The sequence below is a fragment of the Carassius gibelio genome, chromosome A8 (assembly GCF_023724105.1).
Source record: "Carassius gibelio isolate Cgi1373 ecotype wild population from Czech Republic chromosome A8, carGib1.2-hapl.c, whole genome shotgun sequence".
In the NCBI taxonomy this organism is placed as follows: domain Eukaryota; kingdom Metazoa; phylum Chordata; class Actinopteri; order Cypriniformes; family Cyprinidae; genus Carassius; species Carassius gibelio.
Genome location: NC_068378.1, coordinates 15,894,796 through 16,038,974, shown reverse-complemented (window position 1 = coordinate 16,038,974; position 144,179 = coordinate 15,894,796). Strand labels below are relative to the sequence as shown.

At 37.4% G+C, this 144,179-nt stretch overlaps 4 protein-coding genes, 2 long non-coding RNA genes and 1 pseudogene across 8 annotated transcripts; 4 read left to right on the top strand and 3 right to left on the bottom strand.

The window, feature by feature from the left end:
* Positions 1-4,527: 4,527 nt before the first annotated feature.
* Positions 4,528-9,249, top strand: LOC128018585 (aminomethyltransferase, mitochondrial). The gene is made up of 9 exons (XM_052604185.1): positions 4,528-4,819; positions 6,001-6,168; positions 6,362-6,442; positions 6,541-6,672; positions 6,943-7,021; positions 7,183-7,328; positions 8,020-8,200; positions 8,271-8,426; positions 8,536-9,249. The coding sequence occupies exons 1-9, from the start codon at positions 4,712-4,714 to the stop codon at positions 8,712-8,714; spliced, it is 1,230 nt and encodes a 409-aa protein (XP_052460145.1). The 5' UTR covers positions 4,528-4,711; the 3' UTR covers positions 8,715-9,249.
* A 155-nt stretch (positions 9,250-9,404) lies between these two features.
* On the top strand, positions 9,405-20,735 carry LOC128018587 (interferon-related developmental regulator 2). 2 transcript variants are annotated; one of them, XM_052604187.1, is made up of 13 exons: positions 9,405-10,334; positions 13,107-13,166; positions 15,145-15,258; positions 15,359-15,440; positions 15,544-15,668; positions 17,263-17,420; positions 17,511-17,564; positions 17,656-17,834; positions 18,543-18,651; positions 18,727-18,861; positions 19,045-19,173; positions 19,584-19,676; positions 19,855-20,735. In XM_052604187.1, exons 1-13 carry the CDS (start codon positions 10,286-10,288, stop codon positions 19,933-19,935), a joined length of 1,368 nt encoding a protein of 455 aa, XP_052460147.1. In that variant the 5' UTR covers positions 9,405-10,285; the 3' UTR covers positions 19,936-20,735. The 2 variants fall into 2 exon arrangements, with proteins under 2 accessions (XP_052460147.1, XP_052460148.1); XM_052604188.1 differs by lacking the exon at positions 13,107-13,166.
* Positions 20,736-21,992: 1,257 nt separating this feature from the next.
* Positions 21,993-30,306, top strand: LOC128018134 (acylamino-acid-releasing enzyme-like; annotated as a pseudogene).
* A 2,469-nt stretch (positions 30,307-32,775) lies between these two features.
* On the bottom strand, positions 32,776-36,575 carry LOC128018615 (uncharacterized). Its single transcript, XR_008184925.1, has 3 exons — positions 36,151-36,575; positions 35,274-35,401; positions 32,776-32,876 (listed from the first exon to the last, which is right to left on the bottom strand). It is a non-coding gene; the product is annotated as an uncharacterized LOC128018615 (long non-coding RNA).
* Positions 36,576-59,461: 22,886 nt separating this feature from the next.
* LOC128018608 (semaphorin-3G-like) lies at positions 59,462-87,012 on the top strand. Its single transcript, XM_052604222.1, has 15 exons — positions 59,462-60,119; positions 69,514-69,671; positions 73,038-73,100; positions 75,329-75,448; positions 78,114-78,204; positions 78,952-79,068; positions 79,634-79,782; positions 80,717-80,831; positions 80,946-81,015; positions 81,577-81,953; positions 82,046-82,137; positions 82,449-82,490; positions 83,461-83,686; positions 84,215-84,348; positions 84,606-87,012. Exons 1-15 carry the CDS (start codon positions 60,026-60,028, stop codon positions 85,071-85,073), a joined length of 2,316 nt encoding a protein of 771 aa, XP_052460182.1. The 5' UTR covers positions 59,462-60,025; the 3' UTR covers positions 85,074-87,012.
* Positions 87,013-88,739: 1,727 nt separating this feature from the next.
* On the bottom strand, positions 88,740-112,862 carry LOC128018576 (semaphorin-3B). Of its 2 annotated transcripts, none has more exons than XM_052604169.1 (18): positions 112,267-112,862; positions 99,179-99,468; positions 98,925-99,082; positions 97,808-97,870; positions 95,077-95,196; positions 94,882-94,975; positions 94,674-94,793; positions 94,317-94,459; positions 94,095-94,209; positions 93,925-93,994; positions 93,355-93,499; positions 92,872-93,091; positions 92,692-92,780; positions 92,516-92,557; positions 92,235-92,392; positions 91,971-92,026; positions 91,248-91,387; positions 88,740-91,050 (listed from the first exon to the last, which is right to left on the bottom strand). In XM_052604169.1, the coding sequence occupies exons 2-18, from the start codon at positions 99,294-99,296 to the stop codon at positions 90,565-90,567; spliced, it is 2,337 nt and encodes a 778-aa protein (XP_052460129.1). In that variant the 5' UTR covers positions 99,297-99,468; positions 112,267-112,862; the 3' UTR covers positions 88,740-90,564. The 2 variants fall into 2 exon arrangements, with proteins under 2 accessions (XP_052460129.1, XP_052460130.1); XM_052604170.1 differs by having other exon boundaries at positions 99,179-99,456.
* Positions 112,863-118,922: 6,060 nt separating this feature from the next.
* LOC128018613 (uncharacterized) lies at positions 118,923-138,315 on the bottom strand. Its single transcript, XR_008184923.1, has 3 exons — positions 138,219-138,315; positions 137,092-137,217; positions 118,923-119,830 (listed from the first exon to the last, which is right to left on the bottom strand). It is a non-coding gene; the product is annotated as an uncharacterized LOC128018613 (long non-coding RNA).
* Positions 138,316-144,179: the final 5,864 nt, after the last annotated feature.

The window sequence follows — 144,179 nt, the reverse complement described above, 5'->3', positions numbered from 1 at the left end:
CATACATACACTGTCTGACATGATGAAATACCTTTGCTGTGCTGTTCAGAGTGTGTGCGGTGCAGGTCATTGATAGAGTCAACGGAATAGAGCTCAATCTCTGTCAGGTCTCGCTCGCTGACACGAACAAATGCTGGAGGAGGAGAAGGAGTGGACTTCATGATCACTCCCACCACTGACAGACAGAGAATGAAAACCTGATTCAAAGATTCAAAAATCAACATGTTATTTTGTGTACGATTCTGTCTTTTATAGAACACAAAATACATTTTGCATTGGTCTCACTTTTCCATGCAATTACAATGAATGGAGACCAGAGATTTTAAAATAAAATAAAAAAAAGGATTTAAAAACATCAACAACAAAAAAACACCACCATGAAAGTGCTCCATACAACTTCTGCACAATATTGCAAATATTTAAAAGTAATATGATTACCTTAATGTGAAATTTCAGTCACTGTAATTCCATGGGATGGAGCAAGGAAAACGGTCTTCAAATTTTCACCTTTTGCATTTCCATTAAGATGACATGAGGGTAAATAAATGAAGGCAGTATTATAAGTTTGAGTGAACTATTTCTCCTAACAAAAGCAAAAGATATATACAGTATGTTAGCTAAATGCTAAAGTAAGTATGGAAAATTAAGGGAAAAGCCATTACATTTTACAGTTAAAACATATTTACCGATGTTAAATATGCTTTTATATATAAGTTTGAGGCTGTAGTGAATAGCTGTATTAATATCAAACATTTTGCCAACTTTGATGCATGACTCAAACCAGTTTAAGTCTGATATTGAATAAACATGGACATTTGTTTGTTTGGTAGCCTACTGTTCACAATAACACACACACACACACACACACACACACACACACACACACACACATAATATATATATATATATATGTGTGTGTGTGTGTGTGTTTATATCAGGTTTAGAGAGTAAAACGGAATAGAATAGAACCCATTTGAATAGTCTCCGATTAATTTTGGCTGAATAGACTGAACAAAGATTAGCAAATGATCTCATGTTTGATGTCTCTCTATGGTCCACATATGCGCACTAACTCAAAACTGCACAATTTCTTAGTGGTAAACTGATGTCTGTCAAGGTGTAGACTTACCCTCTGATTGTGTGTTCATCAAACGCTAATAAACGTCTGTGGGTCGTAGTGTTGTTGACAAACACTAAAGAAAAGCCAGAGAAACCGCCGTGATTTGAACGGTATGAAATGATCTGTGTCCGTCTCGTCCGCCTGGCACCTCTACCCCTAAATACAGCTCAAAATCCCCAGACCCAAAATAGCTGCTGCCTCATGGACGAGAAGAACGGTTATTTATAGGTTTGGGACCAAACAATCATTCAGTTACATGTTGACTTTGTGTATATTCTAATACAAAACTCTTAATATTGCAAGAGAATGTCTTAATATGCAGCTTTATAGTAAGAATGTGTTCTTATATATCCATTATGTCTTAAATTGTCTTAGGGTAATATCAAAAGTACAACATAAAAAAATGTTTGTACGTTTTCTTGAAGACTAAGCAAAATTGAGTTGTAAGCTAGCTAGCGTTGGGAACCGAGATCAGATCATGTGTTATATCGATTCTCGAACCAATGAATCGGTTCCTTTTGGCGGATCAAAAGCGCACACGATCGGCGTAGTTCTCGAACTAATGATTCTTATGACGAATCAATCCGAATAATGAACAACGTGTTACTATGTTCAAATTAATGAAAATTAAATGATAAATAAAAACCTGACAATTAGATAATAAAATTAAATAATACATAAATAAATTCAAACAAAAAATGATTAATAGATCTGACATTTCTGTTCCCTCATTTCTGAAATGATGAATGCTACACCTCTGGGGCTAACTTAATTATTGAAAGATACATTAAAAGGTCTCTTCTTAACACACCTTTGTAAGAAATGTGTTTCTTATTTGGGTGGGTGACGTGACATGGCAGTTTTGCTGTCTTCAGTGTCAAACATGTATGAATGCAAAATATATTTGCCAAAAACCTTCTCAATATTGTGCAGAACATTATGCTTTATGTGAACATATTCAACATTAAAACGGTTCATAACTAATTTTTTCAGAATTTTCAACCAAACATAACAAAACTCGTATGCTGTGACTGTCCGGCACTTGTTTCTCAAAGTGAGAACTTGAATAAAACAAAAAAAAATAAATGCAAAAATTCTCAAAAAAATACAGACAAATAATACAGATGTCTATTTGTGAGCCTACTCTTTTCAAAGTCCAAGCATAATGTTTTGAGTCAGTTCTAATCAAAAAGATTTTGTCACACAAATCAAATTCATATGGTGTGACACTATTTTGGGATATTTGAACGGACAACTGTTTTGACACCCTTGGGAAGGAGAGGACCTTCTTCAGCAATGTTGTACAGAACTAGCAGTGTATTTCTACTGTTCAACCTGAGGTGAGTCATCATTTTTATTTTTACAATAAATCAGATCTTGTTGGCACTCTGACAAAAGTCCCACTTCCAGATGTCTTTTGGTGTGACACATTTTTTTATAAAAATGCAAAAGAAATGTTATTATTTTGTCATAATTATATGTAAATCTATGCTGCTTTGTTATAGCTAGCATGTTGTTAGTATGCTAATGTGTAGCTACAAGACTCAAGGTTGTGCTAAGTGCAGAAAACATCATATGGTGTGACATGTCTGCCTGTCACGCCATATGATTTGATTGTCACACCATATGATATGAATTGTAATTCCCTGCATATATAACAATAAATAACAAAGTCCAATGTATGTTTTGTCTTTTTAAACATTTATTTGGGTCAATCATCACAAAAAAGTTTAGTTTAGTTTAATTCGGTGATACAGATTTCTAGTTCATCAGACAGACACCGTAGATCCCTTCACAGAAACCTTAGAATGCTGTTTAAGTCTAAACAATGTTGTCTTCATCTCAAACCATTAATTTCCTTTTTTTTTTGTCAACTTGAGGCAGATAATGATGACAAGTGCAGACAGGACAAAGAGATACAGGGAGAGGTTTGCTACGTGGCCTAATGGTTAGAGTGTTGGACTCCCAATCGAAGGGTTGTGGGTTCTAGTCTCGGGCCGGACGGGATTGTGGGTGGGGGTAGTGCATGAACAGCTCTCTCTACACCTTCAATACCACGACTTAGGTGCCCTTGAGCAAGGCATTGAACCCCCAACTGCTCCCCGGGCACCGCAGCATAAATGGCTGCCCACTGCTCCGGGTGTGTGCTCACAGTGTGTGTGTGTGTTCACTGCTCTGTGTGTGTGCATTTCGGATGGGTTAAATGCAGAGCACAAATTCTGAGTATGGGTCACCATACTTGGCTGAATGTCACTTCACTTTCACTTTCACTACTCTCTCCAAATTTGACTGGCTTATGTACAATGGAGTCTAGATGAACTGATTTATTTGTGGATCCACTCAGCTACGTTGTATGTTCACGGTTCATATGATATTAAAAAATTGGTTGTTTTACTTATTTTAATACATATTGCAGACCAGTTTTGAATTGAAATGAAATTTGATACACAAACATATGTTCATATGGTTCATACAATATTAAAACAATGTTTGTTTTATTGTTAAATATCAAATAAATCAATAAAATTTGAATATTGCCTTGCAGCATTTAAGAGTGGTTAAATATTTCCTGCCATATGAGTGATCAGTACTCACCAATAAGTAGGATAATACATGGTTTGCATTGACACATGGCGACATTATCATATGGTGTGACACTATATCATTTGGTGTGACATTCCAAATTGTGAAAATAACATACCTTTATTAATGATAAAACCTGAAAATGTTCATGGAATACATAGAAAATAGTATCAGCAAGAGTCTCAAATATTTTTATAATTTTCTAGCAAGGTTTGTCACAATAAATAGAAAAAATGTTGAAAGACCGACGGCATAGGTCTCACATTGAGCAATGTTTAAAAAAATAATACACAAATTTAATTAATTTTCACAAAACTATAATGGATCACAGTTTAGTTATGATAAATGACTTTGATAAAGTGAGTAACTTAAGAAAGATATAATCCATTTTCAGTTTATATACAATTATTTTCATGTCACACCATATGACGATTGTAAGCACTAATACAACAAATTGTCACATAAATTCTGATTCCAACTGAAAATTTTGAAACAACATATGTTTCTATAAAGATGAGAGTTAGTAGAACAAAAGTCAACCATTTTTATGCCTGTTATTTGAAATTTTTGAAAAAACACTTTTTTATGGTACATATGTCACTGACCCATTTGCTCTTTTCTGTTGAAATAAGAAATCATATTATTTGTAAACTGACTAGCTCAGTAAATAACAAAATTTGGGATTTTTATTGTATTGCCATTAGATTTTTTACCTAAATATTAATTCATCGAAAGCACTAAAATAATTGTTATATTCCTCGCCAAACACATCCCTCTTTTTTTTGCTGCGGTCCTCAAATGTCTTATGCGCCATCGTTTACCGGAAGATTAATTCCGATAAAAGTGTCTGTGGGGAACTGCTCGACAGCACGTGTACGTCAGGAATTCCAACTACATTTCCCAGGATTCTCTGATTTCACTGGCTTGTTTTGCTGTGAAAGCAGTGTGAGAGTCGACAGTGACTGCGCTGGGCTTTTGAACAACTCGTGTGTAGCTGAAAACAACAACATGCTTGCTCGGGCTTTTGGAAACGGCCTCTGTAACCGACTTTCAAGGGAAACGCGAACTGTCGGTCTGGTGGCAACGGGGCGGCAGGATAGGCAAGCTTCCACAGAGGTATGCACGGAACTGGCATCATTTAAAACATCATAAGCTATGCAAACGTTAAACAACTTAATATAAACCTATGTCTTTGTAAAACCTTTGCAGAAGTCTTATTTCCTGCAAAGTTCGAGAAGGGAAAGTTTGCACTTGGTGCGTTTCAGTATAATGCCCTGACTCCTGAGGTGATGTTGAATGTAGTGCCGTTTGAGGGGTCTGTTTTGGCTCAGGGTGTCGTTCATGCACGAGGAACACTGGCATCTGCTGTGTTCTCCGCTCGAGCTGCTGCACTAATGAAGAGCACGAGCGCGTCCATCCGTGCAGAGTCCTCGTGGCTTGGACTGTGTGAATCACTGAAACACACAAGCTGCGGTCCAACTCATAGGGTCCCTATGCAGAGTTCACTGCTCCCAAAATATAGTCTTTGTCCCAACACACTGTTTGTAAGAGTTCACCTAACATGACAAAATGTGTTCATTCTGAAAACCCTGTACGTCATCTAACGTAGACAGCACTCGAGTCGCAAATTATGTTATGTTGTGTCTATGAGCCTTTTTAACTTAATCGAAATTGTATATTTTAGGTTAGGCAACTGCTCAGATTTTTTTTATTATTAATAAATTATTATTATTATTATTATTATTTACAAATCTTTTTTTCGTTGTTAGTTCATTTTCAATGGTCCTGTGGTGGGACAAATTAAAACGTATTGATATATTCTATGCAATCTCTCAATATGATCTTATGAAAACTGTATGCGTAATAATGCCAGTAACAGTGATGAAATAATTAGACTGAATCACTGGTAGTCACAAGGCATTGAATTCTCTTGAATTTTCCAGTTTGAGCGTGTGATGTATTACCTAATGTAATAAAGATAAAGCCTCAAGCCCACGTGTACTCTCTGTGGATCAGATAGTGTTTTAGTGTCTCATTCAGACTGCTTAGCTGACTTTGGACTGGTTTCGTAAACTGTAAATAGCTAATGTGGCCTAATGTAAGATAAAAAATGGGCAGACTAGTTGGTAGGCTCCAGCTCTTGAGGTCAAAGGTCACAGTATCTTAAGCTGACGTAATAACACACCACAAATTATACTATATTGTGTTACTGTAATAATTCTTGTTATTATTTACTGTTTTATATGAATATTAACTTTATCCAACAGGTTTATTTGCATTGATTTTTCTGTGTCTAGGTGGTGCTCAAGAAGACCCCGCTGTATGACTTCCACAGAGCTCAGGGTGGTAAGATGGTGGAGTTTGCAGGATGGAGTATGCCTGTGCAATACAAAGACAGTCACATTAACTCACACATGCACACACGCCAGCACTGCTCCATCTTCGACGTCAGTCACATGCTGCAGGTCAGTGTGTAGACATTTCATGTACTGTACGTAGACCAATTCATATGGTTTGTTTTGATCTAAAACATGGTTTAAAAATTAAGTAAAAGATCAGCTTAAAATGCCACATTTGACCTGCAATATTGGCTTTCTATTATTTTAAGACTGTAGTTTGAAGTGTGTCTAATGAATATTTGCTGTTTTCTCCACATAGACTAAAGTCCATGGTAGAGACAGAGTGAAGTTCATAGAGTCTCTGATTGTTGGAGACATTGCTGAACTAAAAGACAACCAGGTAACACTAACAAACACACACACACACACATAATGGTCAACTTTAGTAGAAAAAAAAAGCACAAGAAATATTAAGTCTCTTTTTTTTTTTTTCTCTAGGGCACTCTCTCTCTCTTCACAAACACTAAAGGAGGAATCATGGATGATCTGATAGTGACCAAGACAGATCAGGGTTACCTGTATGTTGTCTCCAATGCTGGCTGTGCGGACAAAGACTCTGCTCATATGCAGGCAAGTACAGTTAATGATCAGTAAACATATTCATTTACTTGATTCTGATTGGTTGATCAGGGCATTCAAATATTCTTGTATAATGACTGGAAAATATTAACCTCCTTATACACCACTAGAGGGCGTCAAAGTTCCTTAACATTTGTAATTTCCATTTTTTTTGTCTTTTTTTTTTTTTTTTTATGCAGTCAGTCTATTTATAATTTTTATTTGTGTATATTTATTTGCTTACACATGTATTTTTTCAGATTTATGTTCATTTTTTTGTAGGCCCGACTGCAGGAGTTTAAAGCAGCAGGTCATGATGTTGATTTGGAGTTCATGGAAGAAAGTCTTATTGCTCTGCAGGGTAAGTCATGGGTCTGTGGAATACTTGCATTGTAATACTGACCACATTCCTGTTTTATATTTTTTATAATACATTAGTGTGTATGTTATTTAAATGCATTATGTAAATTTTTGGGGCATTCGATTTTACATCGGTTATATGTTTATTCATATTGTATGCAGGCCCATCAATGGCCCAGGTTCTGCAGAAAGGTGTGGGTGATGACCTCAGAAAGCTGACCTTTATGACCAGTGTTTTGACCCCAGTGTTTGGCATTCAGGGCTGTAGGGTCACACGCTGCGGATATACAGGGGAGGATGGAGTTGAGGTGGGTCTGATCTCCATCTGACTGTATGACAACTAGACTGAAATTATTTACTATTGTTCAAAAGTTTGAGGTTTTTAAATAAATTAATACTTTTATTTAACAAAGACGCACTCAACTGGTCAAAAGTGACAGTTAAGACAATGTTACAAAAGATTTGTTTAAGGTTTCTATTCATCAAAAAAAAAAAAAAATTTCCACAGAAATATTAAGCAGTTAAACTTTTTTCAACATTGATAATAAAAATAATGTTTATTGAGCTCCAAATCAGCATATTAGAATAATTTCTGAAGGATCATGTGACTCTGAAGTACCAGTAATGACTGCTGAAGATTCAGCTTTGCCACCACAGGAATAAATAGAAAAGTTATTTTAAATGGTAATAATTGTTCACAATATTTCTGTTTTACTGTATTTTAATCAAATAAATGCAGCCTTGGTGATTATAAAAGACTTTCTTAAAAAAAAAAGAATTCTTAGACTCCAGACTTTTCTGTTTTCATTAAAATCATTAGAGGCACCCCCCCTCTCTTTTAATTATTAAGTTATTTGTTACAGTGTAAGAACTGTTAGATATGTCTGATTAATCTAGCTATTAAACATCCTTTTTAATAGCTAGTTTTAAACCCTTTTATGTTTTGGCATGTCTGTAAAGTTTATGTTCTTGTATTTACTGTATTTATGATTTATTCAGATCTCAGTACCAAGTGAAGACGTTGTCTCACTGACTGAAAAGTTGTTAGCTGATGGTGAGGTGAAACTCGCTGGTCTCGGAGCCAGAGACAGTCTCAGGCTGGAGGCGGGACTTTGTCTCTATGGCAATGACATTGATGAGACCACCACACCTGTGGAAGCAAGTCTTGTTTGGACTATAGGTGCGTCAAGTCTTTTATTATCATATCCCATGCATGTTTATTGAATGCTAATGTATTTGTGTGTGTTAAGGTAAGCGTCGTCGACAGGCACAAGATTTTCCCGGTGCTGACATCATTGTTCCACAAATAAAGGCCAAGACTCTGAGAAAGAGAGTGGGACTGATCTCCGCAGGACCACCTGTCAGACAGCACACACCAATCCTGTCATCTGACGGCAGGGTTATAGGTAACAAATGTATTTGTATTTAAAGGAGTAGTTTAATATCATCATAATTTATTCACCGATATGTCATTCTGAACCTGTATGATTTTCTTTACTGCCCACATTTTTTTAGGGGAGGTCACCAGTGGATGCCCATCTCCCTGCCTCAAACAAAATGTTGCCATGGGCTATGTGGAAGCTGGCTTCAGTAAAGTGGGCACATCAATCCAGGTGGAAGTGAGGAAGAAAGCAGTGCAGGCAGTGGTCAGCAAGATGCCATTCGTGCCCACCAAGTACTACATGGGCCAGTAGACCTACAGATTATAAAACCTTCTGTGTTTATGAGAGGGTCTGTTGAAGACCGGTCTGGTAGTATTTAGCAGTGGAGGTCTCTGCTACTTGATTGTCAGTGGAATGGAGACCAACATTAGAGATTACACAAAACCTGAGACATACACCAGCGTTGAGCAATTGAACAAATGCAAACTTTAAAACACAAACATAATTTACTTCCATTTGAATGACATTCCAGGACGTTCTGTAATAATTGCACAACATTTTGGCCACTTCACCAGAAATTCAAATCAAATTGAATGTCAGAATGTGGGAAAGGACCACTTGCTGTTTCTGTGTGTGTGTCTAACATAGAGCACTTAAAATGTTAGTTTGAGTGTGGGAAGTTGACGTCTGTTTTAAAGACTACTGACTCAGATTCCTTTAATAAGTTTGCCACACATCTGGTTCATTTTATGCCAGTGTACTGTTTTAGTGTCATAGCTTTATGATGTAAAATTATAAAATAATTAACAAAGCTAATCTGAATGAGATAAATTATATTAGAAAGATGCCTAATTGTTGAGTAGGTTGTCATGGTGTAGTATTATTAATGTCATTAAGTTTAGAACACATCACTGTGAAGTCCTTCGGTTTGAAAGAACATTTCTATTTTTGTTTTCTTTTGGAATGTGGTAGAATCATTTAATTTATTCCATATAATTTTCTAAACATTTTATTTTTGGTTGATTGTCCCCCACCTTATCTGCCCCCAATCCTCCCTTTCTTTATATCTATCTATATATATATATATATTTATGTCTGTCTATCTATCTATCTATCTATCTATCTATCTATCTATCTATCTATCTATCTATCTATGAGAATGAGTAATAAGTATTATTATTATTATTGTTAAAGAATGAATGGGTTTTATAAATGCTTTTGAGAAACGGATAGCCACATGTACCACCGTCTCACTTAATGAGAATTTCTAGAATCATAAAACCATAAGAGTCACGGTATGCTGACAGGTTCTGTTTAGCGTCCTTATTGTTTTCATACAGGAAAGTTTATAAAGCTTAACTTTTTTTGAAGAGTGTTCTGAATGGCTGATCATTCTGGGTACTGTAGTTCTCGTTTTTACGTCTCTCGCAGAGGCCCAGTGTTGGAGTAATACAGCGAACTGCATTACCCATAGTTCTCTGCTGTTATGTGATCCGTAGAGGAGGAGCGTGCCGAGCGTGCAAGCAGTTACCGATGGGAAGATGGTGGAAGCTGAAGCCGCAACGTGCACGATCCTCCGTCCCAAACATTTCCAAAGACATTTACCATCACAACCTGGCATTAGATATCGGTTACCTGGGGACAACCATAGATAATAAATACTAAAACTAAGACTGAATTCTAAGTATTTTGATTTCGGTGTGAGGCGCACCTTACATTGGTGGTGCCTAAAGCGTGGGGCCAAACTGCACAGATCATAGTATTTTGATACTCTGGGAAGGATTTTTCGGCTGGGATTGTTGATAAACTGTTGACTGGCCACAGCCTCCTGTTCGTTATAATCTGTCTCTTTTGAGCTTCGGTGTTTTGGAGCAGCTGTCGGGATGCCACGAAGCAAAAAGGGGAAACGCGGTGGGAACAGTTCGAGTAAGGGTGAGTTTAACACCTCCTCCTGTCACAGACCGAATATAAATGGTCACCAAGAAATATTTTTGTTTTCTTCCAGTAACATATCCTGAAATCAAGATCACTGTAACGTTACTGACATAATTGCAAATGCTTTGTTTTCATAACATTTATCTTATGTGAAACTAAACTAAATCACTGGTAAAGTATGTTTTATTGTTAGCCTAAACCTCACTAAATTATCGCGCATTGATTCTAAAACAATCAAGTAAGTTAATGTAATATTAAAAAAATACAACTAGCATTACATGCCATGCTTATTTGGTGACAAATTGCCAAGCTAGAAACTGAGAGTACCCCCCCCCCCCAATTATTTCCTTTACGATTTTAAGCAAAAAAAGATTGATAATTGATAAGGCATATTTTCTATAAACTTTTATTTGGTCTAAATGATCTGTCTGCAACCATTTCAGCAACATTTACAATTAACGTTGGCCTAATTTCAAGCGCCAGTCATCTAAAAACTTGAATTTTGTGTAAGCAAAATATTTAACAATTACTCTTTTAGAAACCGTTTTTGCCTTTTAATTCTGCAGTAAAGATAGAAGCAAAGTGATTGACTGTCAGGGTTATTCCGTCTGCAGCATGACAGGTGAAGCCCATGCCTGCTCGTGTATATTTAGCCAAAGGAGTCACGGAGCCACGAAAACCGGGCCTTCTCGGTCTACTCACGCGAGCTGTAAAGGCCTGTGAATCTTTGGGTAGACTTCGATTCGATTCACAATTCATAGGTTTTCGATTCAAGTCCGATTTTTGCTAAATGTTTTGAAATCATTGATTCGCTATAGAAATCGCTATTCATTAGATTCTTAGCAGTTTAAGTCAATTATTTTCCGAAACGGTGATTCACGATTAAAAAAATCATGTTTCAAGGTTATTGCATATGCATCGTCAGCAGGGTTGCCAGGTTTTCGCAACAAAACCCACCAATTGCTGCTCAAAACTAGCCCAATAGTGTTTCGAGGGTGTTCCCCGTCAAAAATCACATTCCAGGAGGTAAAATACAAATTTTTCGATGGCGATACCCCCGAAAATGTGCTTTTCAGGGGCTACATATCAACATGAGGACAAGGAAAAACAACCCTTGGCAGCAGTGTTAAAGTACCCCAATTCCACGGGAAAACCGCATACTTGGCAACACTGATCGTCAGGGTGAATCGTTACACCCCTATTATATAAATAATTATTAACTCTTTGTTTTAATTCAGACCAACAAGACAGGATTAAAAAAAAAAAAAAAAAAGTTCATGTCATATGCAGGAGCAACTTAATTTTTTCCCCCCTCCAGTACCAAAAGCAGAACCAATAGCGTCAGATCTTACTGATACTACGGTCTTTCATCAATTAGCCCCGGGGCCAGTTTAATACTGGGTTTCGGTACCCATCCCTAACTTTCACTGATTGATTTGATCAAAAGTAATTCCATTTCGTAAGATAATTTAGTAAGAACATTTAAATCAAAGTAATTCCAAACTTTGTGAGGCAGACGACATTCTTTGATAAAAAAATAACTTGTTTAGTTACTCCACAGTAGGGCTGCATGATTAATCGAATGCGATTATCATGCGCAAATTTATTAGTAAAGCTGGTTTTGTAATCAAAGACGATTTTATTACCGAAGAAATCTTTCGCGATAATGACCGCTGTTTGCATAGCTTCTCAGTGAACTACAGCTCTGTGTGCAGTAAATGCTGCTCCATTTGAAATCATATGAAAATATCACATTTAATAACTTCCTTTCAGTCCAAGCTTTCACTTTAAGTCCTGTGTTTATTAATCACGTTGAATCAATGAAAGCAGTTAAATCTTCTATTTATCCAGCTACCGCTATAGGCATTTTCTGGGTTTCTTCTGCGATGTGTACCGTATTTTCTGGACTATAAGTCGCACTTCTTTTCAATAGTTTGGCTGATCCTGCGACTTATAGTCAGGTGCCGACTTATCAAATTTAATTTGACATGAACCAAGAGAAATGAAACAAAAGAAAACATTACCATCTACAGCCGCAAGAGGGTGCTCTATGCTGCTCATTGCTCCTGTAGCCTACACTAAGCAGCATAGAGCGCCCTCTCTCGCGACTGTAGATGGTAATTTTTTCTCTTGGGTCTAAATAAATGCGACTTAGTCCAGTGCGACTTATGTTTTTTTTTTTTTTTTCGTCATGACATATTTTTGGACTGGTGTGACTTCTAGTCCGAAAAATACGGTATTTGGAGTTGGTGCGAGAGCGCCCTCTGGCCTTTGGATGGAGACTTACTACTGATCACAGAACTGTGCTTCACTGAAAGATACGCATGAAAAACGCAGCTTCTGTTGAACCGCGATTTTAGTTCCATTTCGATTAATCATGCAACTCCTACTCCACAGCGCCGACCAGTGCATTTAGGTTAGAACTGACTGACTGAAAAAGTTTAAACCATCTTATGATGGTTTGCAGGTCTTAGCTGGTTTCAGGTGGTTTCACAACTGCTATAGAATTGTTGTATGTGTCTAATCGGTGGACAAGGTGAATTTCCATTCTAACCAGGTTAAATATGACCAAAACCAGCAAAGTAGACAAATAATACCAGATTAGAAGACCAGCAGGGTTATACATTTGAAAGATTTGAGAACTTCAGAGTGCAAGAGTACCAGTTCTTGTCAGCTGGCCTTGTCCTACAGTTGAATGTTTGAAATGTCAAACTGATCTCAGATAAGACCTGGTTTAATCTCTCTCTTCCTCCTGTTCACTGTGAGCAGGCTCACTTCGACAGGAAGTGCTTCAGCTGCAGTTGTCAAAGACTGCCTTGTCACGTGCAGGTAGCATGACCTGATCTTGATTGTGACTCCATGCCTCTCAGCCCATTAATGTTTAATAAGCTACATGTGTATATCCATTCATGTGTATTTGTTTACATCTTCTTTCATTTGTCTAATGCCTTTCATGACTTGAGAACCAAAATCCCCCAGAAGCATCTATCACTTCTGCTTTCTTGTGAAAACAGACGTCTAGATCAGTGTTTCCTAACATTTTTGGTCAAAAGTACCTCCAAGGCCCCATTATTAAAGGTCAACTATCTCTTCACTGGGACAAACCAGAAATGTTTCTTTTGACTCCTATTATACTGGAAATGATTATCAGTAGAGGCTTTTATTGTCTCACCAAGCAGCTGTTTCTCTGAGGCAGCTAAAGTTTTCCTTCATTGGTCTTTGAGCAATCAGAGCGGAACAGGGATGTTTAACAATAGTAATTTCATTTGACCTTTTTATGGTGAATTTAAATGCTAAAGCTCCCACTGCTCGGGAATCACGAGTGTCCAGTCTGTTGCAAGTTCAGCTCCACTGAATGATGAGGCTTCTGGAAAGTACTGGAACTCAAGTCAAAATAATTGGACTAACAGTTTCTATCCACATTTTGACTCTGCAAAGTCTGAGGCTACTGTAGATTGTCTCAAATTTGTTTTTCATAAATTCCCAACCATTCCAGACTCATCCCCCACATGGTATTCATTCTCTGCTGAATGCACTGCTTCTTCCCATCGCATCCCTGCTGACATGTCTTGTTACGCTGTTGCATGTATTGGTAAAACAGTTAGACTGCCATTCGAAAGTCTGTTGGAATGTCACATTCATATTGATGAGATACTGATGACTCCCAGTTTGAGGCCTTTTAAGTTCTAAACAGTTATGACTTTATTCTCAATTTGTTTTAAAATTCAGCTTTGCAGTCACAGGAGGAAATGTAAAAATATATTACAATAGAAAACTCATTTTAAGTTGTAATATTATTTTACAGTATTACTGTTTGTACTGTGTTTGTGATCAAATAAACGTAGCCTTTGTGAGCATGAGATTTATTTAAAATCAAAATCAATCCGATCCCAAAAACATTTTAACAGTAGTGTGTTATGTACATTAAGCAGACCAACTTACAAATGAGTCATGTCTTTATTAAAATCCTCTCAAGGAAATTAGACTGATCAAGTTAAATCATGATTAAACCAAACATCATTTTAGGCAAGATCTAGTAAGGCTGTTTGAAACACAAATACATATAGTGTAATAGCTTAAATGTTTGATTGAATCTTTTCAAGAGTATGAACTGCATGACCTATCTTTTAGAGATTAATCTGATCACTGAAGAGAATTGATTCAGTAGTTTCATGATCCAGAGTTGATCAGTGCAGAGAGACAGTGATTGGTTTAAAGAGGATAGCGTCTCAGAGGATTTAATCTGTCTTTCTGTATTTAAGTATCAATTTTTTTTTTCTCTTCAGTACATTTTTAATTTTAAAACGTTATTTACAAATCTTCATGATTCTAAGACGGACACTTTCATGCTAAACTAAAGGTCTGCTGGTATCTCAATGGAAAACAAAGAGGGCCATTGTATGTTTCAGAGAGGCCACGCTGAACTTTGACCCAAATCAGAGCTCTGTTTCTGAGTTGTTGGTTTGCTAAGAAGTGTGAGTGTGAGCATGAAAGAGGTGTGATTTTCTGTATAGTCAGACTGTTCACACTTTCAGTTAAAGTTAATGGGAGATTATTAAAACTAACAGACTGGTTTTGCAATCCTGCATGTGTGTTTGTTTTCTCTGAACACTGAAGTGAATCTTCTGGCTTTGTCCAAGCAGAGGGTTTAGGTATATGAACTTTGTGGACAGTTAAAACACACAATCACACTATGACACACCCCTCTGGCTAACCTATGATCATTCTCATCCTTCATTTAATTAAACCATTAAACTAATGTTCACTGTGTATCTCGTCATCATGTCTCTCTCTCACACTGTTTTAGGGAGAAATGGGGCGAGAGGCGAGTCTGGTGTGAGTGATGATGATTTGGCGTCGGATGTCGTCAGTCACTGCAGCAGCGCCAGTGAGAGCGCGTCAGTCATAGAGGAGGGCACAGGTACACCAACAATTAAAAACCTAAGACATGCACAACATTATCACAAGTATGTTTTGCCAGTAGTATACAAGTGCAAAAAAACTGACTTTGTGCTGTGCAGGAGAGGTGGTAGATGAACAAACTGCTCAGGAAGAAACTGAAGACAAACTGAAGCAATGCATCGACAATCTGATGGACAAAAGGTATCAATATGCTGACGCAACAGTGAGCAGTGCAAGCACACACAGTTATTGAAAACTAAATGAGCTTTGTAGCTGTTTCACTCTAATCTTTTGTGTTTTTCAGTGCTAAGACCCGTCTGGCTGCACTAGAAAGTCTGCGCTTGGGGTTTTCTTCCAGAGTGCTGTATGAGTTCCTGTTAGAGAGACGTTTCACCATCAGTGACTGTCTGGAGAGGAGCTTGAGGAAAGGTGTGTATTGGGACTTTTTGTGTTCACACGTTGTCAAAGTTCAGATTAAGGTCAATGGGACACTCCTTAGATTATTAAAACTACAGAGACCGGTTTTGCAATCCTACATGTTTGTTTGTTTTCTATGAGTACTGAAGTGAATCTTCTGGCTATATATATATTTATATGTAGGGATGGGTCACGATTTTCGAAATATTCGATTAGTCGATTTAATGACTGATTATCGATTAGTCTGTGCGACGATTTTCTAAGGATGTGAACTGTGCCTGCGCATGTCTTACCCCCAAAGCCCGGTTCGGTTGACTGTGATCGCTCCGTGCCACGCTCTGACGCAGTTGGTTGGAAGAAGTGGGCCAGAGCCCAGTTCAGTTTAATCAGGGTGCAGTACGCATGCAGTGTAAGCAACCGCGCCAGGAAACTACTGACATGTGCAGCATGATTACATTAACATTTCTAAGAGGCAGGCGCGATAGATTTAAAAAGCAATATGTTGTGAGAGGGTCTTCGGTGTCAACGCATCTCAATCGACTCAAAAAACTGAACAACAAAGTTAACAAAATAACTGAATGCAAATGCATTAAAATGATTTGTTATTTGAAGGAATAAAATGTAATATTCCACTGGTTTGATAACCATAAAATTTTTTTAAACTATTTAAAAATTAGACTTTCTGAAATAAAATAATTAGATTTTTCTGAAATAAATAACGTTATGTGACTATTCACCAGCCTTTAATTATGGTATAAATGCTTGGAAATATGTAACGTTTTAAAAGCAATAAGCTTTGGGCTTTGTTACTTTTTATTATAACACAAAGCCTCAGGCTTCTGTCAATTTTAAGAAAAAATACAAACGCTCTTAAATCTGTAGTGAGATATTCGCCTCCTTTCATGCGGCATGTGAATCAATTATATTTTCCTGTTTAATATTTTCAGCACGAAAGTAATAACAAATATTTGGGTGCATTTTGAAAAAAACAGAACAAATTAAAACAAACTAGAAGAATGACAGGTGCCACATACCTTTTTTTATTAATATTTTGGCGAAGTATACAGGTGTAATATATTCAGTTTTACTTCATGTGATGCAACATGATTTCATTGTCGTAATTTTGACTTAATTCTTAAAATATTATGATGCTAATTTTATTTATTTATTTCTTTTTGAGAAAGATAAACTGACAAAAATTCTCAACTCACGGTCTTGCGCTGGCCGCTTTATAGGCTATATTAAAACAAACAAAGTTCAATTTAACAAACATAAAATGTTTCAATCATATTTCTGAATTAAATTAATAAAGAATTGAAACAAAATATGACCACTTTGCTGTTAAAACGCGAACGGGGCCTAAGAAAGGCAAAAAAATAACAAAACGTCTGTGTGCTTCTACTTTTTAAATCTGTCAAAAAACTACCACTCTTCATCCATTAGCAAACTGTAAATGTATCTATAAAGGATAAGAAATAAAACTTGATTGACGGCAGTGGGGGGAGAAATTCCAGGCTGCATTTGGATTTGTAGACATGTTATCTTTGGTTTCTCTCGCTTTGCAAATAAAAGGAGTTTACTAACTTGATAGTGTCTTTATCTGTAGGTGGAGGAGAGGAGCAGGCCGCTGCTGCTACAGTGAGCGCTCTCTTGTGCATGCAGCTCGGGGGCGGAGTTGAAGGTGAGGAGGGCTTCAAGATGCTCAGCCCCATCCTCAGCTCCATCTTGATTGACAGTTGTGCCAGCCTGTCCGCTCGACAGAGTGTGAGTTGATGCCTCAATATATGTCTATAAACTACGACTACATAAACATTTAAAATGGGATTGTTTACTTATATCTTCACCTTTTGTCAGTGTGCTCGAGCTCTGGGTATGTGCTGCTACGTGTCTGCCTCAGATGATGCAGAGGTACGATCAGATCTTGTAAAATGCATATGGATATTTATAGATCTGCATGTTTGTAGAAGCATCATCTGTCTTTTCCTCCTGTCTTTTTCAGGACCTGATAAAGTCTCTTGGTCATTTGGAGAGTGTGTTTGTGGGTGCATATCCCCTCGGTGATGGCTCTCTGCCCGCTGTCAAAGCCGGGACCCCTGCACTCCACAGCGCCGCCCTGCAGTCATGGGCTCTGCTCTGCACCCTCTGCCCTGCATCACGCATCAACACCATTCTCAGCCAGTGAGTTTGAATCACAAGAAAACACATATTTGCACAAATGTTTAACAAGCTTAACAATAACCAATTTTTTCTTACAAAAATTCAAATTCTGCCAAAAACTCACTGCACAAGCCACAATAATCCAAACAGCCTATAAGATGCAAAAAAAAGGGTCTGCACACTATAAAGGACAACAAAAAAAAACAAATACAAGAAACATATTTACTGAGAAACGGCCGAAACTTGTTTTGATAATGTTTGGACACATAAATCTACCCATATCTCCTTGCTAAACTTCAGTAACGAAAAGAACTTAACAACAAAAAAAAAGCTTTTTCTGTGCTCTCAATGTTTTTATATCCCTCCATGTTCTAGCTTATACTATTGTACTTTAAATTGCCAGCACCTTCTCGTGACTATTGCATCCTTATGATGAGTCGCTTTTTCATTCCTCTTTGGAAGTCGCTTTTATAATTAAGCACTGAAGAATGCTTCTCTCTTGTCAATTTCACCCTTATAGTGTACAGGCTTGCAAATCTTTGCCTTTGTTGTTAAAAAGCCACAATCCAAAACCGTTCTGATATCTAAGCCACAGTGAATACAGAAGGCATTATTATATTTTATGTATTGCTTTCATCAAGGTGAAATAAAGCTATCTGACAACACCCAGATTGAACAGATAGACTTATTTGTCTGTAAAATGATCTTTCCCTTTGTCTTGTCTTTTAGCCACTTGCCACGTCTACATGCTTGCTTAGAAAGCAGTGAGGTGAACTTCAGGATTGCTGTGGGAGAGACCATCGCTCTGCTGTATGAACTGGGACGGGACATCGATCAGGTGTGTGTTGTGTAATGGTGAATAAGCTTGAATGTCAGGAAGATGGCAGTGTACGTAATGTGTGTTGTATTTCAGGAGTTTGTGTACAAGGACTGCGATGCATTGTGTGACAGTCTGAAGAGCCTAGCGACTGATGGAAATAAACATCGTGCTAAAAATGACCGCAGGAAACAGCGCTCAATCTTCAGAGAGGTGCTGCACTACATTGAGGTGACAGGAGAACCACAATTCATGCCTTTTTATTTTAAAATAACATGTCATTAAATTACATCCAAATATGTCATAGCCACGTTCCATGCAGGGCTAATAAGCCGAGTTGTTCCAGTACTGTCTTAGATGGTTATGGTTTTAAGATTTACTGACATCAGACCAAACATTCCTTCCTAATTTCAGAATGAAGATTTCACAGAGGAGAAGATCCAGTTTGGGATTGAGGCCATCTACGTTGATGGCTGGATGCGCCGCAGGATTTATGATGCCTTTAAGGAAGTGCTCGAGTCAGGAGTCAGACACCACCTACAGGTGAGTATCTAAATGAATCGATATTGAATCAAATCAGAATTGAAGTGCAGGCTTCTGATTCGAAGTAAAACCAATCAGAAATTCAGTGCTTTGTAGTGAAAGTTTCAGGAGCTGAATGCTGTTTTTCACTCTCAATTTCTAATCTAGTACAATTTAGAGTTTGTTAAAGTTATGTTCTTTATAAAATACCTGTGGCATTTTACAATTTTGTAAACTAAAAATATATATATTTGTAGACCAGTTAAGAATTTTTATTTAATACTTTTTTTGTAGCTTGTTTTTAAATAATTTAAAGTCATCTTGAGGCTACCTTTAACGTCTTTTGAGCTCCCCCAAACAGGCCCTGACTCCATGTTTGAGAACCACTGTTCTGTAGTGTTTGTTATGAGTTTTTGTGTCTGTTTTTGTAGTTTAATCCTTTATTGAGGGACATATTTGGACTCGGACCTCCTCTCATCCTGGATGCGTCTGTCAAAGCCAGCAGGATCTCCCGCACAGAGAGGGTAATCTTGAACCTTTTCTCTTATAATAAATAACAAAAGGTGACACTGACATATAACAAAAAGTCTAAGCTTGTATAGTGAAGTCAGATCCAATTGATTTTGTGAGCTGTCTGCCAAAAAATGCTAATTAAATCAGGTTTTGTGTATGTTTATGCAATTTTGGTTTGTCTTTTCACAGCATCTGTTTAACTCTGCTGCATTCAAAGCTCGGACTAAATTGAGGAACAAAGTGAGGGACAAACGTGCCGACGTGATGTGAGGATGAAGGCGACAGAGAAACACTACATCCTTAGAATCCACTCGGCTCACTTGAAATTATAGTTTGACATACTGCCAAGCCAGAGACTTGACAATGGACATGCGTGACTGTCTGAGTGTGAAAGGCTGGGTGTGTGCACGTGTGTATGCGGTGTTGTGTTTTTATTTAACATCACAGTGTGAAAGCTAGGAATCCTACTATTAAACAAACATGAAATATTGTATCTTTATAACAACGTCTTGTAAGGCTGTATTCAGCTTTTCTGTTGAAACCTGTTTTACCTCCTCGAGTGTTTTTGGGACAAAAGAGAATTTTTATCATTGAAACATTAACTTTTTACAGTTCTGCTACAAACAAAGAGGCCAAGAAAACCTAGTTCTTTGTAGTTTTTCTATATGCATTTTATAAATGGATTATGCTGATGCACCTATGATCTGATGATGCAAACAAATGAAAATTTATCTTTGACTGCAGTTTGCCAGAGTTAGTGTAGACCATTGTTAAACCTCTCTCACTGACACTAAATCAACCATGTTTCACATCTTAATTCTAGGGTTGAATTAAGATGTTAAACATGATTGTTGTTGTTTTTGGCTCTGTGGGATGCAGTCAAATAATGTTTTTGCATCATTGTACCCTTACCACAAGCCCATGTGTGCACATTTAGGTCATGCTTTCAACATTTCTTTTGAATTTCTTTCTAAATATAAAAAACACAAGTTTTCTTTGAAGCAAAAGTACTGTATGCAGCAGCAGGATTTTGGAAGAAAAAAGTAAATAAATTATGTAATTCTCCTTAACAGTGTTGGAAGTCTTTTTGACAGGGGCAAGTGTATTTTGTGGTTTGACAAAATTCATGGAGAAAGTGTGATGACTAGAATTGCTCTACAAATCTTATCAGCTTGTGTATTTGATTGCATATCATTTAAAATTTGTTGTTTTATACAGTCAGTTTAAAAATATATACATATATTGTTCGTTTGTTATTATATTTCATTTTAAGTAACTAATTAGGATCATGTTAATGTGTGTTTATTTAAAAAAAACTATTTACACGGCTCCTTTCATACTCTCGCGAGATTTTCGACCTAACTCAAAGTTGGCTTAAATGTTCAGCCTTACAAGTAAACATACAAAGGTAAATTATAACAATTCTGCATACTTAGCGATAAGGGCAGATCTATCAGCTCGCACTGTGTCAGGAATGAACTAGCAAGGTTTCCGAAAAAAAATCCTTTATTGCATCACTGGCTTTATACGTTAAAACCTGTTTCTATTCAGTCTATGGGTAAAACTCTTTTTCAGCCGGCCTGCTGATTGGCCCGTGGCTGGAGGAGTCAGCTGTTAAAGGATCAACTGTTATTTCAGAGCGTTTCTCTTGGATTCTTTGTCCCTCCCCTGTATTATATTTTTATGCCTGGCCATATAATGACATTAATTTAGCTTTAAATGACACTAAGCTTTACGTTCTCTCTATCTCTCTCTCTCTTTTCTTTTTTTTCTTTTTGAAATGCAGATTCAGATCGATGTAGGTACAAATCACTTGTCTGATATGGCCATCATCAGGAGACCCATCAAGGTGTTTTAATGTGTTAATGTTTTGTCCTTTGCGAGGAGAGGATCAGCCAACTCTCCAGAAATTTAAGGACTGTTGTTCCTGGTACCACTCTCCTTTCTGTGGGCCTGAGATGTTCAAACCCACCATTAAAAGCAAATGTTTGAAACATTTACTGGGTCACAGAAGAAGAGCAATACGGCACAAGGGCAAGTACTAAATAATGCGTTACAAAATTAAAAGCATTTAAATGTATACATTTTACTTGAAGTCGTAGGAATAAATTATTATTGTTCCTTTAAATATTAACATTTACTAAAGCATAGAATTTTATAGAAGCATAAGTAAATCTTAGTATTATATGGATTTCTAACAGAGGACTCTTTCACTAGAGTTCTTCATTTTTAAATGTCATTTAAAGGGCCAAACTGCTCCACACTTTCACTGCGTCAGCTGCACATCTATTTTTATGAGGAAAAATAGTTTTCTAAAACACCTGGCCATGTGCGAGAGCAAAAAACCAAAGGTAACATATGTAGAGTTGAAATCAGAAAAGCGTTTACCTGCATCAGAGCTTCATCTGACTGCATCTGAGGCTGGCAGTACTGAGGAGATGCTGGTCTGTGAGGGACACAAAAGTCTGATATCTGAAGGTGCTCAGAAGAATAGGAGAAGAAAAGAAACTTTTAGCTCTATTAAACTCTATTTGCCCTGTGCTGTTAAAGGGTTGGTTAAACATGCCTGAACCAGCTAAATAATGTCTTACTAGGCATACTAGAAACTTCCAGGCAGGTGTGTCGAGGCAAGTTGGTGCTAAACTCTGCAGGACACCGGCCCCGCAGGACCCAGTTGCAGGATTTCAATATAGTTTGATAATTTGAGTCAATTTTAGAGCACATTGTTTTCAGTTGTTGCACATGTTTCTGCCTGAGTTTATTGCCTTCAGAATGGCTGAAAAGTCTGGTAATTTGTGGTCATTTCTCGAATGACAGTGAACACTGGACTAATCGCTACTGAAAAAATATAAAAATAAAAAAGTTATTTTAAATTGAAATAATATTTCACAATCTTATTGTTTTTACTGTATTTTCAAACAATTGCAGCCTTGGTAAGCATAAGAGTTTTATTTGAATAAGATTAATCTTACTGACTACCAAATCAAACTATTTATTAGACTACTTTCTCTTTTTTGAAAAAGGTATTTGTTGTAGATGAAAACACACATTAAAGTTTTATTTATATAATGCTTTTCACAATGAACACAGGTGTGATGTCACGTCCCTTCACAGGTCAGTTTGCAGGTTTATATGAGTCTTTGCCTTCTCAATGCTGGTCTGCAGACAATGAGAGAATCTTCAGCAGTGCCTGTGACAACAATAAGGTAAACACTTAAATGAATACACACACACCCAAGGGACAAAATTTTGTTTTGTTTTTTTATCACAAATAATGTGCGCATATTGAGAAATTCAGAATCATTTGTAATCAATATTTGTAACTTTTTTTGTGTCCAGAGGGGCAGTGTTGTGGACTTTGCAGAATGAGACGACCCTTGATCCTGATAGGGTCGCAGTGATGGGTGGGTCTCACGGTGGTTTTCTGGCCTGTCACCTGGTTGGTCATTATCCAGATTTCTACAGAGCATGTACGACAAGAAACCCAGCGATCAACGTCATTTGTTAATAACCCAGTTATTAAAGATGAAAAGGTGTTTGCAGTGGCTGAAGGTGACTGTAATGGTGTTATGTGTTTATGCTGTCCCTTCAGGAGATATTCCTCTGTTGTGCTTCAGTATGCTCTTGACCGACTGCCCACATCACAGTCCCTCATTTCCATGCTGGAGAAGTCATCTATAATTCATGCTGCACAGGTACACACACACACACACACACACATTTACTTACCTAATCTAAATGTGTACATTGCATGGACTTCTGTTTTTATTTACAGCTAGTTATATACTCTTGTTTTACAAATGAAAACATCCCCAAAAGCTGTTGAAATCCTTTGTTAGGTTCAACTAACTTCTGGGTACAAATCTGTCTCCATAACATGGTCAGGGAGATGTACACTCACTTTTACTTGCACACAAACACACAGGAATAGTGATTTGTATGTAGTATTTATTTGTGTAGCATAAGCTTAATATCTAAATAGTAGATCTTAATATGGTTTGTGTACATGTGTGTTTAGATCCGTGCTCCTGTGTTGTTGATGTTAGGTGGGAGAGACAGGAGAGTCTGGAGCTCTAGAGCACTCAAGAGCAGGAGCTCACCTGTCAGGTACACACACACACAAACAAACAAACACCTGCCTTTAATAAACACACATTTAGACCGATATTATTAGCCACTAGGCTGATATTGGCTATTAATGGCATCTACAACAACCTTGTCAATGGGTAATACACTTTTTCTTTTTGCAGAATATGATACAGTTTGAGATCAGGAAGATTATAATTTTTTGTCTACATTTTTTTTTTTTTTTTATAAAGAAGTTGACTATGCTCACTAAGGATGCATTTATTTGATTGAAAACACAATTAAAACATTTTGAAATATTTGTACAAATTCAAATAACTATGTTCTATTAAAAAATATTTAAAAATAGAATTGATTCCTGTTATGATATAGCTGAATTTTCAACAGCTATTACTTCAGTCTTAAGTGTCACAATGGTAATTCAGTTTGGTTGATTTGGAGCTCGAGAAACATTTGTTATTATTATTATTAATAATGTTGATTTAATATTTTTGTATTCAGCCTACTCTTTCTTTTTTTTCATCTTTATCACACACACTCTCTCTCGTTCTCTCTTTTTCTGTCTCTCAGGTTATTGTGGTACAGTGATGAGGGTAATTTGCTGTCTAACATTAACACTCAGTATTACTGCTTCCTCAACATTGTTCTGTGGTTCAAAGAACATTTAAAACTGACTCAACCTTTCTCAGAAATGCATATGAAAATATTCAGCAGATTTTTATTTTTTTATTTTTTTGTCTGCAGAAATTGTATTTGACATTCTTGCCAAAACTGTAAATGTCCACAAATGTTGCGGTGGAGCTGAAGTTACAGGTAATGCAGGTCATTCTCCACTAGGGGTCAGACCTGTCCATGTTAAATCAGCACTACTTTAATAAGGGGTCAAATGCCAAAGGATGAAGTGATTTAGAAATCAGAGCTCATGTACTGTCATACTGAACTTCTCTTTTTAGAGTCAGTATCTAAACATGCACTTTTGTGTTTAATGGACAGTAATGGTCTTGCCATTTATTCAGATCAAATATATTTGACTTTAAATACAAATACATGATGATTGTTTGTAGATCAAAGTAGTTTATGAAAAAAATACATTAAGGGTGGAAAGTAGAAGAGAAAAACAAATACCTGTTTTCTAGTTTCTGAAAAGTATCGCTTAGAGATCTTCAACATTCCATATTCATAAACATGATACGAGTTAGAAATGAGTGATGTTAATTTTGGCCAATGTTTATGCACTAGATTTGGTGGCAGCTGTACATATGACTTTTGTGTTCATTTCACTTACAGCCACTTAATTCAATTCAATTCAAGTTTATTTGTATAGCGCTTTTTACGATGCAAATCATTACATAAGAAAGGTATTAACCTCAAAGATTTCTTTGTCTCATAGTTTATAGCAGCATTTTTGTCCTTACACTTAATCTCCAAATCCTCTTCGACAGATTCCTTCAGCTCTTGTGTTTCTGTCATGAACTTTTGATTTGCCATTTGAGCACCAGCCAGCTTTATGTTAGTGTTTTGTGGCCGATTGTAGCATGTGGATTTTCAATATTCCGGCAGTCTTACGGAGCAGATTGCTTTATAACCTGTTAAGATTGCATTGCTAATGACCCACAGAGAAAGAAGTAGAACACAACAGGTCACCTGAGACCACTGCCCCTATGTGTGTGTGTGTGTGTGTGTGTGTGTAAGAGAGAAAGAAAGAAGGGTTTGTATTATTCACCCTTTGTTCGGGTTTGGTGTAGGTGTCTAGGTCTTGGGCAGGTCAAATATCATTAAAAGTATTTACTCTCTGTCTCAGTTTGCCTAGATGCTGGATGACATGTTCATAAAGGAAGATTAAAGAGCAAGGCAGAATTTGAGAATAAACACAAACACCCAAAAAACAGAAAATCATTGCCAGGGGCTGAAAAGCAGATAAAAGCAGAAGCAGATAGGGAGAAAAATCTGAGTAGGTTTAAGCTCACACTGGGGTAAAATGAGCCACAGTTTGGTTGGTGCTCTCATGAGCTGTGATGTGACACATTAAATGAAAACACAAAAGTTAATGATGGCTCAAGCATTTTTTTCCCCAGAATGCTTGGAGTTTGGTAAGAAACAGTAGGCCTGGGGTACACTGAATCAACGGCAATAAATATGACACCGCTTGAAGCAGTCAATCTATTTGAGTTGGCAGTATAACACAGCATAAACTACATCCTTCAGACATTTTTGTTATACTTTGTTTCATGTTGCCTCAGTTGCTTTTGGATATTACAAGTCTTATGTAAACTGTTTGCTTTGATCTTCAAACATATACAACAACTCTGTTTTGTTTTCAACAGAATTCGATTGCTCCCCCCTCCCACTGCCCCCCCGCTGATTTGTGTTCATGTTGTGTTTTTTAGTTTCCGAATCACCGTACATTTGCTTCATCAGAGTAGCAGCTGTTTACCCCTGTTAGGTAACGACCATAAAAAGCTCCAAAAGAACGAGGGAATCACTTTCTGCGAGCAGACGTCAATCAAACCTGTGTGCGCACCAAAAGGCCCCGGTGTATTCACAGGACATTCTGCAGGAGGTCCGAATAAAAATGCAATGTTGAGCTTTTTTTTGTAAATGAACCAGAAATTGTAAACAAAACCACACGTGTGCTAAGGCCATCCATTCATCGGACAGAAATTCTCAAGCAGGCTCTATTTAATATTTATTTTTTATTTCAATTACCGAAAAACAATTAGTAATATTTTTGGAATTTCCATATATGTATTTATTAGGCCTATATGCATACACACACACACACACACACACACACATACATATATATATATATATATATATATATATATATATATATATATATATATATATATATATATATATATATAAAGCCAATCAAGAGAAAGAGAGATTGTTTAATAGATTGTGGTAAGGGTGAATAAGGAGGGACAGAACTGACCAGTCATACCCATTAAAGAGAGAATACACAAATATAAGGGTTGCTCGTGTGTGGTTATCAGTGTGTTTAGACAGAAGTGAGTAGAGGAGATTCAACAAGAGTATTTCCACCTGCTTGTGATTTAGTGTGTTGCATAGGAAATGTGATACTGCTGAGTTTGAGGGATGTGAGTGATATGAGTTTGTGCAAGCCTGAAAACATTACTATAGTTTCATAGGGCTTGAAGGCTGTGTTTGTGGTTATGTGTTCAGGGGGCCGGAGGCTAATTGACTTTTGGGGTAATTAGCATGTCGTTGAAAATCATTAATTCTACTCACTTTTCCTCCCTCATGTTTCCATTCGTGGGCCGGTCCGCGGCGCTCCGCTCAGTTGTCACTGTAATGGATGAGTCCATTAGCTGCCCCTGGCAGGGGAGGTGATCGGTCAGAGAGTAAACTGGGTAAAAAGGCCAAAACTGTCACCAAACAACTTAAGCTAATAGCATCACCACTTTACTTGATGAAATGTGTTAACACGCTCTCGTGCTTCACTTTTCTCCCTCCATCCCTCAGATAAACACACATGGTCAACACCCATATATTCCAGTCTCTCCTCTCTGCCGTCTTCTGTCATTTTCTCTTTCCACTGCTCCCTCTTTTCCACCTCTTTTTGCCATTTAACTTCTTGGGAGTGATGGTGCTGGAGAATATTAGGTCACTAATAAAGAACTGACATTTCCTTTCAGAATTTGAGTGTTATGACTTGGCATTAGGGTGAGACAGGGTTCTGAAACAGTGTGTGTGTTCTGCAAGCAACAACTAATCCAGCAATTCACCAGTGAGCAAAGAAAAATCGGTCTGATTTTGTACGTGCTCACTTAGAACTGGACTATGTTCAGAATAGAACACTAATGTACTCTGTACAGTACACTGAATCCTGCCTAATATTAAAAATAGCATGTGAACATGGATTAGACTGTAAATATTTCAAATATTATGCAGTGAAGTACAGTAATATGCATTGTTTTTTCATTCTTTGGCTGTGTCCTAATTAAGATGCGGCATTCAAAAACCGAATGCATCACAGTGGCACAATTTCAAAGCCTTCCTAAACAGGTCATGAAGGATACAACAACTGGATCAGTCATGGACCAAACTATCCCAAGATTCACTAGTGACAAGGAGATTTCCCCCTTTCATGTAAAAGCGCTTTGAATACCCCAAAAAATTCTATATAAATGTAATTAATTATTATTATTATTGCATATCAGTGATGACAGGATGTATATATAAACAACAGACAAACAAAACACAAGTTTCTGTCAGGTGTCTGAATGAAAGTGACTTTTTATGTTTAGTTCTGTAATTGATTAAATTTATCATTTATGACTGGCCTATAAATGACTATAAATGAATTTTCTGTGTGTGTGTAATTATGATTGCATTAATAGCAGTTCTTTTGCTCTGTTTGTTTTAACTGAGTCAGTAGATCACTTATTTTTCTGCCCTTGGCTTCATCGTGAGCCCCCGCAGACTTAGCGGTTATTGTGGTGGGATGTTTTTCCCTCCCATATCTATGTCTCAGTCCAGAGGATGCTGCTTATCCAATACTAGATGGTTTTGGCTCTACATGACAGAGTTTCTCTTATATTTACCCGTCCGGAAGGTAGGATATGTCTCTCTGTGTCCATTTCTAGTTATTAAATGTGTGCTTGAGGGAGATGGAGGAATTCTGCAGCTCTATAGTGTAGGGTTCAAACCAAAGACTTTGGTTGCCAGCCCAGATTTGTAATCCTCACCCTGGCATCAACCCTGTCGTATGTGTATTTGTGTGTGGTGTTTTGGAGTTAAATATTTTGACTGCAGTGAAAACAGAACTGAGACACTGTTTAACATTTAGCAAACTCCATGATGCAGTAAAATTTGCATTTATTCCTTTTTTTCTATTGCTTAGACCTTAACTGACACTAGTGCCATGGTATCATATAACCACACCAATAGTTGATACATACCACTGCAGTGAATTATTACCATATTCATGCCATTTGGTATTTCTATTTTTGACCAAAGCTCTATATATTAATCCAGCATTTTTTGACCTCTTGTCACTTTCCTATAGTTTTCTTCATATATTTAAACACTGTTCAAGTTCATGTCCTTTGTTTAGTTTTAAATGTTTAGGCTGATAAACAGTCCTAATGAGTGTGAACGCAATCTCCCTTTAGTCGGAGGCCTGCCTCTAATCACGGTAACAAACAGAGACAGACCGGCTACAATGTTTGCCACATGTTCCTGATCACAGATCTGCAGGAATTACGCCATAATCCTAATTTAAATGACCACAACTCTCAGATTGAATTACTGCTTTACACTGGTGAAGTCACAGCACTGCTTTTGGCACTGTAAACTTAATTCAGCTCTGAGGCACATTTAAACAGTTATATATACAGCATACCTTATACTCTATGTACTTTAGCCATGTAATTTGTCTTTCACATATAGGCTACATTTTGAAAGAATACAAGTATGCTGCATTTTGCACAGAACATATTCTCGGGTTATTTTATTTAACAAAAAAAAAAAAAAAACACACAAAAAAACAACAACAAACAAAAAAAGAAAAACATGCAGAACAACATTTCTGGCATCTAGCTGTAAGGAATGAATTTGATTATTTTGAAATATTAAATAATTAATAATTAGTTACAAGCATTTAAAAAATGGGTTATATTTATAATATAATTAAGATTTTTTTTTCTAAAAATATATATATTTTTTAAATATGTATTTATATATATATATATATATATATATATATATATATATATATATATAATTACTTATTAGTTAGAAGCATGTCATATGATATGATAATTAAGAATTTTTATTTATTTATAATATTAAAATAATATTTATTATTATTGTTAATACTATTTAAAATGTTTTAGTTTAGTACATCGTTAGTATGTTGTTTTGGACAATGTAGCATGTTGTCCTAGTTGTCCTAGCTATCCTAGTGTCTATCAGGTAAAATTTTCCCAGACTTCCCAGCTGCTCTCTCTCTCTGAAGGACAGCTGTGTGATAAAGTACGATTGTTCTAACAGTTTTTTTTTTAAAGCTTAACGGTAGCAGCTCTGGTGTTTTAGTAGGAGGAATATAAATATCAGTGTTGGAATGTTTGAATGATTCAGAAAAGCGCTCACTAGAAGACTGCGTTTGAGGGTTTCAGAGGCCTTCTAAAATTGTTCTGTCTCTAAATGCTATCAGTCAGTGTCAGACTGCACATGTGCTGTATGTTTCTATAGCCTAATTCTACACACTTACCCACCTAATGTACACAATTCATCACTGGTACAAAGGTTCTTAACCGAATGCATCCTTGAATACACATCCTTTCTCTTTCATTCACTTCATCCCTTTTAATCTGCCAGTTTTTTCAATACCAAAAAATGCTGCTTTACTCAGATGAGTGAGGGGCCCATCATTCTCTCTCTCTCTCTCTGATGAGGAGTTGTGTCATTAAACTTCTCTTTCCCAGGAGGCCAAAATCTTGAGGTGTGTTCTGAATGTTACTCTCTGAATAGAATCTTTTTAATCTCAGGTCTTGCTCTGCTGAGGACTCTGAAGACACCAGTTAGACTTCAAAAACTGCTCAATGTGGATTTCAATGGGAAAAGTTTGTGGGTTTGTCACAGGTTTTGCAAAAGGAGTTATTAAAGTATCTGGGAGCACAAACTTTATTCAATTGACATGCAATAATAATAATTATTATTATATGACCTCTTTCAGGGTGTCTTTGTGAGGTTAAAGCCACCCGGCAGGGTGCGTTTGCAGTATGGTGTCAGCTATGATAAAACTATAGGAAAATACAGTGATCTGGACTTGGCTGGGTGCCTGTTTAGTAGGATCCCATCTCTCTCAATCAAGTCTGCAGTCCCACAAAAACACATTACTTTCAGCAGCTCAGATACCCAAACAAGGCAGAGACAAGAAAAGCAGAGAAAACGAAAGCTTGAGGGGATTAAATCAGAAGAGAACATAAAGAAGGTCAATCATATAAAGATGCTTCCTTCACCAACTAACACCCGTCAATTCACTTAGCACCCCGTCAAGCAACCCTCGCTCTAATAAATCAGTAGGCAGAATGAACAACCACAGAAAAGACGAACCAATGTGTTCTCAATTAGCCACCTCCTGAGGAGCAATAGAGGGAAGGAAAATGGTGATGGGTGAGAAAGGGGACGTCCTGAAAAGAGAACGAGAGGATGTAGAGGTGATGCTTTGCCCCAGATGATTTATGGTTAATGGTTTAATTATCTGCTTTTGAAGATTAACAAAGACCATCTGGAACTAAATGTGCATCCCAGCTAGAGAAAAGCAAGACAGTACATCTGACAAGCTGATCTCTCTCTCTGCTTGGTAGATCAGTTAAAAACAGGAAGTGGGACGGTGGCTATTTTGTCTGTTGCTCTCACTCGCTGTCTTTCCTCTTTGACACTCTCAATTCTCTTCTTTCAGCATAATCCACTATTCATCGCTCCATTCAAACTGAAATCCCACTCTGCACGGTCATGGACACATAGACACACTCACTGTGAATATATTAGAAAGAAATGCCTCAACTCTCACATCACCATTCGGTTTGTTTGGTGTGGGGCTCAAAGCGAGTGAAATTTAATTTGTGTATGTGTGTGTCATCTGTCTTTTGAATAAAAACTGAGGGCAAACAATACTTGGGCATCTGTGGTCTTTAACCTATACTGAGATCCACAGTGGGCTGTGGGTTTGGGACGAGATACTTTGGAATACTGATATTTTAGAGAGAGTTTTGAAAAACAATTTATTTCCACAAAATTCAATACACAAAAATCAGCACAATTGTTTTCAACATTAATAATAAGAAGACATATTTCTTAAGCATCAAATATTAGAGGCATATTAGAAGGATTTCTGAAGAATCATGTGACTGAAGACTGGAGTAATTCTGAAAATTCAGTTAAATATTATTTAAATTGTAATACTAATTCACAATATTAATGTTACCGTGTTTTTGATCAAATAAATGAGGCCTTGAGCATGCTCTTCTTTCAAAAGCATCCAAAGAGCAACCATATCAAAATGACAAAAGAAAAGATTAATTTCTAGTTCATCTGCCTTACTAGAATATGAAACATTGGGAGCACACAGGAGGATTTTTCTGTTAAAACAGTTTAGTTTAAGCATGTTTGCATTGTGAAATCAGATTCAGATATTGCAGAATTAATCTATCTTTCCATACCCAGACAGCAAACTGACTACGAAACGCATGCACACATATGTTCCAGTACATACTCATGCATCGCCTGTGCTGACATCTTCATAATTCATGCATCTCTGGTTTGTCTTTCTGTCAGCAGTGAAAATGTGGGTGTCGGATTCAGGTTAATTATGTGTGTGTGAGAGAAAGACACTTGCTTCATGCTCTACTGTCATGAGTGAAAGACTGTGAGTCTTTAAAACCAAGCATCGTCTCGGGATGGGGGTCATGATCCTTGACCTTGGAGTTGTCCAAGTTGTCGTCTCCCTTCCAAACACAAAAAGCAGAGCACAAACCAGCCTTGTACCAAGAGAGGAACTCTCTCTCACTGTATCCTTGCAGAGCTTCTAACAGACAGCGGATCTTAAAGGGGACATGTAGAAAAACAGTTCAGGAAACCCATTTGATACTACACTCTCAGAAAAAAGGTCCAAAAGCTGTCATTAGGGAGATACCTTTTTAGAAGTTATACTTTTGTACCTTATTTACCCCCAAAGAGTGCATTTTAGTATGTATATATAGGTACCTAAAGTCTGCAATTAGTTTCTAAAGGGTGTTGTATTAGTACACTCTAAAAACTGCTGGGTTAAAAAATAACCCAACCTTAACCACGCTGCTGGGTCACTATTGGACAGAACACGCGCTGGGTTGGTTTGACCCAAGTGCTGGGTTTTACCGTTTAACCCATATTACTGGGTCATTCATTTGACCCAACCAGTGGGTAAAATTAACCCTCTTGCTGGGTTAAGTCAAACAAATAGTTTAGTCAAATAAATAGTTATTATTTAATAATAAATAGATTAGTCTCAATGGCGTGGCATGGAATAATGGCAGAGGTCTGTGATGTCCCCCTTGTCTCATCACTGAGGCACAGAATGTGCAGCAATGCTCCAGTCATCTCATGGTCCCAACCTGTTGATTACACACAATAACTTAGAGTGCTGCAATATAACTGACATGCTAGTTAAGCTTTTTTGGTGGAAATATAAAAAAAATTGTATTGCAAACATTACCAAATATGACAAAATGTTTATTTACATATTTATAGTAATGGTAATAAAAGAATAATTTGGACTAATATTATCAACATTTAGGCATTAAAAAAGTCAACTGTAATGTTGATAGTGTCTTTAACATTAAAACTCACAAACCCACTTGTTAATCTCCTGACTGGCAGCACTGATGATCATTTAGATAAGCTTAGATAATTTTCATCTTAGATAATTTACATTTATGCATTTGGCAGACGACTTACATTGCATTTCAAGATACACATTTACATTCTTATCAGTTTTTGCTTTCCCTGGGAATCAAACCCATAATCTTGCCATTGCAAGCGCCAATGCTCTACTGTTTGAGCTACAGGGAAGATAATGTTACACAATAAAATGAAAGATGACATGCATGGTAGGGTATCATGTAAATTTAAATTTTAAACTGGCGCCTGTCCATTGAAAATAATCCAGGCGGAAATTCCTTTACACTACTAATCAGAGCCAGATGTGACGACACGTACTTTGATAAAGGCCTATAGTTTTCTCATGTAAATGTTATTCTTCAGGTAAAATGTTCTGTTCTTTGTTTATGGTTGTTTACTTACAGTACTTTTTGTTTTCTCATTTACTGGTTTGGTTCATTTGAAGCCATTTTCTTGATGTGGTTTAAATTCTAAATAACTGCTATAAGAACAAGCTAAAAATGAAGCACCATCACCAGTACTCTGACTTGCGATATAATAGCTTTATATTCTTAGTATACAGACAGACATTTCCAGTGAAATCGGACTCGACAGCTCAAATAATAAATCATTATTATAAATGTACCGTTGTGAATCGGGGGAAGTTAAAGGATTAGTTCTCCCCAAAATGAAAATGTCCTAATAATTTACTCACCAAAATACCATCCAAGATATCCATGTCTTTCTTTCCTCAGTGCGAGAGAAATTATGTTTTTTGAAGAAAACATTTCTGGATTTTTCATCTAACAATGGACTTCATTGGTTACCATCGTTTTTAAGTCCAAATGCAGTTTCAAAAGTCTTTGAAGTGTTTAAACGGGCTGTACACGATCACAGCTGAAGAAGAGGTTGTTAACTAGTGAAACGATAGGTCATTTTCATAAAAATTTGAAATTATAATTTATAGACTTTTTACCTTCAACAGTTCGGATTGAGCTGATCAACAAACAGACAGGGAACTACGTCATCACGTTGAAAGGTCATGCCGGCGCCGGCAGAAGTACCGCCCCACTGTTTACAATGCGACCATAAGTAGGAGGATAGTTCAAATAGTATTATTTGCAATTATATATATATATAGTAATAGTATTCAGTGAATATGAATAGTAAATGAATAACATTCTGATGAATATGAATAGTAGGCGTGACCTTTCAACGTGATGACGTAATTCCCTGTCCGTTTGTTGATCAGCTCAGTCCGAACTATTGAAGGTAAAAAGTCTATAAATTATTTTTAAAAAATTAAAATGACCTATCGTTTCACTAGATAACAACCTCTTCTTCAGCTGTGATCGTGTACAGCCCGTTTAAACACTTCAAAGACTTTTGAAACTGCATTGATTTGGACTTAAAAAAGAATGGTCACCAATGAAGTCCATTGTTAGAAGAAAAATCCAGAAATGTTTTCCTCAAAAAACATAATTTCTCTCGCACTGAGGAAAGAAAGACATGGATATCTTGGATGGCATTGGGTGAGTAAATTATTAGGACATTTTCATTTTGGGGAGAACTAATCCTTTAAGGTGACTGGGACACTGGGAAAAGACACTGATCTTTCATGTACTTGCTCAATAACAGATTTTTGTAAAAATTTGTATCCAAAAAAAGTTACGAATTGCAGCTTTCCTTAACTTTTGTTGGGTAAAGCTGCAGTCCATAACTTTTGGTGCTCTAGCGGTTAATAAACAGAACTGCATGCGTTTTGCAGAAGAACATTGTAACCGGAGTTACTTCTCTCTTTTTATGTCTATGACGAGTCACACAGGTACTGTGCTCCTCCGCCAGTCTAAAATAGTCTGAATATAAAGCCTTATTATATAGGTGTACCGTTAGTGATTCAGGATAAGACAAAAACACGATTTGGAAAATGGATTCATGATGTACTCACTCATTATATACTATTTGTAAATTTTGAGACACACAAAAAAAAGGTTATGGACTGCAGCTTTCAAAATTATAAATATTGTAAATTATCAATATTGTAACCCTGAATTACTTTCATAGTTATCAAGCATATCAAACAGTGCAAACGTCCACCCTTATTGAAGTAGAAACACTAAAGCAAAACTTACAGGTTGCATGTCAATAAATGACTTCTGGGCCTCCTCTGTGGTGGGTCTGAAGACCTTTCCTCCTCTCCTGTAGATGGATGGGGAAAGCAGAGTTGGCAGGACCTTCAAAGCTGTCTCCTCTTTAGCAGCTAAACAATTTGACCAAAATACATAAAGTTGCATTAACATCTATATAGTATGCTGTATATAACAATTCATATTTCTAAAGTAGCATTTCTGACTTTTCTTAACACTGATTATCTCTTCATCACAGAACCTGAACTTTATTCAGAGCATTGCCATGACAAGTATAAAAGCAAGGCTGTAAAGGATAAACTCACCGTGTTTTAATGGCATCCGCAGTAAAAAAAAAAAAAAAAAAAAAAAAAGGCTGTATATAACTCCTAGATCTATTTTTCCACAGCTCATATTGACTGGGGAGTTTTATAAAATTTTCTCAGACATTTATATTTGAGTGTTTCAGCAGAACACAGTAAATAGCAGTACAACTTGCTTTTAGAGATGCATGTCTATTCGTCACAGCCTCCCGTGTGATGGCAAAGATGGCGCTGCTGTGAATATAGCAAAAAACATTATTTATTTGGCCTCAGAAATTCTTCGGGCACACTCGGCAGATGACCACTGTCTTAATAACGTTACTAAATTATAGTCTTAGCACCTAAAATCTTAACAACTTGTAATTTGTTTTCAGGGCGAGAAAACGCTTAACATGAAATCGATTTATTTCTCCTTTCCTCTGACGCTGTTTGTAAAGATTGCACGTCATTCATATAAAACCCTTTTTTTTTTCTTTTTTTTTTTTTTGGCAAAAACGATTCTGGTTCAGAGTCCGACAGAGACTTTACAGAAGACAAACGCAGACTGTGCTGGAACTTACCTCAGTTGCTTTTTCTGACGAGTATTTCTAAAATACAGCAGACTTTCCACACACAACTCACTCACTATTTCCCGCCGATTTACGTGCGAGCCCTGTGAGGGACTAACTTACTGCGCTTGTAGGCCTATGGATTTCATACAAAACGCTTTCCTCACTTTTAAATACGCAACGTCCACAATGAATACGATAATAATTACGTGATTAATTTACCATTTAAACAGCATATTTCAAAAAGGCTGCATATATAGGCTAGCAGGTTTACAACTAAGGATTTAAGGATGCTGCATTTTGTCAAAAAATCTAACCAGCTAGCAGTGTCTATTTAATGTTTCACAGAATAAATACGTTACCCCTCACACTTCCATATCAAAGACTGTATGTTGAACAGTGAAATTAGCTTGCTGTTACCACAACTTATTAGAAATATAGGTAAACATTCATTTAACTTACCATAAAACAATGCGCGCTCCGAGTGCGTGCCTCCTCCAGTCAGAAGTGAAGAATCCAGAAAGTTCCGCAAAGAATGAAGTAATAAACCAGTTGCTGGGTCAAAATAACCAAACCAACTGTTTATTTGTGAATGACCCCGTTACAAATCATTTTACCCAGCATGAGCAACCCAATAATGTGTTTACAGTACCCCAAACAACCCAACTTTTTGACCCAGCACAATCAACCCAACAATTTGTTTACAGAAACAACCCAGCATTTTTTTGAGTGTACCTTTCCAAAGGGTGCCACTACTCCCCTAGTGAAAGCTTTTGGATCTTTTTTTCCTGAGAGAGTATATAGACATTGCAAGTAAATTGCTGCGGAAGTGTATATTGCTAATTCAAACTTTTTTGTATTTTTTTGTAAATTATGTGACCCTGAAAACCAAGATCTTGCTCTCTTGCAGGATGTTTTTCTTATAAAATGTCTCAGAATGTCCTGTTTTTTATATATGTATAACAACTTTTCAAATGTACAGTCTTGCGGTGAAACACCAGATGATAATGCTGGACTGATTGTGGAATTTGTAATGGAAAATAAAATATATTGTATATGTGGGAGAGGAATTCATGGGTGACTTTGCATGGTTCTCTATTTTATGCTTGTTAGTTTGAAAGCATTTCTGTAGATTAGCTTTGAATGCTGCTAATTAGCAGGGTTACCGTAGCACCCGTTTCAGAGAAATATGAGTTACATGCTTGTTTTTGTTAGGGCTTTGGGATAAGCAGTGCATGAGCACATCACAGACATGCCGCTTGGCAGGGCTGCACTACAATCCATGCTTGCTATCTGATCTTTTCAATAAAAGGGTAAGATAACTCACAAATGTTAATGACATAATCATTGTCGTGATTTCTCACCACCAGGTCGCTGCAAATCTTTTTCAGATTCAAACAAATAATTCTCTTTGCAGTTGGTCATTGGTGCTTCTGTGGTGAATGTCTTTTCTTTTCTTTTTTTGTGTCCCACAGAAGAAAATAAGTCATACAGGTTTTAGAATAACATAAGGGTGAGTAAATGATGACAGAAGTTTCATTTTTAGGTGAACATTCAGTTTAAGAACAGATTCTGTGACAGGATACTGTCATGGTGAAACCGGGATTACACCGAGAGATGAAATATGGCCAGATGGAAGGTGTTAGGTAAAGCCTGACTGTATTTCTGCTTGCTACGAGATGTCATCCCTTCTTGCTTGGTTTGCATTGCTTTCTCTTACTTTCTCTCATTCAGACGTTTGAAACCTCATCCTGTGGCTCACAGCTTCACTCAACATACCTTCCGTCTTTCCTTTCATCTCTCCATCTCTCATCCCCTCATTTCCTTCACCATTATTTGTGGATCATTTCTGTTTTTCCCTTACTTTGCTCTCCCCCTCTGCTTTCTGTTCAGGCGAGCTGGAGGGAGACTCCCAGTTCCTTCGTGGAGGTCCTGCAGCTCGTGGCTCTCCTCAGGGTTTCCGGGCTCAGGATTTTGTAATTTTCCGAGTCTTTTTTTTTCTGTATGATGACTGCTTTGGGGCCACTGAGTGTTTCAGGGTTCACTAAACTTTCAAGAGGGCCCCATTCTAGCATGAAGACCTACACACACACACACACACACACACACACGCGCGCAATGTCTTCCTGACTGCTAAACACCTGTTTGTAATAGTATGTGTTCTAATATTTACATTTAGAGACAGGGGTTTGGACTTCGTTTGTTGTCTGTTTTATCTAATTTGTTTTTCACTGGTTCTCTTACGCTGTGTTGAGACCAGCTCTGTGCATTAGAGAGATTGTGTAAAGTCAATATCCGGTCATACAATAGAGTTTCTTAAGGGAAAGAGATTTGGCCTTTATTTGAAAATAGTTGGTCACAAAAAAACATGTGAAAGTGTTTAGATTGCTGATGAAAGATTTTATTTATTGGTTCTGTTTGAAATGAGCACATTGTTTTTCCTACTCTTATCAAATCAGTTAATTCCTTGAAACACATTCCCAGGTCTGTTTGGCACTATATAGGTTGCTTTTTCTCTCTTGATGTTTTTTGTACTTTACAGAGGCTTTCCCCCGTTGTGTTTCATTGTGTTCATCTGAAGGTCAAATTTTCCAAGAGACAACCAAAATACACTACTATTCGAATGTTTGGGGGCCAGTAACAGTTTTTGGCACTTTGAAGTAAGTCACTTATGCTCACAAAATCATACAGGATTAAGTTTTATGAAAATCAAAAATAGCAGGTTTTGCGTGAGGGGTAGGTTTAGGTGTAGGGTTATGTAAAGGATAGAATATTCAGTTTATACATTATAAAATTCATTATCTATGGGATGTCCCCATAAAACAAGGAAACCTGTGTGTGTGAAAGGAGAGAGGCCCCTCACTGGAAACTGTTCGGGTTTGCAGGGGTCAGGTGTCCTCATCGGGACAACAGGGAGAACAGAGAATAGGATGACAGATTCCCAGACATGTAACGAGAAAGCTGTGATTGGTGGTTTGGGTTTACGGAGTGGGTCACAGTGGTCAGACTGACAGGCCTTTGAGCACACACTGTCTGATAGGCAACCTGCTGTGGAAACAGTGAAACGCTCAGGGAGTGAGAGCTAGTTCATTTAGAGACCGAGCGGAAAAAGAGGACTAAAGGTTGAGGAGAAGAGGAGAAAGGGATGCTCGGGGTCACTCATATGTTTGCCATGTGTGAAGAAAAACAGGAGAAATCCTCGCATGAGAAGTGTTGTTTTTTGTATGTGTTTAAAGGGAAAGTTCATCAAAAATGTTCACCCTCACTTTCAGGCCATCCAAGATGTAAATCAGTTTATTTTTTTTATTTTTTTTATTTTTTTATCAATTCAGCATTACATCACTTGCTTACCAATGAAGTGAATGGGTGCCATCAGGATGAGAGTCTGAATGAAAGCTGATAAAAAACACGATAAACCACAAATAATCCACATGACTTCAGTCATCAATTCATGTCAGACTGTCAGAAGAGAAATATGCACAGATCGAGCAAAAACAGTCCAAAACGAATATGTTGATGGATTTTAATGTGAGAGGATTTTTGATTGGAAGAAGCGTTATGGACTTGAAGTTAAACATAGCGAGAACAAGTGATGAAATGCTAAATTTCTCCAAATCTGTTCCAATAAACAAACAAATTTGTCTGGCCTGAGAGTTAACACATTTCTGGCAAATTTTCATCTTTGATTGAACTAAAAGTGAGCTATAAATCAATATGAAATATGAAGTTGATCGTATTTACTTTATTAATACATGCAATATTAATACACCGTATTATTCATTGGTACATTTTTTTATAGAAAAAATGCCTTTGTAATCTTTGATCAAAATGTAATAACATGCCCCACATCTGGAATAGCTTTAGAGTTTATCCAAATCAGCTCTGCCTTATATATCATTTTTGATTATCCCGTTTTTCTCTGAATTATGTTGAATTACAGAAGTAAAATGGGTTGCAAATAACATTTCACTTCACTTCAAGTGAGAGGCGCTAGTTAATTTTTATAAAATGTTTTCTTTTTTCAAATTTGTTACATTTATCAACTTCATTTATCATCTTTTTTACTTCTCGATTAGTTTTCTCTCCCAAAAGGTAGAACAGACAATGGCCATGATGAGCTTATTAAACACACTGATCTAATAAATGATATTTAAAAGCTGTCAAAGTAAATGTGTTGGCACATGCATTTAATAACATTATTGACATTCCTTTTTATTTTTTACTTAAAATTATTTATTTTATTTTTTATTGTTATATGTTTTTAATGTTTTATTTAATTTGTCTTTTTATTATTATTTATGTCACATATTTTGTTATATGTTTCCAGTGAAAACGTCAGACTTGTTTCTGGTAACATATGCAGGGACTTTCCCCATCATTTAGCCCACTTAAATCCCAACAAGCTTGTGTTCATCTGCTTTCTCTTTTGACTACCATATGAATTCAAATCAACAACAATTTGAAGAACCTACCCCACATTTATCTTTTTAAAATTATCTGTTACACTTTGTTACATCAAAGTGATGCAGAAAAGATCTATCACTACTTCTGTTTAATCTTAGCTTTGATGTTAACATGTAACTAAGGACTGACACTCTGATAACCATTTATTTTTAATCATATTTTTGGGGAAATTAATATATGAATGTGCCTTAACAGTAATATCCATAAAAATGCTTTTCAAAAGAAATGAAAGAGAGTAAAAGGAAAAATTAAGAGTGGTTTATCACTGAAACCTTGTGTGTGTGTGTGTGTGTGTGTGTGTGTGTGTGTGTGAGAGAGAGAGAGAGAGAGAGAGAGAGAGAGAGAGAGAGACAGATGTGAAGCGGTAAAGGGGGAACGGTATGATGGAATGCTCCCTAATGTGTTTATATGAAACTCTGTTCATTTTTCATGTTGGTTTTACTCGAGTGAGTGATGTGTGTGAACGAGATTGGAGACAGGATGGCTGTGGAATGTGCTGAACTGTCATTGCAGGTGCCTCTCCCAGAATGCATTTCTGTTCTTTGTGTGATGTCACGATAACATCAGTCATCCTCTTACTGTGACAATCGCTGTGCTATTGACCCCACCCCCCAGACCCCAATAATTTAACTGGGCTAGATTGTGATTGGGGGGTCAGCATAATGGGGCACCCCATGTAAGGTAGCCACAGAGATCAACTCATGCCAGACTGAATTACAACACTGGCACACACACACACACACACACTCTATTATTCACAGTTCAGCTTCAGCAAGCCTCCAGTGCAGTCAGGATGAGTAATAATTACATGGAAATTAAACCTTTCATTTAACAATGTCATCTGTACCTTTGCCCTCTTCTGCTCTCTCTTTCATTCTCTTTGTTTCCCCATCATCAAGTTGAATTGAGCCGAAATGCAATTCTTTCAAGTGCATGTGCCCACCATGTGTTCATGTCCCACTGTGAGTGTGTGTGTGACTGATTGACTGTGGTGAAAGCGAGCTGCCAAGCTAAACCAAACCGACATAAATCTACATTTAACCACAAAGGCTCCAGCGATTACACAAAAGCTCCTAGTGTGCTGCCTCACTGCCTACATCTCACATAGACTGCTGACTTCTAAGACAGCATCTTAACTTTCATGAAACCTTTTAAATTACTGATTTTAAACACTTTAGTTTAGAAATGAGTATAAAGTCTGCCTTCAGTTTTAAGTACCATCTCAAATTCAAATCAACAACCGATGTGTAGAACCAAGTTCTCGTACTACAATTATCTTTTTCGATAATCCTTTACACTTTGGTACATCACAGTGCAGAAGAAAAGATCTGCACTTTTATTAAAACTTTAGTGTTAGCATTTAGCCAAGCTAACAACACCGTGACTAATAAATATGTTGCACGCACAAATATTGGGTATGTTAGACAATTTTTAATTACACGGAACTAATATATATATATATATTTTTTTTTTTTTATGAATAGGGCATATTTGTTATTTATGTTTGTCACCTCATCCATATCTTGGCTTTGATTTTGTTTTTGTTTATTTCTTTATTACTTCTTTTGCAAGGATTTCCTTCTCCGGGAGGGTTTTATGAGATTTTGCCTTAAAATCTGGCAATTTTTTCTTGGTATTTTGAATAAAGTTTATTATTTGTTTATAAGTTTATGTATCAAAAGTACTTTCTCTAAATTGCCATTTTGGATTCTGAATTCACCACAGAAACACAGGGATACAGGGACACAAGAATTTGGCTAAAACATGTCAGGAGCACACCTATGATGTCTAAAATAATGCTTCCATAGGAAGCTCAGGTTTTGAAATTGAACAAAAAAAGTAAAAAAAAAAAAAAAATGTGTGGAACAGCTGATGTGAATGTGTTTTTGAAGGGGCTTGAATTTCATGGGTATGAGTATGTGTTATTGCACCATAATTTGATATAGTGTTGTGGAATGTGTTATGTGAAGTGTGTGTATGGGTGTTGGCAGACATTTCACACCACATAGAATTTTAAGGAAAGAGTGAAATTACTTTCTTAGCACATTTTCTTTCTCCCAGTGTGCAATTATGAATGCTTTATTTTATTATAATATAATGAGGGTCTAAAAGTACCTGTAATTACCAACTCTTATCCACGAAATCCACTCCTGGGTGCAGTCTGGCTGTGATTTTGTGTGTGCTCTGTTAGATGGTCAGTGGTTTGATTGAGGGCTTTATGTCTTTGAGAACATGATACAGCACTAGCTCTAAATAGAGCACATATACAGTATCCTGCTGCTGGTCTGGTACGTGTTATATATTCTTCACTGATTTGTTTGTTTATATGAGAAATCACAAGAGTCTTGAGGGAGGGTTCTATTTGTTTTTCCCTAATATTCAATCGTTATTGTTGAAGGGTGATTTTATTGATGGATGAACTGTAGAGTTTGTGGAATACTCTTAATTTTGAATGGAAAGGAAAATTTGAATGCGAGAACGTCCTCCTTTTTCCACCACATTGAATTTGCAGACTGGTCAGAAATTACTGGACTATAACAGGAATGAAATTAAATACTCTTAAGGAAGGAGAATTAATAAAGCAAGGTGATAAAGGAAGTTTTGGGAGTGATAAAGCAAAGCTGTGGAGGGCACACAGTGGGTGGAGCCAGTAGACACAAAAGCGCCCTGCGTCCCCCCCTGCTCAGGCCCAGAGGGCAGCCCAGGGTCAGACTCTCTCCCTGGGGCATCTTGTACTCCAGCCCCAGGCTTCCAACAGGCCTGTGGGAAATTTTGGAAGGTCCTGAGAAAGGCCAGACCCTTTACAACTCAGAGACCTCACTTCACTCGCTTTCTCTCTCTCTCTATCCTCTCACCTCACTTCTATACGCTCTCTATATTCCTACATATTAAACACAGTAATAGCTCTACAACCCCAAGATGATGAAGATAACCTTTGTTTCCAAGTTGTGGCATAAATGTCTATAGAAAAGAGAAAATATTTGAGTTTTTTTGTATTGGCCGAGCATGTTTTATTTGTAAAAGTCAGATGTTTAGCATAAGAGACATCTATTGGCTTGGTAGGTTGGCGTAAGCTCGCTCTTTAAGGCACTACTAAACACGTGGAAGTGTTTGTGTTGTTGATTTTTATTCTTTCCCTCAATAATGTTGTATATCCTTGTCTGTCTACGTGTGAGTTTTTGGCCAAAGGATTTCGATTATAATCAGATATGTGTGAGAAAAGGTCAACAAAGTTGTGCAGATAGTAGTCCTCACAGCAGCCAAAGTTTAAATCACAAGATACATGAGCTCTATAACCCAAACCAAACTAATGATATGCAATCAGCATTATTCTTTACTTTGAACTGTTCAAATGCCCAATTTCACACTAAGATCCATCCATCCACCATGGCTAGATGAATAACATTGATATTGATGTTTTCTTTAATAATTTAACTATCATTGTCCCACAGTTGTGACATAGTTTCATAAGTGTACTTTGTTACCAAGGAGATGACATGTATTAAGAAAACAGAAAAATCAAGGTAAATTCAAGGTATTCCTGTAACTCAATCAGTGCAAATGTAAGCAATAAGTGTTAAAATATTACGTTTATTCAAAATATATAAAATGCGATTTATGAAATAAGCCTGAGAAATACAAACAGCTGTTGTGTAATCTCAAACTGTAATTAGAATTCAACAATAGTGTTTCATAGAAATGTCATCATGTTCAACAGAAGCCAAATAACACCGAACTCGGGTGTCTAACTCCAGCACTGCTTTAATCAGAGATGTTGAGATTGATTTTAGTGTGGAAAAAATCCATGCAGAAAAAAGGATATGGGCCAAAAAGGCAAGTGTGCCTGATATTCAACTAGCCGTGAGATGAACAGTTCTTTCCTATTTTAAATAAAGCTGGGGAGCAGATGTACAGGCCCAAGGTGAGATGAGATGTTGCTCAAGCACAAAAGAGACAGAATTATGAGGCTGTAAGTTATTATGTGTTATAGTACTTAAGTTTTTTATGAACTATGGGGTTTCTGTGCAAGTGTTTGCAGCACACGCAGGAGTAAGAATGTGTGTTACATTCTTTAAGATGAGATTGCTGAAGGGAGGACGTGTGATGATGGTTTTGCGTGTGTGTGTGATGGTGATGGTGTGTTTGTCGGCTTTGAGAAGGGAGTGCTGAGTGAGTGAGAGTTTGTCACTGAGATTTGTTATACAACCTGTCCTTCTCTCTCTCATTCCTCTATCCTCAGTAATCTTCTCAGTCTCCTTTTCTCATGTAAATCCCTCCCTCCATGAAGAAGGCTCCATCTCTCCTTTAACATTTGGCTGACTGACATATGGAGTGTGTGTATGTGTAGGTGGAGTGTGTGAGATGTTTGAGCACATGCAGTGACTTCTGCAGGGGGTCAGTTAGTGAATTGTGCATATGTAGTAAGTACATACTCATCCTTAACTTGATCATTAACTAAAACAGAAACACAATCGCTGAGTACACACACACATAGACCTTTTATTGCATCTTCCACCCCATCTATTTCTCTCCTACTGTGCGGTTGTGTAAACCCACACATCTGCCTGCCAAACACTTCTGTAAAACTATTGCACATGCACATTGTTACAATAGAAACCCAGTAACAGTACGAACACAGATTTAGGTTTAGATGAATCACCCATAAATTAATAAAATCATAAGTACCAAATCAGCATACATTAGAATGATGTCCGAAGGATCATGTGACACTGAAAACTGAAGTAATGGCTGCTGAAAATACAGGTCTGCCAGCACAGGAATAAAAATATAGTAAAATAGAAAACATTTATTTAATTTGTAAAATATAATAATTGTAATATTTTAATTATAGTTTTTTTTTTTACTGTATTTTTATCAAATAAATGCAGTCTTGGTAAAAAATACAAAAAGTCTTTTTTTACAGTCTTATACAAAAAAGAAAACATCTTTTTTAGTGTATCTGTGTGAAAATTATGTATTTATTTGGATGTTGGATCAGAACATGTGTGATTTCCTGTGATTTTTGCTTGTCTGACTGAGGTAAACTCTCCATAGGATCCGTGTCTACTCCTTACGGACCAGTCCTACTTCTCTCTCTTTTCTTCCCTCTTTCTTCTCTTTGTCTGTATTTTCAGGCTAGAGACTGAATTATTCTGGGCTGTAATAAAGGACCAGTGTCTGTGGGGTGACAGAGCAAGACAGGGTGAAGGACGCTGCAAGGTCCTGTGGGAAATTATAGTTGTGAAGTTGTGTGCGATATACTCATAAGAAGGCAAACTTTCAAACACTTTTAATAGAGTAAAACTTATGAAACTCTGGATTGTGTCTTTTGCTTTCTGTTTATCTGCATTCTCTCTGATGTCTCTATCAGTCACACCACTAAGTGTGTGTGTGTGTGTGTGTGTGGGTGTGTGTGTCTGTGTTTACCAGCAGAGGTGTGGTCCTCTTCAGTTGAACAACACAAGTTTATGTGATCAGGAAATCTCTACTCTCCATGCACCGACATTGGCAATTGACAATACAAGTTTGACCTTTGACTCTTGTACAGTCGGGGGCTGAGAAGGAAGGAAGCGATGTAATGCCTGGTCACTTGTGACCTACAATTGTACTAAAATATATTGATATTAAAGGGGGGGTGAAATGCTATTTCATGCATACTGAGTTTTTTACACTGTTAAAGAGTTGGATTCCCATGCTAAACATGGACAAAGTTTAAAAAATTAAGTTATACATTTGAAGGAGTATTTCTGTTCCAAAAATACTCCTTCCGGTTTGTCACAAGTTTCGGAAAGTTTTTTCGAGTATGGCTCTGTGTGACGTTAGATGGAGCGGAATTTCCTTATATGGGTCTTAAGGCACTTCTGCCGGAAGAGCGCACGCTCCCGTAGAGCAGAGCACAGACATTCACTGATCAGAGCGAGAGCGTCGCGAAATGTCACAAAAGAAGTGTGTTTTTGGTTGCCAGGGCCAGACAACCCTGCACAGATTACCAAAAAAAAAAAAAAAAACAGCATTAAGGGACCAGTGAATGGAATTTATTTTTACAGAGCATCAACGGAGTTGTGCAAGTGTTTGTGTTTGTTCCCTGCATTTCGAAGATGCTTGTTTTACAAACAAGGCCCAGTTCGACGCCGGATTTGCGTATCGTTTATTTCTTAAGGATAATGCAATCCCAACGAAAAAGGGTCACGATCGTGTGTTGGAACCACAGGCGGTGAGTAAAACTGCTTCAAATATCTCTGTGTTGTTAACTTAGCTATCAGCGCGTAAGCACATCAGTAAACAACATGCGATGTTGTCATCAAACTGCACTTTCCACATGTACAGTTTTAAAAAAAAGACGACAAAGTGAAACTTTCCAAAACCGCTAAGCAAATATATACAGTTTCAATACATACCACTGCTCTTGTTAAATTTCAGCCACGGGATCTGATTCTGGATCATAAATATACACTGAATCTGACTGTTAGCCATGGTTTGTTTTGGTTGGTTTTGTCCTCAGGTAATGTCACAGCTTCCAAACGCTCTCAATGAAAAAGGCTACTCGCGCTCGTGATTCTTTAGCTCTGCCCACACGTCACGCCTTCAGCCGGTCGTTTTTTTCCGGGAAAAATCGGTACAGACTATCTTTCTCTTATGAATATAATAAAACTAAAGACTTTTTGGAGTTATGAAGGATGCAGTACTACTCTATAGGTACTCAAGATTAACAGGATATTGAGTGAAAACGAGCATTTCGCGCCCCCTTTAAATACTTTCACAGTCATTCATTGTCATACACAGATGTGCTATGACCATTCAAACTGATTTGAAAAAAGTGTGTAAAACATTGTAGAAGAAATCAGTCATACATTAAATACTGCATATATATATATATATATATATATATATATATATATATATATATATATATATATGTATATATATATATATATATATATATAAATAACGCATATACATGCCATTTATATTTCATATTGGCTATTCGCTATTTATAAAAATGCTAAAAGTGTTTAAAAAGTATGCTATGGAAGTTTTTTTTTTTTTTTACTTGCAATTCTGATTTTATATCTCTCATTTCCAAATTGTAGAATATAAACTTGGCAGGGAATTGTGAGTTGTAAACTTTTTTTTTTGTTATTCCATGGAAGGAAGCTTCCATAGGGAACTGTCATTGGAGCCATGCAGAAAAAAAGATGCATGACTCTCTTGATTATAAATGATGTGTGTTTACTGCAGGTTTTAGATCTTTTTTTCATCCTCATTTGCATAATATTCCGTTTTAGTGTGATTTACAATGTATGTATTTGTTTAACAATCTCTCCAATAAGCATTTTGTTTCTTCCCTCTTGACGGGAGTCACTGGTTGTCAGTGCTGTTTTTGAATCTAGATTGTCTTTAAATTTAGAGGACAGAGTACCTCATCTTCCCTCTGTTCACATACTCTCTCTCTTTCTCAGTCACTCACTCCTTCCTTCGTCTGTGGGAATGAGGCTGTTATGGTGGTGGTGATTTGTGCTGATTATGAATGTGGAAACAGCACGTTCAATAGATTATCTCCCTTTGCAACTGCAGAAAATTAGTTCCAGAACATCAGACTAATCTGTGTATGTGTGTGTGTGTGTGTGTGTGCTGTGAGGGCATTTGAATGTTCCCACAGCATTTTTCCTAGATTATCTTGTTTTGTGGGCTGAGGAACCACACACAAACACAAAGTCCATAGAATGAGGGAGTGATGGTTTTTATGTCATCCATCTTAAACACTTACATACGCACCTACTGCCTTTTCATTATTTTTTTGGTTTTTTTTGTCTTGTTGTCCAGTAAAAATATCAAAATGTCATTAAAACAAGATCAAGAAGCAAAACTGTGTAAGGTAGTAAGATGTGTTTTCAGAGAACATCTTTATCTGAAATTATTTTCCTTACCCCAATGGAAAAATGTTTATATAATTTTTCTTGTTTAAATGAGGTCTAAAGTCTTGACAGTAGGGTGAGGAAAATACTTAATTCAAAATATACAATATTGTTTTAAAACAAATCGTCTCAGGTTACGAATGTAACCATAGTTCCCTGAGTAGGGAACGATACACTACGTCCTCTAGGGGGCGCTATAGGGAACATCTCGTTGGGACCCGTGTCTGAAGCATACATTGAAAAAAACACCAATGGGTGGACGGCTACATCCTCTGACGTCACTGTCTGTGCGACTATAAACAGGTACTGGGAGAACACATCATTCACTTCTTCATCTGAAACTTGCATCCGAAGCATGGCAGGGAGCTAGAGGATGCAGCGTCTCGTTCCCTACTCAGGGAACCATGGTTACATTCGTAACCTGAGACGTTCCCTTTGAAGGGAACTTCAAACTCTGTCCTCTAGGGGGCACTATGAGGAACAGTATACCCACGCCACAGGAGAGAGGTCTGTGGTGCGGTGCAGCTACCTGATCAGGAGAAAGGCCTCCATCCAGGTCTCTTAGCAGATCAGCCCGATAGGCTTGAAGTACCACCATCGTGTGTAACAAAGCCACAGCCTGCTGCTTCGTATGCCTTGCCAAAACCTATGGATGCAAGAAGAAAATGGCGCTCTTACCAGTTCTTTCAGATGCACGCTTCAAACAGAACAGCCAGTGAAGACGAAGAAGAGAATGACGTGTTCTCCCAGTGCCTGTTTATAGTCGCACCGGTAGTGACGTCAGAGGCTGTAGCCGGCCAAAAAGTTGGTGTTTTTTCAATGTATGCTTCAGACACAGGTCACGACAAGGCCCTCTAGAGGACGCAGCTCAAAGCTTCCCTTGAAAGGGAATTACTATCTTCTGCAATTTTGCTTTTTAAGTAAATATTCAGTCCCTCCAGAAAAACGCGATTATGCGATTGCGTGATTGCGTGACTTAATGCATAATCAGCCAAGGGCCGCATATTTATGCGGAGGTCGCATTTTTTTTAAATACACCGCACTTTCGCCGCATAAAATCCCGATTTCAGGAAGCAAAATATGCGGAGGTCGCATGATTTCATAATCATAATAATTTTCGTTTAAAAAAAGTCACATATATCTTAGCAGAAAGTTGAAAAATGTTGCGTTTACTTCACACAAGTAAATTATTTTTATTTCCCAATGGGAACCTTATGAAGTGACGTAATTGCGCGACGTGAACATCATTCTGTGAAGCCCGTGGTGAAACCAGGGTGAAGGACGCAAATCATTCTCATCTGCCAACAAAAATAAGCACAAAAGACCGCGTGAAGCAGTTAGCCGGGGTGTTACATGACAGTAGGGGCAAATTATTTTGAGAGAGGGATGAAGATGGCAAATGATAGGCCGTTAGTTTTAATTTTCACAGTGGACTGTTGTAGTTTCATTCAGAAGTTGATGCACCTCTATAGTTGTAAGATTCTACTTTTTTGTTACAGAATAGTACCAAAACCTTACAGTTGTAAGTATATTAGTAGTATGTAAAATAATTTATGTTGCAATAAGAGATTGCACTTTGCAATTCCTGTAAAACAGCATTAGAATATTTGTGTGTATATTTTATTTGTATTCATTTTTACAGAAGTTGTTGAATATTCATTTTGTAAAGCTATAGAGAACTTGTTTGACTTAATGTTTTGTAAGTTTGAGCCATGTGTAAATTAAGGTCTGAAATAAAACAGAATGAGAACTTAAATATTCTGTGATTAAGTATGCTTGCTTATCATAGGAAGTCATAAGAAATGACTCTTTACAGTAAGGTAGTAGCCTAGGGAGAACAGGGTGTTGGTGGGGGGGGGGGGGGGGTCACAATTTTTTCTCTTTTTCATCAAACCGCAGTTTTTGCAAGTTTCCGCAATTTCATCGCATAAGATTGCAAAACTATCCCACATATTTCCATTGCACTGTATATTAGTTGACAAGACAAAGACAAACATACTTAAGTATGAATGAGAGATATGTTATATAATAACAATAATGAAAAAATGAATATGGAAACAAAAAGCTGAAGACACCCATGAAGACATTCCTGAAGATTTATGCTATTTTCACAAAACTAAAAAGATCAAGTGAAGATTAATTAAGGCAGATAAGGTAAAATCCTTTTTGACAAAGCAAATCTTCTGTCAGCAGTAAATCAGAATATGTAGATTATGATAGCAGTCTTCATAATCGTATAAGTTAAGCAAAGATGTTTCTGTGGAGTTTAATATGACCTTATCTGCTAACTCTGCCATTAAATTAGGATTTGCAGGGGGTCTATGGAAGTCTTAAAGGCATGGCTTGACATGAATAATGTCTTCAAGTGTGTCTTTGTAGAGCTGACAAATAGTTTTGTCTACACAAAGAGTAAGTTGATTAAACAGATGAAAGACAAAGGGCTAGTGAGTGTGAAAACTAAGGCATTAATATCCACACAGCTGTACATATGAAGAATGAATTTCATGAGGAAAAGTCAAGGTACACAAACTTGAAGATTAATAGAGTGTGCTAGATTAGTGTGTAAGATTAATATTGTATATGCGTGTGTGTCAGTCTGCCAGTCTCCTTCAGTCAGTATTAGTCTGGGAATTGTTGCATGAGGAAAAAATCTGTAATGTGAAAGTTTAAAGGTCACTGGCTGCCAGGTGAACTCCAGTGGTGCTATGCCAACCTCCTGATGATAACTGGTCAGCTGCCAGAGGATTGCTGGAATTTTGCTGGGTCATCGTCACATAGCATTTGTGATTGCTGGGACATTGCCATGTAAAAGATCAATGGCTGCCGATGTAAATGCCAGATTTTGACTGGTTCCACGCCAAAAGTCAAACTGTGAGTGAATGTGGACGGGCCATATGTGTTGTACATAGGAGGATAAATGACTTTTTATTAAATATACAGAACAGTGTGTTGCTCACAATGGTATATTGTCATCTTATTTTGTAGTGCATTGGATTAATTTGTTCAAGCTTGGCAGTGGAGTTAACTGTCTTGAGTTTTGTGTTTGAAAAATGTACAAACCATCTGCTTCAATATATCATTTTGATAGCGCAGGTTTTGTCTTTCTCTCTTCCTCGTCCCTCTTTTTTGCTCACCCTTTGTCCACAGGTAACACAATTCCCCTTTAGGAGGTTATGTGGTTTTAACCTTTGACCCAATGCCCCTTGTTAGTTGGTGCTCGGTAAGTTGTGAAACAATTGGCTGTTTGTGGTTCTGTGGATTCCAGTGGTGATTGTCGTTCAGCGACAGAAACAATCTTTTGCCTGTCATCTTTTAAAGCTCTATTTTGGGTGTATATTGTGTGTTTGTGTGGATTTGGCTCTGGCTAATCTGCTCATCTCTGGGGAGTCTGGACACTTGACTGTGTTGAAAGTCTATATATGTCTGTTCTTGCCCGTTATGAGTGTGTGTGCACAAATTGTTGTTCCTTATTTGTTCATGCTGTTGAGATTTGTACATGTTCATATAGGTTTAGAAATGTTAATATGTTTTAATAATACTTAATATCTTGCTGATTTTAAGGAGCCTGTGTTTTTTGGATAGCAGCCATAGACTAATGCATGTGTGAATGCATCTAATAGATGCAGTGTGTGTTCATGTGACTGACTATAAAGTTCCTGCTGTGGCTGGTTTGAGAGGGTAATTGGTGGTAATTGGTAGTAAATGTCCAGGAGGCACAAAGACCATTTCAACTGTGATCTATAAACACAACTGCCAATACTTTACTGTGTGTGTCCACCTTAAACAAATTAACCCTTTGTGTTGGTGGATGACTGAGTGTGTATATGGCATGGTTCTGTATGTGTATATGTGTGTGTTTGCCTATGGGACCTATTGCCTTAAAGTCACACCGAAGGATTAGGACCAGGCGCCATATGGAAATGGGAAATTAGCCTGAGGCTGCGTGTGTGTGTCCAGAAGGCTTTGTAGAAAGTGCACCGGTATTTCCATTGAGACGTTAAGCGCAAAGCGCCCAGATTCTTGACAGGAAACAGACTTATAGTGGACCTGTGTATGTAGGTTAGGGAGTGAATGTGTATATTTATTAGGAAGAGAGAGGAATGGTGTCCTTAAGTTATTTAACACAAGTAATATATGTTCTGTTACAAAAACCTAGTGACCAGTTAACAGGGATAGTTCACCCCAAAATAAACATTCTGTCATCATTTATCTTCATGTCATTCCAAATCCTTAAGACTTACCTTCTTCTGTGGAACACACACAAAATGTTTTTTAAAACAATGGAAGTCAAAGTGGCCAGTGTCATTTTGGACCCCATTGATTTTCATTGCATTAGCTGAAACATTCTTTAAAATATCTTCTCTTGTGTTCCACAGAAGAAAGCATGTTATATATGTTTGAGTAAGACAAATGTTGCATATGACCAAACCTATGTTTACTAGAAAAGAATTGATACAATAGTTGTGTAATTAAAAAAAGATTATTCTACCAAATATTTTGTATTAGAGTATAACATTGCGAGCTTTGAATCACGCTAACATCAAACTCTAACAAAGTTCTGCAGGAAAGAGTCCTAAAATCCAAAAAACAAGAAATGATTTTAGCACTTTTCGATTTTATTTTCCCAAAGTCATTGAGTTTTCTGATTGGGTATTTGATTAAATTTCTGAAACAAGATTTGTGATTAACACAAACTAGATTATTTTTCACGTTTTATTCTACAGCATAAACTACATGAACAATACCACACTCTTGATATTTTTTTGTTTTACCGTCTTAAAAAAGGGGATTGTTAACAAACGGCTAAATGTGAAGTTGTCAGGGACATTAAACAATGAAAACTCAAGAAGGAAAACTGATCCACTCACTAGTCCACCTTCACAGCATCATTGTGTTTATAATCGTTTTCTTGCAAACTATTCAAACTCTAACTTTCCAACCTGCAGATTTTGAATAAAGATGAATAGAGTTGTCGTAAACCCATAGTGATTGTGACATTTGAGTGACAGTAGTGTAGAGTAGTTTGTTTATAGTATAACTTTTAACTTCTAGTGTTTACGTTTAATCTTCAGAATTCATAAAAAAAAATTCATTTCTGAAGGTTATCACAAAACTTATTTTCTGCAGACTGCAATTATCCAAAAGCCAATGCTTTCCAGCAAAATTCCAGTCTGAATTGAATGCTCTGTAAGTCAAACACATTTGACAAATAATTAAATCGAATAAAATATAAAAAATAAATGAAGGAGGAGGTGGTCTTGGGTTCTGGTGAGTGGTTTGGCAACTGGAGCAGTAGGTGGGGTGGATTCAAAGTTTGCATCATTATCAAGGGTCTTGTGGAGTTTAGGGGTGGTTTAGAGGTTCATTGGGGGCAAATTGACTCCCTTAGTGGAGGTTTAGGAGTCAAACACTTATCTTAAATAAATCTCAGTGTTTTAAATAGATGGAGGCAGAGAGAAAGGTATTTGTATGAAATAAAGTAGGATTAAGGTGAGGTCTGGTCTTCATTGGGTTCAGACAGAGTAGCAGAGACCTATAAAACCTTCATGATTGTCTATAAGCTTTCTAACACCCTCATTTCCTCACACAAAGATGGACAAACACATGCACAAACATTCTCTTCATGATCTCCAAATGTTTATTCAGTGTGCTCAAATTAAAATACCATACCCAGCTTTGTTACATCCGTACACTGAGGCATATATCACCATTTTATGTGGCATTCCCATGAGCACACCCACAAACACCCAAAAATCCTCTTGTTGGATATCCTCAATGGCTTTTAGTAGCATTATAAATCAATGTGATTCATTCCTTATGTTGCTGAACTTTGTGTGTGGGGGAATAAAGTTAGTAAATGAATTGGACACACCCTAAACAAACGTGAAATTCACACACTCACTTGCCACACATGTGCATATTGATCTTGTGGTTTTATTTAGAGTGTTTTAATATCTGTGCTTTATCGAATTGTTAGAAGGGTATTTAACCTCATAAGTAAAAATTTTGTCATCATTTACTCAACCTCATGTCATTTCAAACCTACTTTATTCCTTGAAACCCAAAACAAGATATGTGAAAGAATATTGTTAACCAGACTATTTTGGTGACCATTGATTGTCAGTTTCTAAAAAATATTTTTTTCAACAGAAGAAAGAAAGTTTTTGGGGGGTGAACTTATCCCTTAAATGACTATTTTGGTCTGTTTGTTACAGAAAGCTATCATATGACTTCAGAAGACTTTGAATATTATGCATGAGTGGTATGGACCACATTTATGACACTTTTTTTGTTTTGGCCCTTTTGTGTCTGTTTAGGATACTTAAGTCCCCATTTATTGTAACTTCAAACATGTTTCTTCTTTTTTATTCTGTGGATGGGAGTCATACGGGTTTAGCGGGTTGACATGAGGGAGCTATTCTGTTAAACATCTATTAAAAGCTTTTCCCCAAACTTAAGCTGTGTTAACAGTTAAGACCACAGAATTGCTGATGCTGATACAGACTCCAGAGGCCCCCAAAAAGCCAAAACACAGCACCCAGATCAACCACAAAACAGCACTGAAATAAAGCCAGGGAAAGATGTGAGGAAATAGAGGGAGGAAATAGGCTGGGGAGAAGGCAAAGTAAATCGTTTCATCCTTTCATTCACTAATTTCTGTTCAAACTGAGCAGCTGGCTCTAGATTCTGTTCTGTGCATGGTAATAGCAGAGGACAGGGATAAAAGAAAAACCAGAATGAAGGATGAAAAGAGGGAAAAGGTTCAAAGGTTCCGCTCTCTGAAGTTTGTAAGCATGAGCACACATACAGTATATACACACTACAATTTAAAAGTTTGGGATTTTTATTTATTTATTTTTTGTTGTTCATTTTTGAAAGAAGACCCTTAAACTCACCAAGGCTGTATTTATTTGATAATATACATATATTAGTAGAAAACTATAATATTGTGAAATATCATTATTTAACTTTTTTAACATATATGTATATTGTACATTACAATTTATTCATGTGATGCCAACATTTAATTGTATTACTCCAGTCTTGTCTCATGATCCTTTAGAAACCAGTTTAATATGTTTATTTGGTGCTTAAGAAACATTTATTATTATTATTATTATTATTATTATTATTATCTGTGTTAAAAACTTGTGACTAAATGTTGTGCTGCTTGATATTTTTGTTGAAACTGTGATAAATTTGGATGAAAAGAAAGTTCAAAAGAACAGTATTTATTTGTAACATTATAAATGTCTTTAAAAAAAATTAAAATGATTGGCCCCAAAAGTTTGAAAAATAGATTACATGATCTTTAAATAAGTTTGTATCTATAAATGCTTAATATATAAATAAATAAATAATTATACATTACACAAATTAAAACAACATGATAATTTATAATTGTTTATAAAAATCAAAATTATTTTAAATATTTAAATATTTAAATGCTGTGACCAATCAGTAGTTCAAGTTAAAGTTCAAGTTCAATTTATTTGTATATCGCATTTACAACAGCCTCCTGGCTGACCAAAGTGCTTTACATAAGAGCAAGAATATTACACATACATAAAAAATAGACCAGACAAAAATTTAAAACCGCCCATTTCAAAATGTAGCATAACACAGTAGTCAGTACACTAAGGAAAATAAAAAAGTTATCAAAAGTATCAGTTAATTCTCAGAACTATGTCATAGGATTAAGTATTTTATCATTTATTTGACTGAAAAGTTGTTGTTCAGAGCTTAAATTTTTAGATCACTGAAGCTCAGGAGGATTAGGGTAAGAGACCTTTTCTATTTTAGTCATCTAGGATCTAGATGTGAGAGACATTTTATTCTTGAGGACAATCAGCACAATCACAAGTATGTTCTGCTGCAACTGGTGTGTGTGTGTGTGTGTGTCCACGCTCTACAACCCAGCTTTTGTTGGCAATTGATCTGTTGCACCACTGTAAACATGAATCTCTAATATTCAGCTGTTATCACAATAAAAACTGATTTAAAAACCACACATGCAACAATGGGCATTGATGTGCACAAACCTAAATATTTATGCTAAATCATTTTTATTTCAGAAATATAGATTCACACACCTGCAAACATACAGACCGACAGGTCACTCAAAGCCACACAATTACCTCTAAACACACACACACACACACACACACACACTGTTGTGACAGTTATGATTTACGAGCACTGGGGTTTCGATGATAAACAAGTAAATGAAATCAGAATGCACTGGTGGTCAAAGGTCACGAGTCATGGTCAGTGACAATGTCACTATGATCATCTGTGTCAGGGTCATCACCCTAACATACTTGACCAATTGCTGCAAAGCATCAGGCCCTCTCCAGACTGCAAACTGGAGAATATTATCAGAACTTCATGAGTAATCACATTTATTTAAAACCCTTATCAGAGTTTCAGGTTATCAAATTACCTCCTCAAATTCAGTGAAGACTCAAACAGACTCATAACAAGTCTAAACCCAAAAATGCATTCCACACAGTAGCTTGAGCGTGAATATATTCAGAACAATAAGCCAGGATGCAGAATTTAGGGTGTAACTGTAATGTGGTTTTGGGTTCAGATCTGTTCATTAATCTTCCTATTGGCCAGTGAAGGTGGAAGTTGTTGTGTATCTGGCCATATGCCATAAATACACACTATTCTGGAGAATTTCTCTGATAATCTTTTATCGAGTCCCACATTCAGCAACACATACACACAAAGCCCCTGTTCTCTGAGATATCAATTCCTATAAATACATGGACCATCATCTTTCAATTTCTCTTAGCAAGCGGGCAGTGAATTGTACGCGTATAAGTATGTGTGCTTCTATCATTATCGTAGCTGTTATCAGTCTGAGAGAAATAGTTTGAAAAGAGGAAAGGGTGGTAAGTACACTGTAATATCCTCAAAAGGCAAATAAGACTAATAAGAAAAAAGCAAAGGAAGAGAGGAGAATTAGCTTTGTGTCAGAGGTCACAGTACAATCAAGACTTTCTATAATTGATCTCTTTCCTGAATGGGGTCAAAGGTCAAGCCCCAGCAGGGATTTGTGGTTACCTCACATTTCAGATGTCTAGCAGGTGGTTCACACACACACACACACTCTTCAATGAAACAACTTATCATTTTTCTAGTATTTTCATTCTAGTTTTCTCTCTTTTCTTTCTCTGGTCGGAAATCATCCAACTTTTCAAGGCATAGTTTACCCCAAAATGTAAATTGCTTAAAGAGGCCTTTATACCCAGGATACCCATTTTGGTAAGTGGTTGCAATCAATTTATTTTATTTGCTGAAAGTTAATCAACTAAATTGGTTTATTTTAATATAGCTAAAATAAATTGATTGTAACCAGTAACCATAATTTTATTTGTAAATTCAATGAATCATTTTTTTCAGTTGAAGGTATTTGAGAGAAGCAACATTGTTCATCAGGTATATCACGTTTATCAAAAACATTTAATATTAATTTTGCTTTATGTTTTAGTGATTTAAATGGTAACATATCATTTATTTATTCCATTTAACTTTATAATTGTCCAAACTGTGAAAAGCTCTGTAACGAAGGATCACTAAATAATTAATCTGCTGGCTCCCATTACATGTCAATTAAATACATTTTAATTGTCAAAAAAGGTCAAAAAAGCAATACTGTGTAGAAAGAATAAATGATAAAGTAAAATGCTTGCTTACAGAATGATTATTAAGCTACACTACTAAAACATCTAGATGAGGCTCAATCAATAGAAACACACACACAGCATCTCAAGGCTGTTCTCTCAGCCCACCAACATACTGGCTGTCAGTCTAAATCATTGCCTGAATCCTTCTGTATATTTAGACGTAAGCTGCTGTGTTTGGACATGGAATGACTGAGGACTCTTTGCAGACTTTAACAACAAAATGTCCTAGACAATAAACCAAAAGTCTGTTAAAACAGGTTCTAGCACTCCAGACAGTTTGCACTTGGCAAACAGTCAAACTGTGTCTGAAATCTTTCGCTATATAATACACATTCTTTCTCTCTCTCCTTTTCCCTGGTCATTTCTAATCACCCGTTGCTATGACATTAACAGCTTTGGAAGCGGTATGCTGACATCATGCACCAATGACATCTGCTTTTTTCTCTGTTTGATTGTCCCGATCCAAAGATCCTGCAGCGTCTAAATGCTCCCAGAGTATCAGGACCTCTTTTGACCCCCCCGGCAGAAAAGCGTGTTTTACAAAAGACACTTTTTGAAACCACCTCCCCAATGCAACCCTTGAGTTAATTAAAATCAGCAAGCCGCAACAATAGCAGTGGCAGATCAAGGGAGAAATGGAAAGTGTCCTTAGGTTATATGTTCTAGTCAAAATAATCAGAATAGAGTTTTCCAAAACATCCAGTCAACATTGCATATAGAGTGTGTGCACAGACCAAAGTTAGTGCAGGAAAGATAAAATACTTTTTTCTTTTTTTTATTGTGAAAATGTGTAAAAGTGTAAAATACTAGAGAAAAAATACTACCCCAGTTTATGCGATCCATCATCAAGACCAGTTTGAACAGTTTTATGACAGGAAATGACCAGCATGGTCCTGTTGGAACCCATGTAAAACCAGCCACAATGCAGGGTAACATAATTTCATGCTAATATCCAGCCTAACCATTTTATGGTTTATATAAGAATATTGTGATTAATGGTCACAATCCATCCAGTCTTTCTTATGCATTCAAATAGCTTTAAACAGCTTTATGCTCTTATGATTTATGAATGGATATAAACTATTTCCAGTATAGGCTAGATAATAATTCAAAGTCAATGTTTTGTTTTCCTCCCAGTGGTGTTCCTCTGCATGAAATCCGTTTGATTAACTTGTTTGGAAAACTGCCATGGATAGTGTGTGAATGATTTAATAGCTTTCAGGGTCGAGTCCTGTCAGTTAAGGTGCAGTATAAGAGTTTTGTCTCGTGCAGCAGAATGGAAAGCGCTCGTGCTGCCTACTGTCGCTATGGTTACCCGTATCAAGTCGCCTCGGGAGTCATTTTGGCGCTTTAACTAACTTTACTGAAATGTTGTTTGGAAAGGCTTTTGAAGTATGTAAAAATACAAATACTTCTGAGAAGGAAACCAGTTACTCGCCCATTTGATTCCACTAAGAAGCGCAATGAAATGAGCGAATACCGGGGGGCCGTTTAGCTCTCGAGGCGCTTTCGAGGGCGGGGAGGGTGTTTCTCAGGACTGAACAAACGGACTCCAGGAGAGAGCGAGCGAGCCACAGACAGAGAGAGGGACGTGGGGAAGTAGCGCACAGGGGCACAGGCGAGCGACTCGAGCTTCACCTGAGATCTGGGATCACAGATCATCACCCCACTCGGGTCCAGCTGTGGATGTCCAAAATCTTTTGCGCCTGGAGTTTGTTCAAACTTGTATAAGGGGACTCAGCCCTGAGAGAAATATTGATTCCTGTTAGTGAAAAAAAAAAGGTTAAGTTAATTGAAAGTGGTCCATTCAACATGGAATTACCGGTTCTGGTTTTAGTGGCGGTGGTCCTATCGTTCGGCACCAGCAGTAAACTGAACGTGCCGCGCCTTCGACTGTCATACAAAGGTAAATGACATCACATTTATCTGAATCAGTTCAACTTTTATTGATTCATTTTTTTCTCTCTGTAAAATGGAACGCAAAAGCCAAAAATCTAACGAACAGATTTAAAATGACCTGGTTCAGCTTCATCTCGCGACTGTGAAGAGAGAACACTTGCTTTAAGTAGATAAATGATTATTTATTCTCACTGTTTGAGAGTTAAGGTTAATGTTGCCATCCCTCGGTTCATCGTGCATGTGAATTAGTCTACCGTTACACAATTTACAGGTGCATGTGATGACAAAATAATAATATGAATTGCGCATAATGTTATATTGTGATTAATGCACTGCATTGTTTTTAAAAAAAATATTCACAATGTCTACTTCTTGATTGTATGTTTAAACTCGATTTTCTTCGTTAGTGGTCGAAAAAAGTGCAATGTGTGAAGTGTATTTTATTTTTCTAGTAACCTGTTTCCTTTGTCGCTTTTCGCATATTGCTTTCCACACATCCTGTTTGCACATTGAGCAAAGCTTTGCGCAAAGTCCCTAGTGACCTTGTCAGATTTAAATCTGAGCGCACTGTTCAACACGATTACAGTGTCGTTTCCGTCTTTGAATGGACGTGAGTTTCTCTGGAGATGTTGTGACTGGTCTTTTTTTAAACTGTGGGAAAAAGCTACGTCAGAACTCCAGGCTACTGTTTCAGCTGTTATCCAAAACCCCGGGATCTTCATGCCTCGCGCTACCCTGGTGCGCGCTCACCTCCACGCGGTCAGACTCTACGAGCTGCTCGAGAACGTTAGTTAGTGCTTTTTTATGGCTGCTTATTAGGCTACCGGGTTTATAGTGCAATGAGAATGTTGCAGTGGCCTGAGGGAGTTTGATATGTTTTACCTGTTGAAATACGCTGCTACTTAGTTATTAAAGAAAACATTCGCACAAAAATGAAACTTTTGTTATAATTAACTCACCCTCACGTCATTCAAAACCCCCATTCATGAATGAGATGTTAAGCTGCTGTTTCATTTACCGTAATTCAGCCAGTTTGCGCAGGAAAGATGCAGTCATTTCAACAGCTATCCGTTTTTGAATTTGCGTGAGGGCGAACAATTTTCACACTAGTGGATGACCTGCGTTGACCGCAGAAAGATGCTTGGATTGAAAGTGATTTGTGTTGCTGTTTTATTTATTTATTTTTTTAAGTTTCATTAATTACATTAATTAAAGTCTAATATATAGGCTATATGTTTTTGTTTAACAATCCTTGTAAAATTAATTCAATGCTGCCTAACACCTTTTAATGTTCCATGAAAGAAAGAAAATCATATGGGTTTGTAACAACATGAGAGTGAGCAAATAATAATTTACTATTATGCTGGTCCCCATTGACTTCCATAGTATGGAAAAAAAATACTATGGACGTTAATAGGGACTTGCGACTATTTGATTAGCTATTCTTCAAAAATGTTTATTTTGTTTTCAGCATAAGAGAGAAATTCGTACATGTTCGGAACAAATTGAGGGTTAATATTTGATGACAGAATTTTCATTCTTGGGTGAACTATTACTTTAAGAAAAACTTTGCACAATCCTAATTTACCCAATAAGGGATAACTGCAGGCTGGAGCAGTGGGCGTGGCAAAAGATTAGGGTGAGTTGAAAGGTATGGGGTGTGTATTAGGGTCTTTTTAATTGGCTAGGGTCAGTTTTAGTCACCTTTTGCCACACCCATTACTCCGACCTGCAACTACCCGTTTCCATTTACTTGCAGGATGCAAAGAACAAGGTAGAGACCTGCACACTTGCTGGACCCGAGTCAACCGAGTGCTGTGTGGGACAAGAATTGATGGGTGAATTTGGGTGTGGACGGGTAGACACTGTGTGTACAGGATGCGTTAAGTTAGAATTTACTCACCTCTCAAAACGTGAGTTCTTGTGCACTGCTGAAATTTGTCAAAATTTTTCAGCATTTTAGTAATTATAAAGGGAACACTCTTTGCTCGCACTCTGCCATGCCAACCCTATAAACAGCCTGTGCTTGCTTTTCTGTTACTGTTTTTTTTTGTTGATGCTATAATAACAAATATTTTACCGGGAGCATTTATGCTGTTGTGGTAAGGTGACACGGAACTTACTATTTCATTTAAATTTCATGGATCTCTCCCACGCAGGCCTCTAGAACAAGGTTTAAGGTGGTGTCAGGAATACAAAGCAGTAGTTTGTATTAATTGTTTGTGAGTGCCTCTGATAAGCTCTTTACATTAATGATTATAAGCTGAGCTAAGAGCTGGTGTCTGGTTTCACTCCATTTGTGTATGTGTGACTGGAGTGCATAGTGAGTGAATTCTAATGTGCCCAGTCCCTGCATGGACCTCTGATTGCATGTAATAGGCCTGTGTTCTTCTCCATGGACGTGCTATTAACCTTGATAATGATCAGCCTAGAGACCCATCCAGTTGGACGGCATATATTTAGATTTTCAAAACTGATGGGTTTAGAATGCATGTTGGTCATTCTACCTACTGAAAAGGCTAAAGCACACACTCATCAAGCTGTCAGAGCTGTATGGATTGGTCTGGAGGGAGCATGTTATGTTTTGAATGGGAAATGAGGGACAGCCTGTATATGCCAGCAGCTGGGAAGTATGTGTGTGTGGATCTTTGGGGTCCTTTGGTGGGTCAGTCCTGACCTCTGCTCTGTGAAATGTGTGTGCTAATTTAGGAGGAGACACACAGTTTTTCCTCTCTCGCACATTTTTACATCCACATGCATTCATATACACACACTGGCACACTTTTCTGTTTTATGGTTGAACATACACAGAGTCGCAGAGGTGAGCGGATCTGTGTTTGTTTTAGTTTACATGAATGAATTATTATATTAATGAGTTTATTTTTTTAGCCTTGCCCAGATGTTTGTGCATGGTTTGTGAGGTCTGTCACTAAAAGAATGTTTGATGATTCTTTTGTTTTGTTCACATTCTCTCACTCCCTAAATATCCCCAGCTCCCTAGAACCGTTTGTTTGAAAGAGCAGGCCACAGAGTTCCATGTCTGTAAGATGGATGTTTTAAAACTCTCCCATAAGATTTTAGTTCTAGATTAGGAATTGCTCTAAATTTTAAAGAACCTGAACTGCCATACTATAGTGACTCAATAAGACATGCTCTCTCTTACCAAAATCCCTCCCTACAAATGTACATTTGTGCCACTGAGAATATTGTAATCAGAGATGAAGCAGGAGAGCAACGGAATGTAACAAAGTATCATTCTTGCACCACAAACTGACAGCTGCTTATAACAGCTGCTTGTGAAGCTGGATATGGCATTTATCAAGAACAATCCTCTTCTCAGATGCTCTCTGCTTCCTCCATACACGTTTTTTGAAGCAAACTCTCGATGCTGAGGCCAATTGAATTAACATTAATGTGACTTTACTTCAGACTTTTAAAGTGCATGTAAATATACTGATAAACAGATTGTGTGCTGGTCCAAGCGGAGTACAGAGACTATATGGAGTGTGAATCAGAACAAAATTGGTGGATGAAATGGAGACTTACTGAGGAAATTCATTTCAGGTGGAAGGTTTAGCAAAATGGATGCAGGTGGAATTTTTCTGAAAACACACATTCCCTCCATCCTTGTGGTGTCAGTCAAGAGTTTGCAGTGTAACGTAGCAGAACAATGAAGCATTGTGGCGGTTTCCTCCTGGGTTGAGTGGAGTTTGTGGTTTACCGCAATTAGGTCACAAGCCCTGGATGTGAACAGACGCACTGATAACGTCCACAATGGCTGCTGGTCACTTGAACTATGATTTGATTGTTTTAACCCCTTGGCTGATGACTGTCCTGGGATCTGTCACACACACACATGCACACACTTAATTACAGCTGTAACGGTCTCAGGCAAACTGCACAAATACAGCTGCCCTCTATACACACATGCCAACATATGGAAACATGGCTTCTAAAAGGGATCAGGGTAATAAAGGAGAAAGAAAAGAGGTGTCAGAGAAAGCAAAGAATGAATGGAGGTATGGTGTGGACAGAATGCATTTCATGTCATATAGATTATTTGTGTGAGAAAGAAACTTTCTTTCTTTCTTTCTTGTTAAATGTGTCCGTATAAAGCCATAACCAGGCATTTTGTTTAGCTGCTGGAGTCTCACTGTGTGTATGTGTGTACAGTGGGGAAGGCACTGACTCTCATGGCTGCTGTCCAGAGGGGTTTATCTAAACCTTCACATTCTGATTCTTGCTTTGGGGAGAGAGGGGATCAGGAGAGGCCAGGGCGCAAACGAAGACAGAGGGACTAAAAGAATGAGACAGACTAAAGAAAGGCTGAGAAAATAAGCTAGAAAAAGTAGGTTTGAGGGGGAGAGGGGCTTTTATGACTTTACCCGTAAGAGCTGGTGTAGCCAGATTTGCCCTGAAGCAACATGAGTGTGTGTGATAAATGAAGACAGACAGGCAGAGACAGAGCAAGAGAATTAGAGGAAACAGAGCAGATACTATGATACTAGAGAATTAGTTATGTGAACATGTACATGCTATCAGTGAAATGTATGGACTCATGCACTCATTCTTTAGTATTACTGTTCCCCCCATTTTTGAATAATAGTGAAATCATCAAAACTATTAAATAACATAAATGGAAGTATGGGCATTGAGAAGAGGGATTACATTTAAACAAAACTCACCATCCTTTGTCTGGATTCCAGATCTGCACACTCCAGCTTCATGAGGTGCATCTTGGGATGCTATAGAGATCGTAATTATGCTGGGCACTTTTTTACTTTTTTGCCCCTTTGCTGTATGGTATTACTTATCTATTTAAAAATAAAAAAAGAGAAAGAAAGAATAGTATGTATGTAGCAGTTCATTTAAATTGTAATATTATTTTAAAAATATCAGTTTTATTGTATTTTTTTTTATCAAATAAATGCAGCCTTGAAGAGTATACGATTTCCCCAAAATAATTAAATAAAAATAATTAAAAAATATTTTAAAAATGTAACCAACCCCAAACTTTTGAACAGTAGTATATTGTTAAACAGCTTGGTGTAGGAGTGTTTTTTGTATGTTAATGAAGGTATTCAATACATTTTAGATGTCTTGAATTGTTTAAGTCTTAATCTGCTGTGAAATGTTGATGTAGTCTAATTCAATTTGTTATTTTAGAAAGGCAGTTTCTGACATTTGTGTGTGTGTGTGTGTGTGTGTGTGTGTGTGTGTGTGTGCGCGCACTTCTTAACGTTGTGTATATTCAGTGCCTAGGGGAAGATACCATGAGATCTTCCTGTTGATGTTCAACTCTGTGAATGGTGTCCCCTGCTGCTCTCTGCACCAGCCAGTAATCAATTAGTTCCACCCCGCAGCTGCTGACAGAATCAGCCTGAAGCCCCCTGAAGATCAACTGATACTGAAATCACACACACACAGATGCATGATAAAATTCATGCAGGTTATATAGTAATACAGTATATATGTCTACACCAGGACGGAAAACATGATCAACTTCCTATGTGGGCATGTTTAATCCTGAGGGTTATGTATTCAAATATTACATATTCATGCTTCCTTTCTCACTTCTTAATCACATACAGACACACGACCCTTTAGACAAAAAATGAGAATACATGCAATCCTTAAGGCAAACAGCCCAGTCGGCTCTAACGCAAGACCTCTCCCTTCTCCCATTTATATTCATTTCATTACAAGTAAGTGAAAATCTAAAAGGTAGGCCAGATGCCAACAAGCATGTGTGTGTTATTAATGGTTGTTTAGAAAGTTGGTGGGTTGCCACTGTGTAGAAAACCTTCTGATGTAAGAAAACGAGTTTAGGAAAAAGAGAGGAAGGGTAGAAATTCTACCTCACTCTGCAAATTCTGGTTTGCATTTCTTCATTTTCCTCTTTTTCTCATTGATCTCACACATGACAGATGTGATTAGCAGCTAACTGATTTAAAGATCGTAGGGTTTGTAGGAAACCTGTATTTTTATCAGGAGTTGTTTCTGTTATATAACCAAGGAAGCCTATTATACCTGGAGAAGGCATCTATTAGGATTCCCATTCATCTTACTGAGAGATGAAGTTACACCATCTTATAACCGTCCTGTGCTAACCATGCAAACCCTGATCACTTGTTTTTAACTACGTCATTTATTCTGACACTACATTTTTTGTTCTTTTCCAAAGTGTTACACATCTACTGGCACACACACAGCCTCTTACTGTCACACTGGAGTTGTGTGTTTGTGTTTGTGTTATAGAGAGCTTGCCAACTCAGACCTCTGTGTAGTCTCAGGTTGTCATTTTATTATGTTTAATGTCATTAAACTGGTGATTGTGAACTGTTATTTTAAGTGGGATTATTTACATAGTGTGATTAAGCTAGCGCCACTGCACACTTTGGGGGAAGGAAAAAGTAACGTTAGTCTGTGAGGACATAAAAAAAATGATGGCTTACTCAAGCAACACTCTTGTGCAGGGTGTAATTTATTTACAGTGCCAATGAATAAGACAGTCCAGAGTAAACTATATATATAGGCAGAGCTGTAATCACCATAGACAAGTCCCCCTCAATAATTAGAAATGGCCAAACTATCCCGCCCAATATTAAAAATTCTTGCACTGATATTTCGCACTCTATTACATCCATTACATATACATACAGTGGGTACGGAAAGTATTCAGACCCCCTTCAATATTTCACTCTTTGTTATAATGCAGCCATATTGCAGCTAAGTAAATTTTTTCCCTCATTAATGTACACACAACACCCCATATTGACAGAAAAACACAGAATTGTTTAAGCTTTTGCATATTTATTAAAAAAAGAAGAACTGAAATATCACATGGTCCGAAGTATTCAGACCATTTCCGTACCCACTGTGTATATACAGTACAGACCAAAAGTTTGGACACTCTTCTCATTCAAAGAGTTTTCTTTATTTTCATGACTATGAAAATTGTAGAGTCACACTGAAGGCATCAAGGGCTATTTGATCAAGAAGGAGAGTGATGGGGTGCTGCGCCAGATGAGCTGGCCTCCACAGTCACCGGACCTGAACCCAATCGAGATGGTTTAGGGGTGAGCTGGACCGCAGACAGAAGGCAAAGGACCAACAAGTGCTAAGCATCTCTCTGGGAACTCCTTCAAGACTGTTGGAAGACCATTCCAGGTGACTACCTCTTGAAGCTCATCAAGAGAACGCCAAGAGTGTGCAAAGCAGTAATCAAAGCAAAAGGTGGCTACTTTGAAGAACCTACAATATGACATATTTTCAGTTGTTTCACACTTTTTTGTTATGTATATAATTCCATATATAATTCCACATGTGTCAATTCATAGTTTTGATGCCTTCAGTGTGAATCTACAAGTTCATAATGAAAATAAAGAAAACTCTTTAAATGAGAAGGTGTTTCCAAACCTTTGGTCTGTACTGTATATATATATATATATATATATATATATATATATATATATATATATATATATATATATATATATATATATATATATATATATATATATGCTAGAATACTCTGATAGCATTTCTATTGCTGCTGTCACCCTGTGACCTAACAAGTACAGAGCGGATGACTTGAAGACTTGATTCTTATTAATGAATCAAAAACATACAGTGTAAACAGGAACAGTTTCTCTTGCCAAAGACTTTGTAAATGAAGACCATCAGGCATAGTCCAAACAAGTCCTGAACAAACAATGAGCTGGATTAATGAATCAGTATAGTTACATACTGAGTAATCGTTCACATGACAACATGTAATTAAAGATTCAGATAAAGAGTTTGGCAGTAATATTGTTTTCAGCTTATTTTTTTCAAAATCAAAATAATCTTATTTGACAATGGAACTGCATTTACTTTCTCTGAAAATGTATTTTCCAGTTGTAGGCCTACCAAAAAAATGTGTATAATAATTTTAAGAAACCATAAAGAAACTAGAATGATTAGTGGGAATCAAAACTGTAATTATTCCTTATGATTCCCATCTCTTCTAAGACATAATATAAGAGAAAATGGGAAAAGAATGTGAAGTTGTAATGTATATGTATATGTCTCTGTTTAATTGTTTTCATATGCTTGTGTTTATGTGGGACTCAGGGTCGATTTATGACTTATTTAGATCATCTGCCACCATTGTGCTCTTGAGTAGAGCACTAAACCACAGGTTACCTCAGGGGTTCATTGCAATTATTGTTCCTATATGTCTCCGCTGCATGAAACGCATCCGTTAAATGACAAATAACAGGGATCTGTGACTGTGTCTGCATCAGTATTTCACTGTTCGGAGTCTGTGTTCTGGAAAGAAAACCCTTGAAAGTTTTTTATATCATTGTGGAACTTGTATGCAAGATCACTCTAACAAAGAAAGAACAAAACTCTTTCTCTTTTGTTCATCTCGTGAGTTTACTTGAGGTTTATATAAAAAACCTCACACAACGTGAAACCCCAGAATCGTGTTTGAAAATATTTTGACCTCTTTGCCAATGATTGTTAAAATTCAAAAGTCTTTTGGTATACTCCTTAAATGGCTGAAAGAGAGTTTGTATTGATTTTTATAGAGGAGTGTATTGTGAATGTTGTTGCTGCATGTGTGTGTGTTTTTATAATTAGGGTTCAACATTTGGCTTCTGTTTGTGCTCTTTTCATCTGCGCCCCATTAGTGGCTTTAGACACGTGCCACCCTCTCAACGAGGCCTCCTTCCTCCTTCAGCTCTTTCTCCAATCCTCTTTTCTCTCCAACTGCACATCATATGAGGGGAATGTGGAGGGAGTGTGGAGCTGTACTTCAGGATACTAGAGAAAGATAACGAGAGAATGTTTGTGGGTGTGTGTGTTTACAACAAATGACTGAAGCTTCTTTGGTACAAATTCTTTCTCCACGTTACTGGATAGTAAACGTCAGATATGTTCTGGCTGCCTTGTTTGGTGATACAACATTGTTGCTTTCATGCGATACAACATTCTTGTTCTCTCTGTGGGTAAATGTATCAGTTACTCAGTGTTTAAGATTCTGAGATGTTAACAGGTTCAGCAGAATGCAAAGTTTAGCCAAGTTTGGTTAAAATGCGTCTGTTGGAAAAGTAATATTTTGACTTACAGCATTTAAAAAACAGTTATACCAATAAAACACAATTACATTTAATTGACAACAAGAGAAACAGATAAAGTGTGGTTTAGTTCTCAGAGATCTCCCATCAGTCACATTCCACAAACTGCTGGATTTAAGATGAGTGTCCTCTTTCAGCACTTCATCACCATTCTCTCCTCATAAATCTGCTTTGACTAGTAGAGACAGATTTGTTGTCATTTTTCAGTTCGAATGTGGTGTTCAGTGTCGTGTCATTCATATTTCATGTCTCTTTCTCTCTCTCCCTTTCCCACAGATCTGTTGGCCACAAACCGTACCTCCATTTTCAGTGGTTTTAATGGAGATCTGCACTTGTCAGCTGTGTTTTTGGATGAATATCATGACAGGCTTTTCTTGGGAGGGAAGGATGTTCTCTACTCGTTGAGACTAGATCACAAACATGATGCTAAAGAGGTAAGACATACTATCACTGCGATAAGGTTCAGATAATAAGTTACCCACGGAGAACGCAGGTGTGAGAGCCCAGAAAAAGTGCTAGTGATGAGGGTCTGAATGATTGAGGGTCTGTTAGCGAGAGGTGTCATGTCTGCTCTACTGGAGACTGTTATCTACAGACACAGATACAATCAAAAGACACTTCCATGTGCTGAAACATTTTACACATGATTTGTAAGGGGCGTGTAAAGGCAGGTTCACATACATCCCTGTGTTTAAAAAAAAAACAGATGAAGCACTACAAAATGGAAAAGATTCTTGTTTTAACTTGATAAGGTGTCTTTGAAGGGGACATCAGATACAAAATGGTGTTTGTTTGAGTATAAATGTGTCTTAGCAGTGTGTGGACACAACCACCCTACAATGATAAAAATACATTCACTCCTTTTTTTAATTCCCAATTGTTTTGACCTGAAACAGGTCACTGTGAACAGAGCTGTTTTTGACAAGGGTAAAAAGGGTGTTGTTTTCTGCTCCCAAAGTATTCTGAAGACATTTCATGAAGACCCTAAAGAATAATACCAACTTGTGGAAAATGGGCATCCAATGTCCCCTTTAAAACAGCTAGCTGCATCCCACTAGTCAAAGACATCCATCTAGCATTGATTTCCATAAACTAATATTTTAAAACAATGCAGACAGGTCAAAATTCTGTTGGTATCTCACCACTACCCCAAATCCACATTTATTTATTTCTACTAAGTATTAAATATGATAAAACTTGTATGATAAAAAATGTAATTATATTAATAAAATATTTGTAGTATTTTCTTATAAATATTGTAAAATCATAACTATTTAAAATAATATTTGTAATTGTTTAATATTACAACTATTATAAAACCATCATTGTTAAAGTGTCTTTATAGTAATATAACATATAGAATATTATACATATCATAACATTTTTTTATTAAAACTTTCAAAGGAAATTTTAGAGCTCAGGCCTTCTGTCACAGACAGCAGGCCAGACATGTTATTAAAAATGTTTACTAAAAAACACACAAAAACAGCTGCTCATAAACACACATCATGTTAATTGACCGCGCTTGTGTCAAAGACTTGTTTAGACCTCGCTTAAGACATATAGACACATAAATGGTCTTGGTTGATTTTACAGGTTTAATGTCTGCTGCCCTTTTCCTGTTATTCACAGTTTTGTGGTGTAGTTTATAAGATAAAGTTGTGAGTTATGCGAAGAGCCACAGTGTATAAATAGGCACTGCAGTAAATGAACTGTAAAAGCAGAAGTGCTTTGTCTAGAGGGTTTGGCAGTTTTTTCCCTGTGTCTCTGTTCATGTGAATATGTTTTGACTCAAGTCACTGGAGCCTCAACCAGTGTGGTTGTTTTCATATGCAGTCTCCAAAGTATTTGTCATTGTGTGTGGCCTTGTTAGAGGATATGAACAGGAAGAGGAGGTACATTGCCATGGTGACAGACACATGGGAGTGGCTGCAGCATTTGAGGTTATGACCCCATGACCTTTGGCTCAAGGACAGACGTTTTCTGCCTTGTTAGACCCTTGAGCATTCTGTAAGACCACTGCACTACCACTGGCCACAATTTTAAAACGTACTACCTTCTGTACTGAGAATTTTGTTACAAAAATTAAGTTACTACTGAATTGTTCTTTTCTGTAACAATGTGCGGGAAAAGTTTTTCACCTTTTTTTTTAGCCAGAAAACAAAATGAGGATGTATGGATGTGTGAATTTACGTGTGCTAGATTGTTTTGTAGATGCAATCAGTACAGCTTCCCAGCGAAGGGGAGGGTGCCACAGAAATCTAGCAGTGATTCATAAGGTTGTTCTTTAAGCGGAAAAATTACTCAACCCTGATCAGACTTCCTTTTTTCCTCTTGGGCATGTATTTACCGCAAATCTCCATCACCTGTTACCTTCATCTCAGCTGATTTCAGTTCAGTGAGAGGAATCATTCACTCATTCTTTTCAGAGGACTGCCAGGTCCAGGATTGACCCTGCAGTGTTTCTCCCATGGTTAATAGCGGAGGGTTAATCTTAAAGATGGTGCATCTGGAGCAAATTAAAAAGCTTTCTTTCACACCATGGATTTATAGTATAATGCAGTGTTTTATCATTAATAATGTTCTATTTGTAGTCCAAGTGTCCTGAAGAATTAAGGTAATCGGAAAGAGGAAATAATTTAATGCACAGGAAGGATGCTGGGTAACAAGAGATTACAGGTTCCGGATAAAGACAATGTCAAAATGAATAAGAACTTGAAAGGGTAAATAAAAGCAAATGACTCACTAATGATTTAATCATATGGAGGCTTGGTTTGAGGAGAAACATTTCTTGAGTGATATATGACATTTTACAAGCAGTAGAAGGATTTGTAAATGTCATGTGATGCAAAAAGGTTGATTAGTCAAGTGGCAGACAATTTTATTCACAATGACTAAAACTGCATTCAAAGTGAACATCATTTCCCTGGGAACTGAACCTGTGACCTGTGAGCTACAGGAACACTATACACTATTACACTATTTTACTTGAATATATTTTTGTTGAAAATATAATCTTAATGTGTGGCAGATATATCTAATCACACAAATTGCGTGATTTTGTTCCAGACTGTTCTGTGACACATGAGAAATTAATATGTCAGGATGTGCAATCTCTTATAGATGTTTGAATAGAAGACCTAGCACATGAGATTGTTTATTTCTCAATCGTTTATAACATCAGGACAGGTTTTTGTAACTTTCACACTATCAGGGTTGTTTTCATAAATCTATCTTTATTGTTGACATTCATGAAAAAAAACCAAAGCATTTTCGTCGCACACCCTCCCTCAGCGACACTAGCTCACTTTACCCCACATAGTAAGTGGAGCCAATTTGTAAGCAATCTGTAGCTTGATTTCCCTGAAGAGCGTAAACATTGGCAATATGGCGTTGTCGAAAACAGGGGGTGCGTTCAGAAAACAGCCATGTGCCGGTGGCCTCATATAACAGATAACATAAATTAACAACATTGTTTGAATTTTTGAATTATTTGAATAAGCCAATATTTTTGCAGTTCCATTTGATGCTGCTTTATTGGCATAGAAATTTGGCATGAAACGGAAATTGCAATATTCTTTTCTGCCCTATTGGGATGAATATCCATGTTAAATAAAAAAAATGTAGGGCAGGACTTGATTTGTCCATTGGAAAAGATCATTGAATCGTTGTTTGCTGTTCTTTGTCCATTTTGAGTTCATGGTGACTTTAATTGGTGTCTGATTTTGTTATGTTTGGATCTTTGGCAGAGTAATTAGTCTTAACAAGTAAATGAGTCTGCTTTTCCTTTTTATGTCCAGATCCATTGGCCTTCGTTGCCTGGGAACCGGGAGGACTGTATTCTCAAAGGGAAGGACCCCGAGGTGAGTAAAAAAACAGGCTCTGGTTCTGAATAAACTAGATAAAGCTGGCATACTTTATATGTCAGGTTCTTTCATGGCTTTCAAGTCAGCTGAAATCATCAAATGTAGTTTGTTGTGGATTTTTTGGTTAGTGTGATTCTCTAAATTATTTCGTTTGGTTCAATCTGGAGTTTCAAACAAAAACATCTGTCCATCTTCAGCTATAATCTGAGTGAGCTGCAGTTGGCATGTTGACTGGAGAGAAGAAGCCAAACGCCCATGAATGAGATTTGATCCTCTCACTTATTGTTTTGCTTCCAACCAAGTTTGTGTGTGTGACTCACGAGTCTCTTAAATCCAATGACTGCTGAAGGCTGTCCCAATGCACTGAACACAGATATTCCTTTATTGTTTGAAAACCCCTTTGCTTTCTTGTTCTTTTACATTTCTTTTTCTTCATGTTCAGCCTCTCCCTTTTCTCTTTCAGCACCATGAATATGTTAATTACTGTATGTTCCAAGTTAAATCTTTCCTGTCCTCTATCCCTAATGGTGGAGGGTCTTCCACCCCTACCCCTTCCCCACACACACACAAACACACACTTGTACGGAGATACACTCTGCATCTGTTAGTGTTTAGCATGTTTCGCTCGTAGAGTGGAAACTGTCCTCTGGTGACTGTCCCAGCAGTGTTGTTTGTTGTGGCAGGTGAGTGTGATTTCACAGCAGTGTTTTAATAACTCTGTTGAGTGTGTGAGTATGTGCTAGGGAATTGAACAGGATATTTGTTACAGATATGAACTCATTTTAAGGTGTTCTTGTTAAACATTACTATTATAATAACAATTAATTACGCAAATATTCCAAAATAAACCAAATTCTAATCCTAACCCTAACCAAATAGTATGTATATGTAGTTAATTAATATTACTCTGTACTTAAATGCATAATTACACTGTAACAAGGACACCTTAAAATAAAGTGTAACTGAGTTTTATGTACCACATAACACAACTTTGACCACATGACTTTCCATGAATAGGGGATATTTTAGGATTAAACTTTATTTTTAATAATTCTAAGTTGACACGTACTTGCAAAGTTACATATAGTCAGTAGAATGTCTGATGGGGAATCATAAAATAAAGTGTTAGCAGATATTAACCAGACAATCTACTAATAATCTAATTACTAGTGGTTGACATATAGTTGCAGAGTTACTTATAGTTAGTAGAATGTCTAAAGTGAACTATCAAAATAAAGATTTACCAATGTTAGTGTATTTATTTTATTTATTTATTCTAGATTTAGAGGCACAAATACCTTTTTTGTGACAACTATTTGAAACTTTAGATGAACTTCAAAACCGAGCATGAAAATATATAGTTTTAAATACATCAAACCTCAAAAATGGTATTCAATTATTTATAAATACAGCTTATTTATAAATAATCAATTTAATTTATCCGGATATGTACATTTAATTGAATATCTTTTGCTACAATAAGACTACACAAATCAGTTTTATCACAAATAAGGTTTGTCCCAAATTTTGATTACATGTCAGCAAAAAAATCCCACAAGAAACTGAATGGAAAATTAAACAGCTTAATATAAAGTTTGACCTACTGAGACTGACAAACAGCATAATATATTTTAACATTTATATATATGTTTATGTTTTAGGCTCTCTTTTATTCCATGTTTATGGAAAGAGTCTGGTACATTGCTGTTTTGGATCTCTCTCATTCTGCTGGTTAACATCTGGCAGCAGTTTGAGCATCTGCCTGCATCTTTTATGACCCTTGACCTTTTGCCCATTTATGCTCCACTGATTTTGACCCTACGTACACAGTCAATAAAGCTGCATACAGGTGGCCATAGTTAGAGTGTGTGTATGTCTGTATGTGTGTGTGAGACGTCTTCCTCTTTCTGAACCTTTCAATAATTGGAACATAAGAGCTTCGTTCCCATGTTAAAAACTCTGATTGGTCTTCAGTGAGTGGGGATCATTTTCTTGCAATTTTCTTGCTCTTTTCTCTGGTCCATTAAAGTTTTGATGATTCCTGTAATTGTCCAGGGAAATACTGGTCACACTCACACATACCAAAATACCTCATGATCATGAACTGCATTTGATGAGTTTCACCTCAGTGTCCAATGTAAAAGACATGTGTTTGTCAAGATTGTACCCTCAGTTGCCACCAAACATTTTCATATGAACTCTTGTTATGTGTATGTTTGGTACAGACGGAGTGTGCAAACTTTGTACGGTTGTTGAAGCCATTTAACCGCACTCATCTACTGGCCTGTGGAACTGGAGCTTTCCAACCCGTGTGTGCATATGTGATTGTTGGACACCGCGGAGAGGTAACACACACAAACACTCCCTCCCACTGCTTCACACCTAGTGTGTTTGTGTATGCACATCGGGAAGATCTCAATTACTTTTGTATATCAGAGACCTAATTGTTTAAGCTCAGAGGTCACCAACCAACAGGTCAGCGCTTAAGGCCAAGACTAGATCATGAGAGAAGATGAAGTGACGAAGTGACGTGACATTCAGCCAAGTATGGTGACCCACACTCAGAATTTGTGCTCTGCATTTAACCCATTCGAAATGCACACACACAGAGCAGTGAACACACACACACTGTGAACACACACCCGGAGCAGTGGGCAGCCATTTATGCTGCTGCGCCCAGGGAGCAGTTGGGGGTTCGATGCCTTGCTCAAGGGCACCTAAGTCATGGTATTGAAGGTGGAGAGAGAACTGTACATGCACTCCCCCCACCCACAATTCCTGCCGGCCCGCGACTCGAACTCACAACCTTTCGATTGGGAGTCCGACTCTCTAACCATTAGGCCACGATGAGATACGAAGCAAAAACACTCAAAAAAAAGATAAATAATGTGTGTTTATTCTGAATAGAATGACTGTTCTGGCATTAGAGAGCTGCTATTTACTTCCTTAGAGGTGTTTTGATTGGTGTGTCACCACACGGGTGCCACAGTTGTCTGACAAATAGGCATTATACATTGTGAAACTAGACTGGCACCGGAGGTTTATTCAGTCTTTGGCACCACTGGACACACCCATAGAGTGTCTAACATCAATGACAGTAAAAACTACTGCACTACTATAAATACAGTTCAGATTTCTGATATGGTACAGTCTAGAAACTCAAAGTCCCACGATATGTAAAGGCCAAAAATGTACAAAAAATTAATCACTTACTCACACTCATATAGTTCTAAACCTGTATGAGTTCTGTATGTTGAGAGTCTTCTGTTGAATATAAAAGAAAAAAAAACTGTTAGTCAATGGATACCAGCAACTGTTTGGTTACCAACATTCTTCAAAATATGTGAACCTGAACCACAAAATCAGTTGAGATTATATCACCAGAAAGCTAAATAAATAAGCTTTCCATTGATGTATGGTTTATTAGGGCCGGACAGTATTTGGCCGAGATACAACTGTTTGAAAGTCTAGAATCTGAAGGTGCAAAAAAATCGAAATACTAAGAAAATCGTCTTTGAAGTTGTCCAAATGAATTCTTAGCAATGCATATTACTAATCAAAGATAACAATTTTATACATTTACGGTAGGAAATTTACAAAATATATTCATAGAAACATGGTCTTTACTTAATATCCTAATGATTTTTGGCATTTTGACAAAGGAAAATCTATAACTTTGACCCATACAATGTTTTTTTGGCTATTGCTTAAAATATACCCCAGTGACTTAAGACGTTAAAATATTTTAATCTATATTCAACAGAAGAACAATTTGATATCCCTTTAATTGTGTAATCAATTTTGTATTGATCTGGCGCAAAAAAATATCAATTAGGGTGAACAGATAAACATAATTTGATAAACAGATACAATTTATTTGAATTGGGTAAATGTAAACCCGGACAAACTATTTCACTAAAATGTTTTGAGTTTCCCAGTGCTGTATACAGTATAACACAGAGAAAAGGGATTGTGTATGAGAGCACAGTCATTGCTTCAGCTCTTCTGGCTTTAAAGCTATGTGTATAATAGACCGTGACAAGAAAAACAATGATGTAGCGTTGCGTAATGCTACTCTGGTACTTGTTGGAAAAAGCAGTTAATTACTTAAAGAGCTACGCTATTATAAAACCAGTTGAAGTACATAGATGCTACTGATAATTGTAGCAAGTAAAAGTTAGTAGTGTTGCTAATTTTAGTTAGCTAAACCCCAACACTGTTATTTATGTTTGAGGTCAGTTTGATGCAAATTACAATAAACTAGTAGAAACTAGCAAATCAAAAATGTGGGGTCAGTAAGCAATCAATACTTTAAACTGAGCTGAATTGACAGCAACTTAGTGTTACAATAAATGATTTTTCAAGTAAAAAATATTATGCAGCACAACTGCTTTCAGCATTGATAATAAGAAGAAATATTTCTTGAGCACCAAATCAGCATAAAAAAAAGATTTCTGAATGATCATGCGACACTGAAGATTTAACTAATGACTGATGAAAATTCAGCTTTGTCATAACAGGAATGAATTACATTTTAAATTATTACAATACGAACTGCAATAATAATCCACAATATTCATGTTTCTACTGTGTTTTTGATCAAATAAATGCAGCCTAGTCTGCATCCTCCAAAAGAATCTTACAGCCATCTGAACAGTAGTGTACATCAGATCATGTTTCCATTTCAGACTTCACATTTTTACACCCGTGGTCTCTAAGATCGCAGAGTAATGTATTGTGACATTTTTTAAGCTATTAGTTTTGATTATAATCAGTTAAGGTGAGGACAAGTCAGGAAATATTAAACTGAGCTACAATAATAAATATATCTTTAGAAATATTTAGTTGGCCTTGGGGTCTCTAATATCCCAGACTGAACATTATTAATCCCTGTATTGTAAAAATAAATAATATATTTCTTCACAAGCAAAAGAAATTGAGACATTTGTGAGCCCAAGTTTATTTTTGATTTGTTAAATTGATGTGAATTTTCTAACTTCTTGTTGGCAGCATGTGTTCAGTTTGGATCGCAGCACGGTACAGAATGGGAGGGGGAAATGTCCCCATGACCCCAAACTACCCTTCGCAAGCACATTCACAGGTACATTTCAGTGTGTTAAGTTTCAGCATCAATGTTCATGCCACTGCATGCTTGTGTTGTGTGTTTACATGTATGTCTGAGCACGTTTGTGTGTGTGTGTGTGTGTGTTTTGGCTTTTGTGTGATGGGTGGAGGTTTCTGCTTGTCAGTTTTCACTGAGATTATGGCCTGTTGTAGATTGACTGCTCTGATGGGAGAAATTTGAGGTGTTCTTCAGTCCAGGTTTAGTGTTGTAGGGGTCTTCTGTATGTATGTCCATGGGTGTGTTACAGTCTTCTGGGGCACAGACACATCTCCCAGTGTGTATGTGTGTATTTATAACACTGTACAATCTTGGCTTACCTCGATGGACATTTTGCCAGATTCATGACAGATTTTTTAAATTGCATTTAAGTGAACTCGGAGATACTTCCACACACTGACACATTGTACACACGAGTTAAACATGGTTTAATTATTATAATAATACAAAAGAAAAACAGTAAAATGGTATGATCTCATTTTAGATGATGAAGTGTGTGTGACTTTGAAAAACTTTTGACTGAATATTAGGTCTCATCTGATTTATACAGTAGGTGTGCGTGAGTGTGTTTTCAAGCTGATAACATGATTTTATGAAAAATTGTACAATGGGGCATAAAATTGTTTTCTTTTCCTTCCTCTCACGTAAGAGATTGTGTTCTCTGCACTGACCTTCAATGCTCTCTCTCTCTCTCTGTCTCTCGGTCTCTCTCTCTCTCTCTCTCAGGTGGAGAGCTGTACACCGGTCTGACTGCAGATTTTTTGGGGAGAGACTCTGTGATTTTGAGAGGTTTAGGGACTCGCTCGCCAATGAGAACAGAGATGGATCAGAGAATCCTACATGGTAAAGAGTTACTTAATTTCCATATTTATAAACATTTTCAGTCTTATTTCTTATGTGTTTTTTTATGGTGGAAAGGATGGCGACATTAATACATTTTATTTTTAGCAAAACTGTTATTGTTGTATATCAATTATTATAGTATTATTATGAAATCAGTGTTATTATTGTTAACTAAAATGAAAACTTGAAAAAAAAATGTTTTGTTTACAAAATATCTATAACTTGGACTAAGATGAAAAAAAAAAGGATTTGACATATTATTATACAAATATTACAAAAAAAAAACCATTGGTGGAAATAAGCAATTTAAGTATTATTTATGCCATTTTCACACAATAAATGTTGCAGTAGATATTTAGTCTTTATTCATATTTAAAATAGAATTTACAATGTTTTATAATGTATTTCCATATTTTAAATCCTGGGACAAAATTGCTAATTAATGATTACACCCAATTAGTAAGGATTTCTCAAAATCATTAGTCAAATTGTAAGGATATACTACATACTTCCAGCAATTGGAAATGCATTATAACAGTGTGTCTGTGTGTTTGTGCACGTACAGAGCCCAGGTTTATTGCGGCCCACCTCATTCCCGACAGTGCAGACAGAGATGATGATAAAATGTATTTCTTCTACACTGAAAGAGCAACAGAGACTGCAGAGCGAGACGATGAAGGAGCCATACACACACGCATTGGACGATTGTGTGTGGTGAGACAAACTACAATGAATACCACATACACACAGTACATCCAGGCACAAGTAGGCCAGTATACTGGAATGCTTCTGCCCTTTTCAACCAACTGTGCACAGCTGCTGGATAGTTTACATGCCTCTGAATCACACACTCACACACACTCACCGATTAGCCCAGTTCACACACACACACACACACATACACACACTAATACACAAGGCTCTGTAGAGTAAGGGGAGCAGTACAAATCTCCCTCTGTTATTCAGAGGTCAGTGTCCAAAGGGCCAGGGTCAATCGCACATTACTGTCACTTTGAATTCTATTCATTGTTCAACTTCAGCACATTCCCATCACACACACACTCTCTTACACTGCAGAGAAGGTGATTATCTCCACAAATACTGATTACACAGATTTAGGATTCTTTACGCCACCCATGTGTCCTTGACACGGTAACCCAGCTACATTGCTTTTTGGGAATCTGTTACAGAATTTCCCTTATGGTGCCATAATCTCCATAACTGCAGCTGCCCTGTGATATTTTGTGATATTGAACCATACTTGTTCCAATGGGAACGGTTACAACTGAATGTTTATGTATAAACAGGGTTCAGATTACAGGGGTTTGGGTTGTGACCCCCTCAATTAAACCACTTCAGATGAAAAAGTCAAATGAGAACTGTCACAAACTCCGCTGTACTAGGTATTGTGGGAAACACTGTGGCACTTTTTGTAAACTAGTTTCAATGCACTATGATTTGGAATGCACTAATTATAATATTACATACTACTTAGGACGGAAAGTATACAAAATGAGACGCAGGGGTAGTTTGTTTTACCCAGCGTTCATTGTGTGTGGTCTGGGGGTAAATGATACTTGACTTTTTGCCGATCTGTTGTCCAGAAGTGAATTCAGCACTTCATGTTTTATTGTTCATGTGGTTTCAGAATGATGTGGGTGGGCAGAGGGTTCTGGTGAATAAGTGGAGCACATTTATTAAAGCCCGACTGGTGTGTTCTGTTCCTGGACCTCACGGCATCCAAACACACTTTCACCAGCTGGGTGAGACAGTAAACGCATACTCCCCATTCTATGTACAATGTTATATAAACTTGAAATCATTTTGATCTCTAAACCCCCTTGTGTGATCTTTGACTGTATGTGTTTGTCTTGCAGAGGATGTGTTTCTGTTAAGGACCAAAGATGAAACCAATCCAGAGATCTACGCAATATTCAGCACCATCAGGTCCGTCTCAAATCCCACTGAAAGCACATCTGTTTATCTGTGCATTTCCTGTGTAAAGCACTGTGCTGTGCTTCAACTCAGATCGATTGCACTCTATTATTTCGTTCAGTTTGTCTTTGTGTGTGTGTATATATATATATATATATATATATATATATATATATATATATATATATATATATATATATATATATATATATATAGTTGAGTGTCTATATATATATATATATAGACTTTTATTTTGTTTTAATCAGTTTTTGATTCAACTTTAATTTTCTTCTCATGTAATTTTATGCCTTTTTTATTTTTTATTTTATTAATTTTATTACATTTTTTTCCTCTATTCATTAATTATGCTATTGTAAAGCATTTTAAAATGTATAATTAAACCTGCAATGCCTTGTCATTTTTAAAAGAATAGTTCACCCAAAAATGAAAATTTGCTGAAAATGTACTCACCCTCAGGCTATCTAAGATGTAGATGGGTTTGTTTCTTCGTCAGATTAGTGTGATGCTTTTATCAGCCATTTAAACTCTCATTCTGACATTTTCTCTCTCTAGTAATGTGTTTCAGGGCTATGCAGTGTGTGTGTATAGTATGGCTGATATCCGTGAAGCATTTAATGGGCCATTTGCTCATAAAGAAAGGCCGGACTATCAGTGGGGACCTTACGAAGGACGAGTCCCTTACCCGAGACCAGGAGTGTGCCCTAGTAAGATCACGGCCCAGCCTGGTCGTGCCTTCCGTAGCACACTGGAGTTTCCAGATTCTGTTCTGCAATTTGCTCGAACACACCCACTAATGTGGCGTCCCATTTACCCATCACAACGGCAACCACTGCTGCTCCGCACCGGCGCCCCATACAAGCTCACACACATCACCGTAGACCGCACACAGGCCGAGGACGGATACTATGATGTCATGTTCATCGGCGCTGGTAAGACAGATTGTCATCACTTCAATTAACACTCAAGTATGTTTATAACCCTGGCTGACTGATTGAATTACTGTAACCTTTGACCTCTTCAGATATTGGGACTGTGCTAAAGGTTATCGTACTTGGCAACAGTAACTCTCTCACCAACGAAGAGATCACTCTGGAGGAAATGCAAGTGTTCAAGGTCTGTGAGCTCAAAAATGTGTGTATGTGTAATGATGTGTGCATTTATTGAATTTTCAGCCATTATTCCATAGCTTCACCCCATTCAATAAATATTGCTTGTTATTATTAATGTTGAAACAGTTGTTAACAGTTATTTTTTTGTGAAATTTTGATTTTTTGATAACATTTCTAATGAATAGCATTTATTAGCATTCTTTTGCAACATTATAAACTCTCTTAAAATCTTACTGGCCCCAAACGTTTTAACGTTAGTGTTTATGTGTATGTACGCATACCTTAAGTGTTGTTTCTCATGATATTTATCTGCAGGTACCCACTCCCATAACCTCCATGGACATATCTGTGAAAAGGGTAAGTTCATGCTTCATGCACTCTCACTTTATTGTTCCAGCAAATTAATGTAAGCTAAGTAACAGAAGCAGCACCATAAAAATCATTTCCCACAAAATTCCCAAGGAGGCTTTTACTGTGTGCAGAGAAATGGGACTTTGCTTTTTGACTCCAAAGCAATAAAACATTCATGCAAAACAACCAGTTGCTAAGTTATTAATCATGAACCAGGTTGTTTCTATCCAAAACCGTCTGACAGTTCACTTACTTCATAGACAGTCCTGGAGCCACATGAGTTAAAGCATCACCTCACACAAAAATACAAATTGTCATCATTTAAATTTAGTTACATACAAATCATTCCAAACTCATGATGTTTTTGAATGTAATTCAAAAAAGGGATTCACACTTAGTTCCTCATTCAAACACACACACAGTTCCTCAATACTAATTGCACCAGGTATGACAGTGTTGGTTGATTGGTTTTTATTAAATTTGTATTTAATAATGACAAAGTTTGGTCAGATTGACCACTTTTTAGAACTTGACATTCACATGTCCTCATTCACTTTTATGTCAAGTCAAGTCACCTTTATTTATATAGCGCTTTAAACAAAATACATTGCGTCAAAGCAACTGAACAACATTCATTAGGAAAACAGTGTCTCAATAATGCAAAATGATAGTTAAAGGCAGTTCATCATTGAATTCAGTGATGTCATCTCTGTTCAGTTAAATAGTGTCTGTGCATTTATTTGCAATCAAGTCAACGATATCACTGTAGATGAAGTGACCCCAACTAAGCAAGAGGCGACAGCGGCAAGGCTTATAGCAGCCAGGGGCATTCTACTAAGCATCTCCTTTTGTGTAAAAGTGTTTGGAATGATATGATGTTTGACTAAATAATGAAGATTATTGTTTTTTGGTTGACCTGCAATATCTCTGTGGAAAATGGAACCAAAATGTTGTTGTTTTTCTCTCTCTCTTCCAGCAAACTCTGTTTGTGGGTTCACAGACAGGTGTTGTCCAGGTGCCTCTGCACCGCTGCAGTATGTACGGTAAAGCTTGTGCCGAGTGCTGCCTGGCTCGAGATCCATACTGTGCCTGGGACGGACACACCTGCACACGCTACCTGCCAAACACAAAACGACGTTACCGAAGACAGGACATCAAACATGCAAACCCAGCACTGCAGTGCATGGACCAAAACCCCAGCGGTAAGAAAGAAGGAAAGAAATGACAGCCTTCTTAACTGAGTGCAGCCGTGCTGCGTGAATGTCAATACACCAGCGGCCTCCTCTGTGAATTTCAATTGCATTTACATGTCAAAGAGCTCACTGGTGTGAAAGTGCAGGAGAAGAGCAATTCCTTCAGAGATTTGAAGTCAAATTGTTTAATCGTTAGCATTAGAAACTTCAGTACACCTTTGAGCTCGTCTGTTAGGAAGATTAATAGGGTTTGAATGGCAGTCTCACTCCAGTGGGACAAACTGATAGTGTGATAGGTGAACAGGCAGATCACTCTTTATCACTCATCACAGAAAAGAGAGAATGCGAGGAAAGAACAAAAGAGGTGTGAGTGATGAGTGCTTGAGTGATTGCAAGCCAAAGATTAGAATGTTGGTGATGAAAAGGGAATATATACAGTATGTGCACACTTATAATCCTGGACTGATCTTACAGTGAACCGTGTTGTGTGACTGTGTACAAGTGTCAGTTTGAACCATCATGTGTTTCTCTCTGAAGTGGAGGACCTGGAGCTGACTGAAGAACGGGTCGTTTACTGCACTGAGAACAACAGCACCTTCCTGGAGTGCATCCCTCGATCGCCACAGGCCACGGTCACATGGCACATCCAGAGAGATGACTACATAGAGGAGGTGTTTTGTTGATTTAATTATTAAAAATATATCAGTTCTGTTTAAAATGTGGATACATTCTGGCTGGAAAACTTGGAACATGTCCACTGAACACTGAAAATAATCTTGGGAGCAGTTGTTGTTAAGTTTGCACTCTTTATTGGAATATCCCATTTTGTTTAATTATGAAATGTATTATTTTAAGTTTGTTTTTTATTTGAGAAAGTGACTGATTTTTTAAAATCAAATTCCACTTATTTCTCTTTTCCTCTGTTTAGGTGGTATTGGAGGAACATATCACTAAGACAGACGATGGTTTGTTGTTCCGCCGTGTGCTCCGTCAGGACGAAGGCATCTATGTGTGTCGATCTCGGGAACACGGATTCACACGAACCCTCGCACGCTTCTGGTTGGACGTCTTACACACCGACACCCTTTCGGACCTCCTGTCACGTAACAGCAAATATAAAGTATGGTCGCCGTGCCCTGCCAACACAGCCTCTACCAATCGTGGCCCGGCCAGGGCGTGGTTCAAGGACGTCTTGCAGCTGATTGGTCCTTCAAACCTGCCGCAGGTGGAGCAGTACTGTGAACGTGTTTGGTGTAATGAGAAGCTGAGACGCAAACACAAAAACATGATGGACAAATATCGGCAAGTGCAGGACTCTGTGCGGAGAGCACGAGTCCAAAAGAGCACAGGAGAATCCCGAATCCGCTCTCCACGGGACCTCCACTCGCAAGAGTAAAATACAGAGCCACATGAAGCAATATGGACTTCCAATAGAAAGTGGACTTGATTTTTAGATGCGCTCATACACACACACACACATAAGCATACTTGTTTTGGTTTGTGGTGATGTAAAATATTATGGGCTTTGTGTCTAACAATCCAAGATCTCTCTGTGTTATTTAGGGCATTCTTGAGCATCCTTTCCAAAAGTTCCTGTGACCACGGCAGCCGGCTCTCATCATCTCACAGTAGACCATGGCCGATGTTGTACATCTCACACAGCAGCTGCAAAACCTTTTTACTGGAACAAATGGAACTAGTAGATTGGAGCGCTGCCCCTGCTATAACAGGTGCCAAGAAACATACATTCATTTAAGATACATCTGGATCTGATACAGCTGAGTGTAATACTCAGAGACTTATCCTCAAGTGAGAACTATGGCAGCTTTCAACAAAACTCAGCTTGCCGGTACATTAAGCTGTAAAGAAATAAACGTTTGGACTAATTAGACTATTGTCTAGTAACTGAATCATAGGGTGACGACTGTTGAGACTTCAACAGAACTGACTTTGTTCTTAATCATCTTGAACCACTTTGCAATCATGAGCTTCAGAACTTTGTACAGGGTTCGTTTCTTTTCAGTTTTTGTGATGTAAAGTTTTGGTAACACTTTATAGTAAGGTATGAGTTATAAGTTAATGCATTAGCTAACATGAAATAACAATGAATTTTACAGCATTTATCAATCTTGGTTTTTAATTTTTTTTATAAATGTTTTATTACATGCTTGTTTTTTTCACATTGTATAAAATCACATTAATTTATTATGAATGTGAATTAGCAATGAACAATAATATATTTATAAATTAACATTAACCTAAACTAATAAATGCTGTAAAAAATTGTTCAGTGTTCATGTTATTATGTGGCTCGTTGGAATGCACGACTCTGATTGGTCAATCACAGCATTCTGTCGTCCATGGTAACACTGCAACTAAAACTAGCCTAAGTACTTCACTACAGACTTTCGCTTTCTTTTTTCACAGAAACGCTAATGGTGCCATTTTGCGTGTCAGTTTTCAGTCATAGTGAAAATGACCTTTAGAGAACTTTACTGCAATATAACTGCCGTGTCGTGCACTTATTTCAGCCTGACTGACATCACTCACAGACTGAACCTTATTATAAATATTTCCAAGTTTTAAATATATAGCAAACTCTAATGTAAAATTAGACAGTTGATGTTTTACTATTTATTCTCTGAAACGCTGTTCAGCAGCTGCAGTGGCCTTGATATGAACATCTGTGTCCTGTCTCACTGTTCACTTACTCTAGTTCACTTGTTTCTTTCTACACCTAGACTAAAAACTCCTGCATCACTTGAACCATTTGTTTATTTATATTTAGAAATGTCTGGAGAAAAAATACTGCTTTCTCTAAAAAAACTTAGTTGTTTCTACAAATCTTTCCTGGAGAGCAACCGTTTGGCTTTCTCGAGTGTCTATTCAGAACTTCACGGAAAAATGTGCAAACCGCTGGAGCAAATCGAGAAAAAGAAACAAGCTCACTTATAATTTTCTGTTCAGTGCCCTGACGTGACTGACTGCATAGACCAGTTGCACTGAAACTGCTTTTAGTGAATGTACAGCAGCACTGCTCTGATTTGAACTGCTTGTGTCATTAGTTTTTTTTAATACAATATTAAAACAATAATCTGAAATGAGTTCTGCACCTCCAAAAACATCAACAACACAATTCCTCTTTTTCACTGTCTTTAAATCAGTTGTTTTGATTTTAGCTCATTTTCTCTGTAAATAAAATACACACAAGACCGATACATTGTTTTAGCTAGTGTGTCTGATATATTTATGTTATTTATAAGGGATTCTTGCATGCAGAAAACTCCGACCTGTGTTTGGTTCAGTGATACATAAATAAAAATGTTTTACAGAGAGTTTTATGGGTTTGTCTTTCACATCGCGTCCTTGGAAAGCGATTAGGTCAGCTCAGAGCGACCCCTCTTAGAGGCACCCAGGGGTTGGGTGTGACCGTTCAGCGTTACAGATGTTTCTTTTATGTTTTCCAATACTTGCTGGTTTATCATGCTGAACTTAAAAGGTATTTGTCTCCTGAGATTGTCTTTGTCAGTGGTCAATTTATAAATGACTATTCAAGTGAGGTCATACTTAGTTAGCAGGTGGATATGGTTGCATCATATAACTGTAACAGAAGCAAGCTTAAATAACCAAGCCATAAATAACACCTTACATTTACTTTTTTTTTTCTTTACAGTTAATCATTTAGATACACTTAGCACTTGGGCAAAAGCTTAGTACATACTGGGAACTCCAACATTGTAGCAAGTTCTGCTTACGAGCACCACAGAGGACTCAGTCGTGAATTTTCATAAAGTGAATTCATTTAGGATTTTTCCATTGAAAAGCATGAAAACCTTTACATTTAACCCTTACATTTGGATGAGTCATCTCATCCAAAGTCTGCCATCACAGTCTCGCGTCTATCTGAAGTGCACTGAACTCGAGAAAGTGAAGACTGCTGTAAACAGTAAATCACAGCAGCTGCAGGATCACTGATCACCACTGACGCACACCAATCACCCACTTCCTGTTTAGAAACATGGACAAACACCATTAAGGTCCAGTCGGACATACCAGTGTGTCCAGGCCTGTATAACACTATACTGAGCAGCACAGCTGAGTAAAAATAAACATTCAGTCATTTACAGAATAATGCAGACTGCCAAAGTAAGAATGGAGAGACCATGTTCACTCAACCACTGTCAAGGGGCCTCATTACAAACAGTTTAGTTCAGCTGTAAACACACATACACACATTCTTTCTTTTCCCACAACCCTTGTAATAATCCACAAATATAATATTTTCTGAAGCCCAATTAATTCTTAACTCATTTTCATTGTTCGGGGAGGTGTGTTTTTCTATGTAGCTACAAACTCATCTCATCATGGTTTGGGTTTGTTTTGTCAGCCTCCTCTCTGAACTCTCCTGCTCTGTCTGGTCTGAGGTCAGAGTGAGAGAGATTGAGAGAGCGAAAGAAAGGCAGAAATGAAACAGAATGAATACAAGGGCAAGAATCTATAGGTGAGTCAGTGAGAAGATCTGTCAGTCTGTATTCTTAAGTCAACACTTCTAATGAGAGTCAGAGGGGTTAAAAAGTCCAATAAAGAGCTAATTAACAGTAATTGGCATCATCAATCATTACAGCTGTCACAGAAAGAGACATTACCAGTTAGCAGACAGAATGGAAAATGTGTAGCAGGTGGTCATGTTTTATATTGTCTTTATAAGCATATTCAATAATACAACTAAAATTATAATACAAATAATATATAAATAAACAAAGAATTTCAGAATTATTGCACGTTGTTTTAATTTTTTGGCTAATAATGTGATGCTCAATATATTTCCTTCACTCGTTTATTATTTTTTAAATTATTATTATTATTTATTTTTTTTTTTTACAAATAATCGTACCTTATGAAATCTGTACGCTTTTAACGGAATATTTAATAGGGTACGATTATTTGTATAAACACAGAATGCACAGCAGCGCGCTCGAGTGGTGAGATCGCGCTACTGCATAATAATTATTTTTTTCTTAAATTCTTACTTTTGCTCTATCAAAAATAAAACTGAGTTATTCTAAGTAACTGTATGTTTTATTGTGTTAATCATTTACAGTCTGATGCAACAGTCCACAGAGAATAATACAGTGTTCGTGTCAACTTTGGCCTTTTGTTGACGTCCACAAAATGCAACACACGTTCCCCCAATGTACAGAAATCTGAATATTTAATAACACAACACATAGAGAGCCTCTCTTACATTGAAACACACACCCACGCTCTTTTCTTACACTCTCTCTCAAAAGATGAGAAGCGTCACAAATAATAGTAAGAAAATCAGATGAGTTTGAAATGCTGTTTGAATAGTCTTTTAAATGACTCAAATAGTTACTTTAGAATTATGTTAGGTTAGGTCTTTAAATACGTATTCAAAAGAAAGGGAATTATTTCAAAATATACACACAAGGATGTTCTCATATTCTCCTCTATCAAAATGGACATTACACATGTAGGTCAGTTTTATCTCAAACCACCACAACACATTAGCTTATCGAGCCATAAATATATGTTGAAAACAACAGATAATCTCAATAATCTTGTAGTTTTAAAACATGGTCTTCCCACTGTGTAAAAAAAACGCTCATCGAGACGTTTTAAGTCATGCAAAAAATAACCATTAAGTAGGCTACAACTTAGAAAATGGATATAAATACTACCACATGATAGTCCGCCAGTTCCGCTCAAAACATTTTCACATCCATTAAAAAATGAATCAGAACTGATTATTTTACAATGCCAATCTCAACGCCATCACAGCAGAAACCATAAATACCCACAGACACCAGATGAGGGCCCTCAGACCGACACAGAACACAAACATAATACATTAGCTGTGCTCTTCCAGTATATGATGCTCACAGAAGGCTTATTTTTATCAACGGTTAACAAACTGTATATGGTAGAGCTGTATATGACACATATGCATAACTTTTCAGATTTTTGTTTTAAATAAGTTACCTAAAAGTGTCTAATCTAAAATAGTTTCTCTGTATATTTCCTCACCTGGTCTCAGACCATTCTACCCATAATGCCCCTGTACATTAATGTTGTGTCCAACTCAGTCTCATTCAACACACAATCAGAACACCTGAAACATAACTTAGTAAATCAAAATAGTTCACCTTTGTTACTTTACAGAACCGCCAGAAATGTAAAGCTCAGTGAACTCTTTAGACGTTCAAGGTATATAATTACCGTTACATGAAAAAAACATTTACTTAAACACTCTTACAGTAGCTACAACCTTACCAGATCTCACAAATCTGCAAAAGTTTCTTCTCCTTTTGTTTGCTTGAAATCTTGTGTTTTAAGTCTACAAGCAGTGACAGAAGAGTGATGGTGTTCATCTGCTGGTGAGTCAAGGGTCTGTGAGGTCTCTGTTTCAGGGCCAAAGTGACAGAAGAATCTAATATACAGAACAACAACCAGATGAAAACAAGAGGATGCATGCATTTACTCAATGTGTGTCCACAAGAGCCTGTGTTTACATAGTTCATGCACGTCTTTGGGTCCTCAATTTCCCAATTGCAATTCAAAGGGATATTTGGGATTTTAGGACCTTGACTTTGTGTTAGTATTTAGAGGAACTGGATGGAGCATGGTTTTCTGAATAAAATCAGGAGTAATAGATGCTGGCGGCAGTGGGATTGGGGTCGTGGGGGCACTAGAGTGAGTTTTCAGACTTGAGATGAGGGCAATCGAGTAAATAGAGACAGGCAGTGGAGTGTCATCACAGGGGTAACAAGAGGAACAGGTGATAAACAGTCAATGAAAGAGATGCTGTATGAGAATCTGTCCACTTCCAGTGGTTTTTGCTCCGTCAGTCCATCTCTCATCCCTTGTTACTCTCCCGTGCTCCGCGGCGATCTGAGGGCAGGTCTCCCATCATGTGTTCTGCGATTTCGCCCTTTCCTCACTTCCTTCAGGTGCTTCCACTTTTTAGAGTGCAGCGGGTCATGAACCGGTGCCTTATTGGCTGTATCTGGAGAGCTCTTCCCTGATAGGCTGTGCTTGCGTGTCCAAACTTGCTCGCAGATCTGGTCGACCGTGTTTAAGTTTGGGTGATCCACCAACTGCATGAAGTCCCTGTACCACAGCTTTTGATTGGTAGACTGCCCGTGATTGGTGTGGGTGTGGGCGGGGCTGCGAGGGATAGGAGCTGAAGGGGCGGAGCCAGCCAATGGCAAAATCTCCAACGTGATCGCGAGGATGGTCTGGGTGAAACCGTGTTCCATTGCGTGACACTGATACACACCGCTGTCTCTACGCACGGCTCGCCTTAGCAACAGGCCTCGCTCAGTCAGCAAAACCCGCTCATCTAAACGAACCTGTAATTACACATACACACACACTACATGCATCAAATATCAGATATAACCGCACTGATAGGAGAGAGAGAGTGAAAGTTATTAAATCAAACAAAGACACACATTTATCATCTCTTATCAATGCTGTCTGTATCTGTCTTTCTCATAATAACCCCACATACAGTATCTGCCCCAGCCTGCTCTCTCCTCTCTCTCACCTCCTCCCGGGAGGTTTCTGGATGCCTCTGATAGGTCCATGTAATCTGGGCCTGTAATGATTTCGGGATGCATTCCAGGAAGGAGCTGCTTCCATCCACAGCATACAGCCTCTTCTCCAGAACACGCTGCTTCTGATGGTCTGCAAAACATCCCAATGTAGAAGACATTTAAATAAGGCCTAAGACAATCTGGTTCCTCATATAATGTGTATATGCACTGATATTAAAAGTCTTGTCAATAGCAATAAGATGGTTATTATTTTTATGTTATTTTATAGTTAATTTATACATCCCAATATTATATGGACACTGTGAGCAACCTTGTATTTGTTTTTGCAATTGAAGCGGACTTTAAAAAAGTCTGGGTTGTATTTTCTTTTACCTTTTTTTGGGGATGAAATGATGTCGGATGACCCTATGTTGGCTTTTGCATTTAGCTTTTTGCCAGAATTCTCTTGTACAAGGAAACTTAAAAATAACAGCATTTATTTGAAACAGAATTTCAATTTAAAAGTATTTTTGTCACTTTTGATCAATTTAACGTCTTTTCCAATTGTTTTGAATTGTAGTGGATTTTTTTTTATCTCTGAATCTCATGTGCTGATGTGTGACCCACCAGTTAAGAATCACTGCTTAAATTCACATTGTGACTGAATAACTGCGCAGTAGTGAGAACAGAGAAATGGCTCCTCTTAGAGGCTGACAGAGGTACTGCAGCATTACCTCCTGAGCAGAGTGCATTAGGATCCCCATTCCTCACATCCTGACGCCGGAACCTCCTACACACATGAATACACATACACAAACATGTTAAAAAGTCTTAGCATAACATACTTCTTCAGGTTTGACTGTGAAATGCAGTGGGGTACAACAGTCAGAGACCAGTACTAAAAATACCCAGGTTTTCTATGTGGTCACAACATTTTAAACTCCACTATACATGTGTACGAATAAAGCCTTGGATGGCAAGCATGACTGAAGCTGTACCGTTTTGTGTTTGGCAGGTAGCGTGTGCAGGTGTGTCCGTCCCAGGCACAGTATGGATCTCGAGCCAGACAGCACTCGGCACAAGCTTTACCGTACATACTGCAGCGGTGCAGAGGCACCTGGACAACACCTGTGTCCGAGCCAACATACAGCTGTTGCTGTAGAGGGAGAAAATAATCACGTGATTCACTAATGCGCTGCTTTCATGTGTTTCTGTAATACTGTTGTTTAAAAATAGTTAATCTGTATATATTTTTTTTAAAACAAAGACAGATTCTCACCCGTTTAGAGGAAATCTGCATGCTGATAATAGATGAAGAATCCTGCAACAAGCACACAAGAGCTGGTTTTACAGATGTTTTATTTTAGGCTATTTTCTTTAAATGTAAAGTGAAGCATAATTGCTACAGACTTACTTAAAACTGTTTGCAATTTTACCCACACACAATCATCTCACCTTAAAGAGCTGAAGCTCCTCTAGCAGAAGCTCTGTGTTACTCCAGCTTCCCTTGGGCACAGAGATCACCTTCAGCACAGAGCCGATATCTGCAGAGAGACGGAGAGAGACTTTAACCAAAGCCACAACCAGCAAAGATAGTTTAGTCTAGAGAGTATTCGCCAGTACTCAATATTCTACCTGTGCCGATGAACATTACATCGTAGTGTCCATCAGCTGCGTTGACCCGGTCTACAGTAATCTGAGTGAAGGTGTATGGGATTCCAGTGCGCAGGAACAGCGGCCGGCCTCCCAGTGGAGTGACTGGATTAAACATTAATGGATGGTGCCTTGCAAACTGGATTACATTATCAGGGAAACCTTTAGTGGACTCAAAACTCCCAAAGGTTTTACTGGGACACTGAGGAAGAGAGAAAGAGATATGTGTAGAATCCGGAGACACAATCCGTCTACATATGTCAGCAAGTCCAAACCTATGAACAGTTAATGACTAATCTTCATCTACTCATGCTTTTCTAACATTCACAAAAACAAATGTATATTCCAAAAAATATGTTTTGAAATAGCATTGATGCTTCTATTAATTTAAAGTACCGTTCATTAAGAAAAAAAAAAACCTTTGAACTATAGTTTAAATGTGAGATACGAGCACACTGTTCTCACCATGCCTGGCCGAGGGTACGGCACTTTACCCTGGAATGGAACCCATTGATAATTGGATCCCTCTTTATGGGCAAAAGGTCCTAAAAATGCCCGGCGAATGTCATTCATGGTGTAGAGACACACCGCAGAACCTTGAAACACGCTACTGTAAGACCCAAACACACACACATTACACTACAGGGAGATAAAATAGTCACACAAATGCTGAGTTCAAGTATGTTGGCCTTTCTTTTCTTATTATTTAAATCCCCAATTTACCTGGGAACTGTTTTAATTGAAGTGAAAATTATGCCTTTTCATATGACTTACTTTCTTATGTGGAACAAAAAAAGAGCTATTTTGAAGAATTGCTTTTGTTCATATGAAAGTCACTAGGGTCCAAAATAATACTGGACCCAAATGACTTTGGAGAAAAAAAGAATATATTCAGCCAAATATTTAATTTTGTGTTCTACAAAATAAATATAGTTCTACAGGTTTGGAATGACATGAGGATTAGTAAACGATGACAGAACTGAACCTTTTGGGGTGAGCTAAGCCTTTAAACCACACCCTTTGATGAACTCTGACCTTGAGGTGGTAAAGACGGTGTAGATCAGCGGGTTCTTTCGGTCACGGGTCTGCAGCAGGAACACATCCCCTAAAGGTCCAGACAAAGGTCAGACGGCAATGAAATGCAATTGTCAGTTATAACAGCATAATTTAAGAGTAGAGTCTGTGTGTGAGAGAGAGAGTCTTACTAAGTTCATCAAAATGTGTTTCACTGCCATCATTGCCTGGTACAGAACACACCAGACGAGCCTTTAGAAATGTCGTCCACTTATTAACTAGGCTGCGCTGTCCTCCCATATCGTTCTGTAAAAAAAAAAAAAACATTAATTTAAGTCAAAATAATCAATTGCAGCCAATGGCCATTAGGAATAAAAACATATAAAACAGCGCTGATAAATCCTGCTCCTAACCCTGCACAGCTGACCAATCCGGGAATATGTAACCTTCCCAAATCCCTGAGCTTCTACAGCCGTTTCTCTGAAGAAGAAGAAGACTTTATCATCATCAGGATTCTCGCTCTCTGGAACACCAACTGCTGCTATAAACTTGGGCTCTGAAAAACAGCATTATCATAGGCTTCATTGTTATTATACAAAAAAAACAAAAACAAAAAAAAACTATATAGTAAATTATAATGGAAGATTAAGATATAAAATCAAATGTTTTCTTTTCAAGAATTTTCATTTTGTATCACCCTGATTTTTGACTTTATGCACAATAAATACATAAATAATTTGTCTAAGATAACCTCTCCTGCATATACGCACCATTGAGCCAGCGAGAATCATGCGGTTCTGTTCGTATGGAGGGCCTTTGTCCCATGCTTCGAAAGATAGTAAAGTCCCGTCCCATTAAATCAGTGGCCACACCGGCATAAAGCTCATCACCTATATGATGATGTAGAAATGGCTACTGTTTAGACATGACGTAACAGCATCTAAATATAAGACAGAGAGTTGAACAGTGGCAGCTAACCAATTAGAACAGATGCCGATGTGTGGCGTGGGTCGTATGGACTCTTTCCTTTTCCATCTTCGACCATAGAGGGGTCGATTTTAAACACATGATCCTATAGAGATAGAGGAAAACGAAGCAGTGCATCTGGCCAACTGTAAGTCAAACTGGGGCTGTGTTCCACACACACATGCATCCAGATGCTCACACACTTACCTCTATCTTCTGTCCCACCTCCACATAAGCACAGGAGGGGTGGAAAGCCCCTGTCCCACAGGCGTACAAGTGTGTCCGATTGTAGTGGTGTAGCACTTTCACATAGTTTACACAGTCCGTCTGCAAAACATACACGCACAAATCAATTTGATGAAGGACATATTTGACATACTTTCACTAGTTCATCTGTCAGACAGGGAAACTGTCAACATCTACACTGAATATTAGTAGCTCAGAGTCAAAGACAGACACAAACACACACACACATATCTTTCTCTTAAGAGACCACGTATGGGGCGGATCAGAAACGAAACTTCATTTGTTACATATCCTTGACAACAGCCTGATATGAGCTCGCTTTAATTCCAGAACTATCTGTAATCACTTGCACACATAAAAACAAAGACACGTTGACTGTTCAACTGACACTCATGGACACAAATAATCTCTCTGTTTCTCATTTCCTTTGTGAATGTGCTCGCTGGAGCATGCCCAATTTCCACGGAATTCCCGTGCCTGGAATCACTACGACAACATGAGGGAGTGGGAACATCCAGATTTCAGGGTAGTGGGAGAAGATGCAGGGACGGAGCACAGAGAGCAAAAGAGAGGAATGTGGAAGAGGAGAAAAGGGCCAAAATTAGACGAAAAGGAGGGACATGAGATGTGAATAGACGAGAGGAGACAAGGACATAACCAGAGAAGGGAATACAAATCAGAGATAACCATAGAGCTCAGTTGAATTTGAATATGAAAGACAGCAACAAAGAAGAGATCAGACGAGAGAGCTAGTGAAGAGACAAGATGAGATGAAACGAGAATAGACAGCAGAATTTACTCATCGTTGTAATGCATTTATGGAATATGGCAAAAACAAGGCATCTAAGCAGGCAGCATAATCATGCAAGATTAAAATATGTGTGTGTTGTTTGTGTTTTGTGTAACCTCTCCATTACCTTTACAGAAAGATGTGATTGACATGTGCCCTCCTGCCCTGCTTAAACCCCGCACACAAACTCACACAGACACACACATACACGGCTTGGGGAGAACAAAGGTCTCTCTTTGAGCTTAACACACCCTGTGAAGAGTGTGTGTGTTGTACGGTGGGGGTGGCAGGATAGAATCATCGAACACCAATTAAGTTGCTGACAAACTGTGTTTATACAGAAAAGGGTCTTTCCCGTTCTCTATACCTTTTGTGTACACACACACTAGGGCTTCTGTTTCAAGAGCTTTACAGCCCTCAGTAAGGGAAGGATGTGTTAGGTGTGTGTGAGTGTGTGTGTATGTGTGTGTGTGTGTGTGTGAGTGTGTGTGTGTGTGTGTGTGTGTGAGCATGTGTGTGTGTGTGCTGATGGGCTCTTTGAAGTGAGCCCACGAGACAAAGAAAAAAGAAAGAATGCGAGGGAAAGAAAGAGACAGTGTCTCTCAGTAGGAATAAGCCATAAACAGTATGAGTGTGTGAATTTGTGGTGAACGTTCAACTTTGACCTTTTATCAAGAGTGTGATAAAATTGATCATTGGATCCCTGTGCGATTGACCACATGTAGTCAGAGAACATCAGCATCTACAGCTTGGTATTTTTTCATTTTGGAGCTTAACAGATGTGGGCACTATGAGCTGTGGTTGTGTGCCAGAGACTGAAACAGTACTGAGAAAGAAGTAGGACATAAAGACACTGAAAGACAGAGATGCAGAGAAGTGAGTAAACTGAAAGCAATACTGAGTGAGAAGTCAGGAGTTTAGACTGAGAGACAGAACAAAGGAGAGAAGCTTGAGAAAGTGAAAGGTCAGCGGGAGAATCCCAGGGAAAATCTTAAGTCTTTATTCATGGAGGTCTGGTTCTGTCCCTGTCGTCCTGTACACACCTACATGTAATGAGGGTCAACTCACAGGTCAGCGCACTCAACAAAGTCTGTGTTTGTGTCAGTTCTCATTGTCAGCTGACATCAGTCAGTTACCCACAGCAGAAGGAAGCCCAACACACACACATTTTGAAGTTACACAACTTTACACAGCCTTCACAATAAAGAGACATTCAGACAGACACCGTGTCCAAAAACATCCCACACATATCCGCTTAACACCCCAGATAACACACACACACACACACACTAAAAACATGAATTATGAACTTTTGATCAATGTTGATCAATTTAAAGCATCTTTGTTGAATCAAAATATTCTTAAATATATTTTTAATTCTAATTTTATATTTCTGTAATTCTTAATTATACATCTATTCTATTCTAAATCACTCAGTCAGGAGTTTTTAACCTTTATAGACCTAGACTCTTAACAAACCTATGGACCCTCACTAAATATAAAAACATCAAATTTTAATCAGTAACACCTTATTACAACGTTCATCAGAAAACTAACTAAAACTATTATTACAATATATAATTCTTATCAGATAAGCAAATGTCCAACAATATTATAAAACTTTGAAAAAAAAAAAAAACATTCTATAAGTTTTGCAAATCTTTTTTTTTTTTTTTTTTTTAGTATTTTCATAGACCCCACAGACCCCTGATTGAAAACCTTGGCTCTACGCTGATTTATGTCTGTTCATGTTGGAGCCGTTTGGCAGAGATGTTTGTGGTAGCGGTGCTAATAGCTTAAGTGTGTGTTTGTGTGTAAGCAGATCATAGGAGAGATGGTAGTGATAGATGTGTAGACCGGGTGTGTTGGTGACCACAAGATCTGATTATTGCAGACACTTACATTGATGTCTTTCCCTGCCCAGTTGCATTCTTCTCTCCAATCAACAGGTGCTGGCCAGTAGATCTGAGAGAGGGAGAAAGAGTCCAGAAGAGAGGAAGAGTTTTGGCTAAAGGTTAAGACCTTTGCAGGGATAGACGTGTTCAGTAGCTTGAGGGACATTCTCGCTGAACCCCATCAGAGACAGAGTTAAAACATGTCCAGGGGCGATACACAAATGCACACACATCTGGACATATTTCCCTTAACACCTGTGCTTGCTTGCATGAGCCTAAAGCCAGTACACAGTGACCGACAACTCTCACTAATCTGTCATTCTTTTTCCTTCCTAAAGAAATAAAAATCCATCATTCTGTCATTCACATGTTGACTTGGACCACTGTAAATAATGTGGCATGACTTTTAAGGCTAATTAATTTTACACAAAATAAATGCTAAAGCTTCCTGACTGGATCTCTAGCATAAATGCACACACAATCTAATCACATGTGAGAGGCACAAAAATGGGTTATAAAAAAATCTAGTCACTTCATTGTAATCATTTCATTTGTTAATTCCAGGTATAAACACTAGACTACTTCAGTAAAGTAAATGTATGCATAGGAGTTAAATAAGCAAACATTAAGAAGAAAATTACTCATATTTTCTTCTTATTCCAATTTAAGAATAAAGCTAAGAATATTTCGCATTCCAGAAAAGCAAAAAAAATAAAAAATAAATAAGGAATTGAAATAAAACAATTATTGTTATGATGATGAATATATGTTATTATATACATAATTAGATTGTAGGGTGTTTGTAATGAGTAATACCTCATTCTCAGTGTAGAATACAATCAAAGTCAATTTATTCTTCAAATATTTGTGAATATCTGAAGAATTTTTCAAGAATTGCATTTAATACAATTCTTACAAACTTAATTTTTCTTCCGAGGAATATTTTTGTGAAACGGTCCCCAGATGCTTATGCTGTATATCAGTGAGTTATGATTGACAGGGTTACACCTTTGTTTAAAACTTAATTAGCTGACATTGACAAGAGACACACAGTACAGAAGGGAAGACTGTTTCCATTCACACTTACATTTTGGATGGAGTAAGGAGTAATGAGTGTGCTGTACCTTCTTTTCCTGTTTACTGATGTTGTCGAGACTGAGAGATAACAGAAAGTTACGAGCTCCAACAAATAGTCGCCCCCTCTCCTCGTCCAATAGGAGAGCTCTAAAACAACACGAACGCTCCAAGTCAAAGCGCTTAATGCCGTTAAACTGCTGGAGGTCTGGAAAAAAAAAACATGAAAACACAAAGAGTTAAACACAGAAACCTTAACACATGTATGCAGATACAAGTACGTACATGTGATACAAGCCATCACCTTTATAAGAAAGCTTCATCCGGGGAGAAGAAGGTGAACTTCCACTGGATGAAGAACTGACACCAATAAGCCCGAGCAGGACCAGCGAGCTGCACATCATCATCATCATGGTCATCATCTTCTGAGGAACACCAGAACCTCTCGTCAGTTTTAAACTGCAGACAGCTGCCACACAGATGGTCGAATGGGATGCTGGTTTTCGCGGTAGCTGTTGCCGTGATGGCTGTCAGTTCTCCTGCTCGATGATACAGTGATGCTGTGGATGTGGAGTTTCCACTCTACAGTGAAAGCTGGACACCAGAACAAAAAAAAGTGTTAGATTTTCATCTCTTTTTCATAGCCACTATTCAGTCCTTGCTGACCCCTTGCTCACCCACTCCTACAACACACCAGTCCGATAATAGCCATGATATTTCAGATATGCAGGCGCGCACACTCACATGCTTTTATTTCAGTAGCAGATGGTCTAAAGCTACTGTCCTGTCTAAGATAAGAAGGGAGAAATCTGATCTCATATTACACACACACACATACAGTACATATATACGCTCGCTCACACAGAACTGGATGTCAAAGCAATCGCTCATGTTGAGCCTCTCATTTGGTCTTTTTATGGTTCTGGTCCAGGTTCACTGCATGCCCAAACTCAAAGCCAAGATCCACTCACTCAGAACTCTTCCTGCAATTCCTGCTCTCATTTCAGACCAACAACATCATTCTTTTGTTTGTATGTAAAACTATTATGTGAAATAGCTTTTTCAGGGAAATACAAAAAAATTAATTACATTGTATATATATTTTTGTATAGTACATATGTTCTGTTGTTTCACACTTTTTTGTTTTATATATATATATATATATATATATATATATATATATATATATATATATGCACAAGCTTATAATTACAACTGCACAAGTGTGTGAGTTCACTTGGCCATCATGTCCTCAGAAAAATGATTGAATATTTTAGAACAAGAGAAATTGTGTTTAATTACCCCCCCCCCCAACCAAAGCCAACAGTCCTCATGATGAAAATGGCCTAAAAACATCTTAAAGAATGTTTGTCAATGAAAATGGAAACAGGAATGTTGGTGTTAGGCTTAATTTAAAGTTAGACAACAAAAATATAATTAAGCTCGGTGTAAAAACTAGACTATCCTCCAGTGTGTTGATTTTTGTATTTCATTTAATCAGCTTCCTAATCCAAATATAAAAGTTCTTTGTTCTTACTTCCTCTCTTTCTGTTTCTAATGCTTTGAATAATAGAACTATTCACACAGGCATACAGCAGAAGTCTCATAGTAAAACACACACACACACACAGTCCCCCTGTCTGTAGCGCTGCCACACTGATTAGCTGTGCTAATTTACCATAAACACAGTTAATATGAGCTACTGACTGTATGTGTGAGAGAGTAACACACACATTCAAGTTCATCCAGCAAGTTTCACACCCCATCCTGAGAGATTTACTGTATACAAGAATAAAGCAGAAAAGTGCATCCCAGCGCCCTTCACATCTCTTTAAACAAAGAGACTGTGCCAATGCAGCAAATCATACATCATCATTACAGCCAAGGCTGGAGCAGGACACGCTCACACACACACACAAACACACACAGATGAAGACTCTTCCACAGGAACCAGACCTTAAAACCAGACTAAATACCGCTAAATCCAAAAAAAACTAACTATAATTAACCTTAAGACCACAATGACAACACCAGACAAAACAAGAGAGAGTGAAAGAAAGAAAGAAAAGAGAGGGAGGTTACTGTGTCATAAACATCTCAGTTCATGACGCTCAAGTCTGAGCGAGATCCTGAAGAGAGAGAGAACGATTGAGACAGAGTGAAAGAGAAAAGGGAGAAAGGAGTCGATTGTTCTGCTTGAGCGGCTCGTCTGGACTGAGACCAACTGTCAGAACCTCCAGTAAGCGAGCGAAAGAGAAAAGAAAGATTGAAACGCATGAGGAAAAGCCTTTGCTCACATGCAGGGGGAAATAAAGGGATAGTTCACACAAAACATAATTTCTGCCATCAATATTTCACACTCGTGCTGTTCAAAATCTGTACAACCTCATGAGAGTTCACGAGAAAAGTAAAGATCCCGGATTTGTTTATTGTTCTTCTGGATCAGATCTCTTCACTGAATCAGATGACTCTGTCTACAAAACTAGTCTACATGGCTGATTCGTTCAGATGATTTTGTGAATTAATGACTTTCAGTGACTTTTAATGAATTCTAGTCTGTTCTCTCATTAAATTATTGTATGGTCTCAGAGCACTTGGAATATAGAGCACAAGCTGGATGAACTACTTTCAGGATACTTAGTTAGAAAGCTCCAGTATTGCAGAGTAATTGCTTGTAAAAAGTGTCCAGCACATTACTCAAAATTTCAGCTTTTGGATTTTGAGAAAGAAAGAATGCCATGTGGTTTGAAATGACAGTGCGAGTACACAATGTTTTGTGTTCGGGTGAATTATCCCTTTAAGAAACTGCAGATAACCAAAAGATGTTCTTCTTTAGGACAGACAGAAGAAAAATAGAGAGAAGAGAACTTTCATTCTTCGGTCAGTCTTTGTACTGAGAAGAAACACCCACCTTGCTGACTTTTCTTCTGTGTTTCAGGCTTTATAGGTCCAACAAGGGCACGCTGGCACAATAACATGAGTTACTCTCACCTCTGTGGCTCTCTCTCTCTCTCGCTCGCTCGCTCTCTCTCAGGCACATATATGTGAACATACAACTACTCCAAACTCTCTGGCTTTAGATCAACTACTACACTCACCGAGATAAAACTTTGTATACACACAACAAAGCCAGACACTAAGAATTAATTTGCCCTAACAGAATTGAAACAGCAAGTTTCAGCATGTGTGTGTGTGTGTGTGTGATCTCCCAGGTCAGCCACAAGCCCTCAGTCCATTTAGAATAATACACACAAGTAAAAGGCTCTCTCACACAGGCTCTCTGTCAGAATGATAGATAGAATGAACTTTAGACAAAAAAAAGAGTAAAGCAAGACAGGAGAGAAGGAGGTTAAAAATGTACTGTACATGAGAGCCCTACGGAGAAAACCTTGGCTAATTCATAACGCTCCAAACACTTTAGTAACTGCATACAGTAGCAACACCCTGGCAGACTCACAAAACACTCAAGAAACCATCTAAAAGAAAACCATCCAAAAGAAACTTGCTTGCAATTCTAGAAAAACCATCCACAACACTCTAGTACCACTTTGAAATGCCGTTGCACACAGTGAAGATGTAAACAAATCTATTTAGGATCAATATTTTACAAATTATATAATGCTTCACTATTCAAAGGATAATTGGAATGTTTTTTATGATACCATAATACCAATGCAAAACACACACACACACACACACACACACACACAAGGCAAGGATCCATGGTCGCGGGGCTCTGTGCAAACACTTCTGAAGGGTTAAGGACTTAAATGGCAAAAAAAGATCTATTCTCTCTTTTGCTGTTCTCTGTCTCTCTCTGTGTCCCAGATAATAGTGCTCCTTAACCCCAGTGTGGTTTTCTGATTACCATGGTAACACTGGTTATTTGACGTGTGTGTTGCTGTATAATCTTTAAAGTCTATTAAACACTTTAAACCCCTTGAGTTCAAGAGGTACTCTGATACTGTACTTAGAGACCACAGATGCGTGTGTTAGAATAGGTGTGTGTGGACACATACAACGTACTGTTAATGTGTTGTTCCTGGTGTAGAGTTTGTAGGATCAGCTGTGTAAAAGAGGACATAGAGTGGTGTGCTTTTACTGTGGTTTAATCAGAAAGTACCCCTGTAAAATAACAGAAGATGTCATTTCAATACGTTTGCCAATAAATGAAGGGTGTATCTCTAATAAATGTTGAATAGAGGACACAGACACACTCTGGAGTTCAGAAAGTTGCAAACTCTTGTCCCCCACCGCAACATCCCACGACTTCAACAAATGAGCATTACGCCAGCAGGACCAGGTGACGTCAAAAACAGCTGATTCATCACACTTACACATTCACTGCTTGTTAAGGGACTAGTTCTTTCTGTGAGCACTTTTCTCTTATGTAATGCAGAAAGTGACATCATTTCATTGGACTTCATAAAAAAATAAAATCTCTTAAAATACACTCTTCGCATTTTCACTAGTTTATTTAATTTGTCCACTCAACATTTATTATGCAACTTATGCATCACTTGAATTCTTTCCTTCTTTCTAAATATAATGAAAATGCCAGTGTCATTTGCATCACATCTCAAATAATGTATTGCGTTACATGAAATTTTGTGATGGAAATGACAGCAATATAAATGAAAATTATAATATTGTTTAGGAAAAAAAAAGAGAAGATAAATAATTAAAAGCAATCCCTAGGACAAAAGTGCCCAAACTCAAAGACACATCCATAAACCTTGTGTGTTTGATAAAAACCATCAGAATGACTGTCCCGTCTATGGACAGTAAATGTGCGAGGTCAGGATGGCAGTGTGTGTGTATGAGATGGACTGATGTCCCTGTGCCAGTGATGGATTCTGGGTCAGTGTTTCTTGAGGTGACTCGTAGCTAATCACCATGACTGCGGTCGACACGGCAACATGACATAAAACAAATTCCAGAACTAAGAGGGTGATTATCACCACGGCGACATTGCACTGTCACCTAACTCGGCTCCGAACATAATACTCAAATCTGATTGGCCGGTAGGCTAGAACCACAGCAAATGGCTTAAAGTTTTGGGACTGAGGGTGTCATAGCTCACCCAGCTGACAGTTATATGTTCTAATTTAGGCTGAAGGCACACCAGCATTCAGAGGGTGAAAATTACACGCTCCTAATCTCAGCCCTGGTTTAAGAGTTTTGTTTATCATGATTCTGTTTTCTTTATATACTCTCCTCTGACATTCACAAAACTTCCCCTCTGAACCTGTGATTAGGGTCCGCACACATTCCACAAGTTTCTCAAACTGAATAGTATCCATAGTCTCTCTATTTCACTCTCTTAGTTTTTCTCTCCTCCTTTATCTCTCCCTCAGGGTCAAACCATCATGAAGTTAAATCCTTTCACCCATAATCCTCTGTTTTTGAAGTGGGCAACAAAGTAACACAATTCACACACACAATCATACACACATGGTTACTTAGCCATCTTAGGACTTATCTTAAACTTAAGTTTTTAATTAAATCTAATGAAATACTATAAATTACCCTATAGATAGCACACAGACCTTTTACATCTTTAGAATAAAAACATTTTTTATTTATTTAACAATTTATTTAACAATTTTTTTACTTCATACATGTTATTATAGTACCAGGCCTAAAAAGGCAACTTTTGTTTTTTGTTTTATAAAATATGTAATTCGCGTCTCTGCTCCGTTTCTCTATCCACTAAGGAGTCCTGGTCTGAAAAAGTTTTAAGACTCCAAGCTAAGTACATGCACACCAACTTACTTCTAGAACAGAGACAATCTAAAATCTAAAATCATAGGTTTTACACATAACTGTTCCAGCTCTTTCGCTCCACACACACCGTATTCTCATGAGATCAATGTAGCGCTTGTCCCAGACCACTTCCGTCTGGTTATTTTCCATGTCCTAAAACAGCAGTAGAGTGTGTGCAGACACACACACACACACACATACACTGAAGGGGTCAATCCCTGGCCCAACCCCCAGGTAGGATAATAGATGACTGACAGGTGTTTTATATGTAAAATGACACTGATTAATATGACTTCTGCCTTTTCTTTTTGTTCCCTGTTCTTTTTCCTTCCCTCTCTGTTTTGTCTAGGAGAAGTGCAGGTCACACTTATGTGGATGGCAGTGGAAGTGGATTCAGAAAACACTTTGATAAGTCTTCATTCTATCCCTTTCTTCACACACAGCGCCTGATTCCCTGTAGAGACTGCAGATCTGTTCCCAGTAAGAGCTGTCAGAAGAGATTCTGGAGACTGGATGAAGAGACAGTCTGTGTGAGTGTGTCACAGCATACCCTCAGGAAGCTGTCAACGCCTCTGGGCTTATACTAATGATCATACACACATACACACACAGCGGTAACATTATTCATTGGGATGGTGAGAGATTATCAGCAGCTTGACTGGTTTAGCTGGGATTGTGATGGGATAAGAGTGATGGATCACTGCTGGAGTTTTGAGCCTTCGATCCATGAGTCTCTGGGTGTCAGTTCCAGACTAACCTGATGGGACCATCATAGCATCTCTCTCTCTCTCACACACACACACACACACACACACACACACACACACACACACACACACACGTTTGTTTTTGTGAAAAGTGGGGACATCCCATAGGTGTAATGGTTTTTATACTGTACAAACTGTATATTCTATCACCCTACACCAACCTTACACCTAACCCTAACCCTCACAGGAAACTTTGTGCATTTTTACTTTCTTAAAAAATCTCATTCTCTATGATATATAAGCGTTTGGAAAAATGGGGACATGGGTAATGTCCTCATAAGTCACCCTCTCCTTGTAATACCTGTGTCATACCCATGTCATTACAAAGTTGTGTCCTGAATATGTCACAAAAACACCACACACACCTTGTTTCTCAGGTGTCAGTTAAAACTGTGACTGGACCACGCTGGTGGGCCATTTAAGGTTTCCAAGGAACCTGGGGAATCACCCTTAGAAAGAAACAGAGCAAGATGTACTTAACAGATCAAGGGAAAAAATATCTGCCTGAATTGGTTATATGTAGTGAAACAAATTACTTAATGACCTGCAAACAATAAAAATGTGCTGTATAGAAGATTTACATATATATTAGATTTACAGAAGCAACATCCACATAGTAACTTCATAAAGAACCCTCTGTCACAAACCAGAGGGAGTATGCATATACAGATACTCCATCCTTACCTTGTACACCCACACAATCGAGTAACATGCACACAAAGCGCATATGGAAGCATACACACTGTGGACACTGAACAGTAGGGTTTCAAGACATATGGCAAGACAAGTGTCAAGTAAGCACTGTAAACATGGATAAGCAGATCCACACAGGCAGTAGACAGCAGACAACAGCCTTGTGTGAGTGTACACTCAAGACTCTGTGTTTAGTTTGGTGAATGTTTAATTGAATTCAGTAATGAGCACAGCTGCAGGAAAACTGAACAAATGAATGATAGCATGACAGTGATGTAACTCAAAGACTTTCAATCTATCAAACAACAACTCATACGCCGACATGAAATGGAAATCTATTTTCTAAAAGGGTCTTAATATTCTCATTTGACCTTTGACCTCATCATTTTAATCAACATGTCATAACTGACACTTCTGTTTAAAAGATAGACATCTGGTGACATATGACCTCTCTAATCATTAATCCTGCCTATTTCTTGCACTTTACTGCTTCTCATTCAGATATGCCTCCATCCAATCAACAAAAAAGGGAGAACCAATCACTTGAACTTGCATCGCCAAATGGAAGAAAGGACACTTGTAAATAAATTACATATTTGTATTGTTATGGATTCACCAAATAACCTTTAAAGAAAAGTTAAACAAAATAAAATAAGGTAAAATAAATTAAAAAACTAAATGTTATGGTCTGATGTATGATTTGTGATTGAAGTCTCCAAAAGAAATCAAACAGGAATTCTTGTCATTGACTCTACTGAGCTCTCGTCTCCCACCCACACACACACACACACACACACACACAAACAACACAACACAACACAACACACACACACACACACACACACACACACACACACACACACACACACACACACACACACACACACACACACACAAACACAATTTGCTGTATGTTCAAGAAAGGTCAATACCAGCTGACATTCAGTCCAGAAGGTGTCAGTATTAGTGGAAACATGTGGGAATTGCTAGATTAGCCATCACTATTTGACTAATTATAGAAATAGTCTGACCGCTAACAAACCACACAGTAATGAGGAAACCAAAGAATTCCACATTTATCATCTCCACACATATACACAGACAAAACTGCCCCACTATCTGCACTGAGGAGCCCTAGGGCAAATAACCATTGAGGGTGTGTACAGCAGTCAGGTGTGTGTGTGTGTGTGTGTGTGTGTGTGTGTATGTGATTGACAGGTATTGATTTACTACTACTGAGAGTCCTTCTGGGTATAGAATCTCAAAGGGAATGCACCTTCAAAACTCTCTCTCACACACACACACACACACACACACACAAACAGTCATTATATTTCACTTGATCGCTTTTGCAGTATGTAAATATGAAGAAGGGTATATAGAAATGCAGAAGAGTGCTGTTCCACTTATGAAATCAAATAAGTTTGCTAAGAGAGGATTATCACACACACACACACATCACACACACACTCGAGCAGGTAGCTTGTTGGGAGTTTGTGGGCATCAAATCTAAATCCGCAACCACCTCCATCTCTCCTCAACCTGGGACTCCATTTTTCAAACACACACAAACTGCTCGTGCGCATCTGATATCTTCTATCTTCTTTCATTATTTAAAAGCTGCTGCTGAACACACACTTCAGTCGACCACTACAGGGTAATGAGCTAGGATGCAACCTAACCACACACACACACACACACACACACACACACACAAACACACACGCACACAGACATGAGCAGCATACTACTGAGGGGTGTATGTAGGAACACATTCTCCCCACTTTCATGCACACACACACACACACACACACACACACACACACACACACACCACTTCTACCCTCTGATGAGCGTGAGCTAATTCACACTGAGAGGCCTGCTCCATTACCCATAATCCTTAATGCCTTTTTAATGTATTGTTCTTTCTTTTTCTCTCCGACTGTCACTCTCTCTCTTTCTATATATATATATATAGTGGCATCTTAAGCCACTTTCTGTGTGTCCAGTCACACAGTCCAGTTCTATTAAAGGGGAAATCTATCAAAAGAGGCATTTGCACCTTTTAAAAGGGTGTCACGCTGTATTCCGTCCCCTATTACGAACAATTCATAGAGCTCTAGTGAGGCTGAATGTGAGTGACAAACAGTTTAGGAAGTTAGTAGAGCAGGAGACAAAGGAATGTTAGCTTTGATGACTTCCATTAACAATTCTTTTGAATTTTTGGAAGAACTATTTGGATGAAGGAAATCCGATTCTGTTCCCTAACGCTGGGTTCTTTTTAAATAATAAAATAAATAAAAATAGAAAATGTCACTGCATATTTCATGAATTTTCATAAAATGCCACTGACATAACTCATCTTTCCAAAGCAATCTACAACTTGCAGGTCATTATGATTTATCTGTTGCCTCTTTAACTATGGCCACATAACAGACATACACACTCACAGGCACTACACAAACAAACATATTCCCTGCTTAAAAAGCATGTGTTCAAGAATGCCTCTCTCTTTTTAATCAAGCAGCAATGTTTTGTCATCTTTTAGACCCATATGAACACACACACACACACTTCTGCGGGCACTGTCTAGTGACATCATACCACTATAGCCCTGATTTAAAACTAAACATACAGTATAGTGATGGAAAAATACTTTAGCCAAAAACAGATTCATCTGAGAGGGGGTTATCAAGCTCAGTGTAATGTGATATCTATGTAATCTATGTCAATTTGGAATGAGACAGGATTTATGACTGCTGAAAATTCTGCTTTGTATCACGGTAATGACCATGTAAAATATATTTAAATAGAAAACCGTTATTTTCAGTTGCAATAATATTTCACAATATTGCTATATTGACTATGTTTATGATCAAAAGACTTCAAAAACATCTTTCTGATGGCACATTTTTGAACAGTAGTGTATAGTGAAACTGTTTGTAGTGAGTGTGTATATTGAAAGTGTGCATATGTGAGAAGTGAAATGTGGCAACAGCAGCACAAAAGACTATCACAATGCCCTAAATCAGCACATGATTAACCATCTCTCTCTCCCTCTCTCTCTCTCCCTTGCTACAGTATCATTACAAAAATCACCACCCTCCTTCACTGCTCTCTAATTCTTGTCCTTATCTATTCATCTTTCCCTCTCCCCCCAGAGTAAGAATGTCGTCGCTCCTTCGGTAAACTGACCTGTTCAACATTTTTTCACTTGTTGACTCAATCCTGTTCTTCTCTCTCCATCTTCCTATCCTGTAAAAACTCTTGGTGGACATTCTCAAGAAAATCACAGACACTCCGCATATATAAATCCAATATCTCAATAATCAAAACAGGACGATAAGCTGTTAATGGCCAATGAGTAACACATTTACAATAAAACAAGTATATGCTACTTTGTCTAAAAAAATTAAATAAAAATAAAACGCCAAAAACTAAAATCAATCAATTTAAATGCTAAAAATAAATGTAAGCATTACAACATTATAATACACTGCAAGCAAAATGTATATATATTGGTCAAATGACATACAGTTTCTAGAAATTACACATAACACATAAATCAGGTTGTTGGTTTGTATTATACAAAATTTAAACAGAAAAAACTCCACTAACATCACAAAATATTACGTTTCTGAACAGTCATCTTCACGTTATTGAGTAATTTATTTCTGATAGATATCAGAATGGCTTGTCTGGATATGAAATCTAATGCTCACCAAGCAGAGGAGGAAACAAGAGTGACCATGTTAGATGACCATGTTAGATTTATACCTTTGGAACGTAGATCTGGAGAGCTACTGCAGTTATCTGCATGATGTTTATAGCAAGAAATGAGGGAGTTCACATAATCCCACACTTTTCAGAAACACGTGGAGTGAACCTCTCCTCTATCCGCCCACTACACCATGTGCCACTTTACTTGATAGTTTTTAATCTGGTTTTGGGCCACAAGACACAGTTGTTCATCCTTTCAGTATAGAATCCACACACAGTATCTAACCGTGAGGTAGGAGGTAAGGATCTTACATCTTCATTTGGACTGAACATCTCAAAATAATGAGTCACTGATTCACATTGCTGTTCTCGGGACGATGCTGCAGGCACAAACCCAGTCTCCTCAACCACAAAAAAAGACAAGTATTCAATAACAGAGTATTTAATATGTCTTCATCTGCCTGCAGCTTTCATACTGGTTAAACAATGGAGAACAGATTATGTAACAAAAGTAAAAAAAAACAAAAAAAAAACAACTTGTAAATTATTTTCTGTGGTTGCTTCATCTAACAAGGAATATGCTGAAACTTAAGGTTTCATTTTAGGGTTGCCTCACTTTTTGACCAGCAACTTCCCACAGCTTTTTAAGCATATGTATGTGTGATTACATAAACATCATTTTGATTCAGACTGATTTAGTGATCTGATTCAACTGAGTAACTGAAAAAAGAATGACTCAAAATGATTTGTTTACAAATCTGACATCATCATGGGTTGTTATCAAGTTTAATTCTAAACAAAAGCTACATAGCTGATTAATTTTTTTAAAACCAAAATATAGTATTTCCCATTGTTTTTATGATTTTATTAAATGTAGATGATTTTTTTCAGGCCTGGAGAGCACATTGTAAGATCCTTGAAATATTTTCCATGGCTTTACTTTACTTGGGAATCCAGAAACATTTATAGTGAAGTATAAAGGTCCCACCAGAGTTAAATAGTACACTCCACAAAACAATCAATAATCCCACCACAGACACATCTACCCACACCCACCCACCCGCCATCTCCTGTCAGAATAGAAACTCCAGCAGTGACAGGACATCTGACAACTGTGATCTAATAGATGGATATAAAGGGCCCTAAAAGAGAGTGTGAGTTTGTGTGAGGGGGGAAGCACAAGTGTGTGTGTGTGTGTGTGAGGAGGGGGAGCCAAATTAATCTGGGGTCTGATACCCCCCTATGGGAGCAGCTCAATTAACGATCCACACCGGCTGAGGCACCAGGCTAAAAGCCATCTCATTCTCAGTCTCTCTTACATACGCTCTCTCTCTATCTCTCTACCCACCCCCTAATCCTGAGAGCAGGAATCAAGGAGCCAGAAAGAAATGAAGAAAGTCACTTGGAGATGCACATTAAAGCATGTCTAGGAGTTGTGTGTGCATGAGTCGTTGCATGTAATTTCATAAAGCACTCACACCCAACACAATGCTCGCCACTATAACAACGCAACATTCTTCTCCTGACCAAAAACAGGGCTGACAAAAAACACACTGTGTTTCTGTGTGAACACTTGTGTGTGTGTATGTCTGTGTGTTGGAATGAGGGTAGGTTATTTTAGTGTTTGTGTGTCAAATTACTATTTTGGGTAGTGCATGGTATGGATTATAAGTGTTTTTGTGTGTATACATACAAAACTTGTACATACAAAATCTGACAAACTCACTCTTTTGGGACATCCGGTCTGTTTTCAGTGACAACTCAGTGATTGACAAATAATGCATTTGTTTTGTAAAAAAGAACCTTTATTAATATACGGTTAGTGAGTATACACTCTCATCTTGTCACCTTTTGATTAATCTGTGATGGTTTTGGGCTTGAAAACATAAAAATCAGGAAATGTTGATGATGGAGTGATGAAAACAATCTTTTACTCTTTGTGTGAACCAAAAGAACATCATCCCATGAGCAACACAGGAACAGTCAGAGTTACACCAGGGTGAATGTTTCAGCAGAAACACGCTTACAGAATGAACACATCTTTCTCTATCACTCTTCCATTCTTTATCTGTCACTCGCTCCCTCCCTTATTCACAGACCATTTAATCTTTTAATATCATTCTATATTAAGAAAACATCCTGACAGGTCAGTCCACACACATACTGTACGGAGAGACACACAATCTAAACTAGTTTTAATAGCTGGAACAACATAACAACCCATGATTTATCAATATATTACACAAGATCTCAGACTTAACTATATTCATATCTAGAAACACAATACCAGGCCATCATTCATCAATATCAAAGGATCAAGCTATTTCAATGCTGTTCAATACAAATCTGAACTAATCACAAATTAAAAAGGGAGAACCATTCACACACACTTCTACATACAAAGACTCAGCATTATTATAAATTGCTAGAAAATAAATGACCTTACCTTTTACTCTTTCAGCCTTTTTTAGTTTTTTTTTCTCTTCCTTGAGTCCTTTCAAGAGTCCTCAAGTTCATCCATTCCTGACAGGTGCCATGGTCCCGTAGACTCCAGAGGAACGACAGGCTCACACACACTCTCCTCAGTCTCTCAACAACACACACACACACTGTGAAGAGGAATGACAGATCACAGCAGCAGCAACAATCCACACGTAGACATTTGTCTCCAATGTGAAGTCCAAGACTTCTTTTAATTCGTGTTTCTGTCTTTTCCCCCCTCTCTCTCTTTCAGTCTCCTCTGTCCCGGTCTGAAATTATTGTCCAGTCTTCTTTCTCACTCTTTCTCCTTTATTTTATTTCTTATCTCCTAATTCCAGTGTTATTTTTTTTTCTCCGTCTGCCTTCTTTTCGCCTTCTCTGCTTTGGTTCTTGCACTGACTGCTACCGCAGAGCTCTCCGGCTTTCCCTCTCCCTCTCTCTCTGTCCCCTCCCTCGGTCAGCCACTCCCTCCTGGATGGCAGGCTATTATGGGTGGAGACTGGTCAGAGGTAAAAGACTTTCTCTCTCCTCTCTCTCTCATCTCGCATACACACATACACAGGTGTAAGAATGATTTAAAATGTAACTGGATATCTTAAGCAAGAAAAATAATGAATAAAGTTACAAATTATTACACTCAAAGTGAATAGCCATTCACAACCAATTTAAATCGACACATTTCAGATTGAAACAGGAAATTCAATGAGACAAAAAAGGGCAGACAGGACATTATTTTATCAGAACTGAATGTAAGTTTACTGAAACAATTTGACTATTGGGTAACATTATCCATTAGTCCATATAGAAAAAAAAAAGAAAAAAGTAAAAGAGAAAAAAAGAACGTCATTTTTTCAATATTTGGATGAAATATCACAAAGGACATTTTTTAGATTTGGAATAACGTGCACACTGAATGCACATTTTTCATTTCGAAATAGGTTGACAGTGGTTATCAGGCCTTTGCACATACTCTTAAAAATAAAGGTACATGCCTGACCTTGATGGTTCCATGAAGAACCTTTAACATCCATGGAACTCTGCCATTCCACAAAAGGTTCCAGTGGAAAAAGTGTATTTTCAGACCTATTCACTGAAAGTTTCTTTGGGGAACCCAAAATGGTTCTTCTATGGCATCACTTTGAAAAACCCCTTTCAGAACCCGAGTGTAAATGGAAACAAGCACATAGCGTACACACATTTTCACCTGTTCTATCCCACTTTTCTATCTCTTTTCTTCTGAGCTGAAGGATGACGATCCCTCCAGACTACATTCATATGTGTGTGTGTGTACAGGCCTGAATGGTACAGGTGGAGAAACAAATCAAGAAATGGGACTGTGAAAGCCATAAAGGCCAGGACCACCCTAAATGAACTAAACACACACAAAATTACACAATCACAAAATAATGTGTGTTCATTTAACCTGTCTTATTTCTGAGAGATAAAACTTGCATTAAATTCCCAAGTTAATATCGCTTGCTTTTATCTTACAGAGAGCCTACAATAAGGACAGGTTATGCAAGTATTCCTGTACAACCATGAGTTGAGAGGCTCGCTCAAGGGTTCTGCGGTGACAGAACATGATGGCCGTCTTGGTAACTGTTCATTTCATGGGTTGTCCCAACTGGAGACTAAACCTTTGACCTCTGCTACCACATCAGCGCTGTTACTCCAAACAACCATTACTCCTCATCTTCATCTAACCTCAGAGACAGTATAAAGAGGACAGCATATCACTGGTAGAAAAATGAATGTGAGGAATCATAATGCTGAAAATGTCAGCTAAAATAATGTATAGTAGTCCCATCTTTTAGTTAAGAGTCAATTGTCTTTTATAGAGGCATTGCTTTCCATTACATATTCTTAAATGCACATGTAAATTACACCAAAAATGATTACAGTCAACTCTACCTCTCGTTCCATCCTGATGATCCAGTGATAGCTGCTCGCATCTCAGCTTGTCTAACAGACATTTCTTGCAGGATGAAGGACCATCACCTTCAACTCAACCTTGCCAGGGCAGAACTGCTTGTGGTTCCAAACCCATCTTTTCATCACGACAACATCCAGTTAGGCACATCAATCATAACTCCTTCAAAAACAGCCAAAAACCTTGGAGTTCTGATTGATGACCAGCTGACTCTCATACCACATTGCTACTGTAAAACTGTCCGGTCCTGCAGATTTGCTTTATTCAACATCAAGAAGATCAGAACATGCAACACAACTCCTTGTTCAAGCTCTTTTTCTGTCCAGGCTGGGCTATTGCGATGCACCCTCTTGGCAGGTCTTCCAGCCAGTCCTATCAAACCTATACAATTCATCCCGAACACGGCAGCAAGATTAATTTATAATGAGCTGAAAATAATGTACATCACACCTCTGTTTATCAATTTACACTGACCACCAATACCTGCTCGTATAGAAATTCAGGGAATTAATGTTTGCCTACAAAACTGTATATAAACGCTACATACGTTTCCTAATGTTACCACATGTAATAATAATTCTAATGTATAATGTTATCTCTGTATCAACTAAACTATGTCTAGTAACCAATTTAATAATATTAAAATGTTTTCTGAATTCATGACTAATACATGTGGCACTTAAACTTAATTAAACAGAACCTCATTCTCACAAATGTCGTCATGTGTGGCTTCTTGTGACCTCATCTTTGTTTCCACAATGATCTGCATTGTTGCATTATGGGAATAAATACATTATGAAATCCATTTAATCATTTCATAATCATTTGAAAATGTTGGGAAAAACAGTTCAGTCTCATGTGAAGGCTTTTCCAGTCAAATGTTTGTGAAATACCATATGAAAAGAGTAGGGTTAGTTTGGCTAGCTTATAATGGAATGACTCAGTCTAAAAGTCTGCCCTTTATGTTGTGAATCTCTTTTACAACAGAAGTTTACATAGTCTTGCTACTGTAATTTATTCAGTTGTGAATGTTATTTGAAGAAAAACTGATGTGGAAAAATGCCATGCTCTAGTACAAATCACAGTAAGATCACATAGTATAGTCAATGGCATCATAAATCACGTAAGACTCTAATTATTAAGTATTAAAGAGCTTTTATAGTTGTAATGGCTTTTACTGTTACAACTAAATCATAAGAACATACAACTACTCCCTTCACTTATGTACTCGCATGATTTAAAAAGTAAACAACTCAACTGAAGCGGGGAACAGTGAGCCATAGTATAGCCGACCAGAGATGTAGTATATTTTGTAATTTCTGCAGATCCCTCAATGACTGTGATAATTAATGATACTTAATACTTAGTTCTACGGCCAGAGAGCTGAATCAAATTAAAATGTTCCATACCTGATCCCTCTGTCTCTCTCTGTTATTGACTTCAGCCAGCATTCCTGATGGACTGAGTGGAATTCAGGCATTCCGGCCAAAGTCTTCTGCACACACAAAGTGCAGTGGAATTCTGATGTTGTTTCAAAATGCAGAGCTGAGCCCCCTCTCACTTTAGACAGCGAATGCATTATTATATTGTGTGTGAATCGTTTTACTGCCAAATGTCTGGTCAGTATGGTTCCCACCAGATGATCTTTTAGATGAAGCTTTGCATGTTTGGACCCTACAGCCAGGGCACAAGTTGAGTGTGTGTTGATGCGGGGCAAGAATTTGTCTTGTTACCTGCCAACAAAGTACAACAAAGTGATGCTTCATAGTTCATTAGCAAGTTGATGAATGTGTTCACACACACACAACTCAAGGTTTTTGCAAGCATTGTGGCACATCTGCTATCAGTGTGGCCAAGTCCTTGAACACAGTTTATCAATCACTATTAGCTCAGTCAGGATGAGAGAGAGAGAGAGAGAGAGAGAGAGAGAGGATTGTGTTGGAATTAAAGAGGAAGGGATCAGAATGTGAAAAAAAAACAGTGGAAGAGGTACACTGCGGTTCCTGGCAAAAGCAGATTCCGCTGTAACATGCTTGAGTGTGTGCATGTGTTTTGGATACAGTGTATCTATGCACGTGTGTATGCATTACTCAGCTCTAGCATATAAGCCTGTTGTTATTTATCAATCCGTGAGGTCGGGCCTTAAAGTCACCATCCATAACGACTGCCACCACAACAAATACCTTGAAAGAACCAAAGAATTAGACTTAAAAAAACATGTGTTAACTATTAAACTGCAAAGTTGAAAAAAAATAGAACAGTAAGGTATACTAACATTCAAAATTTTGGCTTCAGTAAGATTACTTTTATTCAGCAACTTAAAAGATTAGAATGTTCCCAGATTTCAGACAAATAGTCCTTCCTTGAAACTTTCTATTCTTCAAAGAATCATGAAAACTGTATCATCGTTTCCACAAACATTTCAAGCAGCGTTAGTGTTTTCAACAGTGAAAATTAATAAGAAACTTTACTCAAAATCAGCATATTATATCAGATTATCAGAATGATTTCTGAAGGATCATGTGACACTGAAGACTGAAGTAATGGCTGCAAAAAAATCAGTTTTGCCATCTCACGAATAAATGACATTTTAAATGATCATAAAAAACAAGGTTATATAATACAATTTATTTTAAATTATAATAATATTTCACAATATTACTGTTTCAACTGTATTTTTGATCAAATAAATGCAGCACTGAGAACAAAAAAAACTTTGTAGAAAAAGAAAAAAAATCGTACAGACCCCAAACTTTTGAATGGTAGTGCATTTAAGAACTAATAAGATATATACATTTATTTATTACTAATGGAGTCCTGTAATTTAATTTTTGGAGTGTTTTAGTTCATAGATGTGAAGTGGTAATTAAAATACATTTAATCAAATTGAGTGATGTTATTTAGTTCCAGGCAAATGTAGCCTATGTGCTTTCAGTGTGTCTAAAGCCCATTTCTTAATTTACCAGCCTTATAAACACAACCCAGTGGCTTATGCCCTTAATTGTCTGTTTTAATCCACAGACCTATTTCCTGCTTGTCGTTGGGAACCATACAAAACACACAAAATTCATGCAAGCAAAAAGTTCATTTAATAAGAAAATAATGAGCTGTGAGATGTGGAATAAGAACAGAGAGAATAGTTCAGTGAGAATGAAATGGAAAGAAAAGTTCATTTTCAGGAAATAGTTTCATATTCATGCAACATAATTGAACATATGTCTGTCTGTGATTTCTAATCATACTTTATGACAGTTATAAAGTAACACACATTTGATATTTTAAAGAAGTTTGCTCAAAGTTCGGGACTTCCCTCTGCTATTCAGAGACTGTAATTGAGAGACTTTAAAGCACTGGGCTTTTCCCTGACACACACACACACACACACACACACACACTGATTCACAGACACAAATGATCAAGCCACGTGTGAGGGCCTCGGTATAACTGCAGCTAAACTGGGTTTAATGATTATGAATGAATGAATGAATGCTTTATTTCAAACATAAACATAAAGCAAGTAACAAAAGAAAGTAAACTGAAAATAAAAAGACAAACAAACCAAACAATTAATGATAATAATATGAAACCAACATGTCCGAAAAGGAGTAGGATGAAGCATAAGCTTATTAAAACCTACCCCTTCTCCACTATTCAATAAACAATCAGTTTTCCCTAATGAACACATTTACATAATACCTATCTACCAAAAATAGAAAATAAATAAATTAAGAAAACAAATACATAAATTATTTTTTACCAATTGCTAAATCCCTTCCTCCTCCCTATACCTTGTATTATCAAGCTAAACCCATCAGCACATAGCTCTGATACTGAATATTCTAATATACTGAATCAGTAAGTGTACATTCAACATACACACTGATGTTCTGTATTTACAAAAAAATATGTACTGTCTATAAGCATATGCAAATGTAGCAACGTTTATGATCAGTGCAAGATGAATCATCAATTTTAGAGAAATGTCTAAACTTGTTCAAACTAAGTGCATATTAATGTTTAGGAGCTGAAGATATGAACTGAAAAAAGAAAGATGAAAAAGGGGAATTCAGTTTAATAAAGGAGGGCAGGAATAGCAATCTGAGAGTGATATTTAAATGGCATCACTTATGTGTGACTAGCACTGTCTGACCTTTTACATCACTGTGACATCATCATTCATTACATATATTGTCATCTGATGAATTGCTACTTGTTCTATTACTGTATCAGATCAGCTACAATAATGCAACAGACAAACAGTTCATTCAAGCTCTGAAACGACTTGCATAGAATCAGCTCAATCTGTTCTCAATCTGTTTTCTCTTCCTTTCATCCTGCCATCTGCAAATTTACCCTTTCTGCTTTTTATAGCTCAAAGTTCCCTTTTTATGAACTTTTGTCCTATCTGCTGAACCAGTGGCTCTTAGCTGGTGGGTCAATGATAAAATACAAATAATAAAACTGATTATGTATAATAATAATAATAATAATAATCAAATAATGATTTTTGAGGTCATTCATTTTCACCAATTTTAAAACTAAGATGGCCCTATATCAATACTGATCACGTTATTATAATTATAATTTATGTTAATATGCTGCTTTTTGTGAAATATAAACATAAAATTAACAAATTATGAAACGTTCACAGGGGCAAGGAGCGAGGAGATGCAGGAGATTTCTTCAACATGAATTTTAATCCAAAGATGTATTAACAGCCGATGAAGAAACATAGAACAGGGAACATCTATACAGGACTTGATGAGGTGAGGATGAGGAACACCTGGGTAGGTGCTCTGAAGGTCCTTCAGGACAGACAAAGGACAGTGGCCCCATTCAGGGTGCCATGGTGGAGCAGGGGACTCAGGAGGACATGGCAGAGCAGCCTACAAGGCCCCTACCCCAGCCCCCACCTTAGCCTCTACGGCTGGAACCTTACTATTCCCCCACCAAAAACAAATACTTGGGGAAATTTACGCGGCTGTACTCAAGGCCTGGACCACTTGCTGGGCTTGAAAGGGGATCAGGAGCCCTCCCTGGGCTTAACTCATGAACAGGAGACCATCCTGGGCTTAACTGTGGATCGGGAGCCCTACATGGACTACGTGCTGGGGCTGGGTTGATACTGGAGCAAACTCTGGCGCCTGGGCTGACACCCTTCTCCTCACCCCTAATTTCCTCTTCTGGATCCGAGAGAAAAGATGTGTTCTGGGCCAACACTGGAGCAAACTCTGGGGCCTGGACCAACATTGGAGTGAGCTCTGGAGGAGCGTGCACTGGAGTAAGTTTTGGGGCTGACAGGCTTGCCGCATTAATGTTTGTTGGGCTTGGCACATTAATGTCCTTTTGGCTTGCATATGAACCGGCGCCGGGCTTGGGTAAGCCACGGATGGTGGTGGGATTGACTTGGGGATGGCCGGTGGAGGGGTTCCAGATCGGATACTCTCCAGATCACTGTCTCCTTCAAATCTGGGAGCTCAGTGAGATGAAGGAACGTTATCTTGATCTGGAACAGCACCGTGAGGGTTTCCCCCTCGAGGGAGCTGGCGAGGGTGAGTGGCACAAACGCCCTCGCAAAGATGACCGGGTCGTGGCTCACCTGAAAAAAAGACGTGGAAAACACAAGAACTCACAGAAGACATATAACAGCCAATGAAGAAACTTAGAACAGGGAGCACATATATCCAGGACTTGATGAGGTGAGGACGAGGAACAGCCGGGACTAATGATAAAACATAGAAATAACCTTGGACAAATAAATGCAAATGGTGAACACCTGGAATAGAACACAATGGGGACAGGAACACGCACAAAACATGGAACAGAGTCTGACACAATGACCATCAAGACATACAATACTGGCAACTAGTGAACAGCATAAGATCATAGTCAACAGTGATACAGTACATTCAAAAATGAGATACAGTAAGAGATGTTCGACTGATCAGTGCTAATGTACCGTATAATGTACCTAACCGAATAATTGTAGAAGTTACTTGGGACTGCAAAAAATAAAACAAACAAAAAACACAAACAAACAATATTTTCACACCAATATTCAACATTTCTAATATGTTGTTGACATGAAAAGTCACATATTGGATCAAAAAAGATATTTTGGTGCAACATCATCTGTGAATTGGTAAAAACAAGTCAAATTAGCCAGACACCATGATATTCTCGAAATAATGAAAAAAGTAAATATGACCAAGATTACGTCACGATTTTGGCCACAATTTACTGGCTGCTGAGAGCATGAAACCGTCGAAATTCAAGAGACAAATCAAACAATCTAACTGTAAAGCCAGCAAATCACACATCTGCAGCCTTTTACATGTTTACAAACTTGTCCATTTTTGCTTGTTGCTTGGCTTACATAGGATCACTACTTGATGTCCATTGCAAAACCTGGGTTTAAAGCAAAACCACTGTTGAAAAATACTTTTTAACAATTATGCGGTCGGTTTGGTGAACAGTGTTCAAAAATGACCAAATCTTTGTTTTGGTAAAGCCTCTAAAACCATGCAGAAATGAAGTGACCAAAAGAAGAGACTTCTCTTTCATCATTCATCTCATTTTTCATCCGCTCTGAAACAACTCTCTCTCACTTTTGTTTGATCTGTTCCCAAACCCTTTGATGCGCTTTGCAATATCATTTATAAAAATGAAGTGTAAGCACACGATCATTCTTCAAGACACACTCTCAAGTTTACACACAAACACACACACACACACACACACAACCACACACACACACAGACATGTTCATATTAGCTATAAAAGCTGCCCATTAGACAGATGCCAGCTGCTCTTTGGTGTAGTCCTACACACAAACACACAGAAACAAACACATACATAAGATAGAAGTTTAGTAAAAGTTTTTTACTCTTTCATCCACCTCTTTTACTGATACAAATCCCTAACTGTCTGTTAAACAGTGAAACACATTTCTTTTCTGAACTGTTTCCCCACTGACACCAAATTCACTTTATTTCCTCATTCTCTTTCTTTCCCTTTTCTTTCTTTCTCTCTCTCTATATCTTTCCTCCTGTTCATTGTTAAAACAGATGTTTGTCTGGCTCTTCCATCGGTATGAGCTGCTGTGTGTGTGTGTGTGTGTCTGTGTCTGTGTGTGAAAAAGGAAACTAAAATGACTGAGCATTTAATATTGAACACGTGGGACAGCAATGAACTCTGGGTAATGGAATGACCGCTGCCATAGATTAAAGCTGCAGGTGACTGTAAGTTGATAATTAACAGGTCTTTGTAATTAGGTATGAGATCTGTTAAATCAGGGGTCTTCATAGGTCTACCCTGATTGACCAACTGACCCCGTGAGTTGTGATTGGCCGAACACTGCAAGCACACATCGGAAATGTAACGACCCTTTCCATAATTGTGAGCTACCTGTACATCTTTCAAAATCAATGTAAAGACAGTTAATAATGTCCTTAGTTTTACCATCAGTTCAAGTCCAAAAGGGGAACAGACTCATGTGACAGACACAGTGATGAAGCTCGTATGTGTTTGCAGTACACAAGTTACGGACGAATAAGACAGCTGACTCCACTGTGTGACCCTGTCTCGCTCTCTTTATCACATACAACCACACAAACACGCTCGTGCGCACACACTAGGGATGCATCGATCATGATTTTTCATGGCCAATTCCGATATCGATTTTTTACAAGCAAACTGGCCGATTCTTGCTTTATTCCGATACCGATTTCAATTTTTTTTTCTTTAAGCAATAAACAAGAAAGAAGGAAAGTGTGCATAAACAAGATGTTTATTTGGTATTTAATAGGCCAAACTGGCTTTTGGCTATTGAAAACAATAACTGTAACCATATGAAATGAACAGCAGTAAATGCACAGTAAGTAGCCTACATTTCAATACAAACATAGATGGTACAGACATCAGTTTTTGAATTGAGTTGAAACTACATAGAACTGGCCTTAAATGAAAAAAATAACTGTAACCAGGTGAAATGAAAGGCAACAATGGAATAGTTCTACAGTCCAAACACAATCAACACACATTCAATAAGAGTTTTTTAATCAGCATTCAGTATTTGTTTTAGCTTTTAAATTTGGTTTTAAATTTTAAAAAAATCTTTACCAGTGAGACTAAATAAAAGTATGATATATAAATAAATTATTCCAAAATGTTAAAATAAAATAATATTGGTGTGAATAAAACAAAGATGAAAAGTGTTTCATTCGTCCAATTAAAAAAAAAAAAAAAAAGGTAATGATTCACATCTATATTTACATTAAGCCAATGAAAAATAAATAACTATAATCAATTTATTCAGAACTGACGTTTACTTTTGGTTTTTCAAGCGTGTATGCAAGTTCTACTTTACAAAAAAAATCATTTTAGTTCTGTCACAGTTTAGTCGGTTTCATTTCTCATCCAACACGCGAGAAGTTGAGCTGAACATCCCTTTACTGTCTCCGCTTGTGCAGGCGCGGAGAGGTACAGTACGCTCGCGCAACTGCAGTGAGCCAGGAAAGGGGCTCTTATTTGTGCGCCAGTACACCAACAGCTGTTCACTTCCTGCTATCTGTGCCTCAGACATGTAGCTCTGCACTTCCAGTGCTGAACGGCTGCCCGTGTCCTGCGCACAGATTTCAAAATGCTTCCAAACAAATGACATGAAAGCGAATGATTACAATGTAGTCTGTGCACGCGGTCGCACTTTCGGAAAAATTGGCCGAAAAAAGACCAGAAACCGGTCGATTGCCGATCGTGTATTTTAAGCAGAACACCGGTTCTGATTCATGGCCAGTCAACCGGTGCATCCCTAGCACACACACACACGACAGACACGCAGAGCTCATTAGCAAATACTCAAACTAATAACAAAACATACTTACAGCAGCTGATTCAGAAGCGGCAGATTGTCGTAGCAAATTCAGAATCACCTTCTCTCATAGGTTCACGAAACGGTCGTCCATAAAATGTGTTGCTGTTCTATTGTAAGTAATCTTAAAGATTCCTAAATGCATCTACTTTCGGAAAACCAAATAAAGTGCTTTTGCTTTTGCCTAGATACACTCAGCATCTCTCTGACATGGCTGCTTCAACACTAAGTGCGGTGACTGAAACCATGCCTTCTTTCTTTGCGTGCACATTCTGGGAGAGACTTTAATTTGATAAAGAATATCTCTTTGGATTAGAGACTTTAGTCTTTGCAACTTTATAGATCTTCTTCATGCACCAAGAGCTTGTAACACTCTTCAGAGAAAGGAAAAATTTTAATCACAACATAGAGTATATTACATTACTTTGGTACTAAGCACATGTTTTCTATAGGTCAGGCATGTAATACTTATTTTTACACAATATTTAACAGGGCACCATCTCTCTATCCACCAAGGGATCTTTGCCCTGCAAAAAGGCCCCAAAGACAAACCCCGCAGAAAAAAAACAAAACAAACAAACAAACAAAATAAAACGTAAAAAATCGTTTTCACTGCATACCAAAAAAAGTACAGCTGAAAGACGAAACATTGTAAATATCAAAGCAACATTAGTGTGTATTTTTAATATAAGCTTTTATTTTAAAATAGTAATATTAATATGATCTTATTTGCTTTTTAAATGTTATTTAATATTTATATTTAATAGTATTTATATTAAATATTATATAATAGTACGGCATTATTTATTATAATTTGCAAACTCAATCATACACACACACACACACACACACACACACACACACTGCCAAACATCTACAGTGTGCTTGTGTGTGCATGACAATGTTATTTTGTGGTCTGAACTTGAAGAGAATGCACAGAGCTCTTGAAGAGATTCTTGGCCTCTATTTTTTAACCACCTATTCTCAGTCCCTCAAAAACTGAACATTTCAGGGGATCGGGTAATGGAACAACACATACACACAGACACACATTTTCTGTGACAAACAAGCGGTGGCTACAGCTAATGAGGTGTGCAAGGACCAAGTGGCCACACAGACGAAAACAAAGAGCTCCATCTGAACTGTCCTTGGCCACACACGCTCATGTTGTGTCTCTAGTAGTTAACACAAAGGGACAGCCAGAGTCACTGGAGAGAAAGAGCCACTGAAAGAAAAGGAAAAGAAGAAAAGAAGTGTTGAGAGACCCTGGGGGAGTTCACAATGATGGATTGTCCATTTAACCTGCCTTTGAACTTCATGACTCTGATTCAGATTCATTAGATTCACAATTAATGTGACACAGTTCTGATTCACTCTAAATCCAACAAAGCTTGACTTGCTTGAACTGATGGTGAACTGAAGACATTTGAATTTGACCATGAATAAATATAATATAATATAATATAATATAATATAATATAATATAATATAATATAATATAATATAATATAATATAATATAATATAATATAATATAATATAATAATGTTTAATTTGTATTAAATGTGCATGATATTATGCTATATTTAAATACCATAAATTAAACATAATATAGGAGTAAACTATAAAATAATATACATTCAAAATGTGTAGGGAAAAAAGTAAAACACAGTAGTAAAAAAAAAAAAAAAACTAGTTATCTTTATTACTTAATCAAACAAAACTGAAACATTATATTTAATGTTTTTCAATATAAAACCGGCTTTTATTGTGAGCCGTAAAGAATATGAAAACTATTAATTTATATGCAGTGCTACAGACAAAATAGAAAACAATAAAAATACTCTTGCAGTTTTATACTAGTCAACTAAAAATAAGACCTGTTACTGATCAATATTCTTATTGGTCCAATCAAAATCAATCAGATTTCAGGGTCAGATTTACAGATGAGGGTGGGGCTTCAACAAATCTGATCAATCTGTCACTTTAATTTGATTTAGAGTGTAGATTATGGTTAACCCTTGGGGTACCGTGTAAATGCAAATAGGAACATGAATGCAATAATCATTTAGTCATATAGAATTATTCACAAGTACAACAGTATTAGCATCTGATACCCTCACTGCACCAGACTTTTCAGTATGGCATACACAAACTCACAATACTTTCATTCAAAGGCCAGGGATTTCTTTCAGTTTCACCCTCTGTTGCTAATGCTTGCTCTTGTCTAACATTACCTGGCAGAGCGGTGAACCACAGAGAACACACAATGTGCCAAATTAGTAAAGAGAGACCCCACACACACACTCAGCCATACCCAGATCTCACTGCCACAACACACCTGTCAGCAACAGGGAGAAAGACTGAAAAAGAGAGCTGGAAAATATCCTTCATGCTACATGGCCCTGAACCGAGTCAACGGCCCATTCGAAATCTCTGAGAGCGTGCACTTAGATTGTGTGTGTATATTGTGGTGTATGCGGAAGAAAGAGTATTTGAGAAGGTATGTGCTTAACCCTGTGTGTGTGTGTGTTGCTCAACAGGGAAGGAGGAGATTAAAATGTGGTTTGCGATTAAAAGTTAGTTCATAGAATGTAACACACACACATACGACCACAGAGCACAGTGGGCATAAGAGGGGTTGAAGGTAACTTGGCAGATGTCCCTACAGGAGGAAGGAGAAAGCAATAAGGAGAATGAAAGAGGGAGGACAGACTGTAAAAGATGAATGTTTAGAAAAATAAGGCATACATGATAAATGTAAGAAAATAAGAGAATGGCTTTATCAGTCATTATGTAAGAAATAAGCAGGTTTGGGAAACTGCTCTTATTCATAACTGGTTCATATATATAGTACATAATTTTATGTACTAAAATTATTTGAAAATATTTCCTGCATTATTTAGCAATCAACAACCAATGCAACCAGTGAAATATACACATTTTGGTTCATTTTAGTGATACACATGATTCCTGAAAAAAAAAAGAAATGTGAATCAAGAATGAGAAAATTAATGAATTAAACAAGCATCTGGCAATTTTTTTTTAAATATGCCTTTCTCAGATTCAAATGATTCATTAGTGAAAACATTAAATAACTGGAATTCCTTAAGATTCCCATCTCTAATCATACCAGCTCATACTGTAATTATGGTTCTCAAATTTCTAAATGTACAAAACACCACCAATGAGCGGTCAAAAAAAGTGTCCAAAAAAGAACATTCTGGCATCATCTATTCCCCCTCTTGTGGATCCAAAAATATGTATCACTTTCTTCTGTGGAACACAAAATAAGATATTTTAAAGAATGTTTGTAACCAAACCATGGAAAAACTGAGACATTTCTTCCTTTTGTGTTCCACAGAAGAAAGCGGTTCAAAAGGATTTGGAATAACTTGAGCTCACTAAACATACAGCAGTCACTAAACATATATATACTGTGTTTTTTGTAAATGCAGGCATCAAAATATCAAAATAGCTTTATGCAGAAGTCGCACACCTGACCCCTGTTCCCATCTGTCTCTATCATAGAACATGCTGAGGACAACATGTCACCAATAAACCATCCTCAGGGGAGAAAAAGAGACTGATAAAATGTGCACTCCGAGGGAAGGAAAGATTGATGGGAGCATTTGCAGCACATGTGCACATATATCATATTAGCACATATATCAGCATAAACCTCTGCCCCTCTCTCTATTGCTCCATTCACCTGGACAGGTGTGGGCTTGTTCTGAAGGACAAGTGCTGGGAATGGTGTTTACATGGTCTCACATAACAGAACAGTGCAGTTATTTCCAAGAAATTGTTCAAGGAAGATATAACTAAAACAGCATTAATAATAAATATGGGTTTTTACAATAGTCAGTTCTTGAACTCTTTAATTTTGGCACCCCATACAGGAATATTTAGTTGAGTATCCTTGGTCTTGAGTGGTTTTCTTCAGAGCAGTACCAAGGACACAACTGTAAACATGTAATTGTGGTAATCTTAATGGGTAAACACATTCTCAAACTTCGACATTCATTCATTCCTTTCCACCTCACTCCTAAATTGTCGCTCTCTATTATTCTGCCTCTCCATTCCTAATCTATGACTCAATAGTATAAGTGCAAGAAAGAGAGATAAAAATACAGAAAGAGGACAGAGAGAGGAAGAGGACGAGGAGAGAATGCACCCTCAGGGTGCCATGTTGTTTGGGCCTGCCTCCTCAACTCACACACATACAGTACATATACATGGGCCTAAGATACAGTAAAACCTTTTATGTCCATTGAACCTTTCTATTGCATTAAATAAAGTATCTTTACAGTGGAAAAAAGGTTCTTTAGATTACGCAAATTTTGTTCACACTAAGAAAAATTGTTATTTTTAAAAACTGTTCACTGACTGGTTCTTTTGGAAACCAAAAACGGTTCTTGTATGTCATTGCTGCAGAAAACCCTTTTTGGAACCTTTATTTTTAAGAGTGCATGCTTGTGAAGATATTTCCTCAAAATAATTCAAAGGATGTGCCTACTCAGAAAGTATGTGATTTCTGACACAGCCAAAGTTTGTAACATAAGGTAGGCTTCTAGATTATGCTGTCTCCTAAAACATCCTCGTTTTGGTCAAATCCTAAGCCCCCATTGAAGAAGGCAATTCCAGAATGCACTCACTGCAAACGAAGAACATAAATCTAAAGCAGCAGATAAAGCAAGTTGAACAAATGTCAGTTTAAAAGGTAAGGGAAAAGTACATAAAAAATTGTTAGGCATAATATAAAAAAAAAAGTTCAGGGGCAATTTTTGCTAATTTATCTTTGGGCACTTTGTTCATTTTGGTGGCATTTTTGCCACAAGCCCTAGTTAATTTCCGACCCTGATGTGGATTCATTTTTAAAGGGGGGGTGAAATGCTCATTTTCACTCAATATCCCGTTAATCTTTTATTAGAATCTTTACTAATCATTACCCAGAGCCGTTGAAAAACATATTTAACAGCTCTGACATTACCTTGAGGAAAAAACCATCATCCGAAATAAACCATGGCTACAGTCAGATTCAGCCGTTTATTTATGATCCAGAATCAGATCCCGAGGCTGAAACTGAACGAAAGCAGCAGCAGCAACGACTCGCTCCGAGCGGGGCTCGAACCCGGGTCTCCGGCATGGGAGGCGGACGCACTAACAAGGAGGCAGAGATATTTTAAGCAGTTTTACTCACCGCCTGCGGTTCCAACACACGATCGTGACCCTTTTTCCTTGGGATTGCATCATCCTTAAGAAATAAACGATACGCAAATCCGGCATCAAACTGGGCCTTGTTTGTAAAACAAGCATCTTCGAAATGCAGGGAACAAACACAAACACTTGCACAACTCCGTTGATGCTCTGTAAAAATAAACTCCATTCACTGGTCCCTTAATGCTGTTTTTTCTTTGGTAATCTGTGCAGGGTTGTCTTGCCCTGGCAACCAAAAACACACTTCTTTTGTGACTTTTCGCGACGCTCTCGCTCTGATCAGTGAATCGCTCTGATCAGTGAAATGTCTGTGCTCTCAGTGCTGTGCTATACGGGAGCGCGCGCTCTTCCGGCAGACGTGCCCTTAGGACCCATATAAGGAAATTCCGCACCATCTAACGTCACACAGAGCCATACTCGAAAAAAACTTTCCGAAACTTGTGACAAACCGAAAGAGGTATTTTTGGAACAGAAATACTCCTTCAAACGTACAACTTAATTTTTGAAACTTTGTCCATGTTTAGCATGGGAATCCAACTCTTTAACAGTGTAAAAAACTCAGTATGCATGAAATAGCATTTCACCCCCCCCTTTAAGGTTCCATGAGTTAAATGTCTTAGAAGTCAGCTATCTATGTAAGAAAAAGCACACTAAGCTCACTAAGTTCTGGAATAGAGTCAGAATGTTACATTAGAAGGTTACCCAAATAACTGAGGCAAAGGGGTGGTGTTAATATCAGCTGATCCAATAAGAGAAAGAGAGTGAGGTTTATATCACATAATGGGATAAGCAGCTTGTTTCGGGCAGTATTGGAGCATTAGGATGTATTAAATGTCTAGTGGTTTAGCCATTGTTGGAGAAATGTAGCCGTTTTGCTAGCAGGTCTAGAGAGATTATCCTCCAGAATATTTCTGCATTTCACAACTGTATTGAAGGTTAACACTCACATTATGTTTCTTATTACAAAGTGCCTGGGCAAAATTCTCGCTGGTGCTCGCCAGTGTGTTCCGTGGTTGCTAAGGTGTTATGAGTGGTTGTTATTAAGTTGCTAGGATGTTAGATGTTTCTAAAAGTGTCCCCCAAGTTTCTATGATATTTTGGTTTCTCTCTGTTTCCATCTCTTCCTCTCTCTATGTCTTTTAAGGCAGAAGGACCCATTAAATCCATTTCTAAATTCACCCTGACATTATAGTTTCCTCATAACTCATGTGATTCACCCTTGGCATGTACATGAACACACGTATCCAAGTGTGTGTTCGTGGAGCGAGTGTGTGGTAGGCTGTGTTTGGTCTTGTCCCTCTCTCTGTGTTTGCAGTCACTGGGCCGATGACAAATGCAAAATGCCAAAATCTGAGTGTGGATTTGTTTATGTTTCATATTGATGCATTTATTTGTAATTGGTGTGTGTGTGAGTTACTGTTTTTGCTCTTGGGTGTCACAAAGGGGCCAAATCAAAAATTCCATAAATAGAACACAAAAAGAAAAGAAAGTTTGTATGTTGAGTTTGTGCACATCTGTTTGCTGCAGATTTTTTTTTTTTTTTTTTTGCTCACAGTGATAATCCAACTAAAGATTTAAATTCTGAAGTGTGCAATATCTGTATCATCATAAAGAAATTCCAAAAATAATGACCATTTACAAACATGATTCCTGAAAATCACCCTGTTCAAACAAAAAGTCCTGCCCCAAACTTACACCATTGTTTAAGCCATCGTTTCTGTCAGAAATGAAAAAACAGAACAATATTTTGATATGTTTTTCCATAGAGACAAAGTTCCTTACATTATACAAGGAGAATCACCCTATGAATGGCTAACTTACAGTTTTCTCTGCCTGCATTGTTAACATGGGATTTCAGAAACTATATTAAATGAAAATAATTACTTCAGTGTGACAGAAAGGAAGAGAAATCAGAAGAAAGAGCGAGAGAACAAAAGTGATAAGTTTAAGTGGGTCAAAGTCTTGACTTTCTTTCAGTCCAAGACAGTGGCCTCTGAGCTGTAATGAGTATGTGGGACAAGGTGTGTGTGTGTGTGTGTGTGTGTGTGTGTGTGTGTGTGTGTGTGTGAGAGAGAGAGAGAGAGAGAGAGAGAGAGAGAGAGAGAGAGAGAGAGCCAGCGTGGCGCATTACACTTGCAGGTAGACATGTGCAGGCCGTTTCTGAGGCCCAGAGGACCTGCAGTTCCTCTCTGAGATATAAATCAGTATGTGTGTGTGTGTGTGTGTGTGTGTATACACTCTACAGATCAGATATATTCAATGGACAGCCTTTTTTTCCACTTTCACACAAACATGCTCATTAGAAGTGAGGGCAGAATTGTGGCTTTTTCTCATAAGCCAAAAAAAAAAGAAAAAAGAAAAACAAACAAATTGAGTTTTAAGAATGTACTGAGAGCTTGTCTGAAAGATACCAATGTTTTAATACTACAATCAAATATATAAAAAGAAATTCATAAAGAAATTAAAGACTATGATTTTGAAATACTTCAGATTTTTACTAATGGATGCAATACTCTTTTACCGTTCCTTAAAACCCTCTTTAGCTCAGGGTTAAGCACACCTTGAGCAACCTAATGGCCAACCTAAGGCCTAGGTAACACATTTTGACCTGCACACTGTGTGTATATGAGAGTGCACGCTTAACACAAAAACACACACTATTGGCAGTCAAGGCATTTTAAGTCAGTGTTTTAGAAAGCTATGTAAACATATTAATGGTATTATATATTTTCTCCTATACAATAACCTTACATGCTACTACTATGCATTGCTACTATTTTGCTTTTTTTGCGATTGGTCTTTATGCATACCCTGGGGATGACTGGGAGCTGTGATTGATGGACGAGCAGATAGATGGATGGTGGCATGGAGAAACAAGATAGCAGCTGACTCTGACACCCAGGGAGTTTCTGAGGAAAAAATGCTGCACTCTAGGAAACGCAAGAAGATCTTTCTAATCTGTGCTGCTGATAAATCAAACTCATGAATCTAACGCTGATGAAGCATAATCTGAACATAAAAGTAATCTGAGGAAATACTTACATAAGTTAGACCTGAGATATGTGAGAATGATGTTCTCAAAAACTTGTGTCTAAATTTATGGAACACACAGAATACTTTACTAATGCTCAAAATTACTTGCTTTGGAAATTACCATGGTCTTTCCACTTAGAAAACCTTTTCAAATCTCAAGTCAAGAATTAAGATAAGAAGTGTCTATAATATAGCAACTGTTCTTAAACCTAATATTAAAATATATGGGCTAACTTCTCCACAATGATAAATGGCACTGACCTACAGCAGTAACTCTTTTTCAAATCTGAGTTTTAGACCTAAGACGTCACAGCAAGCAACAGCCCATTTTTGTTGTGTACAACAACAGTAACTGACAGGGGTTTAATCATGGGACATCCATCTTTCCTCCTACTGACAGGTGCAAATGTGGAGCAACTTATTGCAGCATTAAAGGTGCAATAGGAGATCTTGGAAAATGCTAACATTAGCCTGATAGCACTGAAAGCGAATGTCTCGCTCAACCTGCAATCACCATCCAAAGTCACGCCATCCTGAATGCACTTATTTTCACAGACCAGAATACCAGAGATAACATTACTATAATAGGCTACATCAGTGGTTACAATTCCAGCCCATGTTCCGAAGTGAAGTAAACCCCTGCTCTGGGAGTAGGGAGCAATGAACACGGTGTATGGATCATATTGATCGCAACACAATTAATTAACGTAGATCCCTTCTAATGAGTTGGTCATCTGAATCGGGTGTGTTAACTAAGTGAGACATGCAAAATATGTGCGTGAGGACTGGAGTTGGGAACCGCTGGGCTACAACATGCGTCATTCACCAGCAATCATGAACTTAATGATTGTTATTGGGATGTGAAGAGACTTTCAACCAGCATAACAAAAAATGTTTCTGAAGACAATCACCTATTGCTTGTCACTGTTACTCATGTGACTGGACGTCAGCAACAGATCATGCTCTCAACACCTTTAAAAAATAAAAGTACTTTATTGACATTAATAGTTCTGTGAAGAATCTTTAACATGCATGGAACCTTTTCATTCCACAAAGGTTCTGTATAGCAGAAAAGGGTTCTTAAAATTATTTAAATGTTCTTCACACTTACATTTTTTTTTATATAAATTAAATTAATATTTACATTATATTTAACAACTCTTCACTCAAAGGTTCTTTGGAAAGCCAAAAAATGTTTCTTGTATAGCATTGCAGCAAACAAAACTATTTGGAATCTTTATTAGGGCTGGGACAATGATGACGTCGACGCAAAAAATACGTCAACGCAAAATATGCGCATCGATTCGTCGAACTGTATTTATTTCTCTAAAAAACGTTTGCAAAACGTTTACCTTATGTGCGCTGAATATACGCGATGGCCGGATCAACATTCTGTCTGGCTGTCAAAACCTTATTTGATCGGTGTGCCAGACAAGGCGCGAACAAGAGAGAGCCCCGGCTGCGCGCGCACACTCACAGTCTTCAAACAACACGAGCGCTTCTTGCTCTCTCTCTCCCCTGTGCATATTAATCAAAATCATTAAACGCGATATAAAAAGGGCGGAATGCCAAAGTTTCACGTGGAGCATTCTGAGATTTTTTTTTTCTCCATGACAGGCTGCTGGCTCCCACTGTTAATTTTTATTTATTTATTTTTTTGGGAAAATGTATTAGCTTAAAGCCATCAAGTTTACATTGGTTACTGTATTCTTTCAATTGCTCTAAACAAGCATTTTGGGTGACCTTTTTATTGAATGCTAGACATCAAGTTGTTGTTATTTTCATCTGAAAGAAGAACTTTTTTTCAGTAAGCTAGGCCCTATGTGTTCAGTAAGCTTGTTTCAGTAAGCTATGTGTTTTCAAGGCTTCAAGGTTTTATTGAATGCTATCTCTATACAAGTGCAAAGTAAGTCAGTCGGTCTTTTATATTGTAATTTTAAGAGCAATAAACATATATTGCAATGTTAAGGAATTCATGTTTTTTTCATTCAGATATGTAAATCAACATGTATAAATTGTTAGTAGTCAATTAATGGGGAGATAATCGAAATCGAATCGGTCTGAAAAAATTAATCGTTAGATTAATCGATGCATCAAAAAAATAATCGCTAGATTAATCGTTTAAAAAATAATAGTTTATCCCAGCCCTAATCTTTATTTTGAAGAGTGAAAGTTTGAGCCACTTGCAGTATGAACACTGACAAGCAGTGTAAATCTGAGAAGGTCTGCTTTTATGCACACCCATACTCCGGTACATCAGCCTTTTCAGCACGGTCCTGTTTAAAAATCCTTACAAAACCCTCAACAGCTTCAAGTGCATACCAGATTTCACCTAGTAAGTTAAATTATACTCTTTCTCTGTGGCAGTGAAAGTTGATCTTCAGTAACAGTACGAATCAGATAATAACCACTTATGCTACAGGAGACCGTAGGGAGCAAATTACCAAATGTGCCTTCATTCACACATACAATGTGGACACACCAAATACCTGCCCCCTCACCCACCTGCACAAATACCAAGCGCAGTAGACACTGGCAAACTCAATGTGGCGTGAAGTGTGAGTGTATCTCAAGAGTGTGTGTGTATTAAGATGATTTTGTATGATCAATGGGCCATTCTTCAGATTGATGGGACAGCAAAGTAATCTTACCTATCCAAAACACATGAGAAATGACTGGAAATATTTCATAAAATTGTCTTTCAGTTTCTCTCACAATTCTTCCTGTATCTGTCTATATTCAAAACACATACGCTCAACACTGGGAGCTGTTGTCAGTGACATACCAAAATCCCACCCATCCTGCCACCCGCTACTCAGTCATCTCACACTTTATTATGGGCTTTAAAGGGATAGTACACCCAAAAATTATGATTTGACTTTTATCTGCTTACCCACAGGGCATCCAAAAGGTAGGTGTCTTTGTTTCTTCAGTAGAACACAAACTGAGATATTGCACAAACTCAAACCGTTGCAGTCATATGCAAGTGGATGGGAATCACGGCTAAAACATACAATAAAATAAAACAAAACAAAAAAACATACACAAAAAAAACCCAAATTAAACCCTGTGGCTCGTGACGATACATTGATGTGTAAAGACATAAAACGATCGATCTGTGCAAGAACCTGAACAGTATTTATATCGTTCTTTACCTCTGATGCACTAAAAAGCCTGAACTGTCTCAAATGTACTGCGCGTCCTCTACACAGCCTGCTGGGAGGCATCTTCTTCTTCTTGCTTGCTTTATTAGTGCATTACCGCCACCTATCTCTCAAATGGACCACTTGAGAGATAGGTGGCAGTAATGCACTTACCTGTAAAAGTCTGCGATCCACCGTAAAGCAAGCAAGGGAAGAAGATGCCTTATGGCAGGCTGTGTCGAGGACGTGCATTACATTTCATCACATCAATGTATTTGTACGAGCCACGGGGTTTAATTTGGTTTTGTGTATGTTTTTTTTTGTTTTGTTTTATTGTATGTTTTAGCCATGACATCCATCCATTTAATATTATATGACTAACAGACTGCAACGGTTTGAGTTAAATATCTCAGTTTGTGTTCTAATGAAGAAACAAAGTCACCTACATCTTGGATGCCCTGGGGGTAAGCAGATAAACATCAAATTTTCATTTTTGGGTGAACTATCCCTTTAAGTAACTATGGCGACTGGCCAGGTTGGCAGGAGAATGCTGGGGTCACTGAGGTGGGCGGGGTAAAGCCGCATGCCCCAGAGATCACAGCACCACACACACTTACACATTAACTTCTCCATGGAAATGACTTCTGGCCTTCTAAGCACAGCTCTAAACTAGATGCTGCCATAGTGTAACACACCCAATTAAACATAACTTTTATAGTCACTTTAGAATTGTTTTAAATACAGTACCATCCAATAGTTTGGGGTTTCCCTCTTATGCTCAACAAGCCTAAGGTGTACTTAATTCCCCTGATGATGAAGCTGAATTTTCAGCAGCCATTAGGATGTTTAGGATCTTCAATGGCACATGATCCTTCAGAGTTCATTCTAATATGCTGACTTACTCAATAAATTATTATCATCAATGTTGAAATCTTCTTGTGTCACTTGATATTTTTGTGGAAATGGTGATACATTTTTCTAGGATTCTTTGATGAATATATGTTTAAAAAGTACAGCATTTTAAAGAGAATATTTTTGTTACAATGTGAAAGTCCTTACTGTCACTTTGAATTATTATTATTATATGGTATACAGTATCACTGTAATACTTAATTACATCACAAACAAAATAATTTCACCTGATTCTTCTTAAAAAAGTAACTTTTTTTAAAAATAACAAAATTAATGTACATAAATTAAATGAATGTATCTAACCAGTATACAAGTAAAAATATTTTTCAAACAGATTCAAGTGCAAAAGAACAACATACTGTATATATGTAAAAATGCACTGTATAAGTATGAACAAATAACTGAAAAGAAAGTACTTGATAAACATAATAGTGAATATAAAAATAATTTTCATTTTTTATTTTTATTGTGATAATTGGGTGAATTTTGACATCCATACATGCAGTGTTGTACATTTTACCCAGTTGATGGAAAAGAAGCTAATGATGATAAAATTTTATTTGGATAAGGTTTACTCATGGTATTTTAAGTGCCCACGATAACAATAAAGTGCACTTTCATTACGTGTTATACCGCATTACAGAATACCTGCACATGCCTATTTTAAACAGTTTTTCAGTGTAACTTTTCACTCAAATTGATAAGCTTATAATAATATTGTAATGAAAAACATTTATTGTAGTATAGTATGTTCATAACAAAATATCAGCATTTTATCTTGTGGTTTCAAAATGGATCCAGCTGTATTTAACCTTTCAGTTTTTATTATTTTTAAATGAAATATAATTTTGTCAACTATAAACTCAAATGAGGTGATGTTTTGAAAGGTCAATAAACCATAAACAGAATGAAAACAAAACCTGATATTGGTGCCAACTAGGACAATGACACTGCAGGCACAGTAACTACGGGCACAATCAAGCATATCTATGTTGTTTACTGCCAAATACACACTCTGACACATACTCTCAGAGAGAAAGAGTGAGAGAGATGAGCATACGAAAGGAATAAAAACACCATATCCAATTGGCAGAATGTGGCAAGCGTGAGAAAGAAGAGAAGGAAAATAAACAGGGGACACAGGACAAGGTTCACACGGTGATCAGGATAAAGACAGACACACAACACACACACTGCAAAAAAAAAAGTTTTCTTAATCTTTTTTTTTTTTTTTAACTGGTTTTCATGTTGTTAGCTTTATGCTTGCAAACCAGAACAAAATTATCTAAATGTCATGATATACTCTGTCTACATCTTATTTATATTATTATTTATTAATTTATTGATTCAATTTATCTTACATACACCATTTTTCCAGTAAATGTAACTTACTTCAATGATGTCTGGGTATATTTGTATTGGAAAACAAGACAAAAATACTACTTAAAATTATTTCTTGCGGTTCATGCAACATTCACATACCCAGCCAGCCCTCACAAAACCCCCTTCCCCCCATATTTCGGAGTTCTTCATGTTTCTCTTTCAGTCATTCTTTCATTATTCATTGAAGGAACACAGGTGCACCTGTTTCAACTGACTCTTTTCAGAAGAGCTACCATCAAATACACACATAATCCCTTACTTCACTGACACACACACACACACACACTTTTGTAACACCCACCAGCTTGCTCACTGCGGAACACACTGATGTCTGCCCTTCGACAGAGGGAGGAAGAGAGAGGAGGCGGCAGTCAAAAGTCATCTGTCTTTCTTCCTCTTCAGCTGTATTGTGTTCACAGTGCGTCACCTGGTGGAAAAAAGAAAGAATAAAGAGCCTGTGGATGGAGAGAAGAAAGGCAGAACGAAATCAAAGGATGAAAAGGGATGGAGGGAATGGAAGCGGTGGAGTGCCCACAAAATGGGCAAAATAAAGCAGAGGATGTTGTCCAAACTGAAAAGGGCTTTTTAAAGCTGCCCTCCCCTCTCAACTGCTCTTCAGGCCTGTGTGAATGTTTGGTGTTTCTGTTCTCAAGCTCAGGAGACAAAGAGAGAGGACGAGAGCAGCTCATAGACGAGTGAAATGAAGGCAAATACGGGACAGTCAAAACAGAGTTTACTGACTACAAGTTCGAGGAGTGTTACTTGCAAAGTTGTTCCAAAGATTGCAATGAACAAAACAGCACACAATAAAGATGCAGATGTACTGAGACATAACAAGCGGAAAATATCAACTGACTAATTAAAAAAAAAAAAAAAAAATCATGTTACTGTCCCCAAAATGGTAGTGACCATCATTCATTTATATTTGAATGGTCCCAATATATCATCCATCCCAAAACACACTTCACCTTTAAATGTGTAATGTATGTACCTTTTAATATAAAGCACAAATTAATAGTGTACTGTTTTCTATATGCAGGTGTGAATGCAGTAATGATCATCAAATGTGTGAACATTTACTTTGCTTACCAGAGTCTTGGGGTTTCCTCAGATTAAATCAAAGCTGTAACACTTAACTCTCGGAGCATGTGTGTGGTTTTCCACAGTAGCAAATCATGCTGAGCACATTCAAGTACTTACAACAGCTCTTTATGCTATCCTGAGACTTACAGAAAGAGAGAGAACGGCAGAGAGAGAGAGAGATTGTTTCGTCGACTGCCCACAGTATTGGTCAGTTTGTCTGAATTCCCCACAGCGGCTCATATCTCACACAGTATGACCTCACACCATCCTACACACACTTAAACAAGTGAGCTAACACTAAAGAATGGGACACAGTACGTAAAGAGGACAAAAGATTCTACCCACAGTGTTGAATATGCTACAGTGCAGTACTGTCTTCCATTTCCTCCCCCGGTCTTTTCAGCTCTTCATTAACTGAGTGACCATTCTGTCGCAGTAACACTGACTGGAATTGATTTGAGTGTATTGCTCTGGTGTGAACGCACTGCCACCTACTGGATGAATGACGCATGGCAGAAATGTTACAGATGCCAGCAGCTTTCGTGAATGAACTTTTTTTTGTTGCTTTTCTGGACAATGACATTGCCGTAAAAGCAGGTGCGTCATTAGATCCTTTTTACCGGGGCATGAACTCCATTGAAATATCACCTGGACCCAGTAAAATATTAAAGATAAATACTTGTCTGACGATGGATATTACCGTATAACAATATTTTCCCCCGATAATATTTCAGCACGCACGTTGTGGGTTTTCTATCAGCTGTTTAGAATAACAATATACAGTATATATGGGTCATTCCACAGAAACGTCCACTTTTGATATGGCAAAATATCTTAAATGTATTTATTTTTCTAACATTTAAGCTTAGACCACATTATTAGATTACGTTTTGACTTCATGAATACATATAAATGACAGCTTAATTATTTTTCTCTTTAGCTTTTTTTGTGAAACTATTTCAAGACCAAATGAACCATTTTTTTGTCACTGGTGTTACCATCTTTATCAATATATAAAAAAGATTGTATTACATATTTTTTTCTTGATTTTATTTTTTTAAGCACATGTTGTCAGAGTTACAGAAAAATAATGAAAATTGAAGAAATAAGGAGATTATGTCTTATTTAATTTGAAAGAAAAAAAGTACGGTAAAAACAGTGACACAATTAATCACCAGTGACATAAAACCTAATATACTGATCTTCACTGGTTTTTAACCATAAGGAAGGTAACACCAGTCACAGTAACACCAGTTACAATTTTCATGAAAAAAGCATTTTACAAAATGCCTGCTTGAAGGTATCAAACCATATGTTGTCAGCCATTGCATACTCACTTAATGAAGTAGTTTAATCCATTCTTATTATAGTGTTTTTTTTCTTTTTCTTTTTTTTTTACAATTCCCTAACAATAAATAGATCATACCAGTGGCATCAACTAAAAGCTTCATGTGAAATTGTGAGTTAAATGAGAACATTTCTGATAATTGAAAAGTGGAATTAACATGGGCTTTTTTCATAGATCTTTACAAAATAGGAAGGAGGAAGTCAAGTGATGTCATCAGTCTGATTTTAATTACAAAATTACAGATTTTTGTCAAACGGTGACACAAATCCTGGGGACCACTGTGAATACACACCTGGAGTAGTCATGTTACTAATCCCAGAAAATGTACATCATAATAACATAAGAAAGCACAGCCGCTTTCCTGAGCCTTAGCAAAAATAAATATTCAAATAAATAAATAAAATGGTCATTGGCAAAACACCTTTAACATTATAATGAAATACAACAATATACACATACACACTCAGTTCTAATATTTCACATATTGCTTTCAAATAAACTTGCACCCCTGGCTACAATAGTCAGAAGAGTTGGTGGGTGAACTCACATGGAAGCTCATATTTTTTATTTTATTTTAAATGTGTTACTGTAGAATCAGAATTATGTGAAAAACATCAGAATTGAGATATACTGTATATATTTCTGACTTTCTTTTTCTTGTTTGAGACACAGAATACATTTTTTTTTTAAAGTATTTTTTCTCCCAACTGCACTTCTCAGAATTCTCAGAAAAAAATGTCTGAATTATGAGATGTAAACTGAGAACTGTGAGAAAAAAACTCATAATCGTGAGATAAAACGTTTTTTATTCTGTGGCGGCAACTGGCTTCCATATAGGACTCGAGGAGATGTGCTCCTGAAACTTCTCACACCTCTGCTATGATGACATTCAACTCCTGAAAGGATCTCTTCATGCCCCATGGACATATCACTTTAATCTTGACAAGACTAGGCACCTCTTCTTTCCTCCCCTACCAAAATCTCTCTTTACCCAAGTCAAAGTTCAAGAAGTCAATCCTTCCAGGTGTGTTCAAACTGACCAAATCTAATTTGAGTGATATAATGACTGACCGATCCTTTTGTTATATCCTTAAAAACATTCCGAAAACATTCGGAAAAAGGGCTCTTCCATGACACCTACAATAGTTGTTTCATGTTTAGGATAAAGTAACTCCTCCCTTATTACACTACCAGCAAGGCTAAATCCTACGGTGCCCCTAGGGTGACATGGTCGGTTTGCTTAGTTTTGTCGTGGCCACGACATAACTCATGGGAACATGATAATATGTCATTGCCACGAGATATTAATTTGAGGGCACATCATATTAACCTGTGGGATGTCGTGGCCACATCACACATGGGCATAAATACAATCATAAAGTCAACTTTATTGGCATAATTGTCTGATAAATGAGCGTGTAGTGTTTTCATTTACTAATCAATGATTCATTCCTCAAAGAAACACTAAAGTATTTATAGTTATGGTCTAATAAGTTGCAGAAATAAAATGAAATATATGTAAAATTTAAACTGCATTCCAGCAAAAATTCCAGTCAGCATAATCAAAGCTTTATTGGCATGTAGAGCATTTACATAATAATAAAATACACTTACCGGTTGTGGTCCATAAACAACGTCTTCTCCAGACAAAGAGGGAACTGCTCCATCTTTCAAGAATAATCTTTGTGCGAATCCGGCATTAAACTGATTGAGATTGAGGAAGTTGTCCTCAGCAAGCTATCCTCAGCAAAATGTGCTGCACATAGTTTTACATGTGGATTATAATTCTCGGGAACAGAGTTAAACATAAATTGTAAACATTAATTTCCAAGTACAGCGTCCATGGGAAGCCCAAACAAAGATGATTGGATTCAGAGTTGAAAAATAAGAGCGTTTCAAACAACATGGTGACAAACACAAACGCACCTCTTCCTTCTCCGTCGGTGCGCAACAAGACCACGCCCCCTGTTTGTGAATTCATGTGGGGGGAGGTTAGTCAAAAAACTGTTTTAGTGACGTCATTACTGCAGGAACTAGAGGGATGTAGTCCAAAAGGGTCGTTTTTTGTAGGCGAATTCTGTTTATTTATACTCTAACAACAACATTACACACTAACTAAAGTTTAAAACATGGGATCACGAAGAAGGGGACCTTTAAAGGGCGGAATGAAAGTCTCAAAATTAAAATGAATCAAATAGAATCGACTAAGAAGCTCAGAATAGACGCGGATGAATTTTAATCGCACATTTTAATCCCTACACGCACATTTTAATCTCTACATGCACAAATTAACAAATTAAAAAACTATAACATTTGTATTCACAAATATGTCGAACAAAAATCTTAACTCTGCAGACACCGGTTGAAAAGCATTTGTTTCAGTGTAGTGACGCCAGAGGTGGAAAGTAACGAATTACATTTACTCGCGTTACTGTAATTGAGTAGCTTTTTTGTGTACTTCTACTTTTTAAAGTAATTTTTTAAATCTGTAATTGTACTTTTACTTAAGTAAATGTTTTTTGTAGTATTGTACTTCGCTACATTTTAAAACACATTAATTACTGAGTAAAAAAAACAAAAAACAGAACAGGCGTTAGTGGTGCAGACACCGCTGAAAACGAAACCCCGTCATATTCTGAAGTTGAACTCGAAGGAAATGAAGTGAACCCCTGGCCATATTTATGCTCTATTATGCAATGTAAGCTGTGCTTACCTAGAGAGACCAAACTAACAGCTTATAAAATCTCGACATCAACCCTTCGCAAGCATGCAGAGGTAAGCTAAATAATTGCAACGTTGCATTGGTGGTTAAAATGAAGCTTTGACATTTTAGCAAGAGGTTTTGCACAAATTTGCCAAAAAGACTGGTGCGGAGTTTGCGATATATATCGTCTGCGATAATATCATTGTTGTTTTAACAATGTGTGCGTGCATTTACAGTGCGTTCTTTCATTGTGTGATTCAGTCTTGTAAAGCGCATTTAGAATGATCACAAAATTGAAGATATAGGGGCAGAAAATGTACATATTTATATCATTTCATATAGTAAATCAAAATCACACAAAGAATGCCTTCTTTTCCTCCAAAAATCATGATTTATATATATATATATAATTTTTTTTAAAACAGGTCAGTTAACAAGTTAAGAGACTTGCGTTTTAGACACCATATTGCCTGTTTTTGCTTTATTTTTAAAACAAAAAAATAATTCCAAACACAGCCACCAAAGCACAGTTTTGTGTCTCTGAGCAACATGACAGTGTTTCGTTTCTGAATGAATCAACCGTTTAAATGATTCGGTTCAATCGCAATGACTCACTTATTAAAAGTGACTTGCTGACTTTTAATTTCACATTTAAAGTATCCTTTGATTTTTTTTTTTTAAATAATTAATTTCTTATCATTTCAAATGAGTATTCAACATTTTATGCCTTGTATATCAAAACATTATTCATGCATTTGTAACTGCAAGTTAAATGCATTCTTGTCCTGCACTAAACAGTGTGTAAATACATCTAAATGCCACTTCCGATGAAGCTTCTGCATTTCGTCTGCATTGAAAAGATGAGTTTGTTGATACTGATTTGCCTGGTAACAGCCCAAATGTCTTATTATTCTAAATAACTGATTTCTTTAATTAAAAACAACTAGTTTGAGATTAATAGGCCTGTGCCAGGGGTGTCAAACTCAGTTCCTGGAGGGCCATATAGCCCTGCAGAGTTTAGTTCTAACCCTGCTCTAGCACACTTATCATGTAGTTTTCAAATAAGCCTAAATGATTAGATTAGCTGGATCGGGTGTGTTTAATTAGGTTTATATCTAAACTGTGCAGGACTGTGGCCCTCCTGGAACTGAGTCTGACACCCTTGGTCCCATTTTTGCCTCCTCACCACTGTTAAAATGTAACTGAGTAATTTTTACTCTGAGTACATTTTAAACTAGCTACTTTTTACTTTTACTTGAGTAGATTTTTAGACTGGTACTTTTACTTGTACTTAAGTAAAATTTAATTCATGTAATGGTACTTTTACTTGAGTAGAATATTTTTATACTCTTTCCACCTCTGAGTGACGCACATTCGCACCTTGTTCCTTAGTAGTTGTGTGTGTGTGGCACGTGAAATGCTGAGAACTGCGAAAATGAAGTCTCAAAATCCAAATGAACCGAACAAGATCGACTCGAACCAGATGCCAATTAATTCACGCGTGTCACCCGATCCACATATGCATGGATTCCTTTTTGCACGAGCAATTTATGATGTATTAATGCAGAACAGAACATTTTTATTCGCAAAAATGTCTGTACATTTACAAATCGCTGCACAATCATTTAATCCTAAATCAAATTGAAAGGCATTTGTTTGTGGTTCTTAAAATACATGTATAAAACTGATGTAGTACATTAATATTTTTGCAAGCATCTATTAATCATATGGAGTCTATTTTCATCCCATATTTAGCGCCTCCAATTGGGCAAATAATGCAATTTCTCCTACTGTATTGTAATTTCTGCCAAATTTATGGGTCCATGACTTTAAAATACTACAATAAAAATGTCTGAAAATTAGCATGGTAACAGTCAAGTGCCTTGGGAATAAGACCCAGAGGAACTTTCAACGTACCATCTAAAGCAGCCGAGATACAGTATGTGGATCTTAATTATTAATGGTAAAAATCTATTTGCCCTGGGAATAATGCCCCAGTGTAAATTTTAATGTACCCTCTAAAGCAGCTGAAATATAGTGCCTCCAATTGGGCCAATAATTCAATTTCCTCCGTTATTGTATTATCATATCTGCCAAATTTATGGGTCCATAACTCTAAAATGCTACAGTAAAAAATTCTGAAAATGTGCATGGTAACAGTCAAACGCCTTGGAAATAAGATCTAGTGGAACTTTTAATGCACCCTCTAAAGCAGCTGAGATATGGCACCTCCAATTGGGCCAATAATGCAATT

What these genes read in the sequence shown, in the direction of transcription:
- LOC128018608 (XM_052604222.1), top strand. Translation starts at nt 60,026, where the DNA reads ATGGAATTACCGGTTCTGGTTTTAGTGGCGGTGGTCCTATCGTTCGGC. An exon ending in CCTTCGACTGTCATACAAAG is followed by an intron (nt 60,120 to 69,513) that starts GTAAATGACATC and finishes CCTTTCCCACAG; the next exon opens with ATCTGTTGGCCACAAACCGT. An exon ending in TCAAAGGGAAGGACCCCGAG is followed by an intron (nt 73,101 to 75,328) that starts GTGAGTAAAAAA and finishes TGTTTGGTACAG; the next exon opens with ACGGAGTGTGCAAACTTTGT.
- LOC128018585 (XM_052604185.1), top strand. Translation starts at nt 4,712, where the DNA reads ATGCTTGCTCGGGCTTTTGGAAACGGCCTCTGTAACCGACTTTCAAGG. An exon ending in ATAGGCAAGCTTCCACAGAG is followed by an intron (nt 4,820 to 6,000) that starts GTATGCACGGAA and finishes TTCTGTGTCTAG; the next exon opens with GTGGTGCTCAAGAAGACCCC. An exon ending in AAGACTCTGCTCATATGCAG is followed by an intron (nt 6,673 to 6,942) that starts GCAAGTACAGTT and finishes ATTTTTTTGTAG; the next exon opens with GCCCGACTGCAGGAGTTTAA.
- LOC128018576 (XM_052604169.1), bottom strand. Translation starts at nt 99,296, where the DNA reads ATGATGACCATGATGATGATGATGTGCAGCTCGCTGGTCCTGCTCGGG. An exon ending in TGTAATGTTCATCGGCACAG is followed by an intron (nt 92,781 to 92,871) that starts GTAGAATATTGA and finishes GTCTCTCTGCAG; the next exon opens with ATATCGGCTCTGTGCTGAAG. An exon ending in CAGAAACCTCCCGGGAGGAG is followed by an intron (nt 91,051 to 91,247) that starts GTGAGAGAGAGG and finishes GTGTAATTACAG; the next exon opens with GTTCGTTTAGATGAGCGGGT.
- LOC128018587 (XM_052604187.1), top strand. Translation starts at nt 10,286, where the DNA reads ATGCCACGAAGCAAAAAGGGGAAACGCGGTGGGAACAGTTCGAGTAAG. An exon ending in TGGGAACAGTTCGAGTAAGG is followed by an intron (nt 10,335 to 13,106) that starts GTGAGTTTAACA and finishes CACTGTGAGCAG; the next exon opens with GCTCACTTCGACAGGAAGTG. An exon ending in ATCAACACCATTCTCAGCCA is followed by an intron (nt 17,835 to 18,542) that starts GTGAGTTTGAAT and finishes CTTGTCTTTTAG; the next exon opens with CCACTTGCCACGTCTACATG.